Source organism: Meles meles, chromosome 15 (genome assembly GCF_922984935.1).
Source record: "Meles meles chromosome 15, mMelMel3.1 paternal haplotype, whole genome shotgun sequence".
In the NCBI taxonomy this organism is placed as follows: Eukaryota; Metazoa; Chordata; class Mammalia; order Carnivora; family Mustelidae; genus Meles; species Meles meles.
The window spans coordinates 66,462,055-66,606,233 of NC_060080.1; the positions used below are offsets into that span (position 1 = coordinate 66,462,055).

Below are 144,179 nucleotides of genomic sequence, written 5' to 3' on the forward strand. Positions count from 1 at the left end.
ACTCAAGCATTCAGTGACCAGTAGGCTCCCTTCCAATCCTGTGATTCTGTGAACTTCTGCAGCTCCCAACTGATAGCACAATAGACGAATCTGGGAACCCTTGCCAGGGAACAGTCACAGTGTTGTAGATTAGCCACGGGTTAGGCTCATTCAGGGTACCAGGGCCCAGACTGAATGGTGTTGAGGAAACAGAAAACATCAGAATATGTAACGTCTACCAAGAGCCTGATCAAACTCCTAAGGTCAGAATGTCTGGGAGAACCTCAGAATGCCAAAATTCATCAGTACATAAAGGAGATGGTGACTTTCAGTCAAGGAGCACCCCAAGACAAAGGCTAACTCAAGAACTAAAACTGCAGCCCCCTGGAGAAGACATACATAGGATTTTAGAGTACTTTGAAAGGCTCATCTGATGAAGGCTCTCCTGGTCCCCACACTAAGGGGACCTCCTGGACATTAAGGCACTAAAATCCTTGGGAATGTCCAAGCAAAGGTGTTGCCAATGATGTGTCCAGGAGGAGAGCATCTCCAAAGTGAAACAAGCAAAGGATGCGCAAAGAAAAGTTATGAAGTCCTCCTTGGGTGACGTAGGCAGTCACGGGGTCGTGGGTGTCAAAGAGAGGAAATGGCAGGAGGCTCTAGAAACCAAGAAACAGCTGTTTAAAATCCTAGTGTCACTTGGCACGTCAGAACAAACTTCGAAGTGTGTGAAAAACTGAGCTCTACGTTGCCCATATCTAAACAAGGTAATTACGTTGATGTGGGCATGTTGGCGAAGGAGGTATCAAGTAAGAGAAAATGCCCATATTTGGGTCCTTTTTTATCAATTCTATAACTCCTCTGAGCTTCACAAAGGAGGAGACTGAATGAGAAAACTTTCCTGAAGTCCCTTCCAACTATAAGGTCTATAATCCCAATGCACAAAGGAGAACATCCTATAGCTGAGGAAAACAATTTTCAAACAGGTCATCACAAAACATGCAAGAAGAAACGAAATAAAGCAAAAACTTCATTCTTGGATTTCGATCTGTGACTTCTTCCCCCCTTTTTGGGATTAAAGTGTGATTGAAATAGTTAAGCCAAATGAATGGAAGTAAAACCAACACACTACACACCAAGAGCATTCTTATTTTTGTGGGGAAAGAAAGCAAATATGTGCTATTTGATTGTGTAGGAAAGATCAATCTGCAAAGCTTCCAGAGACAAAGCCCCATTAAATCAATGGGGGTTCTGCCCAGTGCCCAAGGAAACCCACCAAGAGGAGCCAAATTATTTCTTTTTTTTAAAAAAGCCATCAACTCAATGTTACAAATCATTTGCTATTCTCAAGAGAATCGCCTAGTATTGCAAAACTTGATAATTACTGATTCATGACTGATTTAGGAAAAACATGGGCTTAAGTAATCAGGCCAGAGCACTGCTGCTGACCGCAAAGCTGGCAGGAAACCTATCCTTTCTTTCATCATTTCTTTCATGAATGTTTAACATTCTACAAAATTTAGCTTTCAACATATTAGTAGTGGCTGGATTTTTCCAAAAGTTGGGAAGACAGAACATACCAGTTGCATGGTATCGAGCACTTACATTTTCTCTTTTATTCAAGTGTCACAACCCAGAAACCATGAAAAAGTGATTTCAGAAATCAGACTTGGTAAGACATGCATTATTTTATGTAATGTATCAAATCTCAGACCCTTTGAAAGAACTCTGCAAACACATAAACCTCTCTTCCATGAACTGACACTATGATCTGTATAAACTGGCAAGAAGAATTTAATTAATGTTTTGAGCTGACCCTACGTATAAGCTACACATACCTACATTTGGATAATACATGCTTCTCTCATAAAAGTTTGCTAAACAGTCACTTTATTGGGCTAGCAGATAACAAGCACACCAGAAATACTCCTCTGTACATGCGTCTGGAAGATGTTGTCTATAAGGAGATGTGGACCCCATATCTGTAGAGAGAAAGCTACTCCCTCTCTGTTGGAATTGCTTTTCTGCTTAAAATTAAGAAATTAAGAATATTTTCTTTTCGGCAGAGGAATTACAGAGAAATTCAAGCCAAAATACTGTCCCACAGATTCAAAGAGACTGCCTCTAAAACCATATCAAATTCTCTTCTCAGATCTTTCTTTTTCTGAGATTCTGCTTTCCAAGTAAACATGCTTTTGTTAGTGAAAGGCAAAGCCTTGTCATCAACTTAGTTTCTACTATCAGTCGTTACGTGCATGTATAGAAAAAAAAACATCAGAATTGTAGGTCTGTTCACTGAGACACACCATCAGTGTTCTTGGAGGAAAAGAGTAAATCATTTAAAGAGCAAAAGTGTTAAGTAAACATTTTCACAGGGCTGTGGTAAAGAGGTACTCATAAATTGCTGGTGTGCAAGTTGGTGGAACCCTCGCACAAGCAAGTCGACAATGTATATTAAGGTTCTAAATATTTATGCATTGGGTCCAAAAAGTCCATTTTGGGGAACTTATCATTTAAAAAAAATCTAGACTAATGTAAAGCTTTGTGCATGAAGATTTTTTTACTACAGCATTATTTATAATAGAAAAACAGAGAAAAAACTTATATGTTGAACTTAAGAAAATGGTTAAGGAAAAACAGATGAACATGGGGCAAAGGAAGGAAAAATAAAACAAAATAAAAACAGAGACGGAGTCAAATCGTAAGACACTCTTGACCATAAGGACACAAATTGAGGGTTGCTGGAGGGGAGGGTGCTGGGGAGGATGGGATAACTGGGTGATGGACATTAAGGAGGGCGCTTAGTGGAATGAGCACTGGGTGTTGTATGCAAGTGATGAATCACTAAATTCTACCCCTAAAACTAATATTACACTATAGGTTTATTAAATTGAATTTAAACAAAAAAATTTTTAAAAGAAGAAAACACTTCTATCTTCAGGAAAGAAAAAAAAGAAAATGATTAAGGAAAATACAGTATAACCTCTTAACAGAATACTATGCAGGCAGCCACAAGAAATATTTGTGAACATCAGTAATGACATGAAAATGCTTATATTATAATATTAAATTTAAAGCAGAAGACAAACATATATTGCAGATATACACATATATATAAAAGACTTTTAAATATGCTTATAAAAATAATAAATCTCGACATGTCAAAAAAAAATGAAAGGATTGGGTAATTGTTTTCTCCCTTTTACCTTCTCGATATTTTCCAAATTTTCTTCAATGAGCTCCTTAAGGAAACATTTTAAGTAAAATAAGAGGGACTCTAAACAGACACAGATTAGAATGAATGCTCAATATTCCTGACCAAAATTAGATTAGGCCTGAGGGACATCAGATGTGGAGGAGGGATTTTGGTGGCATTAATATGTACTGAATTAACTCATAATTAATTCATTCAATGAGGAGTTATATAAATTGACTGTGGGAGGGAGGGAGGGAATCACAGAAGTCATAGTTAAACCAAAAGAATCATCCAGCCCACATTTTGCAGCAGCAGGAAGAATGAACCCTGGGGAGACGGAGATGTAACTTAAGAACTGGAATAATATAGCAGCAGAGGATTCATAGAGGAGAAACTTTCAACAAGGCAGAGAAGATCAGACATGTTAACACTGCAGAGATGCAGGGAAGTCAAGGAAAATGAGGAGAGGGAAAAAGACACTGGATTTAACACGTTAAAGGCAATCAGGAAACTAAAGAGAGAATCAAATCCCCGAGGGTCAGTAGTGAGAAAATGGAAGCAGTGAGTGAAAAGAGAGGTGAGAAGGGGTGACCGATTCGATCCAGGGTTATTTGTTGTGTCCTTTACAGAAAAGGGGAGACCATTGTAAATTTGGAGGCAAGAGGGAGAAGGGCCGGCCCTGAGAGACAGAAGATTAGAGATGTGGAAATAGCCCAGAATAGTTCTGCTCCCTGCCCACCCACAACGGTCACAGGTTGACCATATGACTGCATCTGGCACAGATGTGCCCCACAGACTGGCTCTACATACCTGTGGGACCCTATCTCTAAACCATCCCCCGTCACAAGTTGTCTCTTCTGATCAAACCATGCTTGCGCTCATCCACACCTGCACTCACGTGGCTCTTCCTCCTCTGGGACTGTTTCTTCTCTGCCTCCTTCATGGGTCCTCCTCCTCAGCTACCCTCAAATGTCAGGTTCCAGGGTCCATCCCTAGTCTTTGTATTAGCCTTTGAGGACTACCATAACAAAGCACCACAAACTGAGTAGCTTAAAACAACATAAATACGCTCTCTTACAATTCTGGAGCCGGGAAGTTTGAAAGCAAGGTGTCATCAGGGCCATGTCCTCTCTGCAGGCTCTAGGAGAGGACACTTCCTTGCCTCTTCCTAGCTTCTGGTAGTTCCTGGCAATCCTTGGCATTCCTTGGTTTACACAGGCATGACTCCAATCTCTGCTTCTGTCTTCACGTGGCCTTCTCCACAGTATGTTTCTGTTTTTCTTCTTGAAATGACACCAATCATTAATTAATACACTATTACTTCATCTTCACAAGTTACATCAAAACAAAAACAAAAACAAAAACCCTGGGATGCCTGGGTGGCTCAGTCAGTTAAGCATTGACTCTTGATTTCAGCTCAGGCAATGATCTCAGGGTCGTGGGATTGAGCCCCATGTCAGCTTAGAACTCAGCGAGGCGTCCACTTGAGATTCTCCTTCTTCCTCTCCCTCTGCCCATCCCCCCACTCACATCTGTTCTCTCTCTAAATAATAAAAAAGAAAATCTTTTTTAAAAAAGATAAGACCCTATTTCCAAATAAGGTTATATTCTGAAATTCCAGGTTGACATGCATTTTACGGGTACACAACTCAAGACAATCCTGAACCTTTCCTCACACCGTACCATTCCAGTGTGATCTCATCTACTTCCAACCCATCTAATCTATGTTCATGAAGCTGTATCCCCAGCTTCTATCTCAACCCCATTTCCCAAGCCGGTATTTCCTATTGCCCACTGGATATGGTTGAGTGAGAAATACACAAGCCCTTTAAACAAAGCCTGTCCACTTCCAAAAGAGAACCTTTGCTGTCTCCTGTGGTTTATGTTTTCATTCATGATAAATCTATCTGGTGTCCCAAATGAAAAGCCTCCATTATCCTTAACTTTCTTTTCTTCCTAATCATCTCCCACCACATCTGATCAGACAATAGACCCTACAGATTCCGTCTCACAAACATCACTCAAATTTGACTTCATTTAAAAGAATTTTTTTTTATTTATTCATTTGAGAGAGAGAGAGAGAGAAAGAGAGAGAGAGAGCACAAGCAGGGGGAGAGGCAAAGGGAGAGGGAGAAGGAGATTCCCCTCTGAGTTGGGAGTCCAACAAGGGGCTCAGTCCCAGGAACCCGGGATCATGACCTGAGCTGAAGGTGGATACTTAATCATCAGAGCCACCCAGGTGCCCCTCAAATTTGACCTCTTCTTTCCACCTCTACTGCTAATGCCTGAATCTGGGCTCTCAAACTTTCCTTAGACTATTCAGGCTACCAAAAAGTTTACCTCAGTGAAATATTCTAGAACACCATACCATGATAGTGCTGGGTATACCAAAGAGATAAACACAACCTTGCCCTTGTATAGCTTTCAGTCTCAGCTGGTCTCCCTGCCACAGGCTTAATGCATTTTCTTATAAGAAACAAAATCAGATAATGTCATGTTGTGACTCACAACTCTCTTTTGACTCCTTATATCCTTCCAGATGAAACACAAGTCCTCCCCTTGTCATAAAAGATGTTTCATAATCTGCTTTCCCAGATTGTCACAACACTTACTCCCAGCCTTTTGTCACTGCCAGGGTGATTTCTTTTCCTTTCTAGAATCATGCCCAGAAGGAGTGCTTTCTTTGATCTAATGTGCCTCTCTTCCTTCTGTACCAGGGGAAGACCCTACCTACCTTTAAAGTGTAATTCAAATGACTCTTCTTTTCCTACTTCCCATCAAAATCTAGCAGAGTCCCTGTGGCCTCACAGGACTTTGTTCCAGTCCCTATCGGAGCACATTTACCACATTGTATTGAAATTTATTTTTTACCTGTCTGTCTCCATCACTAGACCATGAGCTCACAGAGGACTAGTACCAGGTAGCTCTCATGTATCTTGGTCTAAAAGAATGTGGCTATGAATGCACCCTGCCCTCTGCTTATGTGAATCCTACTAAAGGTTCCAGGCTTGATTCAATCCCAGCCTTTTCAAGGCCTTTTTTACTCCAGGCAGTGAGTATCTCTCTCCTCCGAATGGTCACACCACTTATTTTCTGTATCACTGGCGTGGCATTTACAACATGGTGCTTTGAGCCATTAAATGTCTCTGTTTTCCTTCCTGCTGCAATTTTAAAATGTGTTTTCCAAACTTTAGTCCAATCCTTACATTGTAGAAGGCATTCCTTAATATTTGCTGATTGGTAAATCTTTTAAGGGATGGAATTCTAGAGGAAATGAATGGGACACAGTTTGGGTAGTGTTTTTAGTGTATGGAAAGATAGGGTATATTCCCTTCCATGAAACTAAAAGGTTGAGAAGGAAGAGATAGGAGAATGATAAAGGAGAATACAAAAGTCCTGAATAAGAGAGCCTTGATCTTGCAAAAATAACCATGAAAAAAATAAAATACAAGGCTAGGTATACCACACAGATATTAAATGCAGCCAAATAAAAACATATCAGAACTTAACAGATATGAGTAGACAGAGGAAGAGTTGTCAAGAGTATGTGTAACTTATACACAGGAGAACATGTCATATATACATTTGACTTATGTAAAGTAACTCCTAGAGGCTTGATAGGAAGGAGAGAGTGAGAGAGAAAGAGCTGTAAAGGGTGGACAATTCTGCCAGCTATTCCAGTAAAGGACTCAGAGATGCACGTCAGTCCAGTGTATCTCCCAAGCACCCCACACAGTACAAGCTGATGCTGAGGGTGGTTTTCAGGTTTGAATATAAACTCGAGCCAGGTTCTTCAGCGATCTGTTCGCACCGTAAAGGAAACACGAACTGCACAGAACTTGCTAAGAGAGAGCATGTGGCAGGATCCAATGTGGCACCTATTTGTGACTCTATATCTTGAAATTTATGCGCGATTTGAGGGACTTTCAGAAATACGGACTTCACATAGTCTTTGTATTGTGTATTGACTTCGGCACCAAATCCCCAAGTAAGATGTGACTCCACGGGCCGAGTCCTATGTCCTCTACTGACACTTATCTTCCATAAGAAGCACTTACAGTATTTGTTGTTTGTACTGCTTATTTTCACATGTAGTCATGCATGGTCTTGTGCCCTTATTTAATCGCCAAATGCTCAGATGTAAATACGACCACTTCATTCAGACTATAAGTTGTTGACAGTAACACTGCTTAAGGGTTTATACCCCATAATGCATGTGGCATAATACCAATGACAAAAGGTTTTTTTTTTTTTTTAAGATTTTATTTATTTATTTGACAGAGAGAAGATCACAAGTAGGCAGAGAGGCAGGCAGAGAGAGAGGAGGAAGCAGGCCCCCCGCGGAGCAGAGAGCCCGATGCGGGGCTCGATCCCAGGATCCCGAGATCATGACCTGAGCCAAAGGCAGCAGCTTAATCCACTGAGCCACCCAGGCGCCCCGACAAAAGGTTTTTAATTGTGGGCACCTGGGTGGCTCAGTGGGTTAAGCCTCTGCCTTCGGCTCAGGTCATGATCCCAGTGTCCTGGGATTGAGCCCCACATCGGGCTTTCTGCTCAGCAGGGAGCCTGCTTTCCCCTCTCTCTCTGCCTGCTTCTCTGCCTACTTGTGATCTCTGTCTGCCAAATAAATAAATAAAATCTTTGGAGGAAAAAAGTGTTTAATTGTTGAAAGGTCATTTTATCCATGACACTTTCGCTATTATCAAACTCAGAGTTTAAAAGAAATAATGAAATGTGTGATTTTCACGTTCTCTACTGTGCCTTCTAGGTTTTACTGACAGCTGTAAAATGACAGGCAGGAGGGGAAAAGGCCTTGTTTGACCCCAAATTATTCATTAAATGTTAAGTAATTGACGGTTCTATTGAAATGAGGAAGAATGTAGAGGCCCAGTATAAAGGGTAATAAAAAAGATATTGTCATCAGCATTTTTCTAGAGATATAGTAAAAAAAAAAAAGAGAGAAAAATCATTTGGGGAAAGAGTTCTGCCTTTATTAGTGGCCTGGGAGGGAACATCAAATCAAGCTAAGATCCACCCACTCCGAGCAAGAAAATGGAAAACAACTGAGCAAAATCTCTGAGGATTAATCAGCAAGATATAAATGTATGAAAAGATTAATCGGGATTTCTTCAGGTTTAACTCAATTATTATGTATCAATTCTAATTTAAAAACAACATTTTTGCTGTAAATGAGCCTTTCGCTGCTGATTCCTGACATACTGTTTCCTTAAATCCTTTCATTTTATTAATATAACTCTGTCCACAAGGCAGCAGGGATCCGAGGAAGATTGAGCAATTACTGAGTGTCATGGGATTATGAAGATAAGCTATTTGGATAATTTAAACTAAAAAAATAACTCTCCTTTATCTCCAGGGTGGGTTTGGCGACCTGGGTTATTCAGATAATTCGACTGTCCTACACTTCATATTACCAGAGTAGATACTCTAAATGTGCTTCTAACACTAGAAAATTATTTCAAACTGTTTTCAGCATGTTCTGTTATAAAGAGATGTGAGGTTAAATATTACCCCAGTTAAAAAGTAAGTTTGTAGCTATTTTTACTGTATTGGTCAGCTAGCTCTTTTTAACTCTTGGGTCAAAGTTTTTGGACATTAAAACAAATAAATTCACTCTGTTTTTTCAAGCATAAATGATATGCAATAAGCCTCAGAGAACAGAGGTTACTCATTCTGGTTATGTTTTACTTTCTTGCAAACACATACTCATGCTCAATTGAACTGCCTCCAAATGATTTTTAAGTATTAAAGGTGAACACAGCCCTCCTTTTTCAAGGATATTTTGGGCAACTGTTATGAAACAAAATGCAAATCATTTTAAAAAATGATGTTAAATAAGAAAGCACTAGTCAAGAAATCACTCAGAGTTTAAGCTCACATAAAAACGAACTAAAATTAATGATGGGTAAGCACCTCATAACATTCAACAGGAAAAACATTCAGAACTCTTGACAACGGGTTCAAATTTCCTGACCTGCCAAACAAACTTCTCTTTCTATATCTTTCCTAGATTGCATCAGGTCCTGTTTTTCTCTCTACAATAAACTGCCATTTATCTAGAATGTAATCAATAAGAATGTTAAAATAAACAGGGTGATGTGTTCCTATGTTCCTTTTCGGTTAATTTACCGGTGTTTATTGAATGCCTATTATGTTTCTTTTTTTTTTTTTTGAATGCCTATTATGTTTCTAACACTGATGTATATGTCACAAATGCTACTTAGAATTGCATAACTTCCCCTTTATGAGGAAAAAAATAACAAGTAAACAAGTAAACAAACAACTTCTAATACATCAAAAAGTAATGTAGTCCATAAAAAAAACTTCTAACACATCAAAAAGCAATCCTGATTCAATTCCAAACTGCCTTGTTCATCTCTAACCACAGGCCAATAACAGCCAATTCTCTGGCGATAAGTGAAAATCACTGTAAAATCTGGAAGTACCAAGTTTCTTCCATATACTTTTAGTTTCAAAGGTACTCCCATTAGTTGACCTCACGGAAAAATGTAACTAACTCATAGGTTCTATTAATAAAACTAGCCTATTCTCCTACATTTTAAATAAATGAGGGATGAAATCTCTTTGTACCCTACACAAAAACCAGCATGAGATTTTGAAGGGTTGACAAATAATTGCTGATTGATTGAGCTTATGTCCATAAGGTGAGGTCCCACAGAACAGTGAATTTTTAGTTTGCATGCAAATGAGTCTATAGATACAGAAAAGTACTAGAAAGCACAATTTAATCTATGAAAAAGAGCCTAATATTCTTCTATAGAAGTAATCCACACACCCCTCTCAAGTTCCAATTTTGCCTTCCAAGTTAATGCGTGTCTGTTTCTAATTCTCTACTAGACCACCAATAATCGTGTCACAATAGGGAAATTCAATACATGCAAGATTCTGATTTCAGAAAAACAGAATATATACATGAGGTCAGCAAAAATCTTTAGTTCCCCAGGGTTTCTATTTTAATGCCCCATTTTATAGTATCCTGGGAACTTTTGTGGAAAAAAAAAAAGAGAGAGAGAGATCTTCCACAGTAGGCACTGGTAACTAAAACCAAAGAAGTAGTATAAAGGAAATTAAGATAGTTTTAAAAATACAAAAGTATTCATTTTCATAACTGACTTTCCATATTATGCAGCTAATTAGTATGTTTATAACTTCTATTCAACACAACCCTTTTGATTGGTGATAACTACTTCAGCCATAATTATTTCATATTTTTATGTTTTGACAAATTACATAGATTTTGGGAAAAGTTAACTGAGAAAAAAATAAAATTAGATTTCTACTTCTTGTGTCTCACCAAGATAAATTCTAAATAAATTAAATATTTAAACATTTAAAACATGAAACCATGAAATTACAAAAGGAAAATATATGTGCATATTTGAATATTCTTGAAGTGGAGCAGGACTTCTTACATTTAACACCAAAACCAAAACCCTTTAAAGAAAATGTTGATATATTTGACTACATCATATATTTAAATTTCCCGATTTATAATTCCAGCAATATGGTGTACCTCAAGGAATGCTTCTGTATAGGGTACCACAAAAATTCAGAATAAAACATTTTTAAAATCTTTTAGAAGCATAGCTTAAGTGGAAGCAAATAAGGGAATTCCTCAGAGGCAAAAAATACTTAATAGTTAGAATCCAAAAAGATAACCAAGCACTAAAGTGGCCACTTGCTGATATTTTCTGATTTCTGGCAGTTTGAAGATATCAATTTTAATGAGAAGTAGGAAACAGGGTCAATTCAAGGCAGAAATTAAAATTAAGATACTTCCACAAAACTGAAATCATTAAAGGAGACTTTTTCAGTGAAAAAGTTAAACTGAAAAAACAAACAAAATAAAGCAAATGTAAAATAAATAAATAAATAACAAAATAAGGCGAATGTTAAATAAATAAAATAAAGCAAAATAAAAACACCATCCTCTGTTTCCTCTGTCCCACAGAGGAAGGGCTCTTGATTCTGGATTCTGGAAAACAAGATGAGAATGCCTGAAAACTAACAGCCTCAAGTTATCTTTCATTTTGGTTTGGTAACGGACCTCACATTGTCTATGGGACTGAAAAGAAAATTAAAGTAGACCAAAACAGCTCTTGGTTTTGTAGCACCTAATTGGCTTAGAGAACCAAATGAAAATTCTCTCTACAGAAGATACTAACCCCAGCCTCACAGACTTCCCACAGAGTTCCAATAATTGTGGGTTTACAAATAAAAATCACAAAATACATAAGGAAAAAAGTCACCATAAACAAGAGTTAGAAGAAAAACCAAGCCACTCAATCAGACTACAGAAATTGGCAGTGTTGGAATTATAATGTATTTTCTAAACAAATGTGAGTTTAATGTGTTTTTAAAATACTGAAAATTATGAAGAAATAAGAATGGACAGGCCTTTAAAAATGAAATGAAAACTATAACAATTAAGATTAGAAATTTAATTGTCAGATTAATCATCAGATTAGACAAAGCTGAAGAAAGAACCAGTAAACCAGAACATAAATCTGAGTACCCATATGCAGCAATAAGAATCAAAGATCGACCTTATAAAAGAGAGGTCAAGAGACTTGGAAGAGAGAGAAGATAGAAATATGTTTAAAAGGACAGCCAAAAGAAGATAATAAAGAAGATGAGGAGATGCCAGCGAATTGCTAGAATTGTGGAAAGATATAAATCCTCAGTTACAAGAATTACAAGAAAAACAGTGTAAATAAGTCCTTATCTAGACACATCACAGAAACTGCCACATACCTGAATTAAAGAGGTCTTAGAAGAAGTTAGAAAGAAAAGAAAGATTATGTACAAACAAACAATTAAAATGAGTGCTAACATCTTGAGAGTAATCATGGAAGCCAGAAGATTATGAAAATAATACCTTCAACATGCTAAATGATAATAACTCTCCATCTAGAATTATATACACAGCAAAAGTATCTTTCAAAATGAGCATAATGACACTTTCAAACAAACAAAAATGGAGAAAGTTTATTACTGGCAGACACTTACAAAAGGAACTTCTAAAGAAACTACTCTAAGGCAAAGCCCTGAAGAAAAGTCTGAAATACAGGAGGAAATACTGAGAGAAAATATAGTAAACATGTTGGCAAATTAAATAGACATTGAATGCAATGACAACAATGTCTAATGTGTGGCATTTTAAAAAGAGCAAAAGTAAAAGCAAATAATAGTACAGAATATGGATATCAAAGTTAAAGTGTTCTAAAGCCCATATAATATCCAAGAAGTGATTCTCTTTGAACATTTTTAAGTTAAATATGCATGCTAAAAATTTTAAGATAACACAAAACTAATAGAAATGGTATATATAATTAAAAACTAGAGGAAAAAGTAGAATGAAAAAAAAAAAAAAAGCATAACAAACCAGTTCCAAAGAAAGCAAAAGGGAGAAAAAAGAACACAGAAAAAGTAAGACAAAGAGAAAATGAAATTTAAGATGGTAGAGATGAATTCAAAATCACAATAATAACAGGTTGATGGGTATTAAGGAGGCCACAATCTGTAATGAGCACTGTCTGTTATATATAACTAGTGAATCATTGAATACTAACATCAAAAATTAATGATGTACCATACAGTGGCTAAATGAACATACTAAAAAAAAACAAAACAAAACACAATAATCACTATAAATAAAAATGACAATGTTTTCTCCTTCAAAGAACAAAATTGTTAGACTAGAATTTAAAAAAAAAAAAAAATATATATATATATATATAGTTAACCCATAAGGGAAAAAGATGGAAAAAAAAAAAAAAGAAAGTAATAGGAAAACACTAACCAGAAGAATGAAAAGAGAGACAGTTGATTTTCATCCAGAAAAAAAAAATGAAATTGAATCAGCACTTGTATCAGTTAACTAGTGTTACAGAACTAACCAGCTTAAATCCAGTGGCTTATAGCAGTAATGGTTTATTATTACTGACAAGTTTCAGTTATTTAGAATTCTACTGAAATCAACTGGGCTCAGCTCAGGATGCTTGGTTGGGATAGCTCTCTAGTAGACAGGCCTAGACCTGTTTTTCTCATAGCAATAGAAGAAGCAAAACACACAAGGCCTCTTAAGGCCACGGCCTGAAACTGATGTCTCTTCTGCTCATTCTGTTGGTCAAAACAAGCCAGGTGATGCAATCCAACTAAAGCACTGGGAAAATAACATCTAACTTTGTGGGAGGAACTTGAAGCCCCATCTCAAAGAGGATATGAGGAGGGGTGAAGAACTGAGAGCAATAAAACAACCTACCACAGCACATGAAACCATTCACAAAAATCAATTTCAAATGTGTAAAGGAATATAAACATGAAAAAACAAACTTGTTTATCTTTCAGGAAAAAAATAGATGACTATCTTTATGTCCTCAAAATAGAAAAAATTTTTAAACACAAAATTACAAAGCACATCATGAAAGCAAAGCTTGATGAATTAAATTATGACACCAAAAGATATCCTAAAAGTAAGTGAAAAAAACAAGTCACAAACAGAAAGAAGGCATTTTTTTCACAAATAAAGCTGACTTAAGACTAGTATCCAGAATATATAAAGAACACGGAAGAAAGAGAAGGGAAGTGAAGTGAGGGGTAGGGAAGGGAAGGGAAGGGAAGGAGAGGGGAGGAGATGGGAGGGGAAGGGAGGAAGGAAGGAAAAGGAGAAAGAGAGGAAGAAAGAGGAAAGGAGGAAGAAAGGCAGAAAAGGAAGCAAAAACAGCTCAACAGAAAAATGTGAAAAGACATAAGAAAGTTTTCCTCAGAAGAGCATCTACAAATGACCAAAAAAAATGAAAATTGGAGAAATGCAAAAATCATGATGAGAAACCATTTTTTTTAAGATTTTATTTATTTTTTTGACAGAGAGAGGTCACAAGTAGACAGAGAGGCAGGCAGAGAGAGAGAGAGAGAGGGAAGCAGGCTCCCTGCTGAGCAGAGAGCCCAATGCGGGACTCGATCCCAGGACCCCGAGATCATGACCTGAGCCGAAGGCAGTGGCTTAACCCACTGAGCCATCCAGGTGCCCCAAAGCCATTTTAAAGCCACTAGTGATTTTGAAGTCTGATAATATCAAGTGTTAAGAACAATAGTAAGTAAAACACTGCTGGTGAGAGTACAAAATGGTACACACCCTTTGGAAAACATGTTGGGTTTTTTAAAAACAGAAAATGCACCTACCCTACAACCCAACAATTCCAATACTAAAGCATAACATTTTTGCATATAAGCACCAGGAAATATATACAAAAGGTTTAGGGTAGCATTTTCATTTTACAATAACAAAAAAAATCCAGAAATAACAGAATGAATCAATAAATTGTGATATGGCCACATAGTGGAACACTTTACATGCAGTAAAAAGGATGCCTCCATGTGGGTGATTCTCAATGGGTTATGTTTAGATAAATAATGGGTGTCACAAAAGAATTCATAAAGTGTGATTCTTATTGTATCTATTCAAAAATATACAAAATTAAATAATATATCATTTAGGAATTATCCATATGTGACAAAACTACAAAGAAAAGAAGTCAAAATTAAGAAAATTGGTTGCCTCTAGAAGAAGGGGAAATGTGATATGATAGATGCTTTGGAAATGTACTATCCTTAAACTGGGATATGAGTACAGGGTTACTTATTTTATTATTACTGTTGTTCAAAAACTATATGTATGGTATTTACACGTTCTGTTATACAAATATTTAATCTTTAAAATAACCTTAAAGGTTTAACACGTTCTGTTAACACGTTCTGTTATACAAATATTTAATCTTTAAAATAACCTTAAAGGTTTAAACTGTAAATTTAAAGTATCACAAACATTAAAAGGCAAATGACAAAATATTTTAAATCTTGTATCATATCTAACAAAGAGTCATTGCCTTTTATAAAATCCTGCAAATAGGGGCGCCTGGGTGACTCAGTGGGTTAAGCCTCTGCCTTTGGCTCAGGTCATGATCTCAGGGTCCTGGGATTGAGCCCCGCATTGGGCTCTCTGCTCAGCAGGGGGCCTGCTTCTCCCTCTCTCTCTGCCTGCTGCGCTGCCCACTTGTGATCTCTCTTTCTGCCAAATAAATAAATAAAATCTTAAATAAATAAATCAAATCCTACAAATAGATTTAATAGAAAAATAGGCTAAACACTGAAATAGACAATCCTCCTTAAAACATCATAGCTGTACAAGTAAATACATAAAACAGTGTTCAACCTCACTAGTAATCAATGAAATAGAAATCAGAACAATCACGTGATGTTACTTTCGATGGTAAGAATGCCAAAGATTAAGAATAAAGGGATATTATAGGATAAAAGATCACTCATATTCAACAGGAGGGACACACATATTGATATAATATTTCTGGGAAACAACTTTTCTTAAGATTTTATTTATTTATTTGACAGAAAGAGACACAGCAAGAGAGGGAACACAAGCAGGGGGAGTGGGAGAGGGAGAAGAAGGCTTTCCGAGGATCAGGGAGCCCAGTGCGGGGCAGGATCCCAGGACCCTGGGATTATGACCTGAGCTGAAGGCAGATACTTAATGACTGAGCCACCCAGGCGCCCCTCTGGGAAACAATTTGGCAAAGAAATCAAAAGCTTTAAAATATGCTTACTCTGTCACCCAGGAATGATGCTTCTAAAAATTCATACTGGGAAAATGATCAATCAAATGCACAAGATTTATGTATAAGGATACTGGCTGTAGAGCTCTTTATGACAATAGAAAGTTGGAAACAATTTAAATAGAAAGTTGGAAACACTAGCTCAATAAACGACAGCAATCTACAATACATTAAACAACCACTAGATGATAGCATAGATACCTAATCGTGGACAGGAAAACTGTGTCTATATTAACGTTAGATGGGAAAAACCAATTGTGCTGTATGTAGGTATAGTATGACCTCATTATATATATTTATCTATGTCTGTGTATACATGGAAAGATATTGAAGGGTACAAAGCACATTCAAAAAAGTATAATAATACCTGTTACCTCAGAGTAATATACTCTGTTACCTCAGAGTGGTAGGATTTGAGGTGATTTAAATTTATGTCTCTTTGCCTGTCAGCATTTTCTTATTTTGTACAAAAGTCATGTATAATGAAAACGTCAAAAGAAAAATATTTTAAATGTAGTATTTAGAAAAATAATACGGTGTGTAAATAACACCAGAGATAATACCACTGCCACTTTTTAAAACTTCACCTTTTCCTTTACGGTGAACCCAACACTTTCCAAAGGGAACATGAGGAGGCTCAGGAAGGACTGTGGAGTCTAATATAAGACTATACAACTAGGGAACATAGTGGAAGTCACAGGTGAAATTGTTTTTAAATGTCATATTTGATGTGGCCACAAATTTAATATATAGAAGTATAAAGAAGCCAAAAATTAAAATCCAATATCTGGGGGAAAATGAAAAAATCTGCAGAAACTTAAGAAAGAAAAAGTTATCTAGAGCTCAATAATGGTACATTACATTAAATATGAGACCCCTACATCTAAAATGAAGAATTTCTTAAGTTATAAATTGTTTGTACTTTAGGCATCCATTATGGACATTTGATGTATCCCCTGACATTATATAGTTAATAACGTAATGAGAAGAAAAACGAAAGGAACCTAAGAGGCCATGGGGATTCGTAATAGGACCTAGGGACTTTCACCTCTAGTTCATTGTTTGGAATTAGGCCTACATCAACAAATAACTAAGAATTACAACCTACACTTCATTCCCAGCGGTTACATGGTCCCCCTTGCCTGGAGAAAATTTATTCAATCCAAAAAGCTATCCACTGAGGTGGCATTTCTACTAGGACCCTGCAAACCCTTTAGAAATTAAAGGCCAATCCTGATTTTTACCCATTCTCTAAATAACTGCGTATGTATGAAAGAGGAAATGAAAGAGTAAAAAATTCAGGGAAACAGGTGGCTTAAATTCCACCTAAAATCATCCAGCTCCAACTTTCACACAAGTGTTGGTAGCTTTTTGTTCAACAGAGTAAACCATGCTCTAATTAGAAAACAAATTTGATCAATACAAAAATATCTTAAATTTCATTTTGAATTTGCTTCCCTAGCATCAAAATTCTAAGATTTATGTTACATTTAAAGCATGATTTAAACCTCCCAATGATTACCTCCCCAAAAGTACCCCCAATTCATGTATTTTCTATTTTCATAGCAAAACATCTACCCAATAAAGAGTTTTCTAACAGATAATGAACAATTATGCCACAACTTTCTAAGAAATGTTCTTTATAGTGGAGACCCAATTAGTTGAGTCTGTTTAACTCATGCTGGCTTTCATTCAGAGACTAAATTTATGTAGTGAGACCTGCTCTTTCCTAGAGATACGACTCTGGTGATTGAATAATGCTAAGTATACATGGCTAAGATCCCAAAATCTGACAAATCAGATTATTGCTTGTAGAAATTTAAATTCCAGTTGAGAGCATCTCACAGTTCCCAAGGGCCATCACATACTGTAATCATAAATGTTATTTATTCATGACTAAATAGGACAAAATTAGTAGGTAGGGGGTTAGAAGGGCAGGAGTGGGAGGTTATTGAAAGGATAAATCTGTCAGCTATTCAGATTAAATGTAACATTCAGAAGCAGCTCTTTCAGCTATAAAATGATCTGGTAAATTTCTTACAGGTTTTTTTTTTTGTAATTTAATAAATACAAAGACCCTAAAAATGTTGCTAAAACTAGTAGATTCTGCCTGATCTCAGCTCTTTATTTGTTTTTCCTAAAAACTAGATTTCAGATTTGAAACATAAAAATAAACTATGCTTAGAGTACCAGGTGCTCTTTAAAAATAAAATATTGCTGGACTGGGAAGAAAGTAAGGGAGGCCTTAATAGTCTGGGGAAAGCCTGTAATAAACAATGAAACCCTTTCCAGGCTTCTAGAAAGAATTCTGGAGACCAGGGATTGGCCTGAAAACACAGTCACCACAGGAGGATTCAATTAAACATCCATATGGTTCTATGGAATAACATGACTCCATTTTGGTAATATAAATGCTTTGACAGCTGGGTACAAAAATGGGATGACCTGTTCTTCAGATACTCGTGGATGGCTTTAGCATAGATGAGATTCCTAACTCTGGCTATGTCTACCACAAGCCCCATGCACACTGAAGTGTTTTTGTTTTTTGTTTTTAAGATTTATTTATTTATTTGAGAGAGAGAGAGAGAGAGCACAAACATGGGCACGTGTGAGTCAGGGAGGGACAGAAAGAGAATCCTAAGCAGACTCCCTGCTAAGCGCAGAACCTGATATGGGGCTCAATCTCACAACCCTGAGATCTTGACCTAAGCGGAAACCAAGAGTCATTTGCTTAACCAACTGAGCCACCCAGGCACCCCGACACTGAAGTATTTTAGTGACAAAATAAATCTTAGGCTGTTTGTGTGACAACAGGTATCTGTGTCATATACAAATTATTCATGGTTTTTTTTTAAAAAGATCTTATTTATTTATTTGACAGAGAGAGAAATCACAAGTAGGCAGAGAGAAAGGCAGAGAGAGAGGAGGGAACAGGCTCCCCACCAAGCAGAGAGCCCCATGTGGGGTTCAATCCCAGGACCCTGAGATCATGACCTGAGCCAAAGACAGAGGCTTAACCCACTGCACCACCCAGGTGCCCCAATTCATGAGTATTTTTATTGAATATTTTTACTGAATTTTTCTTTTTCCCATGGCCATAATTAACTTGGGCCCATCTCTTTCATTTTATTCTGTCAGAAGACGATAGCTTTATGGCTCCTTTCTTCAGAAGTTATTTTCCTGATAGTCATTCCAATGTTCTAACAAGATTCTGATTATGGACAACCAGTGGTTTTTGAGTGGTTTAATGCTCTCCTGGGGTGAGAAATTAATAAAATACCTTAGGTAAAACAGCTATCTAAAATATGCAAAATCAATAAACAGTCATTTATGTATACTAATGACACCATAGACAGAGTCACTCTTGACAAGACATATGCTTGAAGTCCCTTTCCTGTGTGGTCATGAATATGCCCTAAGCCAGCCATAGCTCTTAATAGTTCCTTTATGGACAGGGCATTTGTCTTTAGATATATTTTTCTGTGAAGAGTTAACTGTTCAGGTATGAAACAGAAAAACCTCACCATTTGAACCACTTGAACATAATAAGCATTTGAACAATATACAACTAAGTTTTACACTTTCCTTCTGTTTTTTTTTAAGATTTTATTTATTTGAGAGAGAGCAAGAGAGGGAACAGAAGCAGGGAGAGTGGGAGAGGGAGAAGCAGGGTTCCCGCTGAGTAGGGAACCCAATGTGGGGCTCAATCCCAGGACTCTGGGATCATTACCTGGGCCTAAGGCAGATGCTTAATGACTGAGCCACCCAAGCACCCCAGTTATATGCTTTCTTAATGGGCAGACCCAGATCAGTCTTAGCTCTGTAGGCCTCAGTCTCCTCATCTTTGTGCAATGCAAAGCAGAAAAAGATCCTACCCAGTCTCGCTATGTAGATTAAGTTAAGACTAGTTCACAGTGATCTCTAAAATTGTGGTCTTACTAGATAATAATGTCCCACAAAAATAAAAATAAATGACTTCATTGTAGAAATGTTTTGCCTTGTTAGTTTCCAAGAATATCTCTACTCATTGACACTTGTTTAAAATTTAAGCATGCGTGCTTCTCCCTCCAGTAGCCTCTTCTCCCAATTTCTTGATAAAGTTCAAAGAAGCAGCTTTAAATACTTACAGAAATTCTTTTTCTAGAGATTATCTAATACAGAGGAATCAAGGAAGACCTAGATTTTTGTTGGTTTGAAACATAAAATTTGGGGACTCTCTTTAAGAAAAGGAGTCTGAAATTAAAAATACCAAATTAGGTACAAGACCTTAGGAATTAGAAATCCAGAATTAGGTACAAGGCTGTGCAAGTGAGGGGGTTCTGAAGTTTCATTAACTTCATGGTAAATCCACCCTTGATTAGAGTTTTAACAACAGAAGTATCATCTATTAGCTTAATTTTTAATGCTATGGTCTGAAAAAAGTTTTTATTGAAAGGTAGGCAGCATGGTACTTAACAGTACAGGCGGACTCCTTTGTATAATATTACGAATGAGGAATTCTTATAAATCAAATAATTTTACATGTATAAAGGAGCCAAAGAAATTCTATAACCAGTATCTTTTACAATGTCAAGAATTCTTGTATAAAATGAATAATTTACCCTCAAAAATTAAATTCCTGTGTACTGCTTTATTTATAGCAGTAACTATTGAAAAATTATTTGAGATTAGGGGTATCTCAGTGACTGAGTTCAGTAAGCATCCTACTCTTGAGCTCAGATCTTGATGATCTTGGTGAGTTCAAGTCCCCTGTTGGGTCCCATGCAGGGCATGGAGACTACTTAAAAAAATATTTTTGAGATTATCTTAGTTTTAGATGTAAAGCATAATAGCCCAATATCGTATATATTGCTAAAGAGTAACCACAATAAGTCTAGTTAACTTTCATCACCATTTGAAAGTTACAAAATTTTTTTCTTGAAGGGACAATTTTTAAGATCTACTCTCTTAGCCACTTCAAAATACTCAATATAGTATTGTTAACTACAATCACCATGCTATATATTATATCCCCATGTCTAATTTATTTTATAACTGGAAGTTTGAACCTTTTGACTGCCTTCACTCATTTCACCCACCCCCCACCCCTGCCTCTGACAACCACGAGTCTGTTCTCTTTATTTATGAGCTCACGGTTTTTTTTATTTCTAAATTAGATTCCATGTACAATATAATCTATTTTAAGTTGTCTCAATTAGTCACTATGAGACAAAACCTTGTAGAAACTTCTCAGATCTCTTATGCACCATAATTCTTAAGCATAAGGCATTAACCTTGATCATGAAGACTTTTTGGAAGAAACATTTTTATCACCTAACATTATTTTCTTCATAGTACTCTGGGAAAAATAAAATTAGCATACATCAAGGGAGATATATTACAGTAATCCTACCCTCTTTTATTGTAACCAAATTAAATTCCATACTAATTCTATACGTTAACTGTTTCATAAATTGAATTAACTTCTTGACAGCAATCACTGTCTCTATACCATCATTTTTTATCCATTCTTCAACCTCCTGCATTCTGGTTTCCATTCCCACCCCTCCCATTAACTGTTCTCTTCAAGGTCAAATATAACCTCTGTTTCTAAATCCATCAACACTTACCAGTTCAAGACAAATATACTTAAAACCCATTTACATAGTACCAAATAGTCCCGATTGCCTAGTCTGGCAAAAAAAAAAAAAAAAAAAAAAAAAAAGCCTCATAATCTAACCCCAGTTTATCTCTCCAACCTCAAGTCCACTCTTTGTTCTCTCTACCCCAGTCAGATGAACTGTTTACTGCTCCTCTGGAGGCTCTGTGAGCCTTTGTGAAGGGCTCTTTCCTCCCTTGCCCTGGCTAACTCAATTGATTCTCCAGGGCTCCCCTTAGATGTCTCTCCTTCCAAAGCAAACCTTCCATGGCCTCCCAAGGTGGAATTAGTTGCCTCTTCCTTTACCTCTCTGTACTGCACCATCACATTGTGTTATAATTGCCTGCTTAGGTGTTTGACACTCCTCCAGACTATAATATCCTTAGAGGCATGGTGGTAAAGCCAGTGCTTAGGACCTAGTATTGCATACTTAGTATATAGTCTGTTAATTAGTTTCAATACATGACTGGGAGCTTTCTCACATAAACATTATCTCCACAGATTGGAAGCTAGTCAAACTTAATGTATTACCATTTGCAAATAACGGAAATACACATTCACTTTCATTTGGAAAGGAGTTTTGAGTTTGGCTATGTCTTAAACATCCTATGTGCTTTAAAATCTCACTGTTGTCCGAAGTAGGAAATCAAAGAAAAAGACATAAACTCTCACTTTACAAATCTGCATTTAAAGAAATCTAGTTGGGAAGACTAGAACATACTCAAATTAATTCTTTCTAAGGTCTGCTAAACAAGAAGTCTCTTGAGCGTTTCAATATTAAAAAAAATAGTAGCAAAAAAGAGTTGCAAAAGGAAGATAATAAACATTTGTTGAAGCCAATCACTCTTTAGCAGAACATGGAAGGAAGAAGCCATATTCTTGATAATATCCTCATGGTGTTCTGTTAGAGCCTTCAACTATACCACAGTTTCCAAGAAAAAACTAACCATTCATAATTCATTCAACACATTTTTGTTGAGAACCTATTACATGGCAAGCAGAGACACAGAAGTGGTCAGACAGAAACAGCCCTTGCCCCTAGAGAGCTTAGATTCAGTTGTAATGTATGTTTGACAGTGGCTTATTACTGAAGAAAAAAAAATCTGAATCTCTTAACTCTTACCCCAATATTATGCATTTTTAAGTTTACTCTATTATTATAAACTATTTCTCAGACCTGGATAACTACCTTACAAATGTATATTATGTGTCTCCAAAAATACCTTTGACTCCTCCGGAAAGGATTAAACATTATCTGTCTCCTCTCCCAAATTAGGATGGGCTACAGACTGAGCTTTCTTCTTTGTATTCTTGATACCCAACCCAGGGCCTGGAACATAGCAGGTATTCAAAAAGTCCTTAAGACTGAATGAAAGGATGGATATTATACAGGATAAGAATCAAGAAAATAGAATCCCAGACCTGGCTCTGCTATTCACTGTGTGTGTATGTCTCTTTTCAGGTAAATTTCTTCTTCTATGGAATAGAATGGGATTAAACCTCTAGCTCTGAAGTACAGTCACAAAAGAACAAAAATGGTCTAGGAGGTCAAAGAATTAAAGATCTAGTGCCTGCTTAATGTTGTAGTGTTTTGATAAATATGAGAATATGGAAACAAGAAGAGCCTGAAAAATGATCCTCAGGCTAAAATCTAGACTCTGAAATGTTTTATTTTATTTAAACTAATTCTTACCTTGCCCAACTCCAGTTTCAAATCTATTTATAGAGAAAGGAGTAAGGATGAAAGGGACAAGGGTACCCTTATTTTCTGTGTCTCAGTTGTTACATATTTCATGTCAATGCAATGATGTTGGTTTAAGAAATCTGGCTTTCCTCAGCAGCTAGGAGAAAAATAAATGAAGGGCTAAAAGATGCTTGGGAAGAAAGACACATAGCAGATGCTATGGGGAAGAGAAGAAAGGTAATAGTAATTAGGCATACCAGTAAAAGCCAGCATGTAGCAAGAATAGCAAAACTTTTCAAGGAAAATCAAAAAGGAAATCAAGAATTAGCAAGTGTTCAAAAGTTCTTTGGTCTGTGCTGGAAGTTCAAACTCATTTTCATCTTCATGATCTTTTATTGAACAACGGATCACCCTTGCAGACCCTTGCAGACCAAAGTTTAATTTGATATAGAGATACATCTACCACGTTCTCCATTGAAATTCAGACATATGAGTTTTTCTGGTGAACACGTAACATGGGCCTGCTGGAAGATGGTTTGCATTAGGAGACTGAGGAGCCTCCTCAGTTTGATTCAATACTAAAGACACAGTTGCTGAGAGGAAGAAAAGAGGGTAGCAGCATATCTTGAGTATTACATTGTTATCAGATTTGTCTTATTGGCCAAAGCCTCACACACTGATTCCCAAGAAAGAGGCCGATGAGAGAATAGACTCAAGATACTGTTACCTGCTGTTGACTGGGTAAATACTGATGTCCAGTACAATGCCACTTTGGTGCCCATGTGATAAAATGTAGCTCGGGAGAAAGGAGGAGATATCTCCCTTACCGCTGCATGGGTCCGGGGCAGTGTCAGAGCATTGGAGGCTCCAGAAAACAGCTCACTTTGGAAACTTTGAGGGCTCCAACCCAACCATGGGAGCTTCAGTGCCCAAAAGAAGGCCTTAGACCGCATTCCCAGGAGAGTTACGCCATTTTGCAGGCTCGGCAGCTATCAGCAGAAGTGAGAAGGACACATTCATGAGCCCGTGTGGGACCTCCACCTCCAGATCTGACCTGCCCAGGAGGAAAGACTTTGGGACTAAAAGTCCTATAGTACAAAAAAAAAAAAAAAAAGAAAAAACCAGCTACAAAGGCCAGAAAACAAATTATTATTCTCAATGTAGGCCTGCTGTGGTCAGCAGTAACTTAAGTAACAAAGAAACTAAGATCAACCCTGTCCTCTAGGAAAGAGCCCTAGAATAATCCTGCTCACTGGGACCATGCAATGTTTCTGGGCCTCCTTTTCTTCATTTTTCTTTAACAAACACATATGGAGCGCCAACTAAAGCCACTCTGCTGAGTGCTGAGAATATCAAAATGTAAATAACCTGACCCCTCAAGACGCTTTTGGTCCCATAAGGGAGATAGATACACAGATGGATATGCCCACGGCAAACATAAACTATAGGTCAGTGTAATGAAAAGGGAAATATACATGGTGCTGTTATAGTATAGACAAGTATTTAAGCCAATCTGTGAGTGTCGTAAAATGAAGGGATGATTGTCCCACGAAAGCCAGATTTTCAACCCATGAAAGTGGAGTGTGATTATTATCCAGGAAATTATGGTAGTCCAATTCAATAGTGACCAGAACCTAAGTCTAGAGATTGCTCACAGAGAAAATAAAAGATAAGCTTTACAAAACATTACAAATATGAAGAAATGCTTAAAACAAAATGTTGAAGGGCACCTGGGTGGCTCAGTTGGTTAAACATCTGCCTTTGGCTCAGTTCGTGATCCCAGGGTCCTGGGATTGAGCCCCACATTGGGCTCCCTGCTTAGCGAAGAGTCTGCTTTTCCCTCTCCCTCTGCCTGCCACTCTTCCAACTTGTGCTCTCGCTCTCTCTCTCTGTCAAATAAATAAATAAAAACCAAACCAAACAAAATAAAGCAAAATGTTGTAAAGAAAAAACAATATACAACATTTGGTACAGGAGTATAATGTATATGCTCCAAAGTAACACCATTGTCTATATTTGCATTATATACTTAGAATATATATGGGAGGAGAGAGAAATCAGAGAAGACTGAATAAGTGTGTGTGTGTGTGTGTGTATACTTTTATATGTGTATGTATATGTTTGTGTATGTATATATATGTCTACTTACACACATACATATAATGTATATATATAAATACATACATGTATTCACACACACATACACACACACACACATATATATACACAAATCTGGAAAGAAATACAACAAAATGTTAACTGCTTCTCTTTTGATAACATTTAAGTCATTTCATTATGCATGACTTTAATTTACATCTTCATATTTTCCTGTATTTTGTAAAATGTCTACATTGTGCATATATTACTTTAAAAACACAAAAATACTATTATTTGAAAGAGTCACTAGGAAGAAGGAAACTGCAGAATGTTTAGAAACATAATAAATTCATGTTAAAATGTTAGAAGTCACTGAAAAAGAAGATTCTAATCAAGATTGTCATTTTTTAAAGTCTTTGTTCTCCTTTAATATACTTCTGTGGAAGAAAAATACATTTGTTTTTTCTAAAATATAACTGATTTACACTTTTTATTTATTTTTTCCTCCTTGTTTTCAGAGAGTGTGGGGCATTCTCAGGGGCTGGGAGAGAAGCAAAGGGGGCTGGGGAGAGGCAAAGGGAGATGGAAAGAGAATCTCAAGCAGGCTCCAAAGCCAGTGCAGAGCCTGATGTGGGGCTCAATCTCACGACCCTGAGATCATGACTTGAACCAAAATCAAGAGTCGGCGCCTAACCAGATGAGCCACCCAGGTGCCCCCAAACATTATTTTTAAACTGCTAGGTATTAGTTAGCTCCAACCCAGAATTTCTGAAAGTGTTTGAAAGAAGACTAAGCGATAGAAACTCAGCAGGTGTTTATAGCACAATCATCACTGATTAGAGAAGAGAAAATAATCCCTTAATATAGCGCAAAGTTATAACCAAACTAAGTCTTTACAATACACAGGGAGGGAGAAATATAACCAGTTATTTATAGAATTTTCCAAGTATCTAAAGCCAACTATCTAGAGGTTCAAGACTAAGAGTAGGTTTTATTTATGTGTCTGAGCAGCATCAAATGAACAATGAACAATTTTATATCACACAGCGTTCTTAACATCATCTCTCCAAACTAAATGTTCAATAAAAAGATGAAGAAGATAGAGACAAAGATGATGCTATGAAGTGTCTTTACTGTTCATTTGACAAATCTCTATTGAGTATCTACCAAGTGCCGGGCTATCCTCATTTTCTCAGCAGTTCAAACATAAGACTATCAATGTCAGCTCCCAGACAAGTGAGGCCTGGGCACTAGGGTGGGCTGGGGCAGTGTCCTGGGAGTTTGCAACAGGGAAAGATATTTGGGTCACTTGCCTAAGCAGCATAATGTTAAGTATAAATAACATAAAAGGTAATCTCCAAGAGAGAGACCAAAATCAAAGTCAGGCTGACCAAGAGAATTGTCAGTCCAAAGTGGGTACCAGAGAGGAGAACTCCTAGTAGGAGACAATGAGACAGAAATCAAAACAGACAAAAGGATTCATAGCAAAGGGACAGGTGGAGAAATTTCCTGAGGCTGAGTGCATTCTGCATAAAGCTTCGTGGAGCATATATGTGGAATGTGGGCTGTAAGAGGTGAACAAACACAATCCCTGCCTTCAAGATCACAGCCTGGTGAAAAAGAGAGATAACCCTCATTTCATTCTGGACATGTATGCGTCAGCTCCACCCAACAGTTCCCCATGCCTGGAAACATACCTCTGTCAAATGTTCAATTTGTGTTGTACGGATGGGTGATGACAATGACGATTATGTCAAACAGACAAAGGAGGCTGAAGATAGAGAGATACGGCAGGGAGGTGGAACACTCCCAAGACAAGGAGTCAAGACACCTGGTTCTAGCCCTTGGCTCTGCCACTAACTAAGGTTAACTTGGACAAGTTATCTAAGCTCCAAGTTTCATGAGGGAGTTGGCACAGATGGTTGCAAAGACCCCCTTTTCCTTCTATTTCCTTTTCACCATAAAATGAATACATCAGTCTTAAATCAGATTGGACTTTCTCATCCTGCCAGTCTTCCAACCGAGTTGAACAAACTTAAGTGTTTTATAACTCTTGGTCCTTTTAAAAATCAACTACAGTTGAAGCATCTGCTTGAACAGAGTTTAAAAAAAAAAAAAAAACACCAACCAACGTTTAAATCTAAGCAATATCCCTGGGATATCTCCCTTGTGGATATGTAAACTTTCAACCTCTTACCTTGAATAGAGTTTCCACATTTGCCCTATTTAATCAACAATAAAAGTCAGATATGTTATTCCTTATATTTTTTTGCATTAGCAGCATACTATAAATTCCAAGTAGAAAGAGTTTGGTTTTTTTGGCCTTTCAACATTCTACGCTGAGAAAGAAGTTAAAGATAGTTAACCAGAATAATTTATGCCTTAAAATTCCTCAAAGAGCAGAGAGAAAACAATACTGTCTATTCCATTTTAGGCTTTGGTCTCAACAGTTCCATTTGTATAGGATATGACATATTAACAGGAAAAAATCATAAATATGTATTACTAATATTATTACACATTTCTTTAAATTCTAGGTTTCAATGAAAACATTTCAGTTTTGTTTGAACCATTGCTTCCTGAAAAGTTAATTTAAATATTTTCAAGGAGATGTCAAAATCCATTTCGTTATCTGTGTTCAGTATCAAGATACAAGATTAAGTATTCACAAAAGGACAGAGAAAGTGGACTTTCTATTTTAATAAAAATCCAGAGTGAGGGAAAAATAATTCACATAAGGTAAAATGAAGTTGGAAAATAGAACACAGAAATTCTAAAAGTCAACAAAATTCTATGTAAAGATTCCAAACTGACAAAAGTGGGAGAGTAATGATCCATTTCTTTAAGTTACATATTGAAATCAAATGATTAACTTTCAGGAGATATTTTTTCTAATTTCATTCTCCATAATGCAATCATCTTGAAACCCCATCAGCCCTGATTAGCCAAATGAAGTTTCCGGAAAACTCAAGTTTGAAAGGAGAGGGGGAACTTGTAGCCGAAAACAAAATAAAGCTTCACATCTGTGCCGGCAACTGAAGTTGCTCTGTAATATCTGATAACTTGTTAGAAAGCAATCTTTTTTGCAAGGCAGTGGATTGACATCATACATTTTATCTCTCCAAGGAAATTTTAATTACTGGTTCCAATCATTTCTGATTGATTTGCTTTTTATTCATCCAAGGTATTCTCTGCTCTATGATGAAATCAAGCCTTCAATAAAATTCCAAAAATTTCAGAACAATTTACAAGCTCCAGATGACTGAAAGTTTTCTCGTGTCAGTTTGGCATTCAGGGAGAGCATTTCACCAAATACATTCTGAAGGAGAATACATCTGCACTCACTAACATAAAGAACTCACCGATGACATACTTGAGGCAAATTAATGTCACATAGATGTAAATTTGGCAATATTCTCTGAGACTAGCGCTGGAATCCCACTTCCAGGTATTTCAATGAGTTCTCTTCTAAAGCACAAGCCACCAGTTACATGGCTTAATGTTTGGGGCATTATAGCAATCAATTTAATAAATACACATTATCTTCTGTGACAAGTTTATAACAGTTTGTATATGTGTGTATGTCGAGCGGGTGTATTAGGAAAGACTATGTATCTGCTGAAAGCCCACTTAAATTTCTCTTGGTCTGGTCCAGACTCCAAAAGACAAGATAGAATCAAAGAATCTTAGCACTAAAAAGAGTATTAGAAGCTTTCTCTTCCAAGGACTTGTTTCAATAAGCATATCAGAAATCCATACGCGGATTCATGTGTGTATCCATGAGAATATTTTCACAAATAATAACAGTAAATCTAGCTATTCAAAAATATTGAATTTGTAAACATCAATATGAAAGCAGCCCAAGAAAATAAATAATCTGATCAACATTACTCTTGAAAGAGTATGTTACGAGGACATCATTGGGCAGAGATCAATTTTTGTCATGTCACGAAGAATACTAGTATTTAACAAATGAACTCTTTCTGTGAAAGGCAAAGGCTTCTACAGCCAATTCTGGCTCTAGTGTTGGCTTCTCGTTCAACAGCTTCAAAAGGGAATATACTTTTACAAACCAGCTGGACCCAAATATTGTCTGGTTTGGCTACGCGACCAGAAATTGTAGGCTAACTCTACGATTCATGTCTTGGTCTCTAGAATGTCAGGGATACTCACTGTGGGTTCTTGCTGGGTACAGTTAGCCTGTGCTTTAGTCGGTCACTCTTAGAACTGAGCCACACTGACAGGACATCTTCGACTCAGGGACACATTCTAAAGCAAACAGAGACTTAAAGCACGATGCATGTTCACCAACATCTGTGAATCTCTTCTGAAACTGTGGTCCCCCCGCCACCAAACAGATCTTCAAATCCTCAAAATCTGATTCCCTTGAGCTCCTAGCAGTTCAACAGAGTGAGTTTATTGCACTCTCCAACTGCAGTCTGCTCAACCCAGCTTGAATCTGTGTGCCTGCATTACATTGAAGACACAATCCATGCCTCTGCTCTGTGCCTGCAACCCTAAGTTCAGTTGACGGTGGGGAGGAAGTGACACGAAGCAGCATGTAGAGCAGGGGCTTGGGCACAACACCGCCTGCTTTTGAACCCCCGTTCTGCTGCTCACGAGCTGTATGACCAGGGCAAGTTCCTGAACCGTTCTGTGCCTTAATTTCCTTTTTAGCAAAACAGGCATAATATTAGTGCTGCTGACTTAACACATACGAACTGCTTACTATAGTTCCTGACACAGTGTAAGTAATATGTAAGTGTTAGCTATTACTGTTTATTAGCAGTAAGGAAGTATAATTTTACAAGCCGTTCAAAATTCAGAATATCTGGTATCTCAGAGCCACTTATTCAAAAATACGGTCACCTCGGGACAGTACTGATGCTCAGTATGGAGCCACACATTTCCATGACTCAGTCATAAAACTACAGTTTTATAAAACTATCAGACCCTGCTTCTTCTAAATATCCCATAAACTACAAATAGTTACAAACAAAAATAGGACGACAATTTTTAACCTTAGTAACTTCTTTTATCTTATTGTACAGTGAATCTGATCAACTGGGTTCACAGCACAGACCCATGAATGATAGATCTCTGGTATTAATAATAACGACAGTGGCAACAACTATGTGCAAGGAACTGTACCAAGGGCTTTATGTGAATTCTCTTACTTAATACTCATAAAAACTCTACAAGATAGGAATCATTATCATCCCCATTTGCCATAAGAGGAAGCTGAGGCCCAGACAGGTTAGGTAACTTTCCCAGGTTCACACAGCCAGTGAGTGGCAGTCAGGATTTGAACCCAGACTCTAGAATCCTGATCTTATGCCACACTGACCCTTCAGGGGGGGTTGTCTTAGGGTGGGTTTGCCTTTCTGACCCAATCACAGTGGATATAAGAGATTTGGTGTTAGAACTGGCACAGTGCCTGGGTCACATGCACACCCATAGAGTCATAGGAAAAATCATCTCCGTGCAAATCATAGGGATTGGAAGAGCTCTGGAGCAAACAATGGTGTGTGTGTTCAGGGATAAAAAGAATCAGCCATCAAAGGATATAATGAAATAAGGGCTCAAGGGGTATGCCCCAGCTCTCTGCCTGCCTTGTAGCTCAGAGAGGCAGGCCTAAAGCCTAGAAGCCTTGACAACCCATGTGGAATGGGCTCCTTCCAGTCAGGGAGCGTGGAATTATGGGCCCTGTGTTCTCTGTATCCTCATTCTTATCAGCACATGGAAACAACTTAAGAAGACAATAATTCTGCCACATCTCTAGGCCTAAGAACCAAGTCTGCTCTTGACATTCTTGTACCAGCATTGGGCCACTTCTCCTTATATTTAGGGCCTATGAGTTTTCCCTTAATGTATACTTGGTGGCATTCTGTAGGCAGGGATGGTCATGGCCTATCACTGTAAGGGTTGGTTTCCAAAGGAAAATCGGGATATAATTACCAGAAGAAGAGGTAATAAATGAATAAACAAAAACAAGGTGGCAAATATAGCTAAGTATAATATAATAACAATAGTTATAAATGTTGTTACCCTGGTCAACATTTGTGCAGAACTGATTCAAAGAAGTTGAGTGACTGCCATGGTTACCCAGCTAGAGCATAGCAAAGTCCAGGCAAGAACTCCTGGCTACTTGTCCTATTTTCTTTCCACTACACAAACATTTAAATTTGTCTAGAACTGGGCACTTTCCCAAGACACAGAACTGCCGGTGCAAAAACGAAAGGTCCTGGGTAAACTGGGGTGAATTGATCACCTTGCCATTAATCCCTGTGTAATTGTTTCACCTTTACTGCCTTTTTGTTTAATTCATTTTGGGTTTTTTGTTTTGTTTTGTTTAGTTTTTTACATATTTCACTCTCCAATTGTCCACACATCAGTGAACATTCTTAATCGGGTTTTAACCACAGGATTTGTTGACTCTATGACTCAATTAATCAAAGAGCCTGTGGGTCCTTGAGACTTCTAATTATTTTCAGGGAATTTTTTAAAAAGGGAAATATTAAAGAAAATATAATACAAATTTTTCTTTGTAATATATACAGTGTACTAGTTCGTAAATTAGGAAGCGAGGGCCCCCTTATAAAAGTTAGTCACTGCTCTTAATCTCACAAAACAAACTGAGGGTTGCTGCCGGGAGGGGGGTTGGCAGAGGCGGGTGGGGTTATGGACATTGGGGAGGGTATGTGCTACGGTGAGTGCTGTGAAGTGTGTAAACCTGGCGATTCACAGACCTGTACCCCTGGGGATAAAAATACATGATATGTTTATTAAAAAATTTAAAAATTTAATAAAGGTAAAAAAAAGTTAGTCACTGGTTACTTTTCAAATGGAAGAGAAGGCGGAGTTGCCTTCTTGAATTGAAGGAAGAGTTCAAGTCTTAAACCTTTAAAAATCACACACACACACACACACACACACACACACACACACAGCAATGCTAGGGGTTGATAGGGAGGAGCTCAGAAGCTGATCCAAGCAGAAGTGGCTGGAACACTCAGCTTGCCCAAGGACAGAAAGGCTGGGAATCTCTCTGAACAGCCTCTCCCAAGAAACACACAGAGACTACCACTCTGGAGTGTGGGATGCAAACATAGCCCATCACAAGAGCCAGAGCTTCCAGGGTAGGAGACGTCCTCGTGCTAGCGATGAGTACATTTTCTGCTGCAAGTAACTGAACACCTGACTCAGACTGGCTTGAATTATAAGAAAATACATTACCTCACAAAACTGGAGTGCAGAGGTAGATCAGAGTTCACATTTGCCTGATTTGGAAGTGCAACCATCAGGGCCACATTATAACTTTCATGGTCCCTGGGCACTTTTGCCTTCATGAACCCCTTCCTCCACTAAAACAAACAAACAAATAAATAAGAGAAAGGAAAATAAAGGAAAAAATTGCATTTTGTGACTGCAATGTTATTAAGACATTTAATCGGGCTAGATGACATTTATTTTTTCCTCTGACTTTATAAGAAAATAAGACATTATGGAGAACCCCTAAAAGTATCATGGGCCCTAGGATCAGTCCACCCTATGAACAGTCTATCCAGGATGTAGGTTCTATCCACATGTTGGCCACCCACAGCATGTACCACCTTCATGAGCAGGCTGGCTTACCTCCAGGTGGTAACATGGCTGCCAGTGGCCGCTGAGGCAAAGGGCTCCATTGTTCCCCTCCACTGTGTGCTTGGAAGGCCTTTCCCCTAACTATGGAAAAGAAGTACTTCCTTTTAGGTCTGATTAATCTGGAGTGGGATGTAGCCCAAGAAAGCCATTGTCAATTTCACTATTTTTCAACTAGTAAAGAGATACCCTATCATTAGAAATAGGAAGGAGGGGGTGTCTGAGTGGCTCATTCAGGTAAGTATCTGATTCTTGATTTTGGCCCAGGTCATGATCTCAGGGTTGTGAGATTGAGCCCCATGTCAGGCTCCACACTGGGCATGGAGCCTGCTTGAGATTCTCTCTCTCTCCCTTTCCCCCTGCTTCCTACCCTCCCTCTGCTAAAAAATAAAAATAAAAAAATTATTTTAATGAGATCTTCACAAAAGAATATATATTGATGGACAATAGGAAATAAACAAAAAATGCTCAACATCATTAGAAATGAGATCACCTATAAGATGCTGCTTAATTATCTCATTATAACAGCCAACACTATAAATGACTGACAATACCAGGTTTTGGCAAGGATGTGGGGCAAATGGGATCTCACATGTTGCTGGTAGGAATGTAAAATGGTACAGTCACTTTGGGAAACAGTTTGGCATTTCATTTTAAAGTTAAACATATTCTTACCATATAACCCAGCAGCTCCTCTCCTAAGTATTTACCTAAAAGAAAAACATATTCAAACAAAAATTTCTACATGAACATACATGACAGCTTTATTCACAAACAGTCCAAATATTTATCAGCAAGTAAACGGATAAACAAGTCAGGGTCTATCCATACATTGGAATACTACTCAGCAATAAAAAGGAATGAACTTCCAATGCACCCAACAACAAGGATGCATCTCAGAATCATGCTAAGTGAGACACAAAAGAGTACCTACTCTAGGACCCATCTATATGAATTTCTGCTGAGAAAAAAACTGCAGGAGGCTATCATAATAATTCAGGTGGAACACACTGGTTGCTCAGACCAGGGTGTTAACAAAAGAAGTGATAAAGAATGGTCTGATTCTGGATATATTTTGAAGGTGGAGCTAAGAGAATTTTCTGAAGGATTGAATGTAAGGTGTGTGAGAAAAAAAGAAATCAAGGGTGACTCATGATCTTGGAGCTGAACAAACTGGAAAGATGAAATTGCTATTAATCAAGATGGTGAAGCAGCTAGATAGAGTAGGCTGGGAGAGAGGGTGAGACTCAGCAGACCTGCTAAATTTGAAATGCCCATTAGTTGTACAGAGGAAGATAACAATGTCAGCAGTTGGATATTCAGGTAAAAAGAGCTCCAGGCTGGAGATAGAAATTTTGGGGTTTCAATCCAGTTTTTCTGGGGAAAGGGCCAAAGATAGAATTAAAAAGAAAAATAAAAAAAAAAACAGAAGAAAATGTCTGGACAGATCTTTTTACTATACAAAGGTGAAGTTCCTCTTTTTTTTTTTTTTTTTTTTTTTTTTAAGTTTGGAGGCCATTAATGACTAGGAAAACAAAACTTATTTGAATTTTGGTAGTAAATATCTTCAATACCATTAGCAAAATCCCACATACTTATGTAAGGTTCAGGGCCATTAAGCTCCTTTGATCTTGCTCAATATTGTGTGGCTTGCAACCAATCTGGCAAGGTCTAGACAACCCACTGCATACCCCAGAGATAAGGAGAGAGGCCTCCACCCAACAGCCTCTGCCTCTTACACTGTCTACCACCTTCTCCGTGGTGGCCAGCAGAAAAGGGGAAGGTGCTGACCCTCTCTCTCCCACCCTCTGTCTCCTGCTGGGGGTCAAAGTCCTTAGTACCTTCAGTTGGTACATCGGCTCATTCATGAAGTTGTATTTGGCTGTTTGCTTCTCAGAAGACATGACTGCCTTGGAAGCAAACTATTAATCTGACCGTAGAGTTGGAGCCTTCACAGATAACAGCAATCTGTGTGGTATGGTTTGAAGAAGCCAAAAAAAAAAAAAAGTTTTTTTTTTTTCTTTTTGCTCTCCAGATTCCCGAAATTCCACCATTAGTATGAAAGGTGAAAATGAAATGTCCAACTTTGAATGACCAGAACTGGGGACTCTTGCAAGTGAACCAGTGGAGAGAAGAGAAGCAGTAGGTAAAGAAAAAGGGCCCATACACAGGGGAGGTTTGCGAGACCAAAACCAAACCTGACCTCACAATTTTGTTAGCATGAGCTATATGTGGCCCATTGCCAATCCTGTCACATAGTAGGTCATAAATACTTGTTGAATAAACGGATTCTCTTTTTTCTACATTTGAGGAAGCAGACCCTCGCGGCCCCATGCAAAAATAAGATAAATAAAGAAATAAACAAATAATCTGAAAGAAAGGGCAACAACAACCAGTCCAATGAATGGGGTTAATTAACTGTCCTAGGATTCACTTATCGGGAAAAAAAAAAAAAAATGTTTAACCAGTTTCTCGGGGTCCTGAGCAGCTCTCTGGGAGAGATGTTTTTCCTCTACGGGTCATGAGATATTGTCCGGAAGGCTGGAGCATCACCAAGGCTGATTCAAACCCAAGACCTCACATGCCAAGCATGCCATCTTCGGCCCGGGGTTCCGGCGTGTCTGGGAACTGGGGTGAACGGCGGGCAGAGGAGGGCAGGCGCCAAGGCGGAGAGGGCACTCGGAGGAGGGGGCGCGGACCCGGCTGCTCCGAGCGCTCTTCCGTCGGGCCTGCAGCGCCCGACTCAGCCCTTGCGCCTCCCTCAGCTCTCTCCTCCGCCCCCCTTCGCCCTCCCCCTTTCCCTCCCTTACTCCTCCTCCTCCTCCTCCTGCCGCCGCGGCCGCTGCCAGACCTCGCCAGTTCAGACCCACCGGACTGCCCTCCCCTGCCGCTCTGCCCTTGCTGCCCAGGCCGGGAGAGCAGCGCGACCGCGCAGGTAGGAGCCCCTGGCGCCCCAGTGCCCGCCGGGCCGCGCTCAGGGAAGTAAGTGGGGTAACCTCAAGGGTGCAGGGTACCGGAGAAGTGCCCCTGGACTATGCGAGATCTCTCAGGCAGAGAGGGAGGTGGAGGTGTGCGGTCTCGGAATGCGATCTGTCAGCATGTGCGAGTACCGGGGTGACATCTGTTTGGATGGGCAAGTGTGTGCGCGCCCACAATCAGCCGACGGGGCTATGCCCATAAACGAAGTTTTGAAAGTTTCAGGGGGCTAATGTACGAGATTTAAGCCGCACCTGGATTCCACAGGAGCTGGTGAAAAGCGGGAGCGCAGAGCAGCTTCTGGGGCTGCAGCCTGTTAACTTAGGAGAGGGAACCTCACCTTCCCCGGGGCGCCAGGTCGGCCGCCTGGAAACTAGTACGCGGCTGCGGTGTGGTCCCCGGATTCTGGCTGTAGGCAGCCGGATCCTGAAGGTAGCGTGCCGGGTACCAAGAGACTGATACGGCACCGAGAATCGGACCCTTGGGGCTGCTCCTCCGCGCGACCTGGGGCTTGCACACGAAACTGCGCGAAGAGAATGGCACGGAAATACCACTTTGAGGGTTTGTTCGGGGGAATAGGAGAAGGAGCTCTGAAGGGCAGGTATTCTACTAGGGGAGGAGATTGCTCTTTGAGTTTTGTTTTCGTGTTTTGCTTTAAAAAAGTTTGAGGCCAAGGTAGTTTGTATTAGTTCACAGGTATTTCCGCTAAGCTGTGCGAGGAACTTCACTAGTTGGAGGTGAGCATATAGGCAAAGCCTTAATGTTCAAGGAATATGAGATTTGCTGCCCCACCTCCTCTCTTTCTCTCTCTCTCTCTCTCTGTATGTGTGTGTCTGTCTGTCTCTCTCTCTCTCATACACACACACACACACACACACACACACACACACATAAATGCACCATTTCCTTTAAAATTAATTACCCTCTATTCTTTCCCTTCCACACCCTTTCTGGAGCCTGTTGTGTAGGAACAGTAGAAACTCCTCGCTGAATATCCTTTGTATATGTTCAGCGCAGCTGAATGGAGTAAAGTGAAATGTAATTCTGCAGCCGTTTTACAGTCTTTGGTGCCTCCTTTGGCCCAGGGAAGATTGAGGTGGGGGAGGGGAATGAGAAAGTAGATTGGAAATCGGGTATGATGGAACCTCAGCCTCTCCCTCCTGCCCTTCCTTGCTTATTACTGCACGACTAAAGTTTTGTTATTTCTCCTGCAGCAGATACTAAGCATCAGTTTGTCCTGTGTTTTCTTTGAGATTCACGATGTTGAAAGCCCTTTTCCTAACTATGCTGACTCTGGCGCTGGTCAAGTCACAGGACACCGAAGAAACCATCACGTACACGGTAAGGGGTGATGGAATCTGAGATAAGTGCGGTTCAGCGGGATTCGGTGACACAAGGGGGACTTTATCCACTCCTGCCAGTGTATGTGGTCTGTAGGCTGTGGACGGTAATAAATTAAACAGCGCTTTAGTATGGTTCACATTTAAGATTTGTTTAAATCACCCGTGGTCCCTCCAAAATTTCATTTAGATCACCAATTGAGATAGGGACCAAAATGTAATGATTTCTGCAAGACTGAAAAAGGAGACCCTTTTAAAACAAAAACCAAAGTAAGCTACATGTTCTAACACATCCAATAAATTAATGAGGGTAAGGAATTGGAAAGCCTGGATTCCTATATACATGCAGATAAAACCAAAACTTACAGAGTAAGACAAGTCAAATAAAAACAAACATCACAAAAGCACATACCTCGTTTGTATATATGACTTATGTTCTCATGTAAATGGCCCTTATTGAATTTATAAAGACTATATATCCATTTATAGTATAACTGATATAAATGCCCTTCAGGTAGAACTTATGGGCTACCAGGATGCGTATTGGCAAGTGGTCTTAAAATACATAGTGTGAAATTTGGTTTTGCATTTTCCAATTAATTGCATCTGATTATTTCCAAGTAATATTTGATTAATTAGTAGATTGCATAGGCATTACCAATGTTTAATAAAATATTGAAAATATCATCTATCAGGAATGGGTGTAGTGAGAACAGTGGGCAGTACTTACCTCACTTCCAGTGAGTTTGTTTACACCTCTTGTTTTCTCTTTTGTTTGTTTGTTTGTTTGTTTTTGTTTTGTGTCTTCTAGTTTTTAACCAGTGTCTTGAGGCAAGTGACATTTGTCCTGGATCACAATATGAAAAACATGTTTTTCTACTTGCTCCCAATTTAAAATGAAGTAATCCTACTCAAAAAAAATGTGAAAAATTTTTAAAAATAAAACTCCTAAAAGTGAGCTAATGTCAATTACTGATAATAAACATTATCTCACTTTTTGGTATCCTCTTATCCCCGAAATGTTAGTATTCATCTGGAAAATGTTCTTTGTTGTTGTTCAGATCAACTATAAATCAAGTAGGGTTTCACATAAATATTTTGTTAACTTAATGATAAATGTAGTTGCTTCCTCTGCTGAAGATAAATAAAGCATGAGAAATGAATACATGTGCTGTTTATCTTCAAATGAGAATGTTTTGTTATTCAGGCTAAACTTACTACTTTCTTAAGGAGCTAAAGTTAAATTAACTACCCATTTTTATATTCATCCAATAAAATATTTTATTGCTTTTACAGTTGCTTGTCTTATACCCCCTTCTCTTTGGTTTATCAACTAAATCACAATTATCTTTAGCAGAGAAAGGTCCCTGTGGATTAAACACTAGAGTTTTAGACCACTAACTAGGGTTCATTATTATTATAGCAGATTTTCCAGATATGACATCCTTTTTGTTTTAAAATTAGGTCTATTGTCTCTTGAACTGTGTATGCCTAATAATTTATGGTTAAAGAATAAAATATAACTACTCTGTGAGTACCCCGTTGTGGGGATACTATCTCCTTTCATTTCCATAGCAAAGGTTGAGGGAAGTGGTATCATCTTCCTTTCACCAACAGCAGAACTGAAGATCAGAGAGAGTATCTAACTTGCTGAAGGCTACACAGCCAGCAAGTGGTCTAGTCAGTCTAGGCTTGTTTAATAGTAGATCCATATTAAAGTACTGGAACTAAATAACTATCACAATCTGCATGCTCTCTCTAGATAGTATGTACAGATTATTCAGTGTACTGTCATTTTGCCTGACTTGAAAGGTAGTTTTTGGAAGATTGAGCTCATATTCACAAGACAGCGTCATATCCCCCTTCCATTTTAAAGTTAGGGTTCATTCAGCCATTTACTTGCCAAGTAGCTACCATGTGCATAAGCAGTTCTTACATCAGCAAAAGAACTTAAGTTTATTTGTTTCCTAAGAAAATCTAGAACTTTACCTCATGGAATTTACACTGGGAAAATACTGTTGAACACAAAGTTCCTAAGCAAGTACACATATTATAATTGTATCAATTATATAAATGCTAAAGAGATAGAAGAAGCAAGGATTAATGTCAGCACTGGCATATTGGAAGAGGTCAAGTTCTGTGCTGAATCTTGAAAGAAGTAATGACGTCAGATTAATCTAGAATGGCTGAAGAGGCATCGGAATCAGAGAAAGTGACATGATCCAAGTCGAGGGGTAAAACAAACCAAGACAAGTTGAGGAGATGACAAGTTTAGGTGGGCTGGGGCTGGGTGGTGAGGGGAACCCGGTGATGGCAGAAGTGGGAGGTGAGACATCTGCAAGTCCGTGTGAGGTCTTAAATGTAGGAGTAATGCAATCAAGAGAACAAGAAAGATTGTCTTGGAGGCTGTGTGCAGCACACAGAGATATGGAGGACAGCCAGACAGCCTTGCCTGTTCACGAGGCCAGGTAGGCTTACACACCAACATGGTAGATACAGACATGGACACGAAGTCAGCAGAGTTTAAAGGAAAATAAGTGGAAGAGTCAGTGTGCATGTTACAGTTATAATCCAAGGTCCTAAGAAGGGTGGTGGCACTCTGGGCAGGTTGGAGAAACTAGAAGAATTAGCTTCAGAGGTAAAGTGAGTATAGTTTTCACCCTGTGAAGTTTCAGATCCCGCTAAGATATTTAAACTGAGCTGTCTCCATTCAGCTATTTACTTGCCGAGCATCTGTTGTGCGCATAAGCAACTCTCAGCTCTATTAAAAGAATTCAAGTGTTTTGGTTTGTTCACTCTACTTTTGCTCTATCTTTCCTGAAGCATCTTCCTCAAATCTGCATCTGGTCAAATATTTTCCTGAGCTTAAAAATTCTTCAGGGAAAATAAATAAATAAATGAATACAATTATTCAGAGGCCTCTTATCACTTATAGCAGCGTTTCTCAAGAAGTAGCCCATAGGCAACCTGTGTCAGAATCACGGGGGATGCTTGTTAGGAATTCAGATCCCAAGTCTCCTACCCAGACCTGCAGAATCTGATCCTTTGGGTCTGCATTTTAATAAGCCCCCTGGGTGACCTAAGCTTGATCATAAAGCTTGAGATTCACTAACACTCAAGGTAGGCATTGGTTCCTTCTTGTCCCTCTAACTGCATGCCCCCACTCAGACTACTTGCAGCTCTTTCTGTCTTTAACAGTGCTGCATCTTTGCTCACATGCTCCCTCCTCCTAGAATTCCCACATTTCCCTGGAAAGATCCTGTAAGACCCAATTAACTTGTGACTTCCCCCATAAAGCCTCCTCTTCCACTCTGTCATGCCCACACACAGCCCTGGACAGAGTCCATCACTCTTTCCACATATATGTACCTGTCACAGCACCTGACATCTTGCTCCAACTTGTCTCCCTGTCTGCTCTTCCGATCTGTGAGCCACTTGAGGACAAGGACAAGGTCTTCATGATCTTTGCATGCCCAGGGACTAGAACGGTGCCCAGTGGGAGAAGGTACTCAGTAGACGGTTTGTTTAGAGAGTGAACTAGAGAGGACTCGTAGGAATTGAAGCTAGGAGGCGGGCCAAGGTGTGAGTGGGAGGCTTGAGACTCAGCTGCACAGCTAAGGAAAGGCAGGTGCTGGAATGCTCTAAGAGAACTGAGAGAGGAGGGGAAGAGTCAAGGGCTGAATAAAGGAACTTAGTTGTTGTTGTTTTTTTTTTCTTTCTTTTTGGTAAAATTTTTAATGTGGAAGAAGGGCAAATAAAGCAAAAAACAGGCATTCAAGGAGATTAGGGAAGATCAGTATTGAGACAGAGAAAAGAATACTGAGATGGTAATGGGCAACTGTACCAAATACAACACACGAGTTGAGGCAGCTGGTGATTGAGAAGGGAGCCTGGAAGTGATCCAATGCACAGATTTGTCGAAAGAAAAAAAGAGAGAGAGAGAAGGAAGGAAGGAAGGTGGGAAGGAAGAAGGGAAAGAAGGAAGGAAGGGAGGGAGGGAGAAAATCTAGGGAATGTTAAACTATCCACCTCATGATCTATCTGGGACTCTAGAGCAAGGATTGTAGTCATAGGAATGAAGCTTTTAGAGTGACTTCTTAGGAAGTGGATACACCAATTAACTGTCTCCTGGCCCCATCTTTGATGTTTTCTTCACAGCAATGCACAGATGGATATGAGTGGGATCCTGTAAGACAGCAGTGCAAAGGTGAGCCAACTTCAAAGACTTCCCGTCTGAACATAGCTTTCTGTCTCCATCTCATGTCACTCTTCCTGTCCTCTTTGTATTCTACCAAAAAGGCGTGAGCGTATATTTACATGTTCAAGTGTTCCCTCTGCGGGGATTCCTGATTTATTTTATTGCTGACCACAGATATTGATGAATGTGACATTGTCCCAGACGCTTGCAAAGGTGGAATGAAATGTGTCAACCACTACGGAGGATACCTCTGCCTTCCTAAAACAGCCCAGATTATTGTCAATAATGAGCAACCTCAACAAGAAATACCCGCCGGGGAAGGCGTGGGTGCAGCGGCCAATGCAGCCGCCTCCTCGGGGACAGGCGCTGGGGGCGTGGCAGCCACGGGCATGGCAGCCAGTGGAGTGATGCCCGGGGGCGGCTTTGTCGCCAGCGCTGCTGCGGTTGCAGGCCCGGAAGTGCAGACTGGCCGAAATAACTTTGTCATCCGGCGAAACCCAGCTGACCCTCAGCGCATCCCCTCCAACCCTTCTCACCGGATCCAGTGTGCAACAGGCTACGAACAGAGTGAGCATAACGTGTGCCAAGGTAAGCATGACTTACTACGCTAATGAGAACGTTCTCGTCCAAGTGCACCTCGTGGTGAGGATTAACAGCTCCAGTTTACCGAGAACTTCCCACACGCCATGGTGCTGAGTGCTTTGCCTGAATTATCATTTAATCATTGCAAAAATCCTAAAAGTTGGTTGCTGCCTGTATCATCCTCATTTTACAAATGAGAAGGCCGTGGCTCAGAGAGAGGGGTCATCAGTGGTTCCCAAGGATAGCGGCAACCATTTATAGTCACTTGGGAGCTTTTAAAACCTCCATATCCAAGCCACACCCCAGCCCCATTAAATAACAGTCTCTGGGGATGGGTTCTGGGCCTCCCTATTTTTTAAAGCTCCCCACGTGGTTCCAAGCCTGCAGCCAAGTTCGGGAATCAGGGGTCACACAGGTGGTGAGAGTAGAACTAGCCTTCAAACCCAGTCAGGCGGAGCCAGAGTCAACAGCTGTCAGAAGGAACAGTCAGGTTATTCATCTGGACTTTGAATACGTGCGTCAAGCTACTCCATAAATGTCCTCCTTTGGGTTCTCAAGTTTTCTTTTCATTGAACTTGCCACTAATTTATTTTTCTCACTGAGGAATAAAGAAATGAGACTTCTGTTTCTCCTTACCTTTGAGGAGTCTCCCCCACTCCAAATTTCTATCTTTTTCCGTTCTCATCTGAGCACATTTCTCTTCTATCACTTGCACCATGGCACCATCTGCTTGGGTTTTTCTGTTTATTTTCACAAAGAGTACATATCACTGTGTATTCTAGAAACAGCTGTAGACTCATGCTAACAAAACGATAAGAATCTTGGGCTTTGAAGATGTGTAGGATATTAGTTAACCGGACTGTGCTATGAGATTTTGTTTCCCTTTTCCTATTTAGCCAACCCTTTCAGATCTGCCTGGTGTGGAGCTCGTTACTGACAAGGGCCACGGGAGCCCCAGACTCCTTTTGCACAGCCCTGGGGCTGACAGAATAGACCCCATTTTATAGCACGGGTGCCTGGTACATATTGGTCAACAGAAAGGGTCCAGGAGTTTTTAACCTTCTACCTGTTCTGAGTGAGGAAAAGAAGCATCTTCTGTTTCCCGGAGATGCTGCCCTTTATGCACTGGGTGTGGAGTTTTATCTACTGTATGAGATAGATTTGAAATGGCTTATAAATGAAGGACACCTATCATGCCCTGACTTTTAATATTTTATATTTTGTGTTCAAATTTTTAAGTACCCCACATCAAGAGCTAACCCATGCCGTGATGGTGTCACTTTTCAGAGGGTGCATCATATTAGCATCTGTTTCGTGTTACTGTCATGAGTCAGAATTCCAATAATGATGATGAATGCTTCAGCATCTGCTTGATATTCCGATATTTAATTTAAGGATTATGTCAAGGAGATAGCCTCATGAGGTTACTTTATGTATATGTGCTTGAGTGAATATCGATAAAAAGTGTCTTGAGTTTATTGAAGACAGCAACTTTTAATTGTGTTATTTAAATATCTAGTTGGATTGGATGGTTTGGTGGTGTTTTTCCTAAAACTGGAAAGTGATACTGAAGTTTTTTTAAGTATTGACTTTTCTATACTGAATTATTTTTCATGCTCCAGTTATATATTTTAATGGTACTTAGGAGAAAAAAAAAAAAAAAAAAAAAAAAAACGAAAAATGAATGGGTCATTTCCCAAAGTGGCTTATACCTATCATTGACAAATGTGGTTGAATTCAAGAACAATGCCTAGAACTGAATGAAGAAGTTCTAGGATAGAGCATATTCAAGACTTACAACATTCACTGGTTATAGTAGAAACTGCATAATAAAATGTGAATAATAAAAATGAAATCTATTTAATTTTTTTAAAAACACTTAGACCTTACAAAATTCCTTTTCACAGATTAAAACATTTGTAATTCTTAATTCTGTGAGAATTTTTTTCTGTAGTTATAAGCTAAAACCATTAAATGCCTTGCTTATGATAGATGCTAAAAACATACTTACTGATTGTGTGCACACAGGGTATTTCTAACCCAACAGTTCTATATAATTCAACCAATTTCTTTAAGACTTGGGATTGGGGTCTGTATCATTGAAAGCAGGGTTAAAAGTTTTTTGGATGACTTAAGGCTTAAGTTGGATTTCTTCCCACCTCACAATTTTGCAAAGTGCCCATAAATGTGGATTTACTTAATTGTTGATAAAAGGGGGTTATTTCATATGATAACAACAGGATAATCTGTCTAGGGAATCTGACTAACATAAGTGGAGTCACACTTGTGCCCGTTTATTATTGAGCTAATCAAACATGCAGTCCAGCTTCTTCTAATTGCCTGCAGATGTATGACATTCTCATTCCAGGCCAGCAGCACAAAATAATGTTTTATAACCAATGTGAAAGTGCGGGGACCTCCGCTTAAAACAATAAAGTGCTCCAAGGACCTATATTTCTGACATCATTGTAGAGTTTGAAGAGCCTTCTGTTTTAATAAAGTTCTCCACTCCCTTTTAAATGTTTCATACTATGCCCAGTAATCCAAACACATTTACCATGGTTGCTGGATCGGAATAAATGAATGCCTGCAGATGAGTCATATTTGTATTAAAATTATTTCTTTTTTCCACATCTATTTTTCAACAGGTACAGTTTATCATTACATAACCTAAAGCTGAGGAGATTTTTTTATGTAATGGCTGAAATCCGTACTGTGCTTTGGTGTTAAAGTCAATTGTACCTTTGAACACACTAGTACCAGTTACAGATGGCGCCTAATAATTTAACTACCAGTAGATATTTTAAGTGTTTTCTATTTCACAAATATATTTTTAAAAATTTTATTTATTTATTTTTGGAGAAAGACATAAAGAAAGTGGGCAGAGGGGAGGGCAGAGAGAGAATCAAGCAGGCTCCCCCTGAACATGGAGCCCCACTCAGGGCTTGATCTCACAACCCTGAGATCACACCCTGAGCTGAAATCAAGAGTCTGATGCTTAACTGAATGAGCCACCCAGGTGCCCCTATTTTATAAATATGTTTTTAACCAGTCTTGTGTGTTTTAACAATCAGTGAAAACATGATATTTTTTTTTACTCCTTTTTCATGTATTTGTCCTGAATTTTTTCAAGTTTGTGCAAAAACAGGAGGTTTAAAAAGCAACACTACCTCCAGATATCAGTTCACACTGAGGAAGTTTTTTCAGACAATTTTTGCCAACTGTGGGTGATGCTGGGGGAGTAATTTTGCACTGAGAATTTCAAATGACAGGCACCATCCTTGACAGCTATAAAAACTACATGAATATCATTTTACTGTCACATACCTGGAGTCATGTATAAATGAAGTTTTAGAAATTGTTTCTCTATGACTATCATCTGCATAAAAGCCAACAGATACTCATCTGCTCCAAAAGGGAGATGAATAAATGGGGAATATATTATAACCCATTGATGGGTCACTTAATCTTTCTACAACTTTATTGCCTAGTCTCTGTGTCTCTTCCTCAAAGGCAATGGATTTCAAAATCACTAGTTCAAGTTAAGAAAGGATTTTTAAAAGCATATATAACTTTCTAAAAGCCTCATTCTCATAGAAAAATATCATTTGGGAACTGGCAAGTAAGAGAAAGTATGGATTGATCAATTTAAAGGAATTTGTTTACTTAATTCAACTTTCAAAAAATTAAACATAAGATATTTTGTATAGCTGATAGTTAAGCCATTACTAAAATCGGTCAGGATTCACAGGTATCATTTCTAACTTGCCAAAGAAACTGCAACATCAAAAATTCAACTTGATACAAATGCCTACTGAAGCTGATTGTGGACTCAAGCCAAGTACAGTACCTGGCTTGTATTATATCAGGTATAACTGACAGATGTGAAAACACAGCCCAGGGTTCCCAACTGTCTCTGTTTACCCAAGACTGTCCTAGTTCAAAAACTGAAAACCCCACATTTTGGGAAATGCCTCTGTCCTCAACAAATGGGGTGGTTGATCACCCTAGCGCACCCCCAATAACCGAATTTCTTGCACCTCACAGCCAAGAGTGAGAACTTCTCAATGTTAAAGCCATTTTTTTTCTTCAGGTTACGGCACTGTTTGTCCAGTGAAATTGTTTTTTTAATTTGTTTTGAATTTTCAAAAACCAAACTTCACTGAATTTTAAGCACCTGGACAGGGACTTCCCTTGCTGTTGTCCAGATCCCACTTGATGGTTTGTCAATAAGCAGGTTTCCACATTGTTCTAGACTTTGCATGTGCCAAATACCTAGACATTAGCACCTACATACTGAGATACATGTCATACAATAGGTAGCTCATCTTTCCACACTTCTTCTGGGGGAAAAAAATGTACCACACAACCAAATTAAATATCATGCTTCAACTATAAAATTTTGTTTGTCAAAATGAAAAAAAAATTAGCTGTATTTTAAATGATTTCATTTTTATCACTGTTGTCTGTGATTCAGGAGCAACTAAAAAGCCAAAGAGAAAAAAATGCCTTTTTATAAAGCTTAAAGGAACAACAAAAAAATTATGCTCAGGGTTTAAAAAGCTCTGCATTGTTGGGGATCACCTATTATCTTTTGCACATTTCTTTATAAACATAAGGATAACTAAAATACTATTTTGAAAAGGAAAGAAGTTATTATCTATACATGTACTTGTAAAAAGAGAGACTTGATCTAACATGTACAGATTCTCAGATGCTAGGGACGTCTTTCTTTGACTTCTTTCATTTGAAACTTATATGATCTCATATACAAAAGAGGACTTATGAATTATAGTGTAATCAAGTGGCTTAACATACCTGGCTTTGTCATAACAAAAGAGCTTTCAAACACTATCTTTTTGGTTTTTTTTTTTTTCTTTTTTAGATTCTCTACGAATGTCATTAGGGTTTCTCATTGTTTTGGTTAGTTTTGTGAGGAAATGCCCGATTTTTGTTACATATAATTATACAGCCCAGTGAAGAACTCTGATCTCAGAAAATACGTATGTTGCAAAAGGAAGACTATAATTGAGTAAATTATGATATTAACAGAAACAAATACTTCAAGCAGAAAGGAAAATGGGTATTTAGCCTGCTTACTGCTTTTCATTGCTTTTAGTTGTTAATTGCCTTTGAGTATCTAAAAATTCTCTAAAGCCATGTAAATAAATGGGGGTCGAGTTTGTAGGGATAACTTAATAACTTTTTAAATAAGCTGAAGCAGTGCAATGGAAGTGACTGATTTTCTCCTAAAAAATCTAGCACAGTGTCATAATTTACTTTTCCAGATTACAATAGTCACTGAATGCCTATTTAATTTAAGACATTTCTAATACAGGTGCCTAACTGGTTAAGGGCTGGACTCTTGGTTTCAGTTCAGGCATGATGTCAGGGTCATGAGATCAAGCCCCACTACAGGCTCCAAACTCAGTGGGGAATCTGCTTGACATTCTCTCCCTCTCCCTCAGCTCCTCCCCCTTCCTCATGCATGCGTACAGTCTCATTCTCCCTCAAATAAATAAATAAATCTTAAAAAAAGAAAGGTTTCTAATATATAATTGTGAACAATGTGTATATGTATATGTATAAGGACTCAAGAAGTGTCCTTAAAATTGCTTCATAAAAATTGAATGGCAGCCAGCTATTTGATACGAAAGAATGAAAGAGATCAGTATGATCACAGTTCTGCAAACAAAAGACTGCTGTATAACTACCTTTCATAGCGTGTGGTCCCTAGACTGGAAGCATTAGCATCATCCAGTAACTTATCAGAAATGTTCGTTCCTGGACCCCATCAGAACCTACTGAATCAGAGACTCTGGGGGATGATGCTCAACAATCTGTGTTTTAACAATCCTGCGATTTTGATGTGTGTTCAAGTTTGAGAACCAATGCCCCAACTTAATCTTAACTTCAGAAGATTGAATTCAGCTACAAAAATCAGAGGGTAAGATCATCATACTTTACATGGGAAAATGTACTTTCCGTAGTGTAGTGGTAATCACATTCGCCTCACACATGGGAAAATGTGAAGTAGGAAAAAGAAACCATCAAAAATATATATTCTGTTTCTAAGATAGAATATTTATGTTTCACTTCTCTCACCTTTCTTATTGTCATCACCAGGACTCTGATTCCTAAACATGAGTGATGATGAGTTCTAGTTAGTAGGGTATGGTATGTGTAGTGTAGAGTGATAGGAAGCATCTAAAGAAGAAAACAAGAGACTGTGCATCTCTCTGTAAAACCTGCAAATGTGAAATACCATAACAGTCTTGAATTGTTAGTGAAACTCTAAGTTCTGCTCTGGCTGTGGTAATGGTTGGTGCTAAGAGATACTCATACCTTCTGTAGGCATCCCCCTTATGCTCACAGCACAAATTGGCAAGATGAGTTAATGCTGTCTTGAGGTTTAGTCCATGCAGAGTCATAAATGAGGAGGTTGACTCTGAGTTTGGCCTTAAAGCACCTTTCATTTACCAAAGTGATAGGAGATCCTTCCACTACCGGATGCCCAGCTGACATCTCACTCTACTTAAGAGTGTTCCCATGGTGTCTTCTGTTCTTTTTAAACTTGATCAAAGATTTACTTCTCATCAAAGATAAGATCCTTGTTAAAACTCGTCAACAGTGGGGCGCCTAGGTGGCTCAGTGGGTTAAGCCTCTGCCTTCAACTCAGGTCATGATCTCAGGATCCTGGGATAGAGCCCCACATCAGGGAGCCTGCTTCCCCTTCTCTCTCTGCCTGCCTCTCGGCCTACTTGTGATCTCTCTCTCTCTGTCAAATAAATAAATAAAATCTTAAAAACAAAAACAAAAACAGCAACTAGTTAACACTTAATCTGTGGAATGAATTTCCCTCTCCCCGTAGCAGCAAAAAGAAGCAGATGAGAGTAAGATTGCAAGCCTGGGTAACTTCAGGAATGTGCACTGGTTGCTGGCTCATTATTTCTTTCTCCAGCAGAAAGTCTCAAACTGTATTCTTTGAAATCAACAAGTTGCCCCTTTTGTAGGGATTGCCTTTACACTTGCTGAATTACTGGCACAATTCTATTCTTTGAAACCAAAGAATAAACAAAATTTGTCCCAAATGTGTTTGATTTTGCACGAATGTACAAATAAGTAATTCACACCACATCTGAAATCCATTAGCATGCTTCTTTTTCCAGGAGGTATCTGCAAATTGCACACTCAAAAACAAAACTGATCAAGAAAACTGCATTCAAATATTGGCAGAAAACCGCAGCTGTCATTGCAAGCATTTAGCCACAATTTCAGGCTTGTAGTTTGAACCTAACTGATTTGTAAACATTTAATAAACATGAAGTGAAGAAATGACATAAAAGGAAGGCTGAGTGGCAAGATATCAGCAGCAGCATGGATAGCTTATTGCTGTCAATTTCATATGCCTACAGATTCAAAGGAGGGAGAGACAGTGAACCAATGTTATGTAAATGTGTATTAAATAGACTGAAAAGCTTAAGATTTCAGCAAAATCAATTTTTAAGCCTTGAACTACTTTTCAAATAATTGTGCATCTGTCCTAGTGAAGGGTAACCAAGCAATACCACAAGTGAAATTGATCAAATAGAACACAAACCCATTCAGCTAATGCTCAACAAACACAATCCAGTTTGAGAACTACTTTCTATTGTGGGCACTTTGATAAAATCAAAATAGAAGGAAGGAGTGGTCATTGTTCTTAGAGAATTTGACATCATCAACCCTTCAGTTAACAAAAAGCAATAAAAGGAACCAACAGCAGTCCAGCAAAGTAACACACAGGACTTCACAAGAAGTGTGTAACGAACTGCTAAAAGTGTCACCAGTTTGTAATACAGGTATCCTTCCAATTTACTGAAATCTATATTTGGGCAGAAAAAAAAAATGTCCCCAGAAATGTGATCAAGAATAAAAGTTTGTTTCCTCCCTGGAAAGGACCATTTTTAAAAAAAAAAGATTTCGTTCATTTATTACTTGACAGAGAGCACGAGCTCAAGGAGGGGAAGCTGCTGAGCAGAGAGCCTGATGCAGGGCTCAATCCTAGGACCCCAGGATCATGACCTGTGCTGAAGGCAGGCATTTAACCACTGAGCCACCCAGGCACCCCTAGAATGGACTATTTAAAAGAGAATGATGAGAGGAAGTTGAGAGGTGTCATGAGGAGATTAAAATCCAAACAGTAGAGGAAGTAACAATCAGTGTAGCCAAGCAGAATAGGTGAGAATCAGCATTGTGTTCCTTCTACCCTGGAATGGTTTCTCAGGACAGTCAGTCCCCAGAGACAGTGAGCTGCTGATAGGAAGGCTAATGAGGAAAGGCAAAGCGGTAGGTGGAGGAAAACCTAACCAGAAAGTACACTTGGTGCTGGGCTGCACAGCAAACATCTGTGACCAGTTCCATCTCCAGTAACTCTCCCTCGCAAAATACTGATATGTTCCTCCAACTCTGTCTAAATTTCTTCCCTAACTGTGTCCTGTTTTATTTATTATTGAATAGACACTAAGCAACTGTGGTTTTTTTGTGCACGTATGTGTGTCTAATTGAATAAATGAATGGTTTTTAAGCATCAGAGAGCTCATGCTTATAGTTTACTCTGAGTTCTAAAACCATCCTTGTAAATGAGCTGTTAAGTACCAAATGTATAGAAGGTATATTTCCCAACTATATATGTTATCAAATCTCATTAATAATTGGGATCTTAGATACCTTGTTCCCATTTTAAGCTTAAGCAGCTTGAAAGGAGCTATAAAGTCTATTCTTTATATTCTAGATTGTTTCAATAAACGTTGGTGAATAAACAGGTTTCTATTATCCCTAGAGCAAAACTAGTAATTGGAAATACTAGATTTTTTTTACTTTCTGAAAAGTCACTTAAATTGTGAATGCCTCTTTGTATCAAATATATAATTCCTCAGAAATCTAATACAGTTGTTTGAGGGGAATGTTAGAAAATATATAAATTCTCTGATATTGTGAATAAGCTCAAGGCACTTAATAAAGCTCTCTAAAATAAGAAAGGTTCAGAGCAATCCATCTTGGTCGTTTTCCTCAACTACGAGCCAGAAATTACCCTTTTTAAGTCAACTTTGTTCAAATGCGGAAGGGTAGAGTCTAGGAAAATCACTTGATTGGGTGTAGGTGACTTAAAGAAGTGCAGTTCTGTTCCCAAGGTGGGAAGACCTGAATTGCTTGGGAGGTAAGAAGAAAATCCATAGATCCCAGGAGCCCAGGAAGAAAGAACCCAGCTTACTGAGGGCCCCTTGGGAGCCAATAACTAGCTTATACTTGAACTGTAGATGAAATAAGAATTGTCAAGTAGGAAATGGAATCAGAGACATCTGCAAAAACTGCGTGTATAGCTTTTATGTATGTCCAGTCAAAATAAGAATCATTATGGGAATTGGAACTACCACTGTGCATACTGTTAAATCCCAAAAAGCTCCGGCAAATGTAATGAAACAGATTTTGCTCCCTAAACAGCTATGTGGGTTGTAAGGAATCTACCCTACTCCCTTGAGTAGAGGTGTAGAACATGGTCCAAAATGGGAAACAACTCACAGAATTCTATTCAGTGTCCTCCCTGGAAACCAGGTCTATCACGATCTGGATTAAGGAAGATTTTTTTTGTTCTATGGTGATTAGTTAGATTTTATTTGTGAAATATTTTGCAGCAGAGTTCTCCTGTCATACATATAGTCACAGATGAGCATGCCATTAAATTGTGGTTGACATTTTTACTATTTGGTAAAAAACAACAACAACAGCAACAAACCACTTAAATATCTCAGTATTTTTTTTACCAACAATTACCAAATTTTTACTCGGATTTAATTATGAAGAACAGCATATCTGTATTTCAGAGTTTGCTGTTGAATCCTTCAAACTGTTGTTGAAGAGGTTTCTTAGAGGATTAGTTCAACTCTAATTATTCTCCCAAAAAACAGGAGCAGTTGACATACCTGGCATTGTTTAACTTTACTAAACCCACTGATGAATTTTTTTCTAATCACCGCATTTTATAATTTGAAGCCTGAAGAGAGAATATTACATAAGGTGGTTTTCTCTCCTTATCCATGCTTTTTCCTGAACAGTTTGTGGTATCAGAAGACACCTCATCTAAAAGAGAAAAGGACATTCTAAAAGAAGTTGTTAAAAGACACCTCAGAAATCTGCCTCTGCAGGCTCAAGGCCTTCTTTCTTGCCTAGCTTGCATTTACTCCCACCCATACACATATACTCACACATACACCTACTCAGGTTCATACCCATATACAGGCACGTGCACAGACATGTAGGAGGCAACGTCATTTTCGGTAGGAAGTTAACATGTATCCAAATCAAACCATCAAAACTGATAAAGTTTCTAAAATGATTCTGTTACTTTCTCATTATTTCTGTAAAATCGAAATTGGAAACTGCTTTCTAAATTCATGTGTTTACCTACCACAGGGGAACAGGACACCTTGGACAGCTACTGCATTATTTAATCAACAAGTAATTTTGTTAGATGGAGTAGAGACAGGGTCAACAGAATAAAAGTAAAAGTATTAGGGGTGACCTCTAAGGCCCTGTTGTCTTACACTTCTACAGCACCCTGGACATTTCTTCACTAATCCTTCTTGGAGATTTACCTGGACTCCATCCTGACCCACCTCTGTATTCTACAAAGAGCAACAGAACTTTAAACAAAATAAACTTTTTCGGTAGAACCTCATAGAATGGATTAAAAAATAGCTTATTTGGGTGTGACACTGAATCCCTATGCTCTTTCATTCTTCAGACTTCGGTAAATTATATAGTCAGAAGGTAGCCCAGAATAAAAGTCCACTCAACAAGCAAGGCAGAAAATTCCAGTCATTCATGATTAATTAAACTTCCCAGTAAAAGCTGTGGGTCTTTTTTGTAAAAATAGTTCATGACCTGGCATATCAGAAGAACCCTAATCCAGGGAAGTAGCCAGAGGGGGGGAAATCCTCCCACACAAGCTGGTAAAGTTGCAAGGCTTTGTTCTGAACTTCAGTTGCATGACCTTCCTTCTTCAGTGATTGAAAATAAATAAAAAAATAAGGTAATGATTAAAAAAAAAGAAGCTAAATGAAAGAAGGAAACTTAATCATGGTGAAATTTAAGCAGCTAATGATAGTTCTGAAATACCAGGAATGATTATTTGGTGAACAGCTCATTCAAACAAAAAAAGTTAAATAACAAAACCATTGTAAATTAGAGTTCAACTCTAAGTAAACTAAAAAAAATCTTCTCATTGATTTTTCAATTTAAGCGGGCAAATGGATTGTGTAAGCACGCCAGAGCCATAGTTTTCAATAAACCAAGCTGTCACAGATGGTTAATACCCCAAATAGACCATCAGAATATTGCTCTATTAGAAGATCTCGGGCTATTTGGTTGCCAGTGTAAAAACCCAGTGACAAACAGTATTAGGGCTCTACTAGAAAGTTGTTTTTTTTTTTTTAAAGATTTTATTTATTCATTTGACAGAGAGAGATTACAAGTAGGCAGAGAGGCAGGCAGAGAGAGAGGAGGAAGCAGGCTCCCTGCGGAGCAGAGAGCCCGATGCGGGGCTCGATCCCAGGACCCTGAGATCATGACCCGAGCCGAAGGCAGTGGCTTAATCCACTGAGCCACCCAGGCGCCCCTCTACTAGAAAGTTTTAAAGAATTGTTGGAAATCTGGTTATAACATCCAAGTCAGGAGTAGGCAGAATTACACATTACCAAAAGTGTTACAGAGTCATAACATGGCTTTTCTTGGTAAAATACAGTTTTTTGTTTCACACTAAGGGAACAGTTTATAGTGACGAGAAAATAAGGAAGACCTCAACAAGGAAGATTGCATGAATTATCTGATCAAATATGAGTAGTGTTTTGAATTTTCTCAAGAGCTTAAAAAAATCAAATAAAGGTCCTGAGAAGTGGGTAAAACTACCTGCTAATTATTCAGTGTAGTTCTCAAGTTAGGAACGAAGAATCAGTGCAGATTCAAGTTCAGACCACGTCTTTGTACTTGATTTGGAGAGCTACATTTACAAATTTTTCTTAAAAATGACACATCACTGGTATGTCAATTCCACTACTCAGCAGAAAGAAAACACCACTTTCCCTTAAAGGAGAAGAAATAATTTCTCTTTGCTGTGACAGTTGAGTGAACCTCTTATCCACAAAGATCACAACTGAGTAACAGCAGTTGCTGAAAATTCATGACTTAAGTGTAGCTTGCTTATTAACTGATTGTAAATATATATACCAAATATTACTAGGATGAAATGGTGAAGCCTGTTATGGGACTTCCCTAGCTCCTCTGCTGAGAGACTCAAGTAACAGTGACACTCTCCCGCCAACACTACCTGCAATCACCACATACCACTCGGGATGAAAATCAGTCACTTAGGGAAAAAGAAAAAAAAAAAAAATGCAGTGAACACCTGTTAGGGTAGAGACCAGGACTGTATTCACACATTTGTGGAGAAAAAAAGCAAGATAGGGCAAACAGCTGAGCCATAATCTTCTCTTCCAGGAATCTCCTCTTACCCTGGGAGTCAGGAGCAACTTTAAGAAGAATGGGGGACAGGAAAAAAGAGATGTAGAATGGAACTGGAAGAGAAAGAAAAGGAGAGCATGATAGGCGCTTTAAGGGCAATGGGCAGTATAGACTACACCAATCAAAAATACGTTCTACTGAAGTATCTCATCAAACAGTATTACAATGACCAACTTTCCACTTATGTTCATACACATAAATGCATATTTTCCTCAAAAAAGAACCTTATGAAGAAAAAAAAAAGGAAGGGTGACTCTGAATAAATCAGTTTAACTGTTTTTACAAAATTGGCTAGTGGAGGCTTTAAATTTGCAATTCAGTTGTGTAATATGTTTTTGAGAATCTTCTGTATGCTATGTGTGATAGACCAGTGCTTCTCAAACTTCAATGCAACACGAATTACCTGGGGAGCCCCTTAAAATGAAGATTTGGATTCAGTAGGTGTGGGATGAGACCTGAGATTTCACATTTCTATAAAGCCCCCAGATTTTGTAGATATATATACAGAACCTGTCTTCCAGTAGTTGAAAGTTTGTGCTTCCCACCAGGAAGCTGATATGTCTAGTGATTCTTCATCCTCTATTTTCTGCCTTTAGCAAAATGTGGTATAATTTGGATAATTTGCATGTGGTGAGTTGTTCATTTGTTTTTTCAAAAAGATTTTTTTCTCCTCTGGTCAGTACTCAGTTTCTCCCATGTCAATTCCATTGTTATAGCTACAGCTGTAATACATAGATATTTCCTTTGCTTACTAATTAACAGAATTTTCTCCTGTAGTGGAACGTTTTTATGCTTGAATGCTCAGGAGGATCCCGGAAAGTAATCTTTGGCAGCAAAGTGTGGCAGAAACCCCAGGAAACTCAGCAAGAGACAAAGGTTCCCATCTGGGTCTTCCCCTAAGTGACTCTGACTGTATTAAGCCAGTTAGCCTCTCTGGGCCTCAGTTTTCTCAGCTGTTAAAATTAAGAAGTTGTCCTTCCCAGCTCTTACTCAAAACAATTTTAAAGGAATGAGAGAGAAATTAAGAGAGAGGTAAAGAGAGTGCACTTTGTCTAGGTTATAAGCTTTCGAAGTATGGTAGCTTTATGACTCTTGATTGCTGTGGACCTGGCCTTTTTTTTTTTTAAGATTTTATTTATTCATTTGACAGAGATCACAAGTAGACAGAGAAGCAGGCAGAGAGAGAGGAAGGGAAGCAGACTCCCCGCTGAGCAGAGAGCCCAATGCGGGCCTCGATCCCAGGACCCTGGGACCATGACCTGAGCCGAAGGCAGAGGCTTTAACCCACTGAGCCACCCAGGCGCCCCTGGACCTGGCCTTTAAACTGCTTGTATCGATAGGAGTTCTTCTTTGTCTTTCAGATGGTATTTTTACCAGGAAAACATACCAGAACAAGTTAAAATCCGCCCTGGGAAGAATGCAGGTGCATTCTGTGATTATAATAGCATTAATTACTCAGAAACAAAAAAACAGACAGTTCTAATGACGTGAAGCTTTATTGACAAAACAGTTCACACCTAGTACTGGTTGTTTGTTAAGCCTGGACCAAATCACTGAAGCTTTAAAGCTTGATCACAGCAGTCTTTTCCACAGGCACTGACAGGGGTAATTATTGTGGTTCATGTCATAGCCCAGGACTCCATTTCAATCCCAGCAGAGAAAAGAGTTATTTTTATTTGGGTGCACAGTATTTTGCCTGTATTAATATAAACTGCTTTAATATGTAAAGGTGCCAACACTAAACTTTAAAGGCTCTGTATTATTTTCTTGATTCTGAATTAAGATTTCCTGCCTTCAGTTAAGGTTCCCTGCCTTCCTAAGTACCTTTCAGCAAAGAGCAATCTGTTTAAGTTTGGGGATATTTGCAACCTCAGACTCAAACTAGGTTTACAACCAAAGTAACCAGTCTTTCCTGAGTGTATGCATTATTATCCATCACATAGAAACCATAAGGAAGTCTACACGCTAGTTATTTGTGGCCACAGAACAAATTACCCTAAAACTGAGCGGCTTGAAACAACAAACCCTTATTATCTCACATTTTTTCTGGGTCAGGAATTGAGATGTGGCTTAGCTGGATCCCCTGGCTTTGGGTCTCTCACAAGGCTGACGTCATCTCTAGGCTTCACGGGAAAGATCCACTTCCTCGCTCCCTCACTAGTGGTTGTTGGCAGGGTTTACTTCCTGCCTCTGTTGGTCATGAGTCCTTCCTCCTTCAACTCCTTGCCACATATAACTAACTCTCCATAGGCCATCTTACAGCACGGCAGGCTTCTTCACCAGAGTAAGCAATTGAGGGGGCAAGAGAGAGAGAATGCTACTAAGACTGAAGTCACAGTCTTTTGTGACATAATCATGAAAGTGACAACCCAACTCTTTTGCCATATTCCGTTCATTGGAAACAAGTCACAAGATCCAGTCCCCATTCAACGGTATGAATGCCAGAAGTCTAGAATCCTTGGGAGCCATGTCAGAAGCTGCCTACCACAATCTGTAATCAAAATTCCCCCTCCATTGATTCCAGCCCAAACACTTAGAGTTAAATCTAGAACTTTGAATGGTTTTGAAAAGCAGAATAGGAGTTAAAAAGCAAAATGCACCCACCTCCCCAGCAGTGCAGGAGACCAGATGACTCATTCAGATACACAGCCTGATGGGTGTGGTTGAAATAGGCAGAGTACCGTGTAAGAACCTCGCTCTTCTGACAGCTCCTTCTGAATGAATGCACCCTTCTCTCCTTCATGGAGTTGGAACTTCTAAAACACTACCAGTCTTCTCCAAAACCACTCCTAAATAATTACGGCTATGTCCTTTGATTCTGAAACTCCGTAATTAAAAACCCCTTTAATCCACTGTATAAATAAACAATATCTATGAAACAAAAACATTACAAGCAAACAGAACAACTACCTTTATTCTTGCAGACTAGCATATACCTATCGGTCTGTTACATAGAATAAATTTAATAAAAATTCTTCTTGCTTCATGTTAACTTTTGTCCTAGACGTCTGTGATATTTGTGTGTTTGTTGGGAAGTCATGGAAAATGTTCTCCATCTCTCCCATAGAAACCTCTGTTCTGTTTTGGTCACATTTTTCTTTCTTCAGCCTAGTCAAAAACCCGTGCCTTGAACTGTCATTTTTATGTTTACACTTGTTTACATCTTTTCTTTTGCTCAAATGTCTACTAGGAGACATGTGCTGAGCATAACCTAAGTTACAATAAATAGGTTACGTAAGACTTAGAAATTCAGAAGCCATAAAATCCAACATGGATTTTCTTAGGATTCTAAGGAGTAGGTATCTTGATTAAGAGGCAGAAATAGTGGCTTGTCTTTCAACAAGGAGAAAATAATGAGTAGAAGAACCCTCTAAGGGAAAGAAGAAAAGAGAAAAGATATATGAGCAAAAACAGAAAAACCAGTGAAGATGGAAACCAAAAAAATTGAACATATAGGAGAACGTGTAGAATCAAATGGCGGCAGGTAGAGAAAGCCACAGCCACATCCAGTCTCTTCTAAAAGAATATTCTAGTAGCTAAATTGTAAATTAACCAAATGGGAAGAATAGATAAAAGGCTAATGCAGCTATTAAAAGGAGTAATTAAAATCCAAGGGAAGTTGTTTTTTTTTCCCTTAAAATGAAATGTTAAATTGCCTTTTAAAGTGCATTTTACAGCTCTGTGTGGAATGCGGTATGGTATCTCTTTGGTTCACTCTCCCTAGCATTAGTTTCCAGATTTGCCCAGGTGTCTCTGATACCAATAATAAAAGCCTCTGTGGGCCTATTGAGTAGGCTAGGATAAATGAGTGCCTCAGCTTCCAGGTAGAGGCCAGCATCTGGCCTCAGGCCTGGAGCATCCTGGGGAGCTGGGTCTGGTCCACGGAGCAGACAGTAAGAGCTGGGGAAGCCTTCAAAGGGGCTGCCAGTCAGATCTGGTTCCCCAGATCTGGGAAACCAGATCTGACTGGCAGCCCTGGTTCCCCTTACCATGAAGTCCAGAGAAGAAAAAAAAAACAAAACAGTATTACACTCATAAGATTTCTTCATATTCAACCATCCATTTGCTAATACATTCTCTTGACATAAGTAGCCCCACTAAATTCCTTTTTCCTCATCACTAACTCTAAAATGACAGCTTAAGGATTATCCTTTCTGCCATTTACCATGAAACACAGTTCCAAACCAGTTTGTTGTAGGTTTCTGAGCTTAACCACATAGCTCACACTGAGTGGATAATCAATCATTCTATGACTAAATCCATCTGGAACAAATTTGAAGAAGTGGCCATGTAGGTTTTTTTGTTTTTTTTTTAAATTAAACTGAAACCAGAGTTGATCTCTTTTTTTCAAAGGTTTAAAAGAAAAAAATTATAAAACTCAGCAATGGGTTTTCTTCCCAGAACTCATGCATGCTCTCTGAGCAAAATTGGTTCTATCCTGCCCCCATTTTGCATTTCATTTAGTTTCTCAGAGAGATAGTACTTGAATGCTTTGGAGGAAATCCCCTTCTCAGAGAATGAGGTCATAGTCCCTCCTTGGGTAGAAGGAAAGGGGGACGTTGTGTGGCCAGTTGTCACCACAAGTTCATGCTGATCTTAAATCCCCAAACATGCAGGGCTCAACTGAGGGAATATGGAACTAAAAAAAGCCTATTTCTGTCCATTCTTGCTGGATCCACTACTTCAAAAGATCATTTAAATATCAGGAGCCTTGGCTTTAAAGAACTCCACCTTTCCCTCTCCAGACCCCAAGTTGTTCATGTAAATTGAGGATATATTTTCTCATGTATACTCTGACATCTGCACCATTCATGCATTCGTTTGTTAAATTGTTAGTTATTTATTCATCAACTCATGCATCCATGTATTCACTTAATATGTATCCAAACTATACTAGATGCCTAGACATATATCCCCTTTCTTGCAAGGACTTTTCAGGTGTAAGGTAAGGTTGGATTTTTAAAAAGTAAATGATACAAATAATCAGCTTAACAATTCAGGTCAACAAAACTTTAGTTGAGGGGCTCCTGGGTGGCTCAGCCGGTTAAGCAGCTGCCTTCAGCTCAGGTCATGATCTCAGGATCCTGGGATCAAGTCCTACATTGGGCTCCCTGCTCATCAGAGAGCCTGCTTCTCCCTCTCCCTCTGCCTGCCGTTCTGCCTACTTGTGCTCTCTGTCTGTCAAATAAATAAATAAAATCTTAAAAAAAAAAAAAAACTTTTTAGTCGAGAGCCTCAGTCCCCATGGAATCAATGGTAAAAGCAGTGGTGGGAGTCCAGAGGAGGGATTGCTTGCTACAATCAAGGGCCATAATGGGTTTTTCAGAGGCAGTGGATGTAATCTGGATCATGAAGGATGAACTGTATATAAATAATCCCGAGAAGAGGGGCGCCTGGGTGGCTCTGGTTAAAGCCTCTGCCTTCGGCTCAGGTCATGATCCCAGGGTTCTGGGATCGACCCCCACATTGGGCTCTCTGCTCCGCAGGGAGCCTGCTTCCTCCTCTCTCTCTGCCTGCCTCTCTGTCTAGTTGTGATTTCTCTCTGTCAAATAAATAAAATATTAAAAAAATAATAATAATCCCGAGAAGAGAAAAGGCAGACTTTGCTGGGTAGATGCCCTATATGCAGAATAATGCTTAGGGAAAGAGGGGAATAGTTTGTATGAATCCTGAATTCTTGGTTAAGCCATTTAGATTTAGCAATGTCATAACTTGTGAAAAGATTTTGAGCAAAGACTGACATAATGAAAATGCTACCTCCAAAAAGTTGTAGGATGAGAGGGGAAAAATAAGTGTACACATATGTTAAATCATCTTAATAGGACTGGGATGGGACATGGGGGCAGATCTGACTTCTTGTAAAGTGAATGAGTTCCTCAGAAAAGAGTTACATTAACTTTCAAGTACTGTACATAAAATAACAATTCTAAGAAGCATAAAAAGAGTTTGATCCACAAGGACTATTTTCTGGATCATAAAAATTTATTTAAAGTCATTTCTAACAGACATTTATTTTGCAAATAAGTGATGAGTCAGATTCTGAGTCAAAGACGATTCTAAACAAGTTCCACTCCAAGTAGGATAAACAGTTTATAATATTGTTTAGCAATGTATTTATTCATAGATATTATAAAGGTAAACATCAAATAGTCAATTAATAATATTTAGGTGTAATTTCAGCTCCTATGCCCCATGAAATAACCAATTAGGAGCTAAACAAGCCCTTAAGTGATCTTATGAACAATCAGCCTTTCTGCCTCATGTTCACATCCATTAAACTGTAGAATGTTCATTAGTCATAATATATGGCAGAAGGAATATAGAGTAAGTCTCTAACCATAAACTATGTCTGAACATAGACCTTTAACAGGAATTGCTTTTATTTCTAATATGGTTAAGGCTGTGATGCTGTGAAATGCAATGAACGTAACCTAGGCAGAGTCATGCCCTGATTATAACAAGGTTTACAATTACAGGAAATTATGGCAAGAGGTAATTACAAAGGCCCACTTGCCCCAGTAATTCCCCTACCACCCATTTTGCATGTAAGCATGAACCAAGGAATAATCTGGATACAAATAGAGGAGAGCAAAAAGTTCTCCCAGCATGGCTAGGGAAAATGCATTTCCTAGTTAACAGTTACTTAATTAAAAATGAGAATTTAAAAAAATGAGAATTTAAATGGAGTATTAAAAGGGGAGGAGGGCTTTAGAAGGGCTGTTTGGGAGTAGAGCGGGACTGCTAAGCTGATAAAGCAAGAACTTAAAAACATAAGAATATATAGTTCACCTTATGAAATAATCCAAAAGAATTTTAACTGGATTTAGATCTCACTTCACGAAGTCATGATAGTGTGTGTGTGTGTGTTTAAGACTTTTCCAACAGCTAGAATTTTGCAAAGGTAAAACACCTGTTCTGTTTATTGATCTATTTAAGTTTAAATTCTAAAACACTCCATAAGCAGTAGTAATGCCTATACTTCTCCTTAAAAGGGGGGGTCTTCTGGGGATGATGGGTTAGTTGCCTAGATTTACTTTATTATTTTATGCTGGATTTGGGAATAAGATGGGGAAAAGAAATTTTAACGCTTGCTCTTTTAATTACACTTTGGGAGATGGCACAAGACCACTAAATATCCTCATAGCTGTAAGACTACTCAAGAAGCCTGAGTAACTGTTGTGTGCAAAGCACAGTAGGTGCTGAGAATACAAAGATAAAAATGCTTCTAATGCCCACCCTGAAAAGCCCACCGTCTAAGAGGGAGGGGACAGTGACTACAATGTGACATTTTGAGTTTCATTTTAAAGACTTCCCAGAGAAGGTGACACCAGGCGTCAGTCTAAGGAGGTTGTGGGAATTAGCCTTTAACAAATGGGGGAAGGGAAGGACAGAAGGAAAAAGAATGTTCCATGCAGAGAGAAGAGCCCTTGTGAAAGTCCTAAGGAAAAGACAGAAGAAGGGAATAAGTGTTCTCTATGATTCGGTGTGTAGTACATGGTGGTAAGCAAGGATCAAATCATGAAGGGCCTTGCATATCACATTTAGAAAGTTTGGATTTCATCCTGAAGATACTGGAAAATGACATAATGAATTTTCATCTGCACCAAGTGAAAGATGTCCTATACAAACATGAAACTTCTGCAAATCTAAATGAAGTCCACTCTCTTTGGTCACAGAGGAGGGAAACACATCATTTACTTTCAAAACATTTCTGAATCCTAACTTTGTTAGTCCAGTTAGATAATTTCATTGTAGGTAATTAGGACAGGTTTTGTTCTCTACTTAGTGCTACAGAGGCAAATTAAGTATGAATTTTATTCTAAAAATAGCACAGATCACATTTTTAACCAAAAAAAGTACAGTGGGGAAAATATCTTAGCTTAGCTCAAAGAAAAGTTTAAAACATCAGCATTAAAATTCAGTCAGCATTTAGTGCATTGTTCTAGGCCATTATGATTTTATCCACCCAGAATATAACTGTAATTCTTAAAGGATTTTTACTACTTGAGGTTTGTTCCATCTTAAAGCTCGTACTAAAACTTATTGGAAGACTAATTTGAAAGTAAAATTCAACTCAGCCTTTGTAGAAGCTACAAGAAGTTCCACACACTCACCTTATTTGGCATGGCATTCCTTAGTCTTGTAAAAAACATAATAACAATTGTATAAATACTATGGAAGCATTGAGTGTTATTTATTATGCTTTGCCATGTTGTAATTTAACGGTGCCAGAATTTATGCATCAGACCCAATGGAGAGCTCAGTTGGTACCTTCAACAAATTGGGACCATAAAATTTATATAGGCCACTGATGTGTACCTAGGGTTATTCAGCAGCTGGTTTCCTAATGAAGAATGCCAGAAATCGGTAGTTGGAGCAAAATGTGTTTAGGACCCTGAACCAGATAAAGTGCCAAGGGCACACCTTCACTCTTAACATGGCTCTCGTTAAGGAGGTGGCTGGGAGCCGCTATTCAAGACCTATCCAAGGCGGTTGACTTTCTAGAGAGAGCAAATTTGTTGCTACTGCTCTTTCTTAACAAGGAAATAGCTGTCCCAAAGTCTGCTGGACAAGCTGCTTTCTGTAGTGATCTTACATTGACCAAAGGAACCTAGGAAGAGAAACACAAAGATTCCTTTTCAATGTTCAGCTGGGGCCACCTTCTTTGCGCAAATTTGCTCTCTCTAGAAAGTCAGCCACCTTGGATAGGTCTTTGGCCCTGCTATGTCCACAATGGTTTGTGAGTGCCATGGGCCAGTTCTATGATCTTCCTCTGTACCCTTTGGGAGCTCAGCAGGGTGCCCTTGCCATCTTTATCTTCCACTCTGTTTTGTGGAGACCCCTGCTCATTCAAAAAGTCAGACGTCCACGTTTTCATCTTAGAGTCTTGTCCTTATGAATAAACAACCAGAAATACTTGTCCTAACTTTAAATGTCGTTTTTTCCACTACATTCGAAATTACTCCCCATCTGTCCTTTAGTTCTGATTTCTAACTTCATCACTGCTTGAAAAATGATGACCATAATGTCCTTGACAGAGTCAATAAAAATTGCTGCTGAAATTTATATCTTCATAGCTTTTTCATAGTTGGAACTTGTTCACGCAAAAGTTCTTTCTCAGAGTTCCTATAGGTTCTAATTAGAGCTCCAATTAAGCTATGTTTGCCAAGTAGTCTTTGTAAACATTAATACTCCATTGCTATGAAGGGGGTCCTATAGTCATTAACTGTCCTTTCATATGGCAAAATATTATGAAATGCAAAAGATGCTACATTTTTCTTTTTGCCTTGTCATATCTCTTTTGTTTGAATGTTTGCAACTTCCCTAATAAGAAATAGCTTTTAAAAAGAAAGGCCGATTTGGCCTATTCTCCTATCTGTTCATCTGGAATACACCAAAGGAAGGGAAGTCAGTCAAAGCTGTGATGTTCTTCCCGGGTGGATTTCAGTCATAACAGACCACATTCAAAATATGACACTGAGCTAGGAAGCGAAGATAAGATGGTAATCATATACAAGTGCATAGCAAATTATATTGAAAGACCTGACTTTCTGCAGTTTTTTGCTTCCTTCGCTCTGCAGACAACAGTAATACCGACCTGATGTACACCGACTTAAAGCCATTTCACAGTGTTAAGTACAATTTCTCGAGCACTCAGTGTCAAGCAGGTACCATTTGAGAGGTGTCTTATTTCAGTTAGTAGTCACAATAATATTATGAAATCGGTATTATCTCTTCTTTACAGACTTTGTCAATGCAACTTGGAAAGGTTAAAGAACTTGACCTGAACAGACACCTAAACGTGGAGTTGCTTGGGTTTGAACTGAGATCAATGATGCTAAGGCCTGTGATCTTCCCACTCTTCTGTCTCAGTTACAGTTCAAAGTATTCTGTCAGTGAGTTGCAGAAGAAAAAAAAAGTTATTCTGTGGTTCTCAGACTTTCTAAAAAGATCGACAAGTCCTCCCATCGATTCTTGGTATAATAAATTCTTGGTGTAATAAGGTTAGGAAAAAGGTAGCACAAGAAACTAAAGAAATGATCTCAAGTAAAAAAAAATAGAATTTTGAAATTGTGTGCAGTGAGAAAATAGTATGATTGTTGTAGTTCTGAAAGAGATCCGTACACCTCTCTGGCCACCTCACAGTCATCCCCCTTAACCCACACACATGCCTTAAGCCAAAGATTTTAATTTAAAGGTTTCTATAAACAAATTGTTACATTTCTAGGGAAAAATAATTCCAGGCTAATTTTAAAATTAACAATATGAATTGCTCAATTTTTCCATTTTCTTCGAAACTGAAAACTTGGAATATGATAGACTCTACAGATATGCTCCATGCAGTAACCATTAAATATATGTGTGTGTGGGCGCCTGGGTGGCTCAGTGGGTTAAGCCGCTGCCTTCGGCTCAGGTCATGATCTCAGAGTCCTGGCATTGAGTCCCGCATCCGGCTCTCTGCTCAGCAGCGAGCCTGCTTCCCTCTCTCTCTCTCTGCCTGCCTCTCTGTCTACTTGTGATCTCTCTCTCTGTCAAATATTTAAAAAAAAAATATATATATATATGTGTGTGTGTGTGTGTGTGTGTGTCTGTATATACATATATCAGATCTAAGAACATAGTCTTTTTTTTCTTCTATGTTTATGCATGCTAAGAAATCCCCTTAAAGACTGACTTAGTTTGGCATTTACCTTTAACATATCAACTGTATAACTGGCACAGGTCCATCTGCCTTTGTATTCTACAGACATAGAAACTGTGTACAGGGCATGTTTCTCCATGAGACTTTTTTCTAGTTTATGCTGCCAAACAGGCTTTAAGCAACTCTAAATTCCTGAAAGTTTGTAACTTTCAGGTACACAGTAGTGCATTTAAACACTGAAGAGAACTTTCTATTCACCCCACTCTACTAACAGAGCCATTTAATCCTGAAAGATGAGTCCATTTTTAGACCCTCTTTTGATTCTACAGATCAGAAACCACTGTTGAGAAATGAAAAAGAAGGGGTGCCTGGGTGGCTCAGCCGTTAAGCATCTGCCTTGGGCTCCAGTCATGATCCCAGGGTCCTGCTCGGCGGGGGGCCTGCTTCTCCCTCTTCCGCACTTCCTCCTTGTGTTTCCTCTCTCACTGTGTCTCTCTCAGTCAAATAAATAAATAAAATCTTTTAAAGAAAAAGAAGGGAAGAAGAAATAGAGACATATGACCATGGTCCCCAAAAGGCAAGAGCATGTTTTTCAGGTTTCCCAGGATCCAGTATTTTAAGGTAGAGAGGGAAGAAGAGGTAGGAGCTGGAAAATGAGTATTTTTTACAACAGCATTCAGGAATTCAGTAAAGTGAGCTTTAATTTCAGATTTTGAAAACTGAAAGAGATCTCAGAGAATATACAGTCCACAAATTTGCGAGTCATCCTTATGCAGGGGCCATGTTAATCTTCTCTGTATCATTCCAATTCTAGTACATGGGCTGCTGAAGCAAGCACAGAATGTAGAGTCCAAACATAATTTTGTCTCTGATGGAAATGTAAGGTAAAGCGCCCCCAATTCACTTAAAAATCCAAAGACAATTTTATATGTTAGCTTGAGAAATCTTTAGGATTGAAACACTCACAGGGTCAATAGTTTCATTGAACAGTATTTTCTTTTTTTTTTTTTAAAGATTTTATTCATTTATTTGACAGATAGAGATCACTATAGGCAGAGACGCAGGCAGATAGAGAGAGGAGGAAGCAGGCTCCCCGATGAGCGGAGAGCCCGACACGGGGCTCGATCCCAGGACCCTGGAATCATGACCCGAGCCGAAAGCAGAGGCTTTAACCCACTGAGCCACCCAGGCGCCCCTGAACAGTATTTTCTTTAGTTCGCTATTGCCTTTAGGTACTCCTTGAACTCATAGGATTTATTTGAATGGTATTACCTCACAACACTGAAAGTGTTTTAACATAGGCGGGTGGGAGATATCCCATAGCCTACATATGTCAAACACAATTTATCAGCAAATTAAATTCAAATATGCATGCAAATTCATGAATACCTTGGGGAAAATGGCAACCATAGTGTCAATTTGAAACAAAACCAAAAGTTAAATCTCTCTTGGTTTAATGGTATATGAAAGAGTTGGACACAAGCTGATAGTTGTTCAAATTTAACATTTTAGTCACTGAATAAACTTATGCCTTAATATGATGAAAGCTGCAGAGTCTTCCTTCCTGAAAAAATCATGCAGACAGAACAAGGAATAAGAAGTCTAGATTTTAACTGCCACATTACTCAAGGAAAAGGGATAAAATAAATAACCACTTAGGTAAAATCTTTCCTTGCTATACTTTATCATAAAGCAAGGTTTTCAGATGTTAGAGGATAAATTATGAAGGTATAAAAGTAAACATCACAACAGTACAAAGATATATGTATGTGCATCATGTGTCAAATGAGAGAATGTAGACATATTCATTCATTTTGTTGAATCCTTACAACTTTCTTTATTCAGGTGAAGGCAGCATCTGTTTTTCTATTTTTTAAGATTTAATTTATTTATTTGAGAGAAAGGGAGCACAGAGGGAGAGTGAGAGGAAGACACAGACTTTCCACTGAGCAGGGAGCCTGATGCTGTAGGGCTTGATCCCAAGACACTAAGATCATGACCTGAGCCAAACAAAGGCAGGCGCTTAACTGACTGAGCGATCCAGGTGCCCCTGTTTTTCAATTGTTTTTTAAAGACTTTATTTATTTATTCGACAGAGGGAGAACGGTGGGAGGGGCAGGGGGAGAGGGACAAGCAGACTCCAAGCTGAGCGAGATGTAGAGCTTGATCTCAGAATCCTGAGATTCATGACTTGAGCCAAAACCAAGAGTCCGAGGTTTAACCAACTGAGCACTACCCAGGTGCCCTGTTTTTCAACTTTTTAATTAATATTTTCTTTCTCTTTTTTTAAGACTTTATTTATTCATGAGAGATAGAGAGAGAGGCAGAAGGAAAAGCGGGTTCCCTGCAGAGTAGGGAGCCCGATGTCAGATTTGATCCCAAGACCCTGAGCCCATGACCCTCAGATGACCCAAGACCCTCAGATCATGACCTGAGCCAAAGGCTTAACCAACTGAGCTACCCAGGCTCCCTTAAATAACATTTTCAAACTCAGAATTAAATGTACGATACAATGAACATTGAACACGCATCATCCAGTTTCAAAAATTAACGTTCCGCCATATTTGCAGGCAGCGCCTTAGCACCATTTTTCAACACAGATGGCTGGTCAAATCGCCACCTGCTACTGAGATCCACAGTGCACCATTTGTGTATTTCTGGTGATGGGAACCTCACGACTTCCTAATATACTAAAGAGTCCAATGACCATATTCTTCTCTTAACCCCGAACCAAAATCTGCATTCCTTAAATTTCTACCCATTTATTCTAGCTCTTCCTTTGAAAAGACAAATTCAATATCTTTTCTTTCTTCTCTAAGTGGCCCTTCAAATCCCTCAAGTTCACTTTCATAACAGACTATCTCAGATACAAATCTCAGAAAACTGAAAATCTTCTCTTGTAAATTGAATAGAGTGGGGACAAAGAGAAGGAGATGTAAAGAGAGTAGGAGGGGCTATGCTCCTTCTTAAGGGCTGGCATTCTTTTCCCCACAAGGTTTCATACGGGATATTTTCATTTCATTCAGTTTAACATCTCAAATTTCAGTTTTATCTTCCTTGTACCATGGGTTGTTTGGAAGTATAGGTCCTCTTTTCTGAAAGAAGGGGATTTTTCTAGTTTTGTTGTGTTCATTGTCATTTCCATCATATATGCAGTGTAGTGAGGGAACAAAAATCTGTATATTGTAATTTTTGAAATGTATTTAGACTTTCCTTAAGGCTAGCATATAATCATTTTCTTTTAACATTCTCTCAGTGCTTGAATAGGTTATATATTCTATACAGTGTTCTGTATGATTGTCAAGTAGTTCAAAGTTTGTAATCATGTTCATATTTTCTATTCATTTCTCAAAATACGTTTTTTCATTTGGTTACTATGAGAGGTATGTTAAAATTTCTTAGTGTAATTGCATGTATTTATTTTCCCTTTAGTTTTGCCTGTCTGTGCTTTTTCTATATGGAGGCTGTGTGATTAACTGTAGTTAAATTCTGAATTTCTGCATTTTCTTGGTAAACCAAAACTTTGATCGTTACATAGTATTTTTTATTCTCTAGTAATCCTTTTTCCTTAAGGTCAACTTTGTCTGATATTGATATTACAAAGCCAACTTTCTTTTGATTAGTGTTGGCATAGTACATTTTTCATCTTTTTTTCTTTAACCTATCTTTTCTTTCCATCCTTACATTGTTTCTCCTGAAACAGCATATTTGGGTTTTGTTTTTGTAATCAATCTGAGAATTCTGGGTTTTAGTAAGAGCATTTAATCTGTTTACATTAATGCAACTATTGCTATGATTAGGTCTAAACTGCCATTTTACTATTTGTCTTCTATTTGTTCTGCATATTTTAGTTTCCTTTTCTTTCCTCTCTTGCCTTCTCTCCAAAACAATGGACCATTTTATATTATTCCTTTCTCCCCCATATTAGATTTGTAGTTTTCTGCTTTTACTATTCCCTTAGTTTTTTTTTCCCTTAGGGGCTACTTAACATGCACCCTTGATTTATCAAACTCTAAAATAAATTAGTAGTTTTACCTCTTCCCTAATGATGCAAGGACCGCCAAGTACTTCAACTCTATTTTCCTTCCTGCCAACTTATTATTCTCATGTATTTTAATTATAAATATTTTATAAATCCCAAATATTTTGTAAATCCCAAAGACCTTCCTATTATTGTTTTATACAGTCCGTGTTCATTTAGATTTACTCACTTATTTATCCTTTCATTGCTTTTCATTGTGCTGGAATTTTGAATCAAAAAGAGAAAGAAAAAAAAGAGAGAAAGGAATTTAGTGCAAATTTGGTGAGTTCCCCCCCTCCTTCATCCTTCCTCTGCTTCATTTGGAATTCAGAAAAACAGAAGGGCCCTGAGGCATATGGGGAAACACTGTGCAGAAACATCATAAGTAAGATGTAATGAAATGGGTAGGAAAATATACACAAGGAGGTGACATGCTCTGAGGGCAAGAAGCACAAAGATATGCTTTATTTTAAAAGCCTTAAGCAGCTAATGATTTGGAGAAGTATTGCCAAATTACACTCAGCAAATTTAGTAGTGGGCCCCAATTTAGTGGGCACAAAAGCTGTTTATTGTTGAGTGAACAACAAGTATAATGTAATTGGTTTCATACAATTAGGAGGTCATCAAGCCATGCTTGTTATAATTGGCATTGCCATAGCCAGGGGCTTGTGCGACCTCAAGCGATGATTGGCCTGAAGGAGGAAGCCAAGAATGTGTGTGCTTTGGGCTAGGGAGACTGACTAATCTGGCTTCAAGGCTCAGGGAGGGGGCCAGAAATCAAGTCCCAGTGCTTAGGCAGGGCCTGGTGGACTCAGCTGAATGTAGTGTCCGTTCAGTTCATCACTCTCCGGGGGTTTGATCTGGAGCTGGGGATGGAAGGTGGTTGGGAAGAATGAGGCAAAGAGGTATAAGGCACCAGAAAACTAAATGTCAGTTCAGAGGTCTCCCGTAATAAGACGGGATCGTAATTCCTCTGAAGGCCATCAGGTTGGAAGCTGGTCCCCAGCTTGTGTAGACTCGGCTTCAACTTTAAAGATTAATGATGCTACTTGTTTCAAAATACAGTCCTACCTCCACAAGGTTGTGGATTGATGACTGGTTATAATATCACTCCAAATACCAAAGTCATCTTTCCCCAAACATATTTTTAATGGATAATTAAGTTTAAGAAGTAAAAAAAAAAAGGGGGCGCCTGCGTGGCTCATTTGGTCAAGCGACTGCCTTCAGCTCGGGTCATGATCCCACGGTCCTGCTCTGCAGGGAGTCTGCTTCTCCCTCTGCCCCACCCCCACTCATCCTTTCAATCTCTCTCTTGCTCTCTCTCTCAAATAAATAAATAAATTTTTTTTAAAAAAAGAAGTAAAAAAGGAAGTTTAGCTGGGAATGACACATTCACAAAGATGCCAGAGAACACTCTTAACGATTAGCAATCATTTATCAGTAGAAAATGTTTTTCCTGAAGATTCTGAAAGCAATAAGCTTCACTTTGCCAGTGTGCAAAAAGAGCTGAAGAATAATTAAGGCCTTTGTTTCCTTGCTGGTTCTGTTTTAGCCTATGAGCAATTGGTGCCTTTGGTCTGTGTGCAGTAAAGATGAGTCACAAGTTGAACTGACCTTGTGTGCCACTTGGTTTTCTCCCCCTTGTTCATGAACTGTATGTCTAACCTCATCCCATCATCTTGCAAATGAACACCACTAGCCACAAAGGAGACTGGGTGAGAAAAGGTCGATCTGCAGTGCACATCAATCATCATTGCTGGAAAAGAAACTCCAAGTACATGTCGCATGATTTTTCCATATCAGAGCAGTGTATTTCAAGGTTCTGAGAGAACACAGTGCAGTGACAGGGACTTCCAGGGCATTTGATTCACCACTCTATAAAACAAAGAAATGAACTATCAGGGAGGCTGATGTTTGTTGATTTTGCTGATATTTTTGTTTATCATTTAAAGCACACCAAATTATTAACAGTCCTTTTTGCCAGAACAGATAAGAATCTAGAACTATAAATCTACTGCTGGCCATCGATGAAGACAGTTCTCTTTTGTTACTTAATATCAGTATTTATTTTCTCCACTAGAACTGCTTAGCTTGGGTGAATTCTAGCTGTTAATTTCAGAAGGGTGAAAAGCTAACTAGAACTGGGCATTTAGCCCAGATAAATCTGATTCCAGTACTATGAAAGAAGCAGCAAGGGAAATAGAAAGTCTTTGACAAAAATTGTTGATAATTGGCTAAGGACTAGGGAGGGAAACAGAAGACTTGGAGAGCTGTGAATGTTATTCTAATGTAGAAGAAAGACACGAGGGAGGAATCAAGGCACTACATATGAGCGACCCTCTCTTTTCTTCTAAGAAAAATTAAATATATATACATACATAAAACTACAATTAAAGGTCTGCTATCCAGAGCTCTTAGGAAATAAGTCTTTATGGAGACCTAAACTTAGGGGCAAAATGGAAATCTGTGATTTGAATTGCTACTCTGTGTGACCTTGGGCAGGTCACCTTATGAGTCTACATTTCAGTGATGTCCTCCTGCCTCTTCCATAAATTGTGCATGATGTGACCACTTATTCCACAAAGCTGTGATCAGGATTAAATCAGAGGATGCAGATCCAATTCTCTAATCAAATAATAGATGTTTATTGCTAATACCTATTTTTATCCCAGTTAATTTTAGAATTTTAATAGATTTGTATATGAGGTTATATAAAATATCACACACCTCCTTCCTAGTCAAAACTTAAGCAATATAATTTACTGTCTTAAATACCCTGATTATTATTTCTAAGAGCCATGAATGGATAAGGAAGTAGTAAAACAGCAATGCTCTCAGCACTTTTTGAGATAGCTCCTACTTCCAAGATTATACCGAAAAATAAGACCAAGACCCAAAATAACAAGAAGATCCTTACCCAATGAGTCCCTTTTATTTTAAAAGTTTTATAGTGTAAAAAAAGTGCTGGGAACTAATTTATTGTGCTGTCACTAGAAAGGATTAGGACCAATCATTCTGAGCAGATAGGTATCTATCTAAATTGTTAAGAATGTGAAAGAAAAAAAGAGAGATGGGGGAGGGAGGAAGGAAGGAGAAAGGAGAGAAAAGATAGTAAGAAAGAAAGAAAGAAAGATAGATAGATAAAAAAAGAGAGAGGGAGAAAGGGAGAAAGAAAGATGGGGAGAGGGAAGGGAAGGGAACTGAAGGGAAGGGGCTAGGAATAAAGTAGCTCCTTCACACACAGCAAACATGAATCCCTGACCTCTTTTTTTCTACCTTTACACCATTTATGAGATTAAATTAATATGGTTGCCGAAGATCTAAGATTATAAATCCACACAGATGAAGAAACAGCAACTTGAATTTAACCACTGCCTTTGCTTTAACCACAGGAGCTCAAAGGACAGCGCCATCAAGTAATATTCACAAAGCATGCACAGTGCTCCTCCCAGAACTAGGAAAGGTGTGGCTGTTTTGCTCTAAGAGTGTACAGTCTGGAAACAAAAAGATATATTTTGAAGACTCCGAACTTAAAAAAAAAAAAAAAATCCATGCATCAGTAAGGATGGACAGCCTATTTTACAGATGGGGGAGCAGAGAAAAAGACTTGATGCCGTGTTCCAAGATCACCTGGACGGTGACAGATGCAAAATCACTTTAGGCCCTTCCTCCTATTTCAGTATGTTCTCATCCCTTGTCAGTGGTGGATTATTCCAAAAGTAGTTCTGAATTATTCTTTAAACCTAAAGCAGCAACGTCTACATGGTCACCTAGAGCATTTAAGGTACAGAAAACGTTTGCCCATGAAAACATACTGAATGTCCATGTCGTGGTAAGTTATCAAATTATGAGAAGAACATTGCCGAGATTAAAATGTTGCATAAGAGAGAGAAAGCAGCATGAGTCAGGGGTTTGGGAAATATGAGTCAGAATGACGGGAAGGAGCCAAAAACATAGAGAATGAGGGCCTAAGCAGGGACTTAATGGACACCACAGAGATGTGGACACAGTTGCCTCCATTAACTTCTGAGAGGAAACCAAATATGCAGTTCCATAGACTGGGGGTCAGCGCGATAAAGAGGCTAGGAGCGAGAGCCGAGCAAAGATCAGACTGCATTATTTGAAGAAAGGATGGTGCCAAAGTCAGCAAGAAAGGGACCCACAACAGTATAAATCACTAGGAGGGAGAGTGTGGGCACATTTTTGAAATATGAGGGAATCACCAAATACTGCCCTTAGCTATTCTTAATGCATTAGAATGATGAAATGTGAGTTGATTTACGTGTTGTGATATTTTAGGAAGCACACTCTATTATTTTGTTCTTTGGGTATGTTTACATTAAGCTGTGTCTACATAGTTCAGAGCTGCTCCCTGCGGTGTCCAATTCAAATTCCAATCCCACCTTTAAGGTTCTGAATTTTTGCTTTTGACTTGAGCTCCTACTTTATGAGCACCTTCAAGCAGGCCGGGCAGCGGGGTCCTCACACACAGGCCCTCCAGCCATGCTGACTCCCAACTGTCTTGCAGACCGCGTTTGTTTCATCAGATGTTTTCTACTGCAGCCTGCTTCCTGCCTAGAAATAGCCTCCTCACCTTCTTCAAAATGCAGCTCAAAACTCCCCAGGCGCAGCAAACCTTCCACAGCCACTCGCCTCCAACGCTGCCTTATGCCTCCTCATTTCTGCACTTCTCAACATCATTGTTTTCCTACAGTTTCCATGTGCAGACATCTTGCTGGTTTTGCTGTTTCTCACATCTTGCCCATCACCCTTCCTTGGAAATGGTTACTTCCATAAGATAAAACACTGATCCTACTTCCCTCAAAGTCCAGGCAAGGGTTCCAGCAAATGATTATCATTCATTCATTCATTCATTCATCCATTTATTGAACAGTTATTGAAAACCCACAATGTTTCATGCACTCGGCTAGGCATCAGGAATACAGAAAAAAGTAAGACATAGACACCATCCTCAAAGAGCTTGAGGCAGGGCCTAGGGAATGTGTTAACTAATTGCTTAAGAACATGGTAAGCTTCACTCTTGTTGATAAATTATAGATCGTTTAAAAGCAAAACAAAAACCACCTCTCCTGGAGTACTTTTTCCTAGATTACCATGAAAATCATGGCTGACCTGAGTCCTTTACCTTATGAATAAATCAGTGCTTTTGCCATTTAAGATACTCCCAACACAGAGGCCTTTCATAGAATGAAAAACCTGGGGAAACCAGGTCTTCTGATACAGCAGCACAAGTGGATGAATATTCTTCGAGTCTCTGACATAGATGTATGTTTTAGTGACTTATCACATTAACCTCCTGATGTTTAAGACTAATAGAAATGCATTCAAGTAGGAAAGAAAAGCGTAGAGGCATCTGGCTGGCTCAGCCGGTGGGGCAAGCTACTCTTGATCTCAGGGTTGTGGGTTTGAGTACACCGTGTTGGGTGTAGAGATTATTTAAGACATAAAATCTTAAAAAAAAAAAAAAAAAAGTGTAAGAGCTTAACAATGCGTAACAATTCTTACATGACTGTCTCATATGACATATGCTCTATGAGTAAGTAATAACAGGGTCTCAAATTACAACTTTTAAAATAATAAAATTGTATTTAAATAATGGTATGAATTGGTAGTATAATCGAAGATAGTTCAGAGAAATCCTGTGGATGTGTCCTTCAGCATTAGATAACTGCTGATAGCAAAGGAGAGGATAAATTGTCTCAGTTTGAGTTGGAGAAGCTGTAAATGAAAATGTAGCCCATTCATTTCCTAGCAGATCCGGCTCAAGGTGTATGACAAAGCCTACACTCAACTCCTTTGGAATAATTTCTTGGAGGGGATTTCATGCAATTGTGTTTTATTGAACTTCAGGAAGCTTCTCATCCGAAAGAATTAAAAATTAAAGTGAGTCCAAGTACGTACAAAGTGTGTTAAAAATATCACCAGTCGATGTCAGGTGTGGTGAGTCCTAGAGCAGTTTTGTTCGTTGTTTGTTGTTTGTCTTGATAGAGAAAGGAAAAGAATGTAGGGTAGTGGAGGCAGTGGTATTTTTTTATTATTGAATTATTGTAATTGAATTATTGTAACTCACCTAACATTTTTATTCGACAATCTTTCTCAGAAGTTCAGCGGACCTGGTTCTTAAGAAGGGGTAGGTCCAGTTAGCACAGTTTTTATGTTTAAAACCTATATAGGGGCGCCTGGATGGCTCAGTGGGTTAAAGCCCCTGCCTTCAGCTCAGGTCATGATCCCAGGGTTCTGGGACTCACTCTCTCTGGCTGCCTCTCTACCTACTCGCAATCTCTGTCTGTCAAATTAAAAAAAAAAAATCTTTGAAAAAAATTAAATAAATAAATAATAAAACCATTTAATGATATATTAAGTCCACTGGAAATATTACCCTATTTATCAAAGAGCCTTAGAACTGAACAAGAAAGTAGGAAGGAAATTGTAGGACATCGGGAATGCAATGGGGTGGAGGCGGTTTGCAGAAAGGTCTCGGAAAGAAAAGCCACAGTCACTGGTGAGGCCTCCCTTAGAAAATGCAGCAGCCAGCCCCAGTCCTTGATCTCCTGCCAGCATGTACTGAGGAAACTTGCCACATCTGAATCTCACATTTCGGTATCTCTCAGGGCTGTTATCACTGCAAATGCTGGCAGATGCTCTTGACATAAAACAATAGGAATTCTGCTGTCATTTCTGCATTAGCGAGTCATAAAGCTCTGAAAGAAACCCCAGTAGAAATGTTTTCATCAAGTGCATATGAGAATATAATAAGACACACAAAAAAGAACAGATCAGTTCAAAGCAAGATCGTGGCACTTCTGCACAGTACCTTAAAAGGACAGAGTTAGAATCACTGATTTGAAATAGTGATGATGATGATCATGGATGTCAAAACAAAAATAAAAAGCAATAACACAAAAAATTCACAACTTCAAAAGCAGGTTCAAAGAATCATGTTAAGTAGAGGGTATTATCCAATAAATGGCCATACATCCCTTGAGTATTTTTCATCTCCCCTCCCTCTTTCTTTTTTTTTGATTTGTTTATTTTCAGCGTAACAGTATTCATTGTTTTTGCACCACACCCAGTGCTCCATGCAATACGTGCCCTCCCTATTACCCACCACCTGCTTCCCCAACCTCCCACCGCCCCCCCCACCCCCCGCCCCTTCAAAACCCTCAGGTTGTTTTTCAGAGTCCATAGTCTCTCATGGTTCATCTCCCCTTCCAATTTCTCTCAACTCCCTTCTCCTCTCCATCTCCCCATGTCCTCCATGTTTTTTGTTATGCTCCACAAATAAGTGAAACTCCCCTCCCTCTTTCTTTTGGAAAGAATCTCTGTTATCATTCAAAACCGGTATCTGAGGACAACTCTCTTACGACAAGAAGCTCCTACATTTTTACACTGGTCCAACAGCTCTCCCTGGAAATAGACTTGAAAGGCAACACGGCAGGAACCAGTCTCTGAGTTTCTTTATTAAATGGGTTTTGCAAGTTTTAACGTGGTTAAATCCAAATTTTCTCTTTAAGGGAAGGCAGGAATTGAGGAAGACATTCTAATTACTGACGGCTCATCTGTTGTATTGAATGTTAGCCCACTGTTTGTTCCAAAGCACCACCCTGGGTTTGCCACAGTGATGATCTAAGGCTCTTCATTTTCATGCAAAATTTGTCATCTAGGAATTCCAAGTTTGACGATGTTTTTTAACAAAGCTTAGACTCTTCAGTTGTTGAAGAATGCCAAAATCACATAAGCCTTTCGTCTTCTTAACTCACCTATTTAATTTCATCATGGGAGAGAATTAATTGAATGCGAAGGTAATGTTGAAAAGGCAAAATTAAAGTTCACTTTAAATTACTATAATATGAATGCACGCGTACTAATTCACATCACATTTTGATCCCAAAGAAATGCATTATAACAGATTCGTTATATTATGACTGAGCATATTTTACTTTTCTAAAACTATAATCTACCTACTCCTTAGGGCACATTTAGTAAATTATAGAACTGGTTTGGGGAAATATTTTTTTAAACTGAAATGAAGTGCTTGGAGAAAATGTTGTATTTTAAACTACACCAGTCTATCTCTCCTAGAGGAATATGATCAAGTTGAATCCTTTGCATCTTGAAATTTGCAATGAAAGGGTTTGTTTGTTTTTAAGATTTTATTTATTTATTTGAGAGAGAGAAAGAGAGCATGAGCAGGGGTTAGAGGAGCAGAGGGAGAGCAGGCTCCCAGGTGAGGATCATGACCTGAGCTAAAGGCAGATAGGTGTTTAACGGACTGAGCCATTCAGGCACTCCAAAAGTGTTTTGTTTTTGGTTTTTTTTTTGTTTTTTTTTTTAAGATTTATTTATTTATTTGTTTCTTTGTTTGGGGGGGTGCATGTGGAGGAGGGGCAGAGGGAGAGGGAGGAATCTCAAGGAGACTCTACACTGAGCATGGAGCCTGCCTCAGGGCTCCATCCTACAACCCTGAGATCATGACATGAGCCAAAAATCAAGACTCAACCAACTGAATCACCCAGGCAACCCTGCAATTAAAGTTAAAAAAAAGAAAGCAACAGGAAATGTGCAGTATTAAAGTTTGATTTATATCTGGACAGATCTTTAGAGACGTCAACATAAATGATCTCAAATGCAGTATACTGTGTAGAAAAAGCAAGTATTATACAATTTACACTAGAACACATAAAACGACATTGTATATTCCAATGGATACACTGCATATTCTAAAGGATGGATTTATAATAAAAGTATAAAAACATTTCAGGGAAGGATTCACACCTACCAGGACAGTGGTAGGTGGGTGGGTAAAGAGATGAGAATACACTGTCTTTAGCTATGTCTCGAATGTGTCATTTCTGAAAATAAGGTGAGCCAAAGCAGGCATGGCTAATGTTAGCATGGCTCCTATGAAATTATTTTCTGAACACTTGAAATCACTTATCGTTTTAAACATTTCTAATATAATAAAATTACAGAGTATTATTTTAAGAATAAAGTAAAAACTTTCTTTCTTTAAAAAAAAGTATGATGGCAATTCAACAGAGGAAAGGTAGTTAATGGCACTACAGTAGTATCATTGTATGGTGACAGATGGCTGCTAGACTTGCGGTGAGTATGAGGTATTGTATGGAGTTGTCGAACCACTATGTTTGTACACCTGAGACTAATGTCACTTACGTGTCAACTATACTCCGTTGGGTTTTTTTAAATGGAGGAAATAGTAATATCTGCACAACCAACTCAAGCTCTATGCTGGCTATCTTTACCAGATATAGACGAGTGCACTGCAGGGACTCACAACTGCAGAACTGACCAAGTGTGCATCAATTTACGAGGCTCCTTCACCTGTCAGTGCCTCCCAGGGTACCAGAAGCGAGGAGAGCAGTGTGTAGGTAAGTACAGCAGAGCAATAACCCAGATCCTGTTCTAGACTTCTTACTTGTTTAAACCTCAGCCATTCAGAACAAAGTACTCCTATTTATTTGGAGAGGGATAGCTAACAGCTGCTTATTCTTTCATTCTTAAAACTCCTGGTCCATTTTCCACATTAACAAGAAAGAGCTAACTTTAAAGGGTGAGCATATTTTGGATATCAAAATATTGCCTACATGTTAGACTAAGCAAAAGCAAACATTTGGAGTATGAATGGGACCACAAAAGCAACCAAGAAAATAATTTTAAATTAGCTGTTTGGAGGCTATAGCACCAAAACATTGCTTATGTGACCTTCATTCACTGGTTCATAAAACAGCATAGCTTATAGGGCACATGGTGAGGTTCAAATCCAAGCTCTACCCCTGACTCGCGTTGAGGCTTTGGACAAGTGACTTACATACTCCGGAGCTCGTGCGTGGGAGTGCTTAGGAGCTGCGACGAGTCCTGGGTAGAAGAGCTGTGTGCTATCATTGTGTGATAAGTTAACAGACACATACTAAATATTCATTATGCTGCACATGGGTGCAGTCCGGGGAAGGCAAAGCCAAGTCCATCACGTGCCTCCATTTGAGAGCTCTATTTGAGCTACCTGAGGGCAGGGGCCAGGTCTGGTTTGTGTCACTGCTGTTTCCCCAGAACCTGGAAAGTGCCCGCCACATAGATGCTCTGTGCATTTTTTAATGACTGGAAGAACAGTGTGAGGAGATTGACTGGCAAATGAGAAGTAAACAGTAAACAGTAAATGTGTTCGAAGTTCAGTCAAGAGGTTCATCCTGCAATAGGAGTAAAACTTTCTTACTGCCCCCCTGTGTCAATTCTATCTATATGATATTAGTAGTGATTTACATACCACCTTTTAACATACATCAGTGAGGAGTCTTTATTTCCTCTTTGGAACAGAGGATAAGAGTGTTGGGACAGGAAGCTAGCAATGATTTTCGCCTGAGAATGTTCACTGTTGATGTCAGGATGTCAACACTGAGCTCTTCATGGGCCCTGGCCCAGTTCTGCTCACCACGGGGCTGTGCCCAGGTACTGGGGTGAATGCTCAGCCTCTGAGGAAGGCCCAGGTCTTGTGTGACTGAAGCTGTGATTTAGGAGAAGACTGTGTAGAAAACACCACAGGCACCCAAACCCAAAATAAACAACTGAGGGTATAAAAAGTACAGAAAAAGAACTAAGTCAACCTACTATGGGAACAATTAAAGGGAATAAAGTGTATGACTGTAGCCTTATATGATATAGCAGGAGGAAATGTTCTTAAATTCAGATCTAATTATGTGGCATCCCTGCTGTTCCCCTCACCCACAGAACCAAATCCACATCATCAACAGAGCATCTAAGGTCTTCTTCCATCAGATTCTTGCCCAGCTCTGTTGTATCAACACCTTTCTCCCCGCCAAAATATTACACTGCAGACTTGTCCACTAGTTATAGTTCCCCACATACATCACACAGTTTCACACTTTAGTACCTCTACATAAGCTCTTTCACACGAGGAACATGCAGCCCTGGCAAACTCCTATTCGGTTTCCAAATCCCAGCTCAGGGTCACTTCCTCTGGGAAGTCTTCCATGATTTACCCAGCTGTGATTCGTTACTCCCTCCTCTACCTCACTACTTTTCAAACCTATGAGTCTTTCTTTTTTTTCTTTTAATTTCCAGTCTGTTGCAGATCAACACTATTATACAGTATGGTAAAAATGTTGTGGTAACACAAATGGCTATTCCTAATCACATATCCTCAACAAATAACTACAATTCTGTAGTTATTTGTTGCAGACTGGCCCAAATAGTACGTGGACCAACAGTAGTCAGCAGATCGCACCTTGAGCAGAATGGTGCTCTTTCTGTCCTTTCTATAGCTTTCTACCATTGATCTTATCATTCCATGCAATAATATGTTTTCCTCCCTTTCTAACATATTAGACAGGGTATACTGTATGTATTTATCATCATTATAAAACTATAGTGCCAAACACAGTGCTTGAAAATAACAATGATTCACTGGATGTTCACTGGTTGAGAAGACATGCATCACTTAATCATCAGGTCTTTACTGAGCGCTGACTGTGTACCAGATACTGTTCTAAGTGCTGGGCCTTCATGGTAAACAAACACATTTTACAGAATCACGCCCTTCACGGAACTATTGGAAGGGACCATTTATACAAATTAGCTGTCAATGCTGGCAACTGGCTACAGTACTGCGTAGTAGGAAGAACTATGCTAAAATTGGTCTTAATTAGTATAAAGCCTACGCTCACTCAACTGATGCTTATTGAGCACCTACTATACCAGACCCTGTTCCAGGTATTAAGCACACAGCAGTGAACAGAAAAAAAAAAAAATATTCTACCTTCACCTAAAGAGGAGACAGGTATTCTTTGCCTAGCATTATAGTGAGGGAGACAGATAAGAATCAAATAAACACATAACACAATGGGAAGGAGTGTCAGTGGCTACAGAGAAAGAAAAATGGGTACAAAGCAGAAAAAAAGGACAGATGGGACAGAAGAAGCCATTTGATATGGATGGACAGGGATGGCCTCCCTGGGGTGACATCTGAGCAGACACCTCAATAAATGAGGTAGAAAGCCATGCCAATGTCATTACCTTCTATTTCAATACTGAAGTGAAATCAAATATATTTGGCAGTCTATTAATAATAGCTGCCATCTATTTTTACCTGTTTTTTACGAGTATAATTTCATGTTATCCTCCCCAAAAGTCTACCACAAGTTGTGTTATCACTTACAGAAGAGGAAATGGAAGCTCTGAGAGGTTAAGACCATGCTAGTGCCAGAACAGAGAGTCATCCCAGGTGACCCGGAGGCCACTTGAGCATCGTTTCAGTCAGAGGAACTCAGCATAAAGTATTGTTTTGTTTTTGTTTTTTACCATAAGGTAGTGTCATTGCTGTCTTACTTTGTACATGCATAATTGTTATTTTAAGTTACACAGGCCATGTTAGAGGAGTGTAGAGTTAATGAAATTTTATTATGCTTCTAAGATGTTAATCCTACTCCACACATTCTCAACTGACCACTTTATAGCTGGAAATATTTATCTGAGAAGAACACAGCCTGGAACATTTCACCAGAGTGTCAGAGGGCACTCTCAAGAGATAATTTGTTTAGCATATCCTACTCTTTCCACAGTGTTCTTTCATTTGGTTCTCACAGAAATGTCGTAAGATACACATAGCAAGCATTACCATCCACATACAAAAGAAAAAACCAAGGAGCCAAATGTTTATATACTTGGCCAACGTCACCAGCTGAGCGGCAGGACACGCCTCCTTTCTCTTAGTTTTATGCTACATCCGTTGATTCTTCCATAGTCCTTTTTCCCTTCTGTAATTAAAGATAATCTTTTAGATCCCCAAACTGACATACATTTTCATATATATATGTGTGTGTGTGTGTGTGTGTGTGAAATAGTCTTCATTGTTTTTCTGTCTTTAAATCTCAACCCACTCAACCAGCTTTATGAAGTCTTTGTTTTTAACATCTCACTCAACTGTAGAATGCAAACCAAAGTATATTTTTTAAAAGCAAACCCTAATTTAGAAAGAGAGGGAGAGAATTACCTTTAAAATGAGATTTTTCTCCAGCTAGGTTTTCTAGATAATGTTCCGGTGAGAACTAAAGAGCTAACAGCTGTGGATAGTTAATAACGTGGTTCTCTTTGTGTGCCTGATAACCTAGACATAGATGAATGTACCATCCCTCCATATTGCCACCAAAGATGCGTGAACACACCAGGATCCTTTTATTGCCAGTGCAGTCCTGGATTTCAGTTGGCCGCAAACAACTATACCTGTGTAGGTAAGATTTGGGGAAACTGCCATACTGACTGATTTCTGTCTTCAAAACAAACATCACGGCATGTTGCAATATTTCCAGTTTTCTGTGCTCTTGAGTGAACTGGCATTACCTTCCCTACGTAAAGCTGAAAAGACAATAACCAATCTGTTTCTTAAAACACATCAAGATGTGAATGGAAAGCTTTGTTAACCTTGGTTTTACTTATCCTCTGTGGGTGTATCAAAGATGTAAAAAACTACAGATCAATTGATATACACACACTAATTAGTCAGCAGTGTGTGATATAAATGCGGAAGGTGCCAATGGGTTATTGTAAGTCCAAGTACATAAATTTTCAGTGAAAGTGCATCTGATTTTTACATGCTTCCTCTCCCCTTTCAGAATGCAGTGTCATAGCACACAGTTTTAGGATTGGCATGACATGGAAAGAATCTAGTGCAGGAAAAATGCCTTTTCACAATATTTTCAGTGCCTTAGAGCATTGCAAAACTCTGTATGGGTCTCAACGGCTTATGTTATAATTGTAATGGAATTTAACAGAACCCATTTAAAAAGTAATAAATAGCACAGATAAATCTTCACCACAGCATGCTGAGAGACTGTATCAATATGAATGTCTTCTATCAATTATTTATAGACTTGACAGTTCACATCTGAACAACAATAAAAAGAAAATAGATACTGGAATGTATATTTATTAGAATCATTAAATTCTTTTAGAAAGATTCATCAAACACAAAACTAACTGTCATTCCCAGAAAGAAATATTCTGGTATTTCTAAAAGAAGTGCATGACAGACGTTTGAAGTTATCCCAACAAATATGAAACCTGAATGGATATTCTCCAGTGAGCTTCTGCAGGGCAAAGAATCCAACCCGGGAATCATTCACTTATCATTAGATGGCATAGGTACAAAAAGGCAAGGATATGTTTTAAGACATAGATACATAAATGTATATAATGTTTCCTTTCAGATATAAATGAATGTGATGCTAGCAATCAATGTGCTCAGCAATGCTACAACATTCTTGGCTCATTCATCTGTCAGTGCAATCAAGGATATGAGCTGAGCAGTGACAGGCTCAACTGTGAAGGTAAAATATTTTCCAAATAATTTGTGATAACAGTTCAATCTGTATAATTGCTGTTGCTTTATCCAATGTTGTGCCTGTTTATGAAAACAAATTTTTCACCATGGAAATTCTATTTTAAAATCCAGATAATTAAGTTCAATTATAACATTGCTTTTTTAGCATGTTATCAAGAGAAAGGAGAAGGAACAAAATAACTGAAGTATTAGATGTAGGCTGAGTCTAATAATCAGAAGGGGTGTTCCAGTGTCTTGTTTCTCAAAGTGATCTGATGGCCAGCAGCACTGACACTTCCTTGTCTCTACTTGGGAGAAATACAGATGTCAGGCCCCAGACCAGACCTACTGAGTCAGGTGCTGCATTTAACAAGAATCCCAGGCGGCTGGTATGCACATTTAAATTTGAAGAGAGATAAGCACATGTCAGAAACGTTAGAATATGAACCAAGAGGCCTGTCCTCTAGTCTTCCTCCTGCCACTGTGTGACTTGGACACATTTCTTAAGTTGCCACATGAGTAAAAAGAGGGCCATTTAATTGGAAGGATGACCTTCAAAGTCCATCGCCATGCATGTTCCACTGTGCAACTCAGAAGGCATAAGACATCCTGAGGGGGATGCCATTGACACTTGAGGTCTCTGATTTCCTTCCAGCTTTACTTGGGGCCACGAATGTTATACCCCACCCAGGGAAGCCTCATATCATGCCACTATACTCAAAACCAAAAGGGACTGGCTCTGGACAGCTGCCTCTGTACGTCTGAGCAAACTACAAGGACATCACCAATTGAGAAATGCAAAGCATTCTTTCCCTTAAATCCCAATTCATTCAGTCTGCTCAGTCGGTATGGTTAGGTCCAAGATTTGCCAAACTTTCATCAGTGATTGACTCAAACTGATGGTAAGAAAACTCTTTGTGTGGTGAAATTCTAGAGGAAATGAGCTAATATTGTAGAATTTTCCCTCAAGCATCTTACAAAGTATTATATTTCTGTTTTTGAGTTTGCAGGATTTTTACCCTCTTACCTTATCTTTAAAATTATTACCAAAGTAGTGACCTGTAAGTTTTTCAACTCTGTGTCCCTGCTCTTGTCTGATTCAACAGACATTGATGAATGCAGAACCTCAAGCTACCTGTGTCAGTATCAGTGTGTCAATGAACCTGGGAAATTCTCATGTATGTGCCCCCAGGGATACCAAGTGGTGAGAAGTAGAACCTGTCAGGGTGAGTTTATTGTTTTTGTATCTGTTAAGTGTTCATTTTTAACCAGAAAAAACAGGGAGAAACTTGTAAGATTCTCTACCGGAGACTTTCATTTTTTCTCTCTTGAATAAAATCTGAGCTCTTTTTTCCTTTGTTCATAATGTAATATGCACATCTCATAAAAAGAGAATTATTCAGTTAACACTGACTTTTTAAAAGATTTATTTATTTATTTATTTGAGAGAGAGAGTGCAAGCATGAGAAAGGGGAGGGTCAGAGGGAGAAGCAGACTCCCTGAGGAGCAGGCAGCCCTATGCAGTACTCGATCCCAGGATTCCAGGATCATGACCCAAGCCGAAGGCAGTCGCTTAACCAACTAAGCCACCAGGCACCCCAACACTGACTTCTTAAAACTTAAAGTAATTGTTTTTCTTTCTTAAGGTACAAAAAAAAAATTTTTTTTTAAGATTTTATTTATTTATTTGACAGAGAGAGATCACAAGTAGGCAGAGAGGCAGGCAGAGAGAGTGAGAGGGAAGCAGGCTCCCTGCTGAGCAGAGAGCCCGATGCGGGACTCGATCCCAGGACCCTGAGATCATGACCTGAGCCGAAGGCAGTGGCTTAAACCACTGAGCCACCCAGGCGCCCGGTACAAAAAATCTTAATAAAATATTGATACTTCTTCTATACAGCCTACATAATCTCTATCATACACATCTTCTAATCACCTGACCAAAAAGATTAAATTATTAAAATATTTCACCATCAGTTTGAGTCTAGAGAATAAAATTAATATGTGGGTTAGGCAAACCTCAAACCAGTCTCATATCCTCTAAATCACCAAGGTTATAAACTGGGTAGTAATTTAGGTGCTGAGAAAATCAGCCTTGTGTGTATTTAAATGTGCTTGAATTCTTCACCAAAAAACTATTGATCCAAAAATAGCTAATATCCTAGGGTCCAGTTTTAAAAGAAACATTCGGGTGGTCTTCATACCTACATACCTCCAATGCTACATGTAGTTTCAAATATTTTTAACAGGGAAAATTCTGCTTAGATAAAATAAAAATATAGTTAATCCCAGAAAAGCTAGAATAGACACTTATATTTACATAAAGCAGTGAAAGAGTGGGGAAAATGACTGAACTTGAAGACAGAACGTTTTTTTTTTAGTCTTAGCTGTACCACCTTCTATCTGTATAATCTTGAACAAATTATCAAACATCTCTAAGCCTCAGCTTTCTCATTTTAAAAAGGGAGTTATGAGCATGAAATGAGATAACATTTATTTGTAAACTATAAAGACTTATAATCCAAGATGTTTTCATAAAATTTACTTAGCAACACAAGTGACTCGTAGCAAATCTGCCCTAGAAAGTCCCCTTTAATCAGAACTGAGAAAAGACATAACAAGGGTAGTAAAATCCTTTAAGAAAGGGAAAAATATCAAGGAAAGGAGACACTAGGGATTCTCAGTCTATATCATGATTTTACAGGAGAATACTAACTCAGAGGAACACCCAGGACCTGGGATTTTATAGTATACATATGATCATTCAACTAGACTCCAATCACTAAGTATGAGCATAATCAGAATACCATTCATTGCGCAATGAACACCTTTATACACCTTTCCAGGTTTCTAGAGACTCTAATGCTAATTGTGGAAAAACATTGCATTCCAGTGACTTTATTTTCTGAGCCTGAAACCTTTAAAATGAATATTACATGGAGGAAAATGTTAGCCAATGGGATATCTTAACCCATTTCCCTGGAGTCCTTCAAATAAATGTCTCTGTGTTTCTGATCATAAGTGGATTTGGTACTCAACAAAAGACAGAAGTAAATTAACATACAGTGAAATCTTACCTGCCTACCCTATGTGTAGGGAAACGTATCCATTACAATTAGAGGAGTAAAATGCACTGGAATTGCAAATAAGGGATCCATGAGTATTATATCTTGAAAATATGCAGCTCCAGAATGTTTAGTTAAGCCAAAACATTTTTATGAGAGAGACTTAACATTCTTTTAAGGTACAAACCAATTGGTTTTCTCCACTAAAATTATCTCTTCCCAAACTCATTCATAGACTAAAGTAAAACCAAAAGGCTTATTTTGAGGATGAAATAATTGTTCTCATTTCCACAACCTTGCAAAAATGAAAACTCTGTGTGTTTGGGTGGAAGGGGGACACAGAGAAGGAGACAGAGAAACAGAGACAGAGAATACACATACACAGACACACATTCATAAAATATTTTAATACTATTGATAATTCCTGAAAAAAATTCCAGAAGGATTAAGATATTGATTATGCCAGGCTCTAAATTAATGGAAGTAATCAATGAAACTATTACATAACATTTCCTTTTGCCATTCTTGGTCTCTATATAACAAACCAGTCTTAGTTTAACTTGTAGCTAACAGCATCTTTATTTTTCAGAGAAGTGAAGAATATTGAAAGGACAAGTCAATTACGATTTCTTCTAAGGGATCTAAATTATTTCTTTAGCCATAGCCAGTCCAAAAGAAGACACTTTGTATAACTAACCCTTAGAAACTCTTGGAAATTTTCCAGTCTCCTCTTAGGTTCCAGATAGCTTTGGCCAGTTTGGAAACTAAAAGAATTTTTTTTCCTCTGAAGAAAAGGCATGGAATTATTTTCATTTAGAAGATGTACTACCTTACAGTGGAAAGATGCCTGTTAGTACCTGTATGAACTTGAGCCACTTACTTAACCCTTATTTGTTTTTTTCTCCATGTCAAGTAGAGATAATATCTCTCTCACCTATGTCTACATGATTTGTGTGAAGAGCAACTTAGTTCATTTTATTTCTTAAAAGCCAGGTGCCCCTGAGTGCATTAGTGCTAGGTGATAAGGGGATGTAAAGATGGATACCATAGTCCTGCCCTAAAGGGGTTTATAAGCTAATAAGAGGGTTAAGACAAACATGCAGATTTCAATAATGCAAAGAAGAGAGCAATAAAGGCCCCCCAAAAAAGAACATGGGGTATGAGAATTCTGATAGGAAAAACAGATTTAACCTCAGCAACTAGCCCATTCCTGGCTTGCAGCAGGGATTTGGTAAATCACTTATGAAATGAGTGAATGAATGAATGAAAGTGTCTGGTTAACTGAGGAGAAAGATTCAGAAAAGCCTTATAATGGATAAAATTTAAATCATTATTCAAATGTAAAGGGAGGTAGGCATAGCCAGGGAAGTGAATATTAATAGAGCTTTCATTGCTGCTGTTCTAATAGTAACTATAATGGCTCTCTAGTGGAAGTGTTCTCTCAGATGTCATCTGGAGGCTCCTAATTCCCAAGTCCCAAACCAGTCTGTGTCCAGCCTGGCCTTCTCACAGCCCTCTTTTTCTGAGACTCTCTCCCTTTCTGTCTTCCTCTTACTGCCTCTTCCTGGCTTGCCTCTCACCACAGCCCCTTCTTTAATGCACCTTCTTCCACACTGTCTCTAAATAGCTATGCCACGCAAGGCAGTAGAGATCCAGACAGATTCAGGTTGTATGGGGGATCTGGGATAAGTTTAATGTGCTTATAGACGTGAGACTGAGTAGGACCTGAGTTCATTGCATTTAATTGAGGACAGATGTAGCTGAGTCATTCCAAGCAGATTTGTGTATATGTCATTTTATGATCTTTTTATCAAGCACCTATTGTTCATCTGTTGAATTCAAACCCAGACATTAGCCATTGACCGAGCTTATATAAAAGTGAAAGACACCAATTCTTGCCCTTGGGGAGATTGTAATTTAGTTAAGAATATAGATATGGCAATAGTTAATTATAAGATAAAACGGACTTAAATAAGAGATGGATAAGTGCACTGAACGATTAGAATAAATTCTGCCTGGAGGGTTAGAAGGCTGAGGAAGGAAGAGGCATCTCAGTTTGGCCTTGAAGTGTGCTGGTTAGATGAGATTTTTATCATTAGGGTGGGGAGGGCCTTCTCACTGGGAAAGCAGCAAGCAAAACCAAAGGAGAAGGCATTTGACTGACTCAGGGGCTTCCCAGAAAGGTAAAGCCTAGAGGTGTGGTTTTGGTAAGCAAGGCATGCGGGTGGAGACTTGATGCTCTGGGACTGGATTACACGGCCCAAGGGAAGCACAGCACAAGAAGTGAAGCTACCAAGTATTATACAATTTTCTCACATCAGTAAATTCTTTACTCTTATGTGTTTACAGACATAAATGAGTGTGAGACCACAAATGAATGTCGGGAAGATGAAATGTGTTGGAATTACCATGGTGGCTTCCGTTGTTACCCGCGAAATCCTTGTCAAGATCCTTACGTTCTAACATCAGAGAAGTAAGAAAAATCAGAGCTTTTGAAAGTGAGAAGCTTCTGGTCTTACCACGCTAAACTGGGAAATACTTTTGTTTTTCTCTGCAGCCGATGTGTTTGCCCAGTCTCAAGTGCGGTGTGCCGAGAACTTCCCCAGTCTATAGTCTACAAGTACATGAGCATCCGATCAGATAGGTCTGTGCCATCAGACATCTTCCAGATACAGGCCACAACCATTTATGCCAACACCATCAATACTTTTCGGATTAAATCTGGAAATGAAAATGGAGAGTTCTACCTAAGAGTGAGTAGTACCCTGAGGGCAGCCATAGTTGTTGGAACAGGTGCAAGTTTGCTGTGGTTTGGCAGTATTCACTTGGAAGGAAAGCTAACATTTAAGGAGTTTGTGTACGATCTTCCTGTGTGCATTATCTCACTGGATCCTCCTGGTAACACTGTCAGATAGATACTAATATTTCTTCTCCGTTTTTGCAGAACAGTGAGACACATATTTAGTAGCTTCTCTAAAGTCACTTAGATACCAATGGAGTTGTAGACTCTAATGGAGTTGTGTGTGACCAGCAGAACACAGGCCTACATACACATACACACACACTCCAAATAGATACCACAAATCAGTGATAGTTCTTTCATTGTACATAGAAAAAATAATGCCAGGAGAGCTTTTCAAAAACCATAAATTCCTTGTTGTTACATCTGCAAGATGATTTACATTCACACCAAAACCGAAACCTAGAAGCCCCTGAACAATGACCCCAACCCCCGGCGCCAAATGTGCCAATAGTTGCAGCCTTCTTGCAAACTTCCAGGCAGACAATGTGAGGTCACCTTTGAGTTTTCCATTTCTTTCATTGCCTATATAAAATCTTGCTCTCAATTCTGCCATTTCTTTCTTCGTGGTTATCTTTGCTTCCCCTTATCCCTGGCTCTTCCTTTAAACTGGCTCTTGTACCCCCTCATCCCTCTAAGGGCTTCCAAGCAGATCTCCCTGACTCCCGTGCCTCAGCCTTCCAGGCCCCAGGCAACATCTCAGCAAGGTCATTTTAGGTGAAAATTCTGACATATTTCAAATACGGCTCAACACTTCATGTGCAAATGACGGCACCCCACCAAGCAGTTTGCAGGGTTCCGGTAACTGTTTCACGCTAAGGATGTTATTCATCAAGTTACAATTTTCTCAAAACTCCTTTGGGCACTCTTCATTTTTAATCAAATTTTAAAGTCAATATTTCATTTTCAGAACATGAAAAATAAATTGGGAAATTCATCCTTGTGGTAAAGTTTACAGATTCTTAATGTTTACATGTTTATCCCGTTCTTTGATATATTAAGTTCCCTTCCAACTCCAGAATTATGTGATTCTGCTTCTTTGCCAGTAAATTAGAAATGATTAATTTCTCATGACCAACTTCTGAAGAGAAAAATCCAACCCAAAATTTATTACTGTTCTTTTTTCTAATAGCTAAGAATAAACCTCTTTAACACTTGATGCTTTAAATTTGAGATAGACTAGATATTTTTAAGAAGTTTACTCTAAATGAATTTCATGCCATTCAGATAATGCCAGTTTAATAATTCTAGCCCAAACAAATAACATTATTTGTAACCCATAGTAATAAAATAGGTTCATGTCAAAATCTTTTTTAAAAATAGTTTTCCACTTTGAACTTTTAGCTATTATTTAAGAAAATAATAATTAAGAAATAAGAAATTATTTCTTAAATAATTTAAGAAAAGCATAATCAACAAACAGTTAAGCAAAGTTCCAGCAATTTATTCTCCTTGCAATAAACATAGCACTTTTAAAAGTTTTATGATTCATATCTGTGCATTTATCGACTAGATATTTTCAAGTATAAATTCTCACAGTGTTTTTCTCACATAAAATCTTTTTTTTCCATGAACAATATAAAACTTTGGCAATTTTGCTAATCCCAGAGTTAAATATTAAGTTATTTGAAACAAAAACTATTTGAAATAAAAAGTCATTTTAAGATTATTTCTTATCACATAATTGAATAAGTAGTTGGGTTAAATCCTACAGAATTTTTCTACTGAAAATCCACTTGTGTAGAGGGTATTTGATGCATTAAAATAATCAGACCTTAATTAAGCTCCTACTGTATGCTCAGTCCCATGCCAGGTGCATGTAATACATATTTCCTTACTTTAAAGAGCTTTAAATATTACATGTGGCAAAAGTTAACATCTATGGGGGGAGAAAGGGAGCAATTTTGTGTTTGTTTAATTCCATGGTCCAAGACATCAAAGAATTAATGTTGGCTGGAACAGTTAAAGAATGTTTCCTGATGGTCATGATACTGGACATGATCTTTGAAGGATCTATAGAGTATAGGATTTTATTTATATTCCTTTTAGGAGAATACTGAGAAAACCTTCTTCCTTAGAAAAGAGGATATAGTGTAAAGAAGTAGTACATAAAACTGAAGGCAGAATACCATTCTCCCCATCCGTACCACCCAGTATCTATGCCTTATTGAGCCTATTTTCTTGTATGGTCTACAGTGTGGGTCTAATGGGAGCAGACTTTACCTGTCTGTTCACTCTTCTATACTCAGCACAAGGAATATACCTGGCACAGAGCAGTTGTTCAAAAAATATTTTTAAATGAATGAATTAATTCAACTAGTGCCTTTAAGGTATTACTGTTACCTTCAAGGGTCAAGCACCATGCTGGGTCCTAGAGATACAACAGTGAATAAAATTAAGCCAATCCCTGTCCCAGTGGAGCTCATGGCCAAGATACTGAGCAAGTGCTCTCAAGTATGCTGAATATTACAATTGTTGCAAGTGCTCATGAGTGCCTACCCAGTCAACTGCTAAGAAGATAGAAGCGGTCCGGAAGCCTCTGAAAGAAGTGGACTTAAGCTGAAGACCGGCAGTTGAAGACTAGCAAATGGAAGGAATAAAAAGCAGTCCATTTGGTCTGAAACTCAAGTACTGCCAGTGGAGTCGCTTGAGAGGATCCTAGAGAGATGAGCAGGGTGCAGATCACAGAATACCTTAAAGGTCATATTAAGGTTTCAGGTAGAGGAATGGCTGTCAGGTTGTCATGTTAAAAAATGATGCCTGGCTACACTGCAGAGCCTGGATTGGAGTGGGACAAGAATAGAAGTGAAGAGACCAGTTAGTAGTTCAAGAGAATGAGGTCCGATGGCTGTAGCAGTGAGTCCAAAAACAGTGGAGAGATTTATGAAGATATAGGAAGAACTACATGACTTGGTGAATCATGGGCTATGGTGAGGTGGAGGAAGAGGAGGCACCAAAGATAGCACCAAACCAACATAAGGTTCTGTTGTGAGCAACAGTAAATGATTATGGAGCCATTTATTAAGATAGGGAAGAAGGAGCCAGTATAGAGAAGAAGGTGAGTTCAGTCTGGACATCCTTTTAGCTTGGACCCTTCTTTTAAGTAGGTAACCTCACCTCCTACTCTTCTGAAACAACGGAGGCCAACAGACATGAATTACCTGAACTTTCCACTCATCCCCTACAAATTTAGGTTCATGTGTCCTCCTTCTTACCTTCTCCCTTGAGTTTTCCAAAGATGAGGTTTTACTTCTGTCCATCAAGGCCAATTCACCACCTATATTCTTGCTTCCATCTCCTCTAGAACTTTGTTCCATCAAACTCGCATCTACCTCCTATGTATTCAACTTGCATCCCTGTACATGTTGCCCTCTCTCCTCTCCCTTCTGACCCAAGTTTCCTAAAACACAGCCTATAAACGCAGTCTTTGGATTCATACTTCCTAGTCACCCTTCAATCTTCTGTCCCCATTACCCTACTGAAGTTGCTCTGAAAAAAAGCCACCAATAACATCCATACTGCCAACTCCAGAGGGCATTTTTTAGTTCCAGTCTCTTTCAGCCTTACTACTCTTTTGGATACTGCTGGTCATTCATCTGTTTCCCACTTCATCATCTGTTTCTTCTCAGCTTCCCTCAATGGCTTCTTCTCTGCCCACTCCTTAAATAGTGGCTTCTCCTAGTTCCAGTCTTACCACATATACATTTGCTCCCCTGGTTGAAATGTCCACCCATTGGACATTAACTGTTAAATCCTAACCCACTGTTTGTACCCTTGCTTTCCTCTGGCTTTCAGATTCACACATCTGCCTGCCTGCTCCTCCAATTTACCTACTCTCCAGCACCCATTGCATTCTTCATCAAAATGAAACTGCATAGAGTTTCTCCTGAACATACTTCTTTATAAGACTTCCAATTATATTTGGTGACTCTCCTCAGATATTAAAAAGTCTCCCCTCAATGCTTCAAGATTCCTCTTCTTTTTCCCTTTGACACACCTTTGTGTGTCTTCTTTATGTATACCCTACATAACCTCATGTATCTTAGCATTTGCTATGTTCTATTGAAATTAACTATTTACATGTTTCTTTGGCTACTAGAATGTAAACAAATGCATAATGCTAAGAAGTGAAAGGTAGTAACTCTCTTTACTTATTCAAAAAAATTATCAGATTTTCACCTGAACTAGTCTTTATAAAGGCTGGTACTACTCAGTAAAAGTGAAGAGAAACATTAACAGAGAGGGATGAGCAGAAAACACAGAACTATCAAGAAAGCAGGTCCCAGTAACATGGAACTAATGACTATGTGTGGACAAGGGGCAAAGAACCAAGAAAGGTCAAAAACAAGAAGGAATTGGGATGCCTGGGTGGCTCAGTTGGTTAAGCGGCTGCCTTCGGCTCAGGTCATGATTCCGGGGTCCTGGGATCGAGCCCCACATCCGGCTCCCTGGAAGCAGGAGAGCCTGCTTTTCTCTCGCTCCCTCTGCCTGCTGTTCTGCTTACTTGTACTCTCTCTCTGTCAAATAAATAAATTAATTAAAAAAAAAAAAACAAGAAGGAATTAAGTAGTGACTTTTAGCCTACCCTCAAAATTCTTCCCCTAATTCTTATAGGACTGGGTATACTCACAAATAATAGAAACTTCAATTCAAGAAAAATTATTCTTTCCCTCCCTCTTTTCTCTTTTATTTTAGCAAACAAGTCCTGTAAGTGCAATGCTTGTGCTGGTGAAGTCGCTATCAGGACCAAGAGAATATATCGTGGACCTGGAGATGCTAACCGTGAACAGTATAGGAACCTTCCGCACAAGCTCAGTGTTAAGATTGACAATAATAGTGGGGCCATTTTCATTTTAGTCTTTTCAAAGAGTCCACTATAGGCATTTAAATCAGCCAAAGAATATTGTTGCCATAAAGCACTATTTTATTTATAGACGTATCTAGTACATCTACATCTATATGCTGTACACTCACCAGTAATTCAAACAATTACACCATTGTATAAAGTGGGCATTTAATCTGTAAAGATTCAAAGTTTGTCCTTATTACTGTATATAAATTATACATTAATCCACTAAACTGGTCTTCAAGAGAGCTAAGCATTCCCTATCCAATGAAACTTGGATTCTTTTCTATCAAAGTGGGACAAAGCAATGATTATCTTCTGTGGTGCGTAAGGAAACTTACCACAGCTCCACTGACAGTCTCATAAGGAGGCAAACATCATAACACTGAACAGCATGCAAGTTCAAGAATGAATTTTTTAACTGCTTTGTAAGAAAATGGAAAAAGTCAATAAAGATATATTTCTTTAGAAAATGAGGATCCACCATATTTGTGTTGTTTTTATTTTCAGTATCAGTCTAAACACAGTTGTTTATTACTTAGTAATAAACAATTATTGTATATTTGCTGGTTTCTGTTGAATATTTTAAATTTTGTCAGAAATTTTTTATTATGAATGTGAACAAAAAAGTAAGCAAAATTCCCAAAGTGAATAAGTTATCCATAGAACAATTATTATACTGAGACATCACAGAGGGACAAGAAAACAAATTATTTTAAAACTATATTGGAGTTGACCTGAAAAAGCAAATTCAATGTATTTGTCAATTCTAGCTGCTATAATAAAATACTATAGACTGGGTGACTCATAAATGACAGAAATTTATTTCTTACAGCCTAGAGGCTCGAAGTCTGAGATCAAAGTTCCAGCATAGTCACGTTCTGATGAGAGCTGTCCTCTGGGTTGCAGACTTGTATATTCACATGGTAAAAAGAGAGTGAGAGGGTTCTCTTGAAGTCCCTCTTGTAAGAGTACTAATCTCATTGATGAGGGCTCCACCCTTATGACCTAATTACCTCTTAAAGGCCTCAACTTGTAATGCTATCACATTGGAAGTTAGGATTTCAACATTTGGGGAGGACAAGAAGTTCAGTCTATAACACTCAGTAAATATAAGTACATCCCGGAATTCAGGTCTTCCCCAAGATGTAGAGCAAAATGAAGAATAAGTATTGTACTGAGGGAACTTTAGCTTCTGAGTAAAATTAAAACTCTAGAGCTTCACTTATAACTAAAATTCTCATCTTTGTATGTGAGGATCACAGAGGAAGAAAATGAGAACGGTTCTTATTCTTAGCATCCAGAGTGACCGTGAACAAAAGCAAACCGCCCTCTCTCTGAATTCAAAGGAAAGGTTTTACGTATTATTTGTTTAAAATGTAACTGCTTCACTTTGATGTATCATATTTTTAAATAAAAATAAATATTCTTTTAGAGGATCACTCTATCTTTGGAGGTTTTTTTAAGTGTAACCAGTAACAGTCAATATAATTTTGTCTGGGAAAAAAATTAATTATAGCTGCTAGAACAAGAACGACCATTTGGTTTTTTTCTCATAGATAATCTAGGAGATAAGGGAGGAGGAAAGACTGCTAAAATCATGCCACAAGAAGGGTGCAGCCAATTTTCTCTTACATCCGGTTTCAAAACACATATGAGTAACCTCTGACACCCAGGCAAACTCAGCCCTGAAACAGGTGTTTCTCAAAGTGTTGACTAAATGTGACTAAGTTGTCAAAAAGTAAGTTCACCGAGAAATCAAGAAACAAAACACAAACTTCTTATGTGAACAGGGGATGGGCTTTTGTTAAAGGGGCATAGAAACAGAGATGAGAGAACAGGTCTGGCCAAGAGCCATACAAAGAAGCAGAATGAACAGCAGCCTCAACACAGCAGGGCTGGTGAGGGCATTCCCATCACTCTGTCCACATGAGTACTTGCAGTCCAGATAAATTAAGGCTTGATCTAAACTTTTCTGTTTTTAATCAGTCTATTGATTTTTCTACAGATAGACACATTTCTCAAATCAGTGATGGGAATGGAGAGAGTTTAAAAAGAAAGTCTAAGACCTCTTCTAACTTTCACTTTTAAGTAAGAAGACAGTTTCTTATCTATAACTCTGCAAAGGATTACAGAAGAAGAAATAGAAATTTCTCTGAAATATTTATATATAAGTCCTGGCCCTCCACCCCACCTCTAAGCATACATATAATATTGTAGAATTACATATTACTATTATATAATTATATCCCATATATTATAGAATATATTTGATGTTATATGTTATGTAAATATGTAAATATATAAATTATTTCTGTGTTATGTAATTAATATATAAAACATGTTATAATATATAAGAATTTTTAAACTTCATTTTTATAACAATAATAAAATAGATAGATAGATAGATACAGAAATCATTAACTGCAGGGGCACCTGCATGGGGCAGTCAGTTAAGCATCCAACTCTTGGTTTCAGCTCAGGTCATGATCTCAGTCTCAATCTCAGTGAGATTGATTCCCATGTTGGGCTCCATGCTCAGCGTGGAGTCTGTTTAAGACTGTCCCTCCCTCTCCCTCTGCCCCTCCTCCCTCTCTAAAATAAATAAAGAAATAATAAAAAGGAAAGAAACTAAAAGAAAGCATTAACTATAGGCAAAATGTCTGCACTTTCATCCCAAAGCCTAGCCCTATTCACAAATCATAGACAGATGGGAAGGGTTGATACAGTGAAATGTCACTGATGCAATTCCCTTATTAATTGTAAAGTACACAACACAATTCATTTAAAAGTGTACAATTAAGTGACAGTATATCAACACTATCTAGCCCCATGCCCATTATACACCCCATATTCATTAGCAGTAATGTCTCATTCCCCAACCCACAAAGTGGCAGGTGTTACCACTAACCTAGTTTCTGTCTTTGAATTTGTCTTTCTGGACATTTCATATAAATAGAGTCATACAATAGGTACCCTTTTGTGGCTTTTTCACTTAGCATGATATTTTCAAGTTTCAGCCATATTGAAGCATGTATCAGTACTTCATTCCTTTTTATGACTAAATAATATTCCATAGTGTAGACATATCATATTTTATCCTTTTGATGCTGGCAGGCCAGGTCCAAGGAGCCAAAATGGGGTCCCACAGGACAAGCCAAGAGGGTCCTTGCAGTGAGCCAGCAGGGAGTGAGAGCAGAGTTTCCTGAAAACATAGAGAGAGCAGACACAGATGGTATGTCTGGAAGACTCAGAAAGGAAAGGAGGGAATCTGGTCTTTGCTTGGGGTTTGGAGGTTTTTGTTGAGGATTTTGGTTTGGTGTATGTGTCCTCTTAGGCATCCAGAAACCAGTTAGAACAAAGACAAGGACTTAGATGTTATTCCTTGGAAGCAGGGGGTCATGGCGTCAAGATCTCTAGCTCCAGTGGTGGTTTAGAATATGCTTATGACAGCTTTGGTCCTTCTTTAGATGTTCTCATTTGGTCCTTCTTTAGATGTTCTCTATTCTAAAGGAATCGTTAACTCCTTATTCCTTACAAGGAGGACATACACAATTTGTATTCTAAGGCATGTGTAAAGTGGGGACACAGGTCCTAGCATGAATAAAACCAGGAAAAGAAGCAAAAAGCAGATTTTTATGGAGTCCTTCAGTTTCCCTGTCTCACATTCATCAGCTGAGGAACATAAGTTGATATGTTCTTTCCACCTGTAATTCCCTTTTGTCTTAGCTACAAAAAGGAAACTGATTCTTAGATGACTCATCCACTAATTTCACAACCTAAATCACCCATTTTTAGTTTCATTTTTAACTTAAAAAAAACTAGCTAGTGAAAAAAAAATATTTTTCATTCACAGAAGCAAAATCCTGGAAAGAGATTTGGAAAGCTAACACATGATTTCCCTTACAGGTACAACCATCCTCAGTAAACAGAAAAATCTCCTGTTCTCTTTTTAATGTAATTTGAAATTCAAAATAAAGTAAACATCTTCACTAAAAACAAACCAAAGCAGTAAGACAAAGACCTGCTTTGTTTTCGAACTACACATGACTCCCTCCTCCCCTTCTCAATGAGAATCACTGATTTAAACCAGCTCTCATAGATGGGAATTACAGGATAAATACATCCCAGAATTATTATTATTCAGAGGCAAACTTTTATTGAGCAACTTCTATAGTAATCCTTTCCAACATTTAAGAGAGTGATGTATTATAAAAGAACCACTTCTAACATTAACCACTTTTAAGACTTAGTTTTTTTTATCCATAAAACTGAGATATTGAAAGAAGGAGCTTTTCCAGTTTTAACAACTGTAACTAATCCTTACCCCTGGGCTGCATTGACAGATAAGTTACCTCAATTTGCCAAATTTTTTAAAGCATCTGAGCACTCCTTGTGTGCAGTGGCTATTGGGAGCACTGCACATTGGTAGAAGAGAAAATTCATAGTGCCTTCCCCAAAATAGATCTTCACATTGTGGGTTCATTATTGGGGCCAAGGACCAATTTAGCTATAATTTTTTTTTTTACTTTTTTAAAAAAATATTTTATTTATTTATTTGAGAGAGAGAAAGTGAGAGAGAGCATGAGTGGGGAGAAGGTCAAGGGAGAAGCAGACTCCCCATGGAGGTAGGAGCCCGATGTGGGACTCCATCCCAGGACTCCGGGATCATGACCTGAGCTGAAGGCAGTTGCTTAACCAATTGAGCCACCCAGGCGCCTTAGCTATAAATTTTTAAATTACAATTCAAAATAATTTTTTTGCTATTCGATCTGTTAAATTATGCATGTTTTTGCTCCTTTTCACTGATAACCGAAATAGAAATACTCATGTTAAATTAGAAGTCATTTTGCCTTGTTTCACCAGTGAAAAAAGTCCAGCCGTGGGTTCCCACACTTCCAAACATGCTTCCAGGGAAATATGTATATTCTTAGTAAGTTTCAGTAATAAGGACACAACTGATCATTTCTATCACTTCTCCATTCTGTTAACCATTCCTGGCCTCAGAGACTTCCACGCTCTATAACTGGACAGTTCCATTCTGACAGTGATTAGGAAAGGCCTCTTGGTTATTAAGACTGCCCCCCCCAAATAATTTCCCTCTTAACTGGTTTCTTTAATAACTTGCTATCTCCACTTCCTCCAAACATAAAACCTCTTACTACATGCACTTCTTTTTAACAGCAATAACAGTAATGGGATTCTAAATTCAAATGCCACCTAGTCAGGTCATTTTATTTTTAAGACTTGCTGAAGGTCACAGTCTGTTAGGCAACAGTGCTGTGCCTAGCATCGGGTCTTCTGATTTAGATTAAGTTCTTTTCACTGGCCATACTCCAAATTTCAACACCAACAAGCAATCGCTTTCTTTCCTGCAAAGCATCCACCCCAAATCATGGACCAGCTTTGCTGATTGCTGTGACCAGTTGTCACCACTGCTGTTACGTGCAATTGTGTTGAAATAACACAGATGCCAACCTGATTCTCATTTGCTTTCTTAAACTTTAGCTGATTTGTTCTCTTTAAAAACTCCAGAGAGGCAGAAGTCATGATGTTACACGAAATACTCCTAAACTCTAGAAATTCAAAGTCAAGGACCAATCATGTAGACCTTACTATACTAGAGAGGACAGCAATTCCCAAAAGAAAAAGTCTATTACTAAAGATCCAGATGTAGCTCTCTGCATGGGGGAGCTTTGAGAGCCACAGTGGTGAAGAGGGAGTGAGGCTAACACTCTCCCGGTTCAGAAGCTGGGCCAAAACACTTACAGAGCCCTTCCTTCCATAGGATTAGTATAAAGTTAGGGGCTATTGTGTAGATTATTGCCATTCCTTGACACTGGTTAATATTCATTAGGTGATTTTTTTTTCACGGTTTAAAGTAAGCACTTTATTTGACAAATAGCTAGGGATTCTGTTTGTGGATTTCCCATCATCTGGTTCTGTGACCTTGATCAAGCCACTTAATCTCTGTGGCCTTCAGTTACCTCACCTGAGAAGTGGGCATGGGTTTTGATGAATGTACTCTAAGGTGCCTTCTAACATTAGGTGATTTTTTTTTTAAAGATTTTTTTTTAATTTTTTATTTATTTGACAGAAAGAGAGATCACAAGTAGGCAGAGAGGCAGGCAGAGAGAGAGGAGGAAGCAGGCTCCCTGCGGAGCAGAGAGCCTGACGCGGGGCTCGATTTCAGGACCCTGAGATCATGACCTGAGCTGAAGGCAGCAGCTTAATCCACTGAGCCACCCAGGTGCCCCACATTAGGTGATTTTTGAAGGAACAAAAAATGAACATCATCACCCAGAGTAAGATAAGATATCTCATTTTATTAACAACTCAGTCATCGGTGGGGCTTTTAGTTCGTTCAGACTGTGTTTAAATAAAAATGGCAAAAACAAGTAGGGCTTTTAAAATTTTAATTTAATGAAACACGATGGGATCGGGAGGAAGACAAGCCATAAGAGACTCTTAATGTCACAAAACAAACTGGGGGTGGGGGGAGGTTGGTAGGGAGAAGGTGGTGGGGTTATGGACATTGGGGAGGGTATGTGCTATGGTGAGTGCTGTGAAGTGTGTAAACCTGGCGATTCACAGACCTGTACCCCTGGGGCTAATAATACATTATATGTTTATAAAAAAATAAAAAATAAGTTAAAAAAATAATAAATAAAACTGTAATTTAAAAATATAAATATCGAAGGGTAGAAACTGGTTGGAAACCAATCCCCATATCGAATAAATAAAGTCATCTCTATCACTTTGCCTCTACAAGGGAGATGTTTTAGTGAAGCCAAATGATGGAAATAGGAAGATTGTTCAGTATCCTAAGACCACCTGAACATAGCCCAGTGGGATTATTATTTTTGGGAAGCTTCACAAATACAAGTTTATTGTTGAATCCTGTTTCCATGACTCCAAGATGTTGCTTATGTTTTGAATAGCCGTGTATGCTTCTAACTTTCTAAGTCTTCTTTTAAAATATAGAACAGCTGCTGGTCTGCTCATATGGTATGCATAAGAAGCCCACAAGGGACAAAACCTTCCATTAATATGTCGAATTATTTTTAACAGACTTATATTTCTATCCCGCATCATCATCTCAGAAAGATGGCCCATTTCCATCCTCCCAGCTGGGGGGAGCACCTGCAAAATACAAACCCAAACTGTGACACATCTGGTACCCAAAAAAACTAATCTTGTTTCATCTGGCCAGCAGACTAAAATATCAAGATCGTTGAACAGAAACAAGGCTAAAAGTTAACTGCCTCTTGTATGTAGTCAACACAGATGTCTAGTTAAGCTGTTTATATTGTAAGCGCATGTGTATGTTAATGGAGCCCAGACCCCTTTAATAAGCCAGAGTCAGAATACAAATGCAAGAGAATTTTAAAGACCTGAATGCAAGAATTCAGTTCTTTTTTATCTTCCCATAGAAACTAAATTAGTTTCTGCAGAATCTCAGTGTTATTTTTAAACAGATGCATTTAACACAAATAAATGATTTTGTTCCGTTTTCTTGGTATCTCCAAATTGTTTATTTCCTTTAAAAACTGTATTCCATGTTTTTGCATTTTAATATTTAGATTACATTTCTCTCTTTGAGTGGTAAATTACTTGCCTGTGACTTAAAATAAACCAGGTGTCTTGGTTTGTGTTGCCCCCAAAGCAGAACCTGACATAAGAATTGAGTGTGGATAGTTTGAGAGGTTAACTCAGAAAGAACAGGCAAGGAAGTGGGGAAAATGAGTCAGGGAAAGGAGAGATGCCAATAAATGAGTTAATGAGTAAATCACTACTATAGACAACTGGTACACATTTCCTCTAGGGAGCCTCTGAGAAATCTTGTGGAACTTACCTCAAAAGCATCCCACCAGAAGCTGCCTAGCTGCCTAGGCTGGGCCATTTATCTACTAACTTCCAACTCTGTACCGGGGGTTGCCCCAGGGGCACTAACACCAAGCCCACTTATAACTGCCTGCAGAAGGATTCTGTCAGTGAGCTAGAAATTTCAAAAGCAGCCTCAGTAAACTCAAGTGACTGAAAGGAACTGGAGGAGGCAAGAAAATCCGCTGACTGAGGTCAGTTTATTGCATGATGAGTCTGACACCTGAAGCGTGCATAACTGACCCGATGGCTTCAAGTCACATGAACCTCTTTCCTGACTTTTTTTTTGTTGATTCTCCATCTTTTTTTTTTTCTTCTTTCTTACTCTATCTTTCTCTTCTTCTACTCTAGTTTTCCTCTCCAAGAATCACCTACCTCACAAGTTAGGGACCAACCACATCCAAGGCACATGGTTCTGAAATAGACTCAAAGACACATAAGATGTTATGTAAAGTGGTAACATGTGGTTAACACCATGAGCCTGTGAGATTCCAAAGCACATCACAAGTCCAGTTACAGACTACTGTATAAAACTGGTTTCCCTTCAGGGCTTTGGGTTAAGCATCTGCCCTGAGCTCAGGTCATGATCCCAGGGTCCTGGGATTGAGCCCCTCATCGGGCTCCCTGCTCAGCAGAGAGCCTGCTTCTCCCTCTCCCTCTGACTGCTGTTCCCCTGCTTATGCTCTCTCTCTTTGTCAAATAAATAAATAAAATCTTAAAAAAAAAAAAAAAGGTAGCCCTTCAAAGGTGAACTTTCAGAGAAGCTAATGAAGCTAAATCTTTAAGACCCTTCCCATACACTAGTCTCTTCCAAGGTCCTGAATGGACCTAGCAATGTGTTCACATGGTCATATTTTTGTAAAATTTGCAAGAGTAATACATTTTAGTTGAATTGATTAGGTCTGCTCTTTCTGCTTAGCCTCTGTCTGCTTCCTGCCTGCCCCTCCGCCTTTATCACATCATATATCTTTTCATGTTGGATGGTACTGGAGTGGGCACAAGCATTTTTGGGGATCTAACCTGGGAAAATTAAGTTAGGAGGGTGCATTTGGTTTGAGTTTAGTGGGATTATATATATATATATACATATATATATATATACACATATATATAATATATATTATAATATATAATATATTATATATTAATATATTAATATATAATATTAATTATATTATATATTATAATATAATATATTATTATATTATAATATAATATATAATAAAATATACTTATTAATATTAATATATTAATATTAATAATATTATTAATAATAATATTAATATTATAATATATATATTCACAGTCACTTCTATATATGGTGAATTTCAGTTCCTGTCTGATTCTAGAGATATTCCTACTACCCTCTGTGTTGACAGCATGCACAAAGGTTCAAGGCCAATCCAATGGTCCTATCACAATACAATGTGTCCTAACATCTTAGCATCCAGAACCAGTGTAGGTAGTAGAAGAAAAATAAGTTTTGATAAACTGGAAGAGGGCCAGAACTGATGCCAGGAGCCCAAGAAAAGATGTGTTTGCTTGGACAAAGTGTTGGTGGAGAGCATGAAGAGAAGGTAACAAATTCAATACACATAGGAGACAATGAATTCAATAATGGTTGGACATAGACAGTGAGAGAGCTAGGTTTCTGGCTCCCATAACCTCATAGGCAGGCAATTTCTTACAAGCAGAGATTCAGAAATCTAAACTCCTTTCATTTTGGGGCTCTGTCATCTTCAAATGTCTTCCAAGGTCACTGTGCTCATCTACATCAAAAGATGGATCAATGATGGATGGAATGTGAAAACTTTTTATGGGACAGGTCTGGAAGTGGCTTCCATCACCATGCTCATTTTCCTTTGGAAAGCTGGGACTCTATTGTCTGGCTGTGTCCAGGAAGATAAGAAAATGGGTTTGGTCACTAGCTAGCAGTTTCTGCCTCAATGGGGAAGCTAGCAAATGACTATATTCTTTATTCTAGAAATGGGAGTATTCCACTGGAAAAGAGAATAATTTTCTTTTCATCCTTTTTTTGGGGGGTGTAGAGCATGCTAATGGGGGGGGGTGCAGAGAGGAGGGCCACAGAGAGAAAGGAAGAGAAACTCTTAAGCAGGCTCCATGCTTAGCGTGGAGCAGGGCTCAATCTCATGACCCTGAGATCATGTCCTGAGCTGAGGTCAAGAGTCAGATGCTTAACCAACTGAACCACCCAGGCACCCACTGAGAGTAATTTTCTCTCAGATTTATTTTTAGCTTTACTTGGAGCTTCATTTATTGTTTTCTGTATCCCTTCTCTATTTTTCTCTTTTAAAATTTTTTAACAGTTTTATTGATATAATTTATATATCATACAAGTCATCTGTTAAAAGTATACAATTCACTAGCTTTTAGTATATTCACAGATATTTGCAACCATCATCACAGTCAATTTTACATTTTCACTGCTCATATAGAAACCTTATATCCTTTAGCTATCATTTTCCTACCCTCTCCTCTACCCCTACCCCCAGCTCTAAATGATCACTAATCTACTTTCTATATCTATTAATTTCCCTATTTTGGGCATTTAATATGAATGGAATTATATAATTTTTCAAGATTCATGCCTGTTGTAGCATGTGGCAGTTTTCCAATCCTTTTTTTTTTAATGATTTTATTTATTTATTTGACAGACAGAGATCACAAGTAGGCATAGAGGCAGGCAGAGAGAGAGGAGGAAGCAGGTTCCCTGCTGAGCAGAGAGCCCAATGCGGGGCTCTATCCCAGGACCCTGAGATCATGACCTGGGCCAAAGGCAGAGGCTTTAACCCACTGAGCCACCCAGGCTCCCCTCAATCCTTTTTTGTGGCCACATAATATTCCATCCTCTGACTACACTCCATTCTGTTTATCCATTCTTCAGCTGATGGACTTTGGGGTTGTTTCCACTTTTTGGTTATTATGAATAATGCTGCTATAAACATTTGTGTACAAGTTTTTGTGTAGGCATATATTTTTATGTCTCCTGGATATAGTGTCTCTAATGCTTTGAGTATTCCTGTGACCTGTTATTATGATCCCCCGCCTTTTTTTGAAAAAGAGAGAGACAGCATGAGCAGGGGAAGATGCAGAGGGAGAGAGAGAGAGAGAGAATCCTGAACAGGCTCAATGCCCAGCACAGGTATCGATCCACAACCCTGAGATCATGACCTGAGCAGAAACCAAGAGTCAGACACTTAGACTGAGCCACCCAGGTATCCCTGTTATCTTCTTTTGCACCAGTGGAAACAGGATTGTGAGGTTAGGTTACTTGTGCAAAGTCTCATGACCTGTATAAGGCAGAGCCAGGCCATAAACCTGGGCAGGCTGATTCAAATTTGCCATGCTACTCCTCTCTAGATCAGCTCTTCTCAGATGGTTTCTAAGCTTTCCTTTTAAGGATATCTAAGAAATTGTACAGAAGTAATAATTACCATTTAAATATGCTCACACACACACCCCCAGCCATTTACCTGTCATCTCCCTAAATGTTCACATATTTCCTAAAGTGCATCCAGAAAATATACTTCTTACAAATGTAATAGCCTGCATAGAATTAGCACCACTTCCATATTTTACATCATTTTTTGAGTCACATTTTTTTGCTTTGTCCCAAATTACACTTATCTTTCTTTTTTTTCTCTTCAAATTTTTATTTAAATTCTAGTTATTATCCTTCTAATACACAGTGTAGGTAGTTGTTTGGAATGGCAAAGACCGTCCCCAGAACATCCATTAACTTAATCGTCTTGAGGTAGATCTCTACCCCCTTAAATTTTCTTTGGAATGAAATCAATATTGCATGTTAGTTCCTTCTGTCCCACACTTCCCCTAGGTTAAAATTGAATTCTTTGAAATCAAGATTTTTGTGTGTGTGGCTTTAATATGAGCTTCACATGGCCTTGTGTAAGTCCAACAATAGTTTGTTGACTCATTTTAACCTCTTTTGAGTGTCATCTTCAAAGTGTACCTGTCCTTGACAATGAAAAAGACCTCCCTATTGTCCTTTTACACAATCCTTAGCATGGAGCTAAATGGTTTTCAGATAGAGGAGCTGACTGGACGAAGGAGACAAAGTAAGCTCTTGTTCCTGAGTGACTTTGCTAAAGTTCCCTTTTCTCTCTTAGAATGGTACATTTCTATACAAGATGAGGGACATTTTGACAGATGCAATGTGCTTTGAACTGTTGTGTCTAATAATTCTTTTATCTTGGGTTTTCCTAGCAGAGTGGTATATCTTATGGTGCTGATAGGCATATTGTTTGCTTTTCATTTAATGTGGTAAAGCTTGCCTTCTTGCTTTCCCTCCACCTTGCTCTTTAGGCCTTTTGCATGCATATCATTAACCTAGGTGGGAAGGCAGGTACCTCCCCCACCCTTATTTCCCCTTCGAAATTCTCTATCCCTTTTCTGTAGTGTACTTCTTATGTTCAGAGGTAAGCAGAATCCTTATTTCCACATTTCCATTTATTTATTTTTAAAGAGGGCAAGTCTTTAAAAATAAATAAATTTTCAATACTTTGATTCCTTTTCAATACTTGTTTATTCATTCAATAAATATGTAAGTGTTGGGGCACCTGGGTGGTTCAGTGAGTTAAAGCCTCTGCCTTCAGCTCAGGTCATGATCTCAGTCAGGGTCGTGGGATCGAACTCCGAGTCAGGCTCTCTGCTCAGCAGGGATCCTGCTTCCCCCTCTCCCTCTGCCTGCCTCTCTGCCTACTTATGATCTCTTTCTCTGTGTCAAATAAATAAATAAAATCTTTTTAAAAAAAAAAAAAGACATATGGAGCAGGAGATGTTTATGATATAGTGTTAAGCAGAAAATAGGAGATACTGTCTCAATCACATAAATATATGTATGGGAAGAAAAAAGTATGCCAAAATGTTAACTATGCTTATTTCTGGGATAAGATTGAAACAACATTGTATTCTCCTCTCTCTGCTTTCCTATATCTGCAATTTATTACCTTTTTTACAATGAGTTTCATATCAGATTAAGAAGTTCTTTTTTACTTCTAAAATCCTGATGCCTGGGTGGTTCAGTCGGTTAAGCCTCTGCTTTCCCTTCAGGTCAAGTCCTATAAGGAGCTCTTTGCTCAGCTGGAAGCCTGCTTCTCTCTCTGCCTGTTACTCCCCCTGCTTGTGCTCTCTATCTCTCTACGGCTCTCCCTCCCTTTCTCTCTCTATGACAAATAAATAAATAAGATCTTTTTTTTAAAAAAAGTTCTTTTTTAAAAGTTCAAAGCAGACTCAAGGAAGCCATAGGAGACTTGGGAATATGATAGGTAATTACAGCCAGGCATTAAACTAAAGCTAGAGGCTGAGTCTCAAATCTGGGAGTGGGTTACCAGAATCTTCCATATGAGTGCCGGTTCAGTAGTATTTTGGTATAGAGTCCACCAGTCCCATTTACTGAGAACTTCAACATCTTAGTGTCCTATATGAAGCCCATGGGATGGGTCCATCAATGTTGATCTGGTAGGACAAAGCCAAAAAACAGATCTCAGGACAGAGAGTCAGGCCTGGATGGATGAGGTGGTACAATAAAGCCAAACTTTCTGGAACTGGAGTACCAGGGGAAAAGTCCAAACTTTGGCTACCACAACAACAGAGTAAGAGGTGCCAGACATCAGATAAGTAGATGCAAGAGGCAGAAGCTGCCAGAGCAGTTTGGATTCAAATATTTTAAGTGAGGTTTGGGAGCAAGGATTCAGGTATTGGTCAGTTCACATTAATCTCCTAAAATGGGATTTAGGCTAGTACCTCAGTTAAAAATCTAAGGCATATCTTTTAAACATCTTCAAGGTATACCTTAGTGTCAGCAAATCTATGTTAGCCTTTTCCAAGAAAAGCATTTTTTTTAATGCCTAGGTTATCTATTTTTTTTTAAAGATTTTATTTATTTATTTGACAGACAGAGATCACAAGTAGGCAGAGAGAGAGGAGGAAGCAGGCTCCCTGCAGCGCAGAGAGCCCGATGCGGGGCTCGATCCCGGGACTCTGGGATCATGACCTGAGCCAAAGGCAGAGGCTTTAACCCACTGAGCCACCCAGGTGCCCCATGCCTAGGTTATCTAAATCGTGATAAGGAGAGCTAACATTTACTAAGTACCTATTATACGCCATACTCTGTGGTCTAGTGCTGTGCTAGACATTTGATGTGCTTTACAAATATTACCTCATTTTGTGATATGGAAATTTTCATCCCATTTGAAAGAGGAAGCAATTGAGCCTCAGAGAAATAAGGAACAGATGCCACACAAGTAGAAAGTGGTAGAGCAAGGTCTATAACCCAGATAAGTTTGACTCCAAAGCCTGCAGTCCTTACCACCTCATTACTGATCAGTGGCTCTTTCTGTATGGCCATTTATATTTTCTGTGCTTCTTTTTAAAAAACCTGTTAGTAAGCCAAAACCCTGTCTACTAGGGATGAGACTAGGAGATACCATGAATAAGCAAATTGCATCAAGATCTTGGGTGCCTTTTAAGGGAATATTACTCATAAAAATTATTACATATTTGAAAGTTATTAAGAGAATAGATCTTAGAAGTTCTCACTACAAGAGGAAAAAAAAATCTGTAACTGTGTATAGTGACAGATGTTAATTAACTAGACTTCTTGTGATCATTTTGCAACATAAACAATCATCAAATCATTTTGCTGTACACCTGAAACCAATATAACTCTATATGTCAATTATACTTCAGTAAAACAAACAAACAAAGAAAACTATGAGAGTTAATTTGGGAAACAAGGAATTCTTAGTACCCTCAAAATCACACCATGGGTCTGGACTCTTCCACATCTCTAGCCAAGGTAAATAGGGAAGAAGTGAAAAGTTCCTAAAAGGGATGTCTAAGGTAGCTGGGAAAATTAGTCTGGATTCACTAAGGATCTAAATGGAGTAAATAAAGCATTAAACAAATAAGATTTCTAATTAGAATTGAAAGCACAACACACATAACTCTTATATGATTCTTCTTTGGATCACTGAACTGTACCCCCCTTTAGACCAAGTCTCTAAAGGACACCATTAAATATATAAGAATAAAAAAATCTTTATGGTGCAGTAAACATTTCTGTGGCCTGAAGTATAAAATCAGTTGTGCAAGATTGACCAATAGATAAAAAGAGTAAATCCTCCTTTGTTTCTTAGAGATTAATGCAGAGCTGTTGAATACCAGTTGCAACTTAATAAAGTACACAAGTGCCTTGTTTAATTGTTCAAGATTTGACATGTTTTCTTCTGTTGAGTGAAAGTTCATGCTATTAGCTGTACAAAAAGCTACAGACATGCCTGGGTTACTTTACCTTAACAGAAGTAACTGCTTGCACATCAATGGCATATTCTCCATCACTCGTTCTAAATCTAGCAGGCTATTCTGAAAGTAACCATGTGGCTTCAACAAACACCATTCACTTCCTGTTTGAAAGAAAGAGAGAAAGAAAGAAAGGAAGAAAGAAAAAAGAAAGAAAGAGAGAAAGGAAGAAAGGAAGAAAAAAGAAAAGAAAGAAAGAATTAGTGCCTTCTGCAGTAATTTTCATCCCCTTCCCAAGAGATGTTTCAAACACTCTGTGATGAAATTATGAAAAAAAAATAGGAAATAAGTTATTCTGTGAATGTCACAAAATGGCAGTGGGGAAGTCTCATAGCAGCCCTTGATCACCTTAGAAGAAGGTAAAATTTTTAAACATATGTTCGAAGGCACCAAGTAAATTTCTGTTTTGTTTTATTTTTTAATGGTCCAACTGCCAATCTGAAGATTCCATTTTGAAGTTATAGCACTGATATCAAGATATCCTTTTTATTCTATGAGTGTACTTAGAAGAGGGTGGGGCAAGTTTCGATGTTAAATTCAACTAGAGGATAAATAAAAAACAAGAAATGAAAAATGATGTAATACAAAGCTATTTAGCTCCGCCAGATGCTTCTGTAATAAACAAGGGATCTCAGCAAGTCAAATGTATGCCCTATTGTCTTCCCAATAGCTTCAGTTACAAGCTATTTGATGTGGAAGCAAACGTGGGCCCCAGCTCTTGACAGTTTTATAGCCCTTGGTCAAAGTTTTCAACAGTGTTTGGAGCAGGCGTGACTACGCAGCTAGATTACATAAACTGACTTTCCACTTGCAGATACACAATATTTACTTTTCAGGGTGAGCCAGTACACCAGCTGACCAATTAGGCCACAGATTCTTTGCACTTCATGAAAGCTAAGCAAAGACTGTGAATATAAAAGCCACAGAAATACATTCAGGCTGGACTTTCCTTTAATGTGCCCTCATATAATCTCCCAAAAAAGAATGTCAGTGACCAGTAGTCTTCTACTGAACCACTTGGTTACACCAAGAACCACTTGGGTGTAAAAAATCACAGAGAGTATCTCTCAAGTTGAAAGTTCTAGTTCTGTGGCTTATGAACACCTATATTCAGCAGTAGATAGAACCAAATTTTAGAAACAGAGACAAAGTTTTAAAAGAAATCTGAATTCTTGGAGTACCTGGGTGGCTTTGCCCATTGAGCATTCAACTCTTGGTTTTAGTTCAGTTCATGATCCCATGGTTTGTGGGATCCAGCCTCACATTGGCTCCATGCTTACTGGGGAGTCTGCTTGAAGATGGCTCTCCCTCTTCTTCTCCCCCAATTCTCTCTCTCTCTCTCTCTCTCAAGTAAATAAATCTTTAAAAAAAAAATTCTGGATTCCTCTAACCTCCCTGTCATTCAGCCTGTAATTCAAGTCCTTCCACAATCAACTGCATAATTTTTAAATCAGTATATCCTTCAATGAATCCTTTCTTCTCGTCAAAGTGGTCTTCTTACAGTAACATGAACATGTGGTATATATTCCTACCTCTCTGCCTCTAATTAAACCATTGCCCCCACCTAGAATGTTGTCATTCCTTCTCCCTCTCTCCTAGACCCCACATCTCCATCTACCAACTCAAAAACCCAGCTCCTCCATGATGACTTCTTCCCACAAGGACTTCTCTCTTCTCTGATCTCCCTTAGCATTAATGTTTATTTATCCATTTAATACTTACACTGCTGCATGACCATCCTCATATCATCATATAACTTTTTATTTTAGTGTGTTTTTCCCTCCCAAAAAAGTTTTCAGTTACCTGTAGGCTACTTCTATTTGAGTGGCTACCATCTTGCAAATTCAAGAAATCTACCACCACGCCTATATTCTTCTTAAACTTCTATTACCGGCACTTATTCTTATATTTCATATAGGCTCAAAACCTTAGATTCACTTTTGAGTCTCCTTACTCTTCCATACTTCCCATATTCAACCAGTCACCAGGGCCTGCAAATTCTAGCATTGCCTTATCTCCTATTACCAACCACTTGCCTTTCCCATTTCCAATGCCAACACCCTTGCTCAGGCCTTTATTTCCTCACCTGGGCTATTTCAGAAGATTTTGTCTTCTCTGTCTCCAGTTTCTCCATCTTCAGTCTAATCTAATCACCTCACCCAGATTAATCTTCCTATATGTAGGTCTGAATCACATTACTATTCTGAGAAAATACCTTCAGTGATACCTCAAGGCCTACCAAATAAAGTATAAATTCCTCAGTCTGGCATGAACTAGGCATAGTGTCAAGGATGCTGTGGTATGCCACCCAGATCTCCTCTCAGTACCAAAGCATTCAGCTAGCATCCCCCAGATGCTAGTAGTGTTGGCTTCTGACAAGTCAGAGTTTAATTCTTCCCCGGAAATTGCCATTGACCAAAAGGAACTGTTTGGCCCAAGGTTTGTTTTCCCCCAGAGGCAGACCACATTTAATAAGTGATTACTATGGGAATACAAAGGCCCAGCCCCCTTATCTCAATTCAGGACAACTTTATACAGTTACACCAATTTCTCTGTGGCATGTGGGATTAGATGATCACCCTGCTGCAACCTCATTTTGACTCAACTTGTCCCTCTGTCCTGTCCTGTTTCCCTGACTCCCTCACAAGGGTTGACCCTACAAGAATTTCCCAATAAACTTGTTTTTTTTTTAAGATTTTATTTATTTATTTGACAGAGAGAGATCACAAATAGGCAGAGAGGCAGGCAGAGAGAGGAGGAAGCAGGCTCCCTGCCGAGCAGAGAGCCCGATGCAAGGCGGGATCCCAGGACCCTGGGATCATGACCTGAGCCGAAGGCAGAGGCTTTAACCCACTGAGCCACCCAGGTGCCCCTCCCAATAAACTTCTTGCACTGAAATCTGTATTTCAGAATTTGTGTTCAAGGAATCAACCTAAAACACCCAGCCATCATTCTTTCATATCTTTCCCTCTTGTCCTTCTTATATCGTACACTACAGTCAAACTGAGTGATCTGTCATTCCTCATATAACACCACTTATTCATTAAAAAAAAAATCTACTGAATATCTAAAATGTTTCAGACTCTATAAGAGGTATTGACTGACCTAAAGAGGTATAGACAAGTAGGCAATCCATTAGAATCAGTATGAACAGTGATTTCCCAGCTGAGACCACAGAAACAGCAAAGGAGAAGCATGTGCTAGAAAGGAAACAGCACACGCAAGGTCCTAGAGATAAGAAAACTCACCAGTGAGTCAGAGAACTGCACTTCAAAATGGCTGAAGCTCAGGGAGTGATGGTGGCAAGAGAGGTCAGCAAGGCCAGAACAAGAAAGGTAAGTAGCCTTATTTAGAAAACTGGACATTGTCTTCAGGGCAAATAGAAGATATTAGAGGGCTCTAAGGGAAAAAAAATATCACAATGGTCATGTTTGTGCTTTAGAAAGGTTTATCTGGCAACACTCTAGAGAAAGAATTAGCTGGAAGAAAAAATCAAAGGTAGATGCTACTGCAGTCGTTCAAGCAGAAGATGATGGGGAGCTCAAGGAATTGGCAGTGGAGATGAAGAGACCTGGGCAGATTCAGGAAATATTAATAAGCGACAATACAATGAGCATGACGGTTAATCATATGGAGAGTGATAGGGAGGGAGGAATCAAAGATTGTGTTTCTGACTTAAATAACTGTATGTACATTAACCACTGAGACGGGAAACACTGAGGGCTGCAGAAGTGGGGAAAAGATGGTGAGTTCAGTTTTGGTCATGCTGGACATAAGATATATAAGTAAGAGTTCAATATGCAGGCGTGCACAGCAGATATATAGGTCCGACCTTTAAGAGGGGAACCTGCCTAGAGGCACAGACCAAGCATCAGGAGGATCTTAGATGGTTATAGAAACCTGGGTGTGAGATTGAAAAAAGCTGTTAGAATAACAGGAGAAAACCTAGTAAAATGTGATAACACAGAAGCCAAGAAAACTAGATGAAGAAAGGTGTCAAAAAGTCATCAAATACTACTCACACCAAACAAAATAAAGACCAAAAACAGTGTCCACTGATTGGAAACATCTCTGTGCCTTTGCTCAAACTATTCAAACTACCAAAGAGCATAGAAATGTTTTCTATCTTTCGAGGACCAACTCAAATTGAAATTTACTGAATATCATCACATGTTACCTCATTTACTGACTTAAGATTTTGAGAGTTAAAACTATCTCTTATGTCTCTTGACTTCCTCCTCAGCTCATAAAAATGTGGATGTTGTACATTCAGGAAAAGAGCCAAATTTGAAGAGAAAATTTCTTTTTTTTCCCCAAAGATTTTATTTATTTATTTGACAGAGAGAGATCACAAGCCGGCAGAGAGGCAGGCAGAGAGAGAGAGAGGAGGAAGAGGAGGAGGAAGCAGGCTCTCCGCTGAGCAGAGAGCCCGACTCAGGACTCGGGACTCGACTCAGGACCCCGAGATCATGATCCAAGCCGAAGGCAGAGGCCCAACCCACTGAGCCACCCAGGTGCCCTGAAGAGAAAATTTTATTGCAGAGAGTGTATGGATGGGTTGAACTGGTCCACAGGTCAGAACTATTGCTTGTCCCTGTCAGGAAGATGGTACAACTAAGCCCATGTCCATGTAGGAAGAGTCATGAAGAAACACCCTTATTGTTTAGAAAAGAACATGAGACAGTCTTCAACCTTATATTCAAACTTAGTGAATGAAATGATGGTGACAAGGCCATCCTATTTTTCCACTGTAACATTAACCTCTTGGACCATTTTAGAGCTAGATCTGGAGCAAAATGCCCACATCCAGACCCTGACTGACCCTCACCCCACAGAGAGGCCATGAGCAGCCACCGATAAGCAGGCATTTATCCATCATCTGTTCATTTTTCTGAAGTGTAAACATCTAAAAAGGAAGGCCCATTTGAATAGGTACAACTGCCAACTTCACTTACCCCTTCATATTTAATGAGCCTATTTTGTTTTATGGGTGCTTCAGAATTGCTGACAGAGAAGAGGCAGCTATGAATGCAAAACATGAAACAACTTGCTGAGCCCTCACTGTGAGCTTGATGGCTTGCCTCATCGTGCCCTCACAGACCTACACTTCCATGATTTCCTTAATTCTCTTCAAATTCAAAGAGAAGAATTCTCCCTCTCCTCCACAGTGCTGACATGAAAGAATATTTCAAAGCAGACACCAACACAGTAACAGTTAACATGATAATAAGCGGTACATTTTTGGAGACGTTCAGCTCCGACCTCCAGAATTCGCTGTACAGCTACAGGGCCAGGAGTCAATCTGCCCTTCCCCTCTCCCTGCCTAAGCCACATTCCTCTTAGGTTCTCAAGAGGCCTCGGCATTTAGAATATTAACAAATATTGACTGAACACCCAGAAGAGTAGCTTGAAAATGGTGGGTTCTTGATGGGGGTGACACTCAACAATTGTAAAAAATAGTCCTTTAAGCCACAGATTTTTATAAACGGAGAGAAGACAGAGTAGTAAAGATGAAAGTTAAAGGTAAAAATTTCCAGCAGCTTCTATCTGGAATGTTACCTAAAGAAACTTCAGCTCTGACAGACAGCCTCTCTTTAGCTGTCCTGCCCTCTGCTCCCTTGTGATGGATTCAATAAACTTCTGCCTCCTTAGAAGAAAGAAAGAAAGAAAGAAAGAAAGAAAGAAAGAAAGAAAGAAAGAAAGAAAGAAAGAGGGGCACCTGGGTGGCTCAGTGGGTTAAGCCTCTGCCTTTGGCTCAGGTCATGATCTCAGGGTCCTGGGATCTGCTCAGCAGAGAGCCTGATGTGGCTCTCTCTCTGCCTGCCTCTCTGCCTACCTGTGATCTATCTCTGTCAAATAAATAAACAAAATCTTAAAAAAAAAAAAAGAAGAAAAGAAAGGAAGGAAAGAAGGAAGGAAGGAAGAAGGAGGAAGGGAGAGAGAGGGAAGGAAGGAAGGAGAAAGAAAGAGGTAGGGAGAAAGAGAGAGAGAAATAAAGAGGGGGCAGGAGGGTGGGAGGAAGGAAGAGAGAAAGAGAAGAAGGAAGAAAGGAAGAAAAGAAAAGAAACTTCAGCCCAGTAAGAAGCTAGGAAATGCCTATTAACATAAAGTACTGAAGGATTTGGGGTGATTCCTTCTTTATATCATCATTTTGTTATTTAATACTCATACTGTATTGCATACTTCACTTCTGGATGCTTTTACCCCTTAAGACTGTGGTTTCCACTCACAAACCTGAGTGGGTTAAAAAGAGATGACCCACTCTACACTGGACCATCTTATAAGTGTCCAAGGATGCAAGACATCATTAAAGTGATGTGTAAAGAAAGCATTTCAGACAAGAGGAAGAGTATTACAGATCTAAAGCTTAGGAAGGAAATTAGGGAGTTAGTCCAATGCCAGCATTTCACATGACTGAAAAAAAATTTAAACAAGCCAAGATACAGGAGAAAGTTCTTTACCAAAGTCACATAGTTATAAATACCTTCTCATAATTAGTTTTATTCTCTGTGTGTTCTTACTGCTTTAATACCTGCAATATTAGATTCCTATCCCAATATAATAGTATGCTATATTTTTTAATCTTAGCAACCGATCACACACACACAGAGCTGTCTAGACCTCCCTCATGAAGATCAATTAGACATAGAAAATGATATAGATAGGAAAGAATATTCTCCAAACACCAACTATATATTAAACTGAGAAGTCTATTTGTAATAGGCCAGAAAATTCTCTCCTGTAGCTAATAATAATAATAATAGTAATAACAAGAGCAACAACAATAACAACAGGTAGGATTTTTAGATCCATTGAATTAATAATAATGATAACAATAACAACAACAGGTAGAAATTTTTAGATGTATTAACACATCTAATCCTGAGAACAGTTACGAGGTAGGACTATTATGATCCCCATTTTAGAAGTGAAGAACCCAGGACTGGAAGAGTTTAAGTAATTTTCCCACTTGTTCACATGTCCTATAGCTAATAAATGAGAAAGCAAGAATTTCTAAGCCTAAACTGTCAGGTTCCAGAGCCTGCCCTTTTGACCATTACACCATATTGACTAAGTTTAATATACACAACCATAAACAACATGCATGAGACTGATTTATAAATTATTTCCCAGAACTTAAAAATAAGAGTTTCATTCTACATACAAAATTTTAGATTTTTCTTTTTTTAAGATTTCTATTTATTTATTTGATAGAGAGGGAAAACATGAGCAGAAGGGAGGGGCAGGGGGAGAAGGTGACTCCCTGCTGAGAAGAGAGCCCTACATGGGGCTTGATCCCAGGACCCTGAGATCAGGACCTCACCTAAAGACAGATGTTTAACCATCTGAGCCACCCCATGCCTCTAAGTTTTTCCTTTTTTTTATAGTATGCCTTGGAACTGTTGATCTAAAATAGAATAATTCAATGCTCATAATTCTCATGCGGCTGCTCCACATTTAATTCTGCTGGATAATTTTATGATAAATTAATGGAAGACTGCATCCAGTATAAGAATTATAGCTATGCACTTATTTTAATATTTCTCAAGAATTTGAATTTTTTCTCTGGAAGATTGCTCTTTTTTAAATTTATTTTTTATTTTTTTAAAGATTTATTTATGTATTTGACAGACAGAGATCACAAGTAGGCAGAGAGGCAGGCAGAGAGAGAGGAAGGGAAGCAGGCTGTCCGCAGAGCAGAGAGCCGGATGTGGGGCTCGATCCCAGGGCTCTGGGATCTTGACCTGAGCCGAAGGCAGAGGCTTTAACCCACTGAGCCACCCAGGGGCCCCAGAAGATTGCTCTTTTTGATGAAACATTTAGCATCTGTATTTTTTTAGTCATCTCTTATCACTTTTTCTAGTTAACTCTCATAACTTATCAGGGGAAATTATACTTGGTTTGAGAACAATCCTTGAAGATTATAAATGGAGTTACTTTCCTTTAAGAATAAATGAAAATTTCCATAATTTCTATCCATTTTACCAATGGGAAATTAACTACAACTTCAGGTAAACCCTTTTTGAAATAAATCTGAATTTTTTTTGAATAATCATGATAGGCAACAGCTTCTTGTATTTTAAGCTGTTCAAAATTTTCTAAACTGTCAAATTCTAAATCACTGTCATAAATTACAAATTAAATTCACTACCAAATTATAAAATAATGTAATCAAGTTATTATAATTCAATAAAATTTATTAAGTGAATGTAATATGAACTAAATAATCAGTAGCCATACCAAACAAGAATCCATATTATTTATAGGCAGAAATAAAAGGGTTACTTATGGACTAAATGTGAAAAGTCAACCTTTTCCTAGCTATTGCTTTCCAAGTAGTATATTGACCCCAACAGTTAGTTTTTCACTCACCTTAAAATAAGATAAAGTAGCCCTCCTTCCTTCCTCCCTCCCTCCCTCCCTCACTCCCTCTTTCCTTGCACTCAATTTAAGAAAACTTATTTTGGTTAAAGTGTAAACTTTGGATCCAGAATGTGGAGGACAGAGCAACTAAAATTTAGAAGAGCTATGTGAAGAAGTTCAGAGTTGGGGGGAGGAGTCAAGATGGCGGAGAAGTAGCAGGCTTAGACTACATCAGGTAGCAGGAGATGAGCTAGATAGCTTACCATAGCAAACTCCTACAAATCCAACTGGAGATCGAAGAGAAGAAGAACAGCAATTCTAGAAGCAGAAAATCGACCACTTTCTGAAATGTAGGACTGGCGGAGAAGTAAATCCAAAGCGATGGGAAGATAGACTGTGGGGGGAGGGGCAGGCTCCCGGCAAGCGGCGGAGGAATGGAGCACAAAATCAGGACTTTTAAAAAGTCTGCTCCACTGAGGGACATTGCTCCAGAGGCTAAACCGGGGGGAAGCCCATGTGTGGTCAGCGTGGCCCCAGGTCCCACAGGGTCACAGAAGGATCGGGGTGTCAGAGTGTCGCAGAACTTGCAGGTATTAGAACGGAGAAGCCGGCTGCAGAGACAGAGCCAAGGACTGAACTCTCAGCTCGGGGTTACCTTGAACTGGTCGCGGGCTGGGTGAGCTCGGAGCGCGGCTAGAGGCTGGGGATATGGGAGTGATTGGGTGCTGTCCTCTGGGGGCGCACTGAGGAGTAGGGCCCCGGGCTCTCGGCTCCTCCGGGCGGGAGACTAGGAGGCCGCCATTTTCATTCCCGTCCTCCAGAACTCTACGGAAAAGGTTCAGGGACCAAAAGCTCCCGAAAGCGAACCCAAGCGGAGTACTTAGCCTGGCCCCTGGTAAGGGCGGTGCAATTCCGCCTTGGGCAAAGACACTTGAGAGTCACTACAACAGGCCCCTCCCCCAGAAGATCAACAAGAAATCCAGCCAGGACCAAGTTCACTTACCAAGGAGAACAGCGGAATTCCAGAGGAGGAGAAAGCAAAGCACGGAATTCATGGCTTTCTCCCCATGAGTCTTTATTCTTGCAGTTAATTTAATTTTTTTGAATTTTTTTTTCTGCTGCTAAATTTTTTTTGAACTTTTACCCTTTTCTTTTTTAACGTTTTTCAACTACTTTATCTTAACAATACCTTTCATAAAAATAATAATAATAATATTTTTAAACCTTCATTATTATAGTCATATTTTATCCTTCATTGTATTTAATTTTATTTTTTTTGTATACACATAGGGTTTTTTTCTTCTAAAAAATTTGGGGTACACTCTCTTCTAGTAGATCAAAATATACCCTAAATCTAGCTCCAGGCTTGTTCTAGTCTCAAGCCCAAGCAAATTCTCTCCACTTTCTTTTTCCTTATTCTCCCAACCAACTTACTTTATCAACTCCTTTTTTAGAAATTAAAAAAAAATTTTTCATCTTTATAGGCATATTCCCTCCCTTCATTGTGTTTACCCTTATATATGTTTTTCATTCTTTAAAATTTTGGGAGGTAATCTCTTCTAAGAGACCAAAATACTCCCAAAATTAAGTGGGTGACCCTGTTCTAGTCACCAGTCTAATATATATATATATATTTTTTTTCTTTTTTATATTTTTTCTTTATTTGTTTTATTTTTTTAATTTTTTTTTCTGAACTTCTGTTTATCCCCTTTCTGCCCCCCCCCCCATGATTTGGGGTCTCTTCTGATTTGTTTAAAGCGCATTTTCCTGTGGTCTTTGCCACCATTTTAGTATTTTATTTGCTCCTTCATATACTCTTATCTGGACAAAACGACAAGGCGGAAAAACTCACCACAAAAAAAAGAACAAGAGGCAATACCAAAGGCTAGGGACCTAACCAATACAGACATTGGTAATATGTCAGATGTAGACTTCAGAACGACAATTCTCAAGGTTCTAGCCGGGCTCAAAAAGGCATGGAAGATATTAGAGAAAACCTCTCTGGAGATATAAAAGCCCTTTCTGGAGAAATAAAAGAACTAAAATCTAACCAAGTTGAAATCAAAAAAAGCTATTAATGAGGTGCAGTCAAAAACGGAGGCTCTTACTGCTAGGATAAATGAGGCAGAAGAAAGAATTAGGGATATAGAAGACCAAATGACAGAGAATAAAGAAGCTGAGCAAAAGAGGGACAAACAGGGGGCACCTGGGTGGCTCAGTGGTTTAAGCCGCTGCCTTCGGCTCGGGTCATGATCTCAGGGTCTTGGGATCGAGTCCCATGTCAGGCTCTCTGCTCGGAAGGGAGCCTGCTTCTTCCCTCTCACTCTCTCTGCCTACCTCTCTGCCTACTTGTGATCTCTCTCTGATAAATAAATTAAATCTTAAAAAAAAAAAAAGAGGGACAAACAGCTACTGGACCACAAGGGGAGAATTCGAGATAAGTGACACCATAAGATGAAACAACATAAGAATAATTGGGATTCCAGAAGAAGAAAAAAAAAAGAGAGGGAAGCATAAGGTATATTGGAGAGAATTATTGGAGAGAATTTCCCTAATATGGCAAAGGGAACAAGCATCAAAATCCAGGAGGTGCAGAGAACCCCACTCAAAATCAACAAGAATAGGTCCACACCGCATCACCTAATAGTAAAATTTACAAGTCTTAGCGACAAAGAGAAAATCCTGAAAGCAGCCTGGGAAAAGAAGTCTGTAACATACAATGGTAAAAATATTAGATTGGCAGCAGACTTATCCACAGAGACTGGCAGGCCAGAAAGAACTGGCATGATACATTGAGAGCACTAAATGAGAAAAACATGCAGCCAAGAATACTATATCCACCTAGGCTATCATTGAAAATAGAAGGGGAGATAAAAAGCTTCCAGGACAAATAAAAACTGAAAGAATTTGCAAACACCAACCAGCTCTACAGGAAATATTGAAAGGGGTCCTCTACACAAAGAGAGACCCTGAAAGTAGTAGATCAAAAAGGAACAGAGACAATATACAGTAATAGTCCCCTGACAGGCAATAGAATGGCACTAAATTCATATCTCTCAATAGTTACTCTGAATGTTAATGGGCTAAATGCCCCAGTCAAAAGACACAAGGTATCAGAATGGATAAAAAAACAAAACCCATCAATATGTTGCCTATAAGAAACTCATTTTAGACCCGAAGACACCTCCAGATTTAAAGTGAGGGGGTGGAAAACAATTTACCATGCTAATGGACATCAGAAGAAAGTTGGGGTGGCAATCCTTATATCAGATCAATTAGATTTTAAGCCAAAGACCATTGTAAGAGATGAGGAAGGACACTACATCATACTTAAAGGGTCTGTCCAACAAGAAGATCTAACAATTTTAAATATCTATGCCCCTAACGTGGGAGCAGTCAATTATATAAACCAATTAATAACAAAATGAAAGAAACACATCAATAATAATACAATAATAGTAGGGAATTTTAACACTCCCCTCACTGAAATGGACAGACCATCCAAGCAAAAGATCAACAAGGAAATAAAGGCCTTAAATGACACACTGGACCAGATGGACATCACAGATATATTCAGAACATTTCATCCCAAAGCAACAGAATACACATTCTCTCTAGTGCACATGGAACATTCTCCAGAATAGATCACATCCTGGGTCATAAATCAGGTCTCAACTGGCATCAAAAGATTGAGAGCATTCCCTGCGTATTTTCAGACCACAATGCTCTGAAGCTAAAACTCAAACACAAGAGGAAATTTGGAAGGAACTCAAATACATGGAGACTAAACAGCATCCTTCTAAAGAATGAATGGGTCAACCAGGAAATTAAAGAAGAATTGAAAAAAATTCATGGAAACAAATGATAATGAAAACACAATGGTTCAAAATCTATGGGACACAGTAAAGGCAGTCCTGAGAGGAAAATATATAACAATAAAAGCCTTTCTCAAGAAACAAGAAAGGTCTCAAATACACAACCTAACCCTACAACTAAAGGAGCTGGAGAAAGAACAAGAAAGAAAGCCTAAACACAGAAGGAGCAGAGAAATAATAAAGATCAGAGCAGAGATCAATGAAATAGAAACCAAAAAAAAAAACAAAAAAAACAAAAACAAACAAAAAAAAAACAATAGAACAAATCAATGAAACTAGGAGCTGGTTCTTTGAAAGAATTAATAAGATTGATAAACCCCTGGCCAGACTTAACAAAAAGAAAAGAGAAAGGACCCAAATAAATAAAATCACGAATGAAAGAGGAGAGATCACAACCAACACCAAGGAAATACAAACAATTATAAGAACATACTATGAGCAACTCTACGCCAACAAATTTGACAATCTGGAAGAAATGGATGCATTCCTGGAGACATATAAACTACCACAACTTAGCCAGAAAGAAATAGAAAACCTGAACAGACCCATAACCAATGAGGAGATTGAAACATTCATCAAAAATCTCCAAACAAACAAAAGCCCAGGGCCAGATGGCTTCCCAGGGGAATTCTACCAAACATTTAAAGAAGAATTAATTCCTATTCTCCTGAAACTGTTCCAAAAAATAGAAATGGAAGGAAAACTTCCAAACTCATTTTATGAAGCCAGCATCACCTTGATCCCAAAACCTTTTTTACAGAAATAGAAAAAACAATTCTACAACTCATATGAAACTACAAAAGAGTCAAATAAATCCTTTGAAAGGAGAACAAAGCTGGAAGCATCACATTTTCTGATTTCAAATATGTTATGAAGCTATCATAGGCAGAACACTATGGTACTAGCATAAAGACAGTTATATAGACCAATAAAACAGAACAGATCCCAGACATAAATCCACAAACATACAGCCAGCTGATCTTTGACAAGGGTGCCAAGAATACACAATGTGAAATGATAGTTTCTTCAACAAATGTTGACAAAACTGAATATCCATATGCAAAATAATAAAATTGGATCCTTATCTTATATCATAGAGAAAATCAGCTTAAACATAAGACCTAAAACTGTAAAACTCCCAGAAGAAAACATAAAGGAAAAGCTTCATGACATTGGTATTAGCGATTATTTCATAAAATAACACCAAAAGCACAGGCAATAAAAACAAAAATAAACAAGTGGGACTAATTACATCAAACTAAAAGCCTTCTGCATAGCAAAGGAGATAATCAACAGAGGAACAGGCAACCCACAGAACGGAAGGATATATTTGCATGTATCTGATGAGGGATTAATCTCCAAAATATACAGAGAGAATTCCTATAATTCAATAACAAAAAAAACCCTAATAATTTGATTTCAAAAATGGGCTAAGGACTTGAATAAAAATTTCTTCACAGAAGACATACAAATGATCAATGGGTGTATCGAAAAAATGTTCATCATCATTAATTATCAGGGAAATGCATATCAAAACTATAATGAGATGTCACCTTATACCTGTCAGAATCACTATTATGAAAAAAGAAACAAGCAAATAAAACAAGTGTTGGAGAAGATGCATAGAAATTGGAACCTTTAGAAACAGTCAACAAAACCAAGACAACTGGCAGAATGGGAGAAGATATTCACAAATGACATATCAGATAAAGGGCTAGTATCCAAAAAAAAAAGGGCTAGTATCCAAAATCTATAAAGAACTTAGCAAACTCAACACCCAAAGAACAAACAATCCAATCAAGAAATGGGCAGAGGACATGAACAAACATTTCTGCAAAGAAGACATCCAAATGGCCAACAAACACATGAAAAAGTGCTCCACATCACTCGGCATCAGGGAAATACAAACCAAAACCACAATGAGATACCACCTCACACCAGTCAGAATGGTTAAAATTAACAAGTCAGGAAATGACCGATGCTGGCGAGGATGTGGAGAAAGGGGAACCCTCCTACACTACTGGTGGGAATGCAAGCTGGGGCAGCCACTCTGGAAAACAGCATGGAGGTTCCTCAAAAAGTTTAAAATAGAGCTGCCCTATGACCCAGCAATTGCACTACTGGGTATTTCCCTAAAGATACAAATGTAGTGATCCGAAGGGGCACATGCACCTGAATGTTTATAGCAGCAATGTCTACAATAGCCAAACTCTGGAAAGAACCTAGATGTCCATCAACAGATGAATGGATAAAGAAGAGGTGGTATATATACACAATGGAATACTATGCAGCCATCAAAAGAAATGAAATCTTGCCATTTGCGACGACATGGATGGAACTAGAGCGTAGTAAGCTGAGCGAAATAAGTCAATCAGAGAAAGACAATTATCATATGATCTCTCTGATATGACAAATTTGAGAGGCAGGGCAGGGGGGTTAGGGGGCAGGGAAGAAAAAAATGAAACAAGATGAGATTGGGAGGGAGACAAACCATAGGAGACTCAATCTCACAAAACAAACTGAGGGTTGCTGGGGCATGGCAGGGTTAGGGAGAGGGTGGTTGGGTTATGGACATTGGGGAGGGTATGTGCTACGGTGAGCGCCTTGAAATGTGTAAAACTGATAATTCACAGACCTGTACCCCTGGTGCAAATACTATATTATGCTAATAAAAAATTAATTAAAATAATAAAAAAGAAAGAAATTGGAACCTTTAAACACTGCTGGTACAAATGCAAAGTGGTGCAGTTGCTATGAAAAATACAATGGAGGTTCCTCAAAAAATTAAAAATAGAACTACCATATGATTCAACAATGCCACTTCTGAATTTATATCAAAAAAAAATTGGGATCTCAAAGAGGTATGAGCACTCCCATATTTATTGAAGCAGTATTCACAGTAACTAAGAGGTAGAAACAACCAATGTCACTGATAAATAAATGGATAAAAAATATGGTATACAATGGAATACTATTCAGTCTTGAGAAAAAAAGAAATTCTGTAATATTTGACAATACAGATGGACCCTGAGGACATGATGCTAAGTGAAATAAGCCAGACACAGAAAGACAAATACTATACAATTCTACTTGTATGAGATAAATATATGAGTCAAATTCATGAAATCAAAGATTGAAATGGTGGTTGCCAGGGGATAGGGAAAGGTTGAAATAAGTTATTAATCAACAAACATAAAATTTCAGTTAAATAAGATGAATAAGCTCTAGATATCTGCTCTACAATATTGTGTCTATATTCAACCATAATGTATTGTACACTTAAAATTTAAGTATATAGATCTCATGTTAAATGTCCCAACCACAATAAAATTTTTTAAAAAAGAAAACATGTCTCAGTTTTAAATATTTGAGGTCGGGGCACTTGGGTGGCTCTGGAAGCCTCTGCCTTCCACTCAGGTCATGATCCCAGGGTCCTAGGATCAAGCCCCACATCAGGCTCTCTGCTCAGCAAGGAACCTGCTTCCACCTCTCTCTATCTGCCTGCCTCTCTGCCTACTTGTGATCTCTCTCTGTCAAATAAATAAATAAAATCTTTAAAAAATAAAATAAATATTTGAGGTCCTCTAATAATTTGTGCGATGCTTAGTATAACATCTAAATAAATATTTTTGACATGAAAGTCTGAACACCTCTCCCCACAAAGCATCATCCTACCCTCAAAGCATTTCGGTGGCTTCCCAATGTTTCTAGAATTAAAGACAAAAATCATCTATAACAGGGCCTTTGAGTCTCTGAATGATCTGACCTCTGCTGCCCAACCTTATGTTGCCCCCCACCACACACCACTGCTGCCCATCCTCACTTTATTCCCACTACACTAGCTCTCTCTCTCTCTGTTCCTCCTGTTACAGAGTTCTGGCACATGGACCCTGGCCCTAGGGAACTGCTCACCTCACTCTCAAACCAACTTCTGTTCTTCCTTCAGACCTCTTCCCATCTCACAACTATGTCAAACCCACCTATTTTATGTTCCAATAGTTCCATGTATCCCCCCCCTTTTTTTTAGCATTTATTCCTGACACCATTTTAAATATATTTCTGTGATTATGTGATTATTGCCTGTCTTGCTCTGCCCTGGTTGCTATACTGCAAGGTGGGAATCTTATGTCTCCCTTTACTCATCCTGGTTCACCACTGAGTAACAGTGTGCCTGGAATAGAGTAGGTGCACTATGTAACAAATATTATTTTGACTCAACAAAATGAGTAGATTTGAATTTATGCTCACCACTTGTGACGTAGTTTTGCAGTATTTCTTTTATTAGCTCCCATACTGGGCGAGTTTCCATATAGGCAGCAGCTTTCTCACTCCAAATAAAGATCTCAACCCAGGCATCCAATGGAGGGCTTGGAATGCTACCTATATCAATGACCTCTAGTGCCCCTGAGAGGATTTAAAATTACCAACAGGTTGGGAGAGCCAAGGTGTACCAGAGAAAGACCTGTTAACTGCATTAGAAGTTCATCCTTCTACAGTGTGCCTTGTGAGTTAATCTCCTCTCAGATAATAAAAGGATTTCAGGCTATCTAACAATATTGATTTTTTTGGCTTCTCTGAAAAGAGCCAACTTTTTTATGGCTTGGAAATTTTTTTGTCTGTTTGTTTTTCAGCTTAGCATAACTTAACTTCAAACTATAATATTTAAGTTGGAGAAGCTAAACGCACAAAAAGAGTATACCTGATACACTAACCCCAGGAGCTTCTCTTCATAGAATCATGGCATCCTAAGGGTGCAATGGACCTAAGAGAGATCATAACCCATTCCCTTTCATGCTCCCAACTCCGAGTCATTCTGTGCCTCTCACTGGTGTGTTCCCAGGAGCCAGGGCAATCTGTTCCACATAGTTTGAGGGGATTTGGAGCAGAACTTCATGAAATTTCTGTGATGAAAGAGCAAAGAAAGTTGTGTCTCTACAGAAAGATCTAGAGAAATTGGAAGGGGTGGTACAGAAAAGGGGGGATATGTGGAAATGGAACTTGGAGAATGAATAACAGGAAAAGGAAGAACTAGAGAAAATGAAAAAAACAGTAAAAACCAAATTCTGGAAACATGCACAAATTGAGATAGCCCAGGATATGAGTCAGAAGAGACTCGCTAAAAAAAAAAAAAAAAAAGACAACCAAAGAAAAATAAGGAAAATTAGAATGGCTTTGCTGTTTTTGTTATTTTTCTCTTACAAATGGAAGCTTACAGTTACCAAACAAGGTTAAGAATTAGAGATGTTATAGGGTACTGTTTATCTGGGGCTAATTTTTTTTAGATAAAATACAGTAGTCTGAGGATAATTGCAAATCAGATAAAAAGATTCAAGATGCAAAATAAAGCATACCTTACATTTGTTTTTAAAGAGATTACATTGAGCAGCTAAGAATATTCCCTCCAAAATGTTTAATTTTTCCTGCTCTTCACCAGCTTCCTCACAGTGTGTTCACCCACACACCCTGATGTTAATGGCACATAAACTTTCATAAAAATCAGTAATAAAAAATATATGAGCACAGAAGTTTCCTGATACTGGCAAGATTCCAATCCACCTATAGTCCTGGGCCTGTTCCACTAATATTAAGAAGCCAGTTTGTTCTCAGGTCAGGAATGGGGAGGGTGCTACGAGCCTTAATTTGTATGTACTCATGTCCTCTCTGTAAGAAGCAAGATGTCCCCAACAGATTACTTCAGAGTTGTCATATGAGATACTACTGCAAGGTGTATAAAGTTTTCCTTGCCTAACCAGTTTTCAACCAAGCAGTGACTGAAGGATCAGAATATTTGGAAAATCTGGCTTAATGTATCTGTGACCCACAGCAGCATGAGGAAAGGATGTATCACTGCATGGGTGTAACATCTATAGTAGGGAAACCATCTCTTAGGACAAGAAACTTATATGCAATACAGGACACTCTCCACCTGAGGAAGATCTAATGCTCATCAACAATAAAGCAAATAGACATTATCTCAAAAACAAAAACAAAAATTCTTTGAAGGGGAAAGCTGCAGATCATACACAACCATCTTAGCTGGTGGGGGGGGGGGGCAGACAGTCTAAAAAAGGAGGCACAGTAACTCCCTTTCTGCCAAAGACTAACTCCCTGGGAGGGGCTCCCAGAGCAGTCTTCAAGTCTGTTGACTTGTTTTTTCAAACCCTTAATGTAACTTGCAGCTACATTGGTTTGTTTTGTTGTTGTGACATGGTCTCCATAGATGTGCATTGAAATTGTGCCCAGCTGCACTGAAGCCAAGAACCATGCAATCTGGAGGGTTGTGCAAGCAAGATTACAAGGCTCCAAGGTATCCAGTGTCTGAGCTGCTCATCTCTTCCGCTTACCTCGAAGTTTGGCTTGTCCATCTGGGGCAACGAATGCTGCAATGGGACCGGATCCAAATGCTTTAAGATAGTGACTACACTTTCAGAGAAGAAATAGAGATTTATCTTGACATAGGGCTTTATTTGCACGTCTAGGGGAATGATCAGTGACCACTAGGACCAGTTTAAGTGCCCGATTATTTTTAGTTGCCCCCTTTCCTTTCTGTAGGTAGCCCAGTTTGGTAATTTTTACTCCTCTCAGGAGTCTGTTACCCTCATGTTTTCTTCATCTCCCATCCCTCTCAAGAAATGACTTGATCAGCTCATTCACATGAGACTTAGCGAATAAAAATACAGGACATCCAGTTAAATTTTAATTTCAGATAAACCACAAATAATTTTTAGTATAACTATATCCTATGGAACATTTGGAACCTACTTATAGTAAAATTATACTTACACTAAAATTAGCCATTGTTTATTTGAAATTCAAATTTAACTGGTTGTCCTGCATTTTATGTAGCAACTCTACACTAAAGAGTAAATGACTCATATATCTTCACTTCTCCCAAGGATATTGACTTAATTTTAATTTTGGGTCAAAATTCCATAGCTTAAACTAATTAATAATTCGGATTTTTAGCAACAAACTAGAAAAGAGATATATGATATATGGCAAGCAATCACGTATTATGTCCAGCCTTGAGGAGTTATCTCTTTTGAAATTGGAAAAGATTATAATTCAGAGACAGAAAGCATAGCTTGATTCTTATCCTCTTGAGCTTAAGGCTACTGATCAACATTTAGTTCAAATCAGACAATATGATTGTTTATGTTAATTGGTGGTCTATTCTTCCAGACTTCAAACATACAAGCCCCTTCCCCCCAAATATCTATTCCCATAGCATCTTGTGTAGCTAGAGATACAGGGGGTGTTAGTTGAGTATCCTAGGGCCTCAGCTCACACTCCATCACTGAAGACTTTTTACATGTCAAGTCTATTGACAAAGCCAAGTATGAAATATATACTCTTCAAGTCCTCAGAAAACCTATAGTGAGGGTCAGGGAAAAAGACGATTTTTGAAAAGAATGGTAATCAAAGAGAAAATAGAGAGGATAATGGAGTAAAAGAAAGAAAATTAACTCGATCTAAATAGAAAAACATAAATAAGGAGTTAAGAGGATACCTGGGACAATCCAATGAGGTAGAATAGGTGGTTGCCTAGTGGTGTGAGTAAAGGATCTCCAAGAAGAACCCTACAGATGAATTCATTTAACATCCACTCCAACTTCCTCCTGGAATGCCTTCCTGTGTATTACAGGAAGCTGGTAAATTAGAACTGCTTTCTGCCCTTTTCCATGGCTTCCTTGATACTAGGGTTTGGGTAAAACGTAGGCTCCGTCATCAGATTCACTTTCAGAATGTGATTGGAGGCTGAGTTAAACAAGAGAGAGGCTGGACATGAGGCCTCAGCTGCAGATGGAGTGCTAACTCCCCAGTTTAGCAGAAGTGACTTGCCGACCACAGCTTCTCCATTCGACAGGCAGCTTCCAGATCAAGGCAAACACAGCTGTTCCTTTGATGGCTCAGTGATGGTGTGGCTTTGGGATTCATTTCCTGAAGCTCACCAGCCTAGAGTTTGTTTCTTCAGCCCACAGAAAAATTCCGTAGAATACTGAATACCCTGTCATTAATACATTTCCCCTTAAGCTAGCGAGAGCGGGGTGTGTTCTCTGCAACTGAACACTGACTGATACAAGCTGCCACTCCCAAAATATCTTTTCCACTAGCCTAATGGTTTTCAACTGGAAATAATTCTGTCCCCTGCCTAGAGGATACTTGGCAATAACAACTGGAAGGCGAGGATACTATTGGCATCCAGTGGGTAGAGGTCAGAGATGTTACTAAATGTCTAGCAACGCACAGAGCAGCCCCCACAACAAAGACCCGTCTAGTCCAAAATGTCAGTAGTGCTGAGATTGAGAAAACCTTCCCTAGCCCAGCATCCCATTGGAAAATTGATCATTAAAAAGGCAGCATTGGGAGCACCTGGGTGGTTCAGTTGGTGAAGCATCCAATTCTTGATTTTGGTCCAGGTTATGATTTCGGGGTCCTGGGATGGAGTCCCACATCGAACTCTGTGCTCAGCACAGTCTGCTTGGGATTTTCTCTCTCCCTTTCCCTCTGCCCCTCCCCTTGCTTGTGCTCTCTATATCTCTCTAAAATAAATAAATAAAATCTTTTTTTTAAAGACAAAATTTGTAATATTTTGGTTTAAAAAGTACCTTTTTCATAGTGCAAATAGACTCAAAAAATAACAGGTAAATTTTTGCTCTCATACAATATAGTAATAAAAATTATATTCTCGGGGCACCTGGGTGGCTCGGTGGGTTAAGCCTCGGCCTTTGGCTCAGGTCATAATCTCAGGGTCCTGGAATCGAGCCCCACATTGGGCTCAGCGGGGGGCCTGCTTCTCCCTCCTCTCTGCCTTTTTCCCTCTCTCTCTGCCTACCTCTCTGCCTACTTGTGATCCCTCTCTCTGTGTCAAATAAATAAATAAAATCTTTTTAAAATTTTTATTCTCTATTCTATGATGTTCAGATTTTAATATTTCTGAAAGCATGCCATGACCTAAAATTAAGGTATGCTTTTAATGTAGTGATATTTTTTTCTTGTTCTTTTTTCTTTTTAATAAAAAACCTGTTTTGTTTTGTTTTTAAGGCTGTTATTAAATCTATGGTATGTGTTACAACTTAAAATGTCATGTTTATTGACAAAGCCAAGTATGAAATATATACTCTTCTAGTCCTCAGAAAACCTATAGTCAGGGTTAGGAAAAAAGAAGACTTATAAAAAAATAGGAATCAAAGAGAAAACAGGGAGGAGAATGGAGTAAAAGAAAGAAGAAAATTAACTCTATCTAGAAAAGGTAAATGAGGAATGAAGAGGAAACCTGAGCCAATTCAATAACCTGGAATAAATAGTTGCCTAGTGAAGTTCTTGCCTAGTTCCTGAAATCAAGGAACAAGGATAATGTAACCTGAGAACAAGTTTGCCAAACTGTACATGGAGGAGAATCACTGACAGTGGGCAAGGGGTACCGTAGCCTCAATCCCAACTGCACAATAGAATCCCTGCAGTGCTTTTTATTGGTTTGGGTGTGAGATCCAGACATCAGTGTTTTTTCAGTGCTGTTTGCAACCAGAGTCAAGAACCACTAATTTCGGGGCACTTCAGTGGCTCAACTGGTTAATCATCTGACTCTTGGTTTTGGCTCAGATCATGATCTCAGGGTCATGAGATCAAGCCCTGCATTGGGCTTCATGCTCAGTGCAGAGTCTGCTTGGAATTCTCTCCCTCTGCCTCTGTCCCTCCCCCTGCTTACAGTCTCTCTCTCTCTCTCTCTCCCGCCCCCCTTTCTCTAAAATAAATAAAATCTTTTAAAAAAAGAACGTCTAATTAAGAGCATGTTGAAAAATTTGGACCCCTGAAGATGGAGAAAAGGGGAGGAAGATGAGAAAAGATGAGCAAACGTGACGGCACAGAACCAGACACACAGCAGAACCTTACTCTTCTGCCCCGGATCAGACCTGATTACTACCACCAAGCAATCTGCTAACACCCTAGGCTTATAGCTCTTCAGTAACTTTCACAAGCTCTCTGGGTCCCCAAAAAATCACAACTAGAGATTTTAATAAGGGACCCTGACAAGATAAGGAAGACGCTTTTATCTACTCCAAATTTGGCACGTATTCAGAAGCAAGATGTATCTCATAAATATATTTTCTTTAACTTGTAAACATCTCATTCTCCTACAAAGTCTAGCTCCTGCCTTGAATGAAGAGGTGCTCAGTAAAGATTGGCTAAAGTGAATTAAATCTACTCCCTAAAAGTGCTACTAACTTAAAGTGTGTGGAGAAGAGATATAAGCCCCTTTTAAAAGGAAAAGCAAAAATTCAAGAGCAAACAGTAAGGGAAGACAAAAGAACTATACCATTCCAACTACTTCCTTTCTCCACTAGTGGGAAGAGATCTAGACTGGTCCAAATAAATGTCACCTCAGAAATTTGCTGTCACTGACAGCCCAACATGCCTACCATTTCTTTGCTAACTTTTTAAAGTCAAAATGGACACAATAAATTCTACTGTATCCCCAGTTGCCTCAAGACCCAGAATATAGACTTCTAAAGCCAGACATTGGGTAAGATCCTGAAGCCACGCCATTACACCCAAAGGATGTGTTTAGGTGACCTGCCATGATACTGCAGAGGGGTTAATTTCAAGCAGTAGAGTCTGAAACCTTCCTCTATCTCTTTAGAAACAATAACTCTCATCTTGCCAGCAGAGTCAATTTTCCCTTGCTTTACATTTATTTATTCAGAGACTTCTAAATATATGCTGGTCTGTTGAAACAGCCTCTGGGCCCAAGTACAATAAAAACATTAATTAAAATACACAGAAACACCCAACAGTGAGCCTGGAACAGCATCAAATGATCTCTGCCATTTATGTGTCAGTCATCGAAGATAAAGCCAACTCTAGGTGATGTGTACCATCTCCCCCCAGCTACAGCCCTCCCCACCCCTGACTCTTCTGTGGATTCCTGACCAGTGATGTTGATGTGGGTCTTCTCTACTAAGAGATGGCCACAACCGATTATTGCATTTCTCTACTAAACCCTGATTTGGCATGGTCTCTACCTGCTTCTCCTTTCATTCTGCAATGAGCTAATGAGAAATTCACAGAATCCCCAAATTTGGCAGAGATCTGGGCATGGGAACCTTACATAACTGTTGGGCTTTGGCAGGGCAGGACCTGAAGGGCTGGGTGCCCTCGGCTGAAATGTGCCCTGCAGTTTGTGGGCAGTGTATCTCTATTCCTGAGGCCGTCGGTCCACACTCGGTTCTGACTGTGAGTACTTCTGAATGCAGAGGTGGCAGTCCAATTAACAGAATACACGATGGAAGGGTCAAAGGGACTACATAGGAGATAGCACGGATTTCAGACAGTCTATACCACCAAATTTGGGGAGGGCCCATTAAAAAATGGGTTCTAAACCTTCATTCCTGTGTGACATAGATGATTCCCTAAATTCCAAATTTGTTTACACAGTTAACAAGTTAATCAGAGAAAGACAATTGTCATATGGAATATAAGAAACAGTGCGGAAGATCATAGTGGAAGGAAGGGGAAACTGTATAGGAAGTCATCAGAAAGGGAGACAAACCATGAGAGACTTAACTCTAGGAAACAAACTGAGGGTTGCTAGAGGGGAAGTGGAAGGAAAGGGGGATGGGATATTAGGTGATGAGATGAGCACTAGGTGTTATATGCAACTGATGAATTATTGAACTCTACCTCTGAAACTAATGATGTACTATATGTTGGCTAGTTGACTATAAATTTTAAAAAAAGATCTTGCTATATGCAGACATGTTCTGTCAAGGGTGCATATCCAAAAGTTCTACCCTTTTCTTAAAGCTTTGCAAGTTAAATAAAAGCAAAAGATCTTGGCTTCCTTCTTTTATGTATGTTTTTCCCACAAATCTCCCATCTCAGAAAAACAAGAAAAGAAATTTGAAAGAAAACAATAGCAGATCAATGCTAGGTAGGAATAGTATTTCAAAAGTGGTGAGAACATATTTGTTGTTCCACTGCATTCTGTATTATTCATTTCTCTCTTTTTTTTTTTCTTTAATGACAAATGTGCCCATATCTTATTACAAAGAGGTTACCACCAAAGAAGATAAAAATGCCTTGTATCATGCATCTGGACTAAATTATATCTCTGGAGCCCCTTTTCAATTAGCCATGGTGTTTTCACAATTTTGCAATTTCATCGTGTGCTGTCTGCTACTACATTCTGAAGTGCCAGGCTGGTACCTAAGAGGAAAAATAACATTTTCCTTCACTTCTAACCCACATTCTGACTTCTCATGCTGAATTCAATCCCTAGCTAATTAGTTCAAGAGCAAGCAACTTTAACCAAGATTTGGTATTACTTTCCTGTTTCTGAGAGCTGGGCTTCCCCCGAATGTAGCTCTCTTGTTACCCTTTGCATTTTAAATAAGCCATTTTGGAGCATGGCTCTTGTTTTTTCTTTAATATATGCACCCCTAGGGACTGCACTGAAGCTTGTGATGGCTCTCTGCCGGCAGTCAGGGCAACAGAATGGCTACAAGATCCGGCTTTGTCCTACAGTTGGCATCCATTGTGCAGTCCCAGCTAAATACGGAGATTGCAAGTCAATTTTCTCACAAATTCAGGGTCCCTGGTATCCCAGCATAGAGTTCGGAATTTCACTGGTTTCCTCCATTTGTTTGTTTTAAACATGCAGTGACGTTTCCTTTATTGTTAGTTCCCGGAGTAAAGTATTCCACAAAAGTCAATTTTTCAGATAACTGAAGACTTTGTTAACGTAAAGGTTTGGTACAAACTCTTTCTAAGACATTAAGTAGTTCACTTGGGTCTCAAACAAATTATGCTAAATGTATTTGACTTCTTCTGGGTGATTTAGGGTCATCTTTAAACTATCAGTTATAAAATAATAACAGGTGCATAGAATTATTTCCCCCTACATTAAATAGGCCACTATGCTTTCTTGGCTACTTTGGCAAGTTTTTAGATTTTTATTTCTATGTCATTCCATATATCAAACTTTCAGTATTCACTTTGCACTGATGTTCATATGTCAGCCCCTAGAAGCAAACTATGGGTTTATTGCTTCCAGCCTGCGGGTGACTGGAAACCCAAACAAGTTTGTTGACACAACATCTCTGTTAAAAGTAAATTAGTTCTGGATGGTATTCTGAGTCCCAGCCCTCTCATATAAATGCATAAGGATCAGTATATGAATGTACAGCATCTATTCTTGTTGCTCAAAGTCCTTTGAGCTCTTCATCAGCTCTTCATCTGTATCTCAGAGCAGAGAGATTATTTGTCCATGGGTATTGCACAGCCAAATTCAGCAGTCAGCAATCAATTTGTTCACTCTCAGAATTCTTTTTCCCTCCTAACCTTGTCTTCTCTTTCTCCCTCCGACTCCTGCTTTGGGCCATGTCAGGAATTATTCAATTATCCGGTATAAGGAAAGAAACCATAAAGGAAAAAGCAAAACATTTCAAGCCATACAAATTGAATTCTGATTTTTTGCGGGGGAGGGGGCACAAAGTTAAGGAGTTGGTGGGAGAGAATTAAAAGTACATCGAAAGGAAAGATTTTAATTTTTATAATTTGCCTCTCAGCAAAACGGAAGCAGGAAGTTTGGCTATACTCACAAAGACACCTGCCACTCGTATGTGGCCATCTCTCCCAGTCATAAAACCCCACACTATTTTTAATAAATTCCCAACAGCTGTTTGAAATGCCTGTCCAAGATGACCCATATAAAGTTGACTTGGAATGTAAAAAAAGCCCACACCAAAAAAAAAAAAAAAAAAAAAAAAAGATAAAAGCTATTATTCAACACCACACTATATGATGTTGACACTGGTTGGGGATGGGTAGCCAACTCATCCTGTTGTGCCAAGGACCATCTTGGTTTTGAAACCTTAAGTTGCATTTCTAGAGAACCTTCTCAGTCCTAGGCAAGTTGGGACATTTTTCACCCTAGCCGGGTATAATCCCTCAGAAGTTTCTCATGTTTTCCCTAGGGGATTAGTTTTACCTTCAGAGCAAAATTTTTTATTTTTACATCTAGCATTTCCAACAATTCAAAAACTTCTCTTTTTCTCCTTCCACCCAGTCTAGATCATTCTTTCTTTCTTTTAAATTTTATTTTTTAAGATATTTATTTGTTTATTTGAGAGAGAGAGTGAGCAAGGGTCAGGGTAGAGGGAGAGGAAGACAATCCTACGCAGACTATGCTGAGCCAGGAGCAGGGAGCTCTATCCCACTACCCTTGAGTCAAAACCCACAGTTGACACTTAACTAACTGAACCACCCAGGGGCCTCATAAATAATTCTTTCTTAGTAACATCTCTACCATCAATCTCTTTTATTGCCACCAATTTGGACTTCATCTCATGATCCTGGGCTACAGCAAAACTTCCATGAAATCTCCCCATCTTTACTCCACAGTGTGCATGACTCTCTCAGATTAATTTTTTTCAAATCTCTATTTTGCAAAGGGTTCAGTTGAAGTCCTACCTCCTTCCAGGCAGGAGAGAAAGCGTGACAAAAGTAGAAGAAAGGATTATCAGGAAGTGTCCGCTTCTCAGCACTGGTAGGGGTGCTGTGGGCCCAATTTAGGCTGTCCCCTCCCAGAAGCTGCTAAGGAAAAAAAGTAAGGCAGGCTGTAGAGATAGGCAAACCACAGAGGTCAGTTATCCAGAAAAGATGGTCTGCATCAATCACCAAGTCAAGGAAGCCTAGCCACAGACACAAAACCCCAGTGTCCATGTGGATATGCAAGAGCTAGAGCGTGTTTCTAGCACACCAGAAGCAAGAGGGTCATGCAGAGCACATTCCTGGGAGAATAGAATTTACCCCACAGCTCAAGGCAGGACAGACTACATGAGAAAATGAAAGATGATGTCAGGAGCAGAAACTGCCTGTCCTGTTCTTTTGGCTGTTAATAGGTTGTAGTTTGGAAAGTGACTATATTTTAACGTATGCATCCCTTAAATGCAAAGATTGCATCTTATCATTCTCCGTATTCCCCACATCTTATGGGGAATATGGGGAATAAATATTTGATTTAAATGATAATAGAATGCACTCCCATGTTCTAAAGGCCATATGCATAGGCAACATGAGAAGGTTACAGAGACTCCAGTTCTTTTCAGGATGTCTGGAAGTCATCTGCTTGGTTGGAGTTTAAGATGCATTAATGAGCAAGTACCAAGTGGACACAAATCCTCCCTTTTCTCTTTTTAAATCTTTAGAGCAAAGCATCAACTCTCCTCCTTCTTTTATTTTTTTTATCTTAGTTTAAACCCTAAGTACAAGAAAAAAATAACATAATAAAACCTTTCACCAAGACTACAAACCAGCCTCTAACCTAAAATAGCCTCATGTTTTCATGCTATAGTGTTTATTAGTACTTGAAGTTCAACCAGAGGGAATGAAAAGTTGATCTAGTTGAATTTCTCAACTTGAAAGTTTTCGGCATATATGCTGGATCAGTTCTTGAACAAATGTTGTGTTGTGTTCATGCTGAGAATCTCTTTTTAAAATAGTCAAGTTTTAAAAAGACTTTGCTGAGAATATATTTTTCATCCAAAAGCACTTTGGGAAAAAAAAGAAAAGATTCAAGTTAAGTACAAGTCTATTGTGTTAGCTTTATAAATGTGATCACCTTTCTTTATTTACTGATTTATGAAGTCCCTTGGATAAACAAGGAAAAAAAGTGATAGTTAAGATTTACAAATAACATACTATCGGAACTGCCTCAAAAATGAACACCTTGTTTTAAATGCCAAAGTAAATACCTGCAACTATAAAAGGGGGCTACTGTCTTTGTGTTCTACAAAAAAAAAAAAAAAATGTTCAGGTGTAATTTTGGACAGTCGCTGGAGAAAATTAAAAAGGAAGTCTTCAAAATGAATCTCTGATGAGAATCTGCATAACGTATGCTGGAAATATTATTCACCTAAAGAAACTGACTGCCCTAAACTTCCTAAAGCATTTATGCTGTGATTTCTCAATCTTAGCACTACTGACATTTTAGACAATTCTAAATTTTCCAATGGGAAAAGCAAAGGTCAGAGAGTTGAAAAGACCTGAGTTAAATCCCAGTGGCACTGGTCTTAAATATGTGAGTTGGGTTCCATTTACTCCGTTGTACTCTATAGAATGAGTACAAAAATCCTGCCCCAAAGGGCAATTAACATAATCATGTAAGATAAAGCATTTAGAGTAAGAGAAACAAATCAGGTCTCTTGAACATCTTCTCCAAGAAAAACGGAATTCTAACCAGAAATGTAGTAACTACCCAAATTAACTTTTCTCTTTGAAATGAGAAAGAGAAAAATCTCAAATAACTGCAGACCTAAAACAAAGTGTCAACAGAGTCCCACACCAACAATAATAATGCAAAAAAAAAAAAAAAATCAATGAATATATATAATATACATAAAATATATAAAGAACTTATACAACCCAACACATCAAAATACAAATAACCCAACTGAAATGGGCAGAAGACATGAACAGATATTTCTCCAAAGAAAACATTGATGACCAACAGACACATGAAAAGATGTTCAACGTCTCTCATCATCAGAGAAATGCAAATCGAAACCACAAGGAGATCTCACCTCATACCTGTCAGAATGGCTAAAATCAAAAAAATAAAACAAGTGTTGGCAAAGATGTAAAAGAAAAGGAACCCTCATACACTGTTTGGGGGGAATGCAAACTGGTACAGCCACTGTGGAAGACAGTATAGGGGTTTCTCAAAAAATTAAAAATAGAATTGCCATATAATCTAGTTATTCTACTATTACTTACCCAAAGAATATCAAAACACTAATTTGAAAAAATATAGGCACCCCCATGTTTATTTCAGCATTATTTACAATAGCCAAATTATGGAAGCAATCCAAGTGTCTACCAAAAGCTGAATGGATAAAAAGGAATGTGCACGCACACACACACACACGCACGCACACGCATGCATACACACAGTGGAATATTACTCAGCCATGAAAAAGTGAAATCTTGCCATTTGCAACATGAATGGAGCTAGGGGGTATAACACTAAGGGAAATAAGTTATTCAGAGAAAGACCAATACCAAATGATCTCACTCAAATGTGGGATTTAGGAAACAGAACAAACAAACACAGAAAAAAAAGGGACAAACTAAAAAAGAGATTCTTAACTATAAAGAACTGTGGAAAACTATGGATATGGTTACCAGAGGGGAGGGGGGTGGGGCAAAGGATGAAATAGGTGAAAAGAATTAAGAGTACACTTATCTTGATGAGCACTGAGTAATGTATAGAATTGTTGAATCCCTATATTAAAAAAAATCAACCTCCGCCCCCCAAAATTAATGAATACAAAAAAGATGACAGAAATTTGAGAATAAGTGGATACAATATTAATAGAACACAATCAATACAAAGTCAATGAATTTGGTAATCTTTTATGTTAACTCTAAGGTATAAAGAAAAAATAATGTCTAAATAAAACAATGTCATATGTCTTCTATTAAGCATTTAAAAGTTTATTTAGCTATATAATTTATTATTTTTTAAAAAATGTTTCTGCATTTCCTTGTTTTTTTTTTTTTAATTTTACTTATTTATTTGAGAGAGAGAGAGAATGAGTAAGGGAAAAGACATAGGCAGAGGGAGTAGCAGACTCCCCACTGAACAGGGAGCCTGATGCAGGACTCGATCCCAGGATGTAGGGATTGTGACCTGAGCGGAAGGCAGATGCCCGACTGAGCCACCCAGGTGCCCCTGTATATCTTTGTTAATGCTGTTTTTATTTTTCTTTATTTTAAAGATTTATTTATTTATTTATTTGAGAGAAAGCATGTGAGGGGAGTGGGGGAGGGGCATAGGAAGAGGGAGAGAATCTCAAGCAGACCCCCCTCCACCCTGAGTGTGGCACCTGACACAGGGCTCAATCTCATGACTCTGAGATCATGACCTGAGCTGAAACCAAGAGTTGGGCAGTCAACCAACTAAGTCACCCAGATGCCCCAATGCTGTTTTCAAAAAGAAGAGTGATAAAGCTAAATATATTTAGTTAAAATTATCTTACAATTATGGGCGCCTGGGTGGCTCAGTGGGTTAAGCCTCTGCCTTCAGCTCAGGTCATGATCTCAGGGTCCTGGGATCCAGGCCTGCATTGGGCTCTCTGCTCAGCAAGGAGCCTGCTTCCTCTCTCTATCTCTGCCTACTTGTGACCTCTCTCTCTGTCAAATAAATAAATGAAATTAAAAAAAAAAATCTTCCAACTTTGTCTTTGTTATTTTTTAAGATTTTATTTATTTATTTGAGAGAGACAGAGAGCACAAGTTGGGAGAAGGGCAGAGGGAGAAGGAGAACAGACCCCCTGCTGATCAGGGAACCCATCACAGGGCTCAGTCCCGGGACCCAAGGATCATGATCTGAGTCAAAGGCAGACACTTAACCAACTGAGCCACCCAGGCACCCTTCAACTTTGTCTTTAAAAGCTCCCAAACTGAAGGCTACTTCTGGGTTCATGGAAATATTCTATTTCTTAATTGAGGTGTTAGTGGTACAGGGTATACATTTGTCATAACTCATCAATTGTCCATTTAAGATCTTGCTTTTGGGGGCACCTGGGTGGCTCAGTAGTTAAATGTCTGCCTTGGGCTCAGGTCATCGATCCCAGAGTCCTGGGATCAAGTACCGCAACAGGTTCCTCACTCAGCAGATGCCTGCTTCTCCCCCTGCTTTTGTTTTCTCTCTCTCCCCTTCTCTCTTTCTCTCCCTGTCAGTCTCCCTGCTCAGAGGGAAGCCTGCTTCTCCCTCTCCCACTCCCCCTGATTGTGTTCCCTCTCTTGCTGTCTCTTTGTCAAAATAAATAAATAAATAAATAAATAATCTAAAAAAAAAGATCTTGCATTTTACTATATGTGAAAAATATTATATAGATGTATATGTATACACATTTACATGTGTGTATAGATATTGTGTATATATTTGTATATTTGCATGCGTGTGTGTGTATATAACTTAAAAATATTTTTTTAAATATAGCTGTAAATTTGTGATCAGGTCTTTTTCCTCTCCTTCGAATTGGTTTATTTTTTAAAACCAATTTTAATTGTCAAAATAATAAACAACATTGGAAAGAAAGAGGGAGAAAGAGAGAGAAAAAGGGAATGAAGACAAGAGGGAAGGAAGGAAAGGAGGAAGGGACAAAAGGGGGGAGAGAAAAAAGGAAGGAAGGAAGGAGCTTGTCCCACAGAAACCATATAAATAAAAACCAAGAATCATTGCCAAGAATTGCCAGATATTTGAAGAAAAGTTCTAATTTTTAAAAAAAGACAAATTCTGAAAAAAATAATTTTCAACATCAAACTACATTAGGTTAAAATAAACGAATTCCAGACTTACAAAATCTCATGCAATCTCCTAGGCACACTTTCTCTGGAAACTCCCAAGAAATGTGTTCCTCTAAAATGCTGGAATAAACCAAGAAAAAGGATGATTCAGCATAGTAGAGAAAAAATTTCTTGAGAAGGAATTCTTGAGATGGTGTCAAAACAAGTCCTAGTAACCAGATGTACAATAGGTTTAAAAATCAACCAGTCCTGATTGGAAAAGGAACATGAAAGGTGTTTGGATGGGTTTTCCTAGGAAACAAATGGAACTTGTAGGTTATCTTACAGATTTTATCATGTGGAAAGCTGTATTGAGAGCCACTTCATGAATAAAGAATAAACCATAGATTAAAAAATGTAAAAACTAAGCAAATCAAAATATAAAGGAAACATTAACTGCAAAAAAAATTAAAAATTTTATAAGAGCAATTATAGTATAAAGAACAGATATATACTATATATACACATATATACATACTATATTTTAGTGTGTTTAAACTTGTATAGCATATATACACTATGTATAGTATATATAATATAGTTTATAGTATAACCTATATATTAGTACAAAATATATACATATATTGTACTAAATACAATATATATAGTATAAACTATACATACAGTATACATAGTATAACTATAATATTATCTATACACAATATAAACTATATATGAGATACATACCAATTACATACCTATATAACTACATAACAGTTATAAAAAAATCACTGAATATGATTCAGCCAAAAATTGTGATTTTACTCTTTTGGAAGGTATAGAATGGAGATAGGAGCTGTAAGAAAGCCCAGGCATGCTTGGATGACTCAGTCAGTTAAGCATCCTATTCTTGATTTCAACTGAAGTCATGATCTTAGGATTGTGGGTTCAAGCCCCACATCAAGCTCCATACTCTGTGGGTAGTCTACTTGAGATTCTCTCTCTCTCCTCTCCCTCTGCCCCTATCATTACTCTTGCTGCTGTCCTTCTCCCTCTGCTCCTCCACCCCACGCTCTCTTGCTCTCTCTCTCTCTCTAAAAAAAAGGTGGGGGGAAACACCTGGGTGGCTTGGTCAGTTAAGTGTCCAACTCTTGATTTCAGCTCAGGTCATGATCTCTGGGTCATGAGATCAGGCCCCACATTGGGCTCCATGCTCAGCACAGAGTCTGCTTGTCCCTCTCCCTCTGCCCCTCCTCCCATTTCACTCTCTCAAATAAGTAAATAAATAAAATCTTTTTTTAAAAAGACAAAATAAGTAATACCTAAAAATATCATATCAAACAATAGCAGTATATGCAAAGCATTTGGTATTAGAAATAAATACTGATTAAAATCTGAAGATTTTGAAAATAGTTATTGGAGAGAGGCAGGAGCAGCCCGATTGACAAGAGGCAACAAAGCCCAGAGGAATTAAGAAAATAACTGGGTTTTCTCTAAGACTTTAATAATATTAGTTGACTTTTCAAACTGTGTGCTCATATTATGTTGATGAAATAAAGGACATTAGGGGCGCCTGGGTGGCTCAGTGGGTTAAAGCCTCTGCCTTCAGCTCAGGTCATTATCCCAGGCTCCTGGGATCGAGCTCTGTATCGGGCTCTCAGCTCAGCAGGGAGCCTGCTGCCCCCTCTCTCTGTCTCTGCCTGCCTCTCTGCCCCCTTGTGATCTGTCTGTCAAATAACTAAATAAAATCTTTTAAAAAAAAAAGGACATTATTATTTATTTTTAGCTATTTTTTAAAGATTTTTATTTATTTATTTGTCAGAGATAGAGAGAGCATAAGTGGGGGAGAGCAGCAGGCAGAGGGAGAAGCAAGAGCCACCCAGGCATTCCAGGACACTATTAATTTTTTATGAAAGAAAAGAAAGGGAGGGCGCCTTGGTGGCTCAGTGGATTAAGCATCTGCCTTCGGCTCAGGTCATGATCTCGAGGTCCTGGGATCGAGCCCCGCATCGGGCTCTCTGCTCAGCAGGGAGCCTGCTTCCCCCTCTCTCTCTGCCTGCCTCTCTGCCTACTTGTGATCTCTGTCTATCCAATAAATAAATAAAAGTTAAAAAAGAAAAGAAAAGAAAGGGGGGAAAAAAGAATCAAATTATTCCTCTTAAACTAGATATCTATACATGCTATAGTGTTAAAAAATTATAAAAGTATTTTAAAAATGCAACCATAGTTCTAGAGACTATAACTCAAGAAGAAAAAAACTTTTCAGTTTGTAAAAAACTCACTCTTAGAGTTGAAATATTCAATATTTACTGGGTGATGGTTAGTAGGAAGATACCCTGCCTATGAGGTTTTGGTTACAATTACTTCCTCACAACCCATCCCATGTGCTTCATGAGGGTTTGGATCCCATGCTCCCAAAGGTACTGAGGACCTAGAATACAACTCCTACTGCTTTGGCAATTCTCACATCCTGTAAACATAGTAAATAGTCCAAAATTCTAATTACAGGTACAGAAGGGTTTGGACAAATCTAATTAATTGATGGAGATAGGAAGATGGAAATTAGTATCTTTTTCACAGGACACAGGAAGAAACTCTACAATTCGTAAAATAACATCATTGTAAGCATTCCCAAGGAAAAGTATGCATGCTCACTACCAAGTAGTCCAGGAGGAAAACAAACCCTCTATTACATAACTCTTATTTTACCTTTTGTAATCATTGAGTAATTAATGTGGAAAAGATTTGTTTTCTGGGCCACTCTAGAGACAGAGAGTTTCCCAGCAGAAAGAGAGAAGCAAATCGGCCTCAGCATGTGATGGACTTGGAAAGCAATGAATCTTAACAAATTTGCAGTTTAATTATTGAGCTAAGACCGCAGAGTTAAACAGAAAAGATTCCAGTAGATAAATGAGGTTTTGTTACCTTTGTTTCCCTGCTAATTTTGTTTGTTGCAGCTGCTCGCTGCCAGGAGCAACAAAAATTAGGACACTGCAATTCACACTGAATATTTTTCTTTGGAAAATAAGGTTTAACTTACATAGTTGAGGTTCATCAACCACATGAACCGAGAGGGGGAGGTTTGCACACAACCGTAGATTTATTTGCTAAACTACTGAATCT

General features: G+C 38.6%; 1 protein-coding gene and 1 non-coding gene across 2 annotated transcripts; one reads left to right on the forward strand and one right to left on the reverse strand.

Annotated features, from left to right (window-relative positions):
• Positions 1–35,685: 35,685 nt before the first annotated feature.
• On the forward strand, positions 35,686–95,738 carry EFEMP1 (EGF containing fibulin extracellular matrix protein 1). The gene is made up of 11 exons (XM_045979770.1): positions 35,686–35,838; positions 37,133–37,220; positions 41,378–41,426; positions 41,592–42,005; positions 78,508–78,630; positions 82,384–82,503; positions 83,479–83,598; positions 84,698–84,817; positions 89,003–89,126; positions 89,211–89,406; positions 94,149–95,738. The coding sequence occupies exons 2-11, from the start codon at positions 37,140–37,142 to the stop codon at positions 94,308–94,310; spliced, it is 1,509 nt and encodes a 502-aa protein (XP_045835726.1). The 5' UTR covers positions 35,686–35,838; positions 37,133–37,139; the 3' UTR covers positions 94,311–95,738.
• LOC123926253 lies at positions 65,931–66,037 on the reverse strand. The gene has a single exon (XR_006815187.1). It is a non-coding gene; the product is annotated as a U6 spliceosomal RNA (small nuclear RNA).
• Positions 95,739–144,179: the final 48,441 nt, after the last annotated feature.

Coding starts and splice junctions, on each gene's coding strand:
- EFEMP1 (XM_045979770.1), top strand. CDS start 37,140: ATGTTGAAAGCCCTTTTCCTAACTATGCTGACTCTGGCGCTGGTCAAG. Junction 84,818..89,002: donor GAGAAGTAGAACCTGTCAGG/GTGAGTTTATTG, acceptor ATGTGTTTACAG/ACATAAATGAGTGTGAGACC. Junction 89,127..89,210: donor TACGTTCTAACATCAGAGAA/GTAAGAAAAATC, acceptor TTTTCTCTGCAG/CCGATGTGTTTGCCCAGTCT.